This window comes from Pleurodeles waltl, chromosome 5 (genome assembly GCF_031143425.1).
Source record: "Pleurodeles waltl isolate 20211129_DDA chromosome 5, aPleWal1.hap1.20221129, whole genome shotgun sequence".
In the NCBI taxonomy this organism is placed as follows: domain Eukaryota; kingdom Metazoa; phylum Chordata; class Amphibia; order Caudata; family Salamandridae; genus Pleurodeles; species Pleurodeles waltl.
Genome location: NC_090444.1, coordinates 35,839,330 through 35,983,508, shown reverse-complemented (window position 1 = coordinate 35,983,508; position 144,179 = coordinate 35,839,330). Strand labels below are relative to the sequence as shown.

At 48.0% G+C, this 144,179-nt stretch overlaps 1 protein-coding gene across 1 annotated transcript; it reads right to left on the bottom strand.

Annotated features, from left to right (window-relative positions):
- Nucleotides 1-45,594: 45,594 nt before the first annotated feature.
- On the bottom strand, nt 45,595-96,543 carry LOC138296955 (olfactory receptor 2D2-like). Its single transcript, XM_069236471.1, has 4 exons — nt 96,472-96,543; nt 68,782-68,913; nt 68,156-68,364; nt 45,595-46,513 (listed from the first exon to the last, which is right to left on the bottom strand). The coding sequence occupies exons 1-4, from the start codon at nt 96,541-96,543 to the stop codon at nt 45,595-45,597; spliced, it is 1,332 nt and encodes a 443-aa protein (XP_069092572.1).
- Nucleotides 96,544-144,179: the final 47,636 nt, after the last annotated feature.

Below are 144,179 nucleotides of genomic sequence, written 5' to 3'. Positions count from 1 at the left end.
ATTTCGGTGACAGAAAGTTCTGGAATCTGAGAGGAGCCACAAATTTCCTTCCACCCAGCGTTACCACAAGTCTCCCGATAAAAATGATACCTCACTTGTGTGGGTAGACCTAGCGCCCGCGACAGGAAATGCCCCAAAACACAGCGTGGACATATCACATTTTTTCATAGAAAACAGTGCCTACAGGTGGATTTTGGCCTCTAGCTCAGCCAGCACCTGGGGAAAAGAGCAAACCAGCACATTTATGAAAACTAGAAACCCAGGGTAATCCAACATGAGGTGACTTGTGGAGTTCTGACCAGGTTCTGTTACCCAGAATCATTTGCAAACCTCAAAATGTGGCTAAAATAACACTTTTTCCTCACATTTCGGTGACAGAAAGTTCTGGAATCTGAGAGGAGCCACAAATTTCCTTCCACCCAGCGTTCCCCCAAGTCTCCCAATAAAAATGATACCTCACTTGTGTTGGTAGGCCTAGCACCCGCCACAGGAAATGCCCCAAAACACAACGTGGACACATCCCATTTTTTACAGAAAACAGAGCTGTTTTCTTCAAAGTGCCTACCTGTAGATTTTGGCCTCTAGCTCAGCCAGCACATAGGGAAACCTACCAAACCTGTGCATTTTTTAAAACTAGAAACCTAGGGGAATCCAAGATGGGGTGACTTGCGGGTCTGTGACCAGGTTCTGTTACCCAGAATCTTTTGCAAACCTCAAAACGTAGCTCAAAAAAACACGTTTTCCTCACATTTCAGTGACAGAAAGTTCTAAAATCTGAGAGGAGCCACACATTTTCTTCCACCCAGCGTTCCCCAAAGTCTCCCGATAAAAACGATACCTCACTTGAGTGGGTAGGGCTAGCGACCGCAACAGGAAATACCCCAAAACACAACGTGGACCCATCCCATTTTTTGACAGAAAACAAAACTGTTTTTTTCAAAGTGCCTACCTGTAGATTTTGGCCTCTAGCTCAGCCAGCACCTGGGGAAACCTAGCAAACCAGCACATTTTTGAAAACTAGAAACCCAGGGCAATCCAAGATGAGGTGACTTGTGGAGTTCTGACCAGGTTCTGTTACCCAGAATCATTTGCAAACCTCAAAATGTGGCTAAAATAACACTTTTTCCTCACATTTCGGTGACAGAAAGTTCTGGAATCTGAGAGGAGCCACAAATTTCCTTCCACCCAGCGTTCCCCCAAGTCTCCCAATAAAAATGATACCTCACTTGTGTTGGTAGGCCTAGCACCCGCCACAGGAAATGCCCCAAAACACAACGTGGACACATCCCATTTTTTTACAGAAAACAGAGCTGTTTTCTTCAAAGTGCCTACCTGTAGATTTTGGCCTCTAGCTTAGCTGGCACATAGGGAAACCTACCAAACATGTGCATTTTTTAAAACTAGAAACCTAGGGGAATCCAAGATGGGGTGACCTGCGGGTCTGTGACCAGGTTCTGTTACCCAGAATCTTTTGCAAACCTCAAAACGTAGCTCAAAAAAACACGTTTTCCTCACATTTCAGTGACAGAACGTTCTAAAATCTGAGAGGAGCCACACATTTTCTTCCACCCAGCGTTCCCCAAAGTCTCCCGATAAAAACGATACCTCACTTGAGTGGGTAGGGCTAGCGCCCGCAACAGGAAATACCCCAAAACACAACGTGGACCCATCCCATTTTTTGACAGAAAACAAAGCTGTTTTTTTCAAAGTGCCTACCTGTAGATTTTGGCCTCTAGCTCAGCCAGCACCTGGGGAAAAGTAGCAAACCAGCACATTTTTGAAATCTAGAAACCCAGGGCAATCCAAGATGAGGTGACTTGTGGAGTTCTGACCAGGTTCTGTTACCCAGAATCCTTTGCAAACCTCAAAATGTGGCTAAAATAACACTTTTTCCTCACATTTCAGTGACAGAAAGTTCTGGAATCTGAGAGGAGCCACAAATGTCCTTCCACCCAGCATTCCCCCAAGTCTCCCAATAAAAATGATACCTCACTTGTGTGGGTAGGCCTAGCACCCGCGACAGGAAATGGCCCAAAACACAACGTGGACACATCCCATTTTTTTTACAGAAAACAGAGCTGTTTTTTTCAAAGTGCCTACCTGTAGATTTTGGCCTCTAGCTCAGCCGGCACATAGGGAAACCTACCAAACCTGTGCATTTTTATAAACTAGAAACCTAGGGGAATCCAAGATGGGGTGACTTGTGGGGCTGTGACCAGGTTCTGTTACCCAGAATCTTTTGCAAACCTGAAAACGTGGCTAAAAAAACATGTTTTCCTCACATTTCAGTGACAGAAAGTTCTAAAATCTGAGAGGAGCCACAAATTTCCTTCCACCCAGCGTTCCCCAAAGTCTCCCGATAAAAATCATACCTCACTTGTGTGGGTAGACCTAGCGCCCGCGACAGGAAATGCCCCAAAACACAGCGTGGACATATCACATTTTTTCATAGAAAACAGTGCCTACAGGTGGATTTTGGCTTCTAGCTCAGCCAGCACCTGGGGAAACCTAGCAAACCAGCACATTTTTGAAAACTAGAAACCCAGAGCAATCCAAGATGAGGTGACTTGTAGAGTTCTGACCAGGTTCTGTTACCCAGAATCCTTTGCAAACCTCAAAATGTGGCTAAAATAACACTTTTTCCTCACATTTCAGTGACAGAAAGTTCTGGAATCTGAGAGGAGCCACAAATTTCCTTCCACCCAGCGTTCCCCCAAGTCTCCCAATAAAAATGATACCTCACTTGTGTTGGTAGGCCTAGCACCCGCCACAGGAAATGCCCCAAAACACAACGTGGACACATCCCATTTTTTTACAGAAAACATAGCGGTTTTCTTCAAAGTGCCTACCTGTAGATTTTGGCCTCTAGCTCAGCCGGCACATAGGGAAACCTACCAAACCTGTGCATTTTTTAAAACTAGAAACCTAGGGGAATCCAAGATGGGGTGACTTGCGGGTCTGTGACCAGGTTCTGTTACCCAGAATCTTTTGAAAACTTCAAAACGTAGCTCAAAAAAACATGTTTTCCTCACATTTCAGTGACAGAAAGTTCTAAAATCTGAGAGGAGCCACACATTTTCTTCCACCCAGCGTTCCCCAAAGTCTCCCGATAAAAACGATACCTCACTTGAGTGGGTAGGGCTAGCGCCCGCAACAGGGAATACCCCAAAACACAACGTGGACCCATCCCATTTTTTGACAGAAAACAAAGCTGTTTTTTTCAAAGTGCCTACCTGTAGATTTTGGCCTCTAGCTCAGCCAGCACCTGGGGAAACCTAGCAAACCAGCACATTTTTGAAAACTAGAAACCCAGGGCAATCCAAGATGAGGTGACTTGTGGAGTTCTGACCAGGTTCTGTTACCCAGAATCCTTTGCAAACCTCAAAATGTGGCTAAAATAACACTTTTTCCTCACATTTCAGTGACAGAAAGTTCTGGAATCTGAGAGGAGCCACAAATGTCCTTCCACCCAGCATTCCCCCAAGTCTCCCAATAAAAATGATACCTCACTTGTGTGGGTAGGCCTAGCACTCGCGACAGGAAATGGCTCAAAACACAACGTGGACACATCCCATTTTTTTTACAGAAAACAGAGCTGTTTTTTTCAAAGTGCCTACCTGTAGATTCTGGCCTCTAGCTCAGCCGGCACATAGGGAAACCTACCAAACCTGTGCATTTTTTTAAACTAGAAACCTAGGGGAATCCAAGATGGGGTGACTTGTGGGGCTGTGACCAGGTTCTGTTACCCATAATCCTTTGCAAACCTCAAAATGTGGCTAAAAAACACGTTTTCCTCAAATTTCGGTGACAGAAAGTTCTGGAATCTGAGAGGAGCCACAAATTTCCTTCCACCCAGCGTTACCACAAGTCTCCCGATAAAAATGATACCTCACTTGAGTGGGTAGGGCTAGCGCCCGCGACAGGAGATGCCACAAAATACAACGTGGACCCATCCCATTTTTTGACAGAAAACAGAGCTGTTATTTTCAAAGTGCCTACCTGTAGATTTTGGCCTCTAGCTCAACCGGCACCTAGGGAAACCTACCAAACCTGTGCATTTTTGAAAACTAAAGACCTAGGGGAATTCAAGATGGGGTGACTTGTGGGGCTGTGACCAGGTTCTGTTACCCAGAATCTTTTGCAAACCTGAAAACGTGGCTAAAAAAACATGTTTTCCTCACATTTCAGTGACAGAAAGTTCTAAAATCTGAGAGGAGCCACAAATTTCCTTCCACCCAGCGTTCCCCAAAGTCTCCCGATAAAAATCATACCTCACTTGTGTGGGTAGACCTAGCGCCCGCTACAGGAAATGCCCCAAAACACAGCGTGGACATATCACATTTTTTCATAGAAAAAAGTGCCTACAGGTGGATTTTGGCATCTAGCTCAGCCAGCACCTGGGGAAAAGAGCAAACCAGCACATTTATGAAAACTAGAAACCCAGGGTAATCCAACATGAGGTGACTTGTGGAGTTCTGACCAGGTTCTGTTACCCAGAATCATTTGCAAACCTCAAAATGTGGCTAAAATAACACTTTTTCCTCACATTTCGGTGACAGAAAGTTCTGGAATCTGAGAGGAGCCACAAATTTCCTTCCACCCAGCGTTCCCCCAAGTCTCCCAATAAAAATGATACCTCACTTGTGTTGGTAGGTCTAGCACCCGCCACAGGAAATGCCCCAAAACACAACGTGGACACATCCCATTTTTTTACAGAAAACAGAGCTGTTTTCTTCAAAGTGCCTACCTGTAGATTTTGGCCTCTAGCTCAGCCAGCACATAGGGAAACCTACCAAACCTGTGCATTTTTTAAAACTAGAAACCTAGGGGAATCCAAGATGGGGTGACTTGCGGGTCTGTGACCAGGTTCTGTTACCCAGAATCTTTTGAAAACTTCAAAACGTAGCTCAAAAAAACATGTTTTCCTCACATTTCAGTGACAGAAAGTTCTAAAATCTGAGAGGAGCCACACATTTTCTTCCACCCAGCGTTCCCCAAAGTCTCCCGATAAAAACGATACCTCACTTGAGTGGGTAGGGCTAGCGCCCGCAACAGGGAATACCCCAAAACACAACGTGGACCCATCCCATTTTTTGACAGAAAACAAAGCTGTTTTTTTCAAAGTGCCTACCTGTAGATTTTGGCCTCTAGCTCAGCCAGCACCTGGGGAAACCTAGCAAACCAGCACATTTTTGAAAACTAGAAACCCAGGGCAATCCAAGATGAGGTGACTTGTGGAGTTCTGACCAGGTTCTGTTACCCAGAATCCTTTGCAAACCTCAAAATGTGGCTAAAATAACACTTTTTCCTCACATTTCAGTGACAGAAAGTTCTGGAATCTGAGAGGAGCCACAAATGTCCTTCCACCCAGCATTCCCCCAAGTCTCCCAATAAAAATGATACCTCACCTGTGTGGGTAGGCCTAGCACCCGCGACAGGAAATGGCCCAAAACACAACGTGGACACATCCCATTTTTTTTACAGAAAACAGAGCTGTTTTTTTCAAAGTGCCTACCTGTAGATTCTGGCCTCTAGCTCAGCCGGCACATAGGGAAACCTACCAAACCTGTGGATTTTTTTAAACTAGAAACCTAGGGGAATCCAAGATGGGGTGACTTGTGGGGCTGTGACCAGGTTCTGTTACCCATAATCCTTTGCAAACCTCAAAATGTGGCTAAAAAACACGTTTTCCTCAAATTTCGGTGACAGAAAGTTCTGGAATCTGAGAGGAGCCACAAATTTCCTTCCACCCAGCGTTACCACAAGTCTCCCGATAAAAATGATACCTCACTTGAGTGGGTAGGGCTAGCGCCCGCGACAGGAGATGCCACAAAATACAACGTGGACCCATCCCATTTTTTGACAGAAAACAGAGCTGTTATTTTCAAAGTGCCTACCTGTAGATTTTGGCCTCTAGCTCAACCGGCACCTAGGGAAACCTACCAAACCTGTGCATTTTTGAAAACTAAAGACCTAGGGGAATTCAAGATGGGGTGACTTGTGGGGCTGTGACCAGGTTCTGTTACCCAGAATCTTTTGCAAACCTGAAAACGTGGCTAAAAAAACATGTTTTCCTCACATTTCAGTGACAGAAAGTTCTAAAATCTGAGAGGAGCCACAAATTTCCTTCCACCCAGCGTTCCCCAAAGTCTCCCGATAAAAATCATACCTCACTTGTGTGGGTAGACCTAGCGCCCGCTACAGGAAATGCCCCAAAACACAGCGTGGACATATCACATTTTTTCATAGAAAAAAGTGCCTACAGGTGGATTTTGGCATCTAGCTCAGCCAGCACCTGGGGAAAAGAGCAAACCAGCACATTTATGAAAACTAGAAACCCAGGGTAATCCAACATGAGGTGACTTGTGGAGTTCTGACCAGGTTCTGTTACCCAGAATCATTTGCAAACCTCAAAATGTGGCTAAAATAACACTTTTTCCTCACATTTCGGTGACAGAAAGTTCTGGAATCTGAGAGGAGCCACAAATTTCCTTCCACCCAGCGTTCCCCCAAGTCTCCCAATAAAAATGATACCTCACTTGTGTTGGTAGGCCTAGCACCCGCCACAGGAAATGCCCCAAAACACAACGTGGACACATCCCATTTTTTTACAGAAAACAGAGCTGTTTTCTTCAAAGTGCCTACCTGTAGATTTTGGCCTCTAGCTCAGCCAGCACATAGGGAAACCTACCAAACCTGTGCATTTTTTAAAACTAGAAACCTAGGGGAATCCAAGATGGGGTGACTTGCGGGTCTGTGACCAGGTTCTGTTACCCAGAATCTTTTGCAAACCTCAAAACGTAGCTCAAAAAAACACGTTTTCCTCACATTTCAGTGACAGAAAGTTCTAAAATCTGAGAGGAGCCACACATTTTCTTCCACCCAGCGTTCCCCAAAGTCTCCCGATAAAAACGATACCTCACTTGAGTGGGTAGGGCTAGCGCCCGCAAAAGGAAATACCCCAAAACACAACGTGGACCCATCCCATTTTTTGACAGAAAACAAAGCTGTTTTTTTCAAAGTGCCTACCTGTAGATTTTGGCCTCTAGCTCAGCCAGCACCTGGGGAAACCTAGCAAACCAGCACATTTTTGAAAACTAGAAACCCAGGGCAATCCAAGATGAGGTGACTTGTGGAGTTCTGACCAGGTTCTGTTACCCAGAATCCTTTGCAAACCTCAAAATGTGGCTAAAATAACACTTTTTCCTCACATTTCTGTGACAGAAAGTTCTGGAATCTGAGAGGAGCCACAAATGTCCTTCCACCCAGCATTCCCCCAAGTCTCCCAATAAAAATGATACCTCACTTGTGTGGGTAGGCCTAGCACCCGCGACAGGAAATGGCCCAAAACACAACGTGGACACATCCCATTTTTTTTACAGAAAACAGAGCTGTTTTTTTCAAAGTGCCTACCTGTAGATTTTGGCCTCTAGCTCAGCCGGCACATAGGGAAACCTACCAAACCTGTGCATTTTTTTAAACTAGAAACCTAGGGGAATCCAAGATGGGGTGACTTGTGGGGCTGTGACCAGGTTCTGTTACCCAGAATCTTTTGCAAACCTGAAAACGTGGCTAAAAAAACATGTTTTCCTCACATTTCAGTGACAGAAAGTTCTAAAATCTGAGAGGAGCCAAAGATTTCCTTCCACCCAGCGTTCCCCAAAGTCTCCCGATAAAAATGATACCTCACTTGTTTGGGTAGACCTAGCGCCCGCGACAGGAAATGCCCCAAAACACAGCGTGGACATATCACATTTTTTCATAGAAAACAGTGGCTACAGGTGGATTTTGGCTTCTAGCTCAGCCAGCACCTGGGGAAACCTAGCAAACCAGCACATTTTTGAAAACTAGAAACCCAGAGCAATCCAAGATGAGGTGACTTGTAGAGTTCTGACCAGGTTCTGTTACCCAGAATCCTTTGCAAACCTCAAAATGTGGCTAAAATAACACTTTTTCCTCACATTTCGGTGACAGAAAGTTCTGGAATCTGAGAGGAGCCACAAATTTCCTTCCACCCAGCGTTCCCCCAAGTCTCCCAATAAGAATGATACCTCACTTGTGTTGGTAGGCCTAGCACCCACCACAGGAAATGCCCCAAAACACAACGTGGACACATCCCATTTTTTTACAGAAAACAGAGCTGTTTTCTTCAAAGTGCCTACCTGTAGATTTTGGCCTCTAGCTCAGCCGGCACATAGGGAAACCTACCAAACCTGTGCATTTTTTAAAACTAGAAACCTAGGGGAATCCAAGATGGGGTGACTTGCGGGTCTGTGACGAGGTTCTGTTACCCAGAATCTTTTGCAAACCTCAAAACGTAGCTCAAAAAAACACGTTTTCCTCACATTTCAGTGACAGAAAGTTCTAAAATCTGAGAGGAGCCACAGATTTTCTTCCACCAAGCGTTCCCCAAAGTCTCCCGATAAAAACAATACCTCACTTGGGTGGGTAGGGCTAGCGCCCGCAACAGGAAATACCCCAAAACACAACGTGGACCCATCCCATTTTTTGACAGAAAACAAAGCTGTTTTTTTCAAAGTGCCTACCTGTAGATTTTGGCCTCTAGCTCAGCCAGCACCTGGGGAAACCTAGCAAACCAGCACATCTTTCAAAACTAGAAACCCAGGGCAATCCAAGATGAGGTGACTTGTGGAGTTCTGACCAGGTTCTGTTACCCAGAATCCTTTGCAAACCTCAAAATGTGGCTAAAATAACACTTTTTCCTCACATTTCAGTGACAGAAAGTTCTGGAATCTGAGAGGAGCCACAAATGTCCTTCCACCCAGCATTCCCCCAAGTCTCCCAATAAAAATGATACCTCACTTGTGTGGGTAGGCCTAGCACCCGCGACAGGAAATGGCCCAAAACACAACGTGGACGCATCCCATTTTTTTTTACAGAAAACAGAGCTGTTTTTTTCAAAGTGCCTACCTGTAGATTTTGGCCTCTAGCTCAGCCGGCACATTGGGAAACCTACCAAACCTGTGCATTTTTTAAAACTAGAAACCTAGGGGAATCCAAGATGGTGTGACTTGTGGGGCTGTGACCAGGTTCTGTTACCCAGAATCTTTTGCAAACCTGAAAACGTGGCTAAAAAAACAAATTTTCCTCACATTTCAGTGACAGAAAGTTCTAAAATCTGAGAGGAGCCAAAGATTTCCTTCCACCCAGCGTTCCCCAAAGTCTCCCGATAAAAATGATACCTCACTTGTGTGGGTAGACCTAGCGCCCGCGACAGGAAATGCCCCAAAACACAGCGTGGACATATCACATTTTTTCATAGAAAACAGTGCCTACAGGTGGATTTTGGCTTCTAGCTCAGCCAGCACCTGGGGAAACCAAGCAAACCAGCACATTTTTGAAAACTAGAAACCCAGAGCAATCCAAGATGAGGTGACTTGTAGAGTTCTGACCAGGTTCTGTTACCCAGAATCCTTTGCAAACCTCAAAATGTGGCTAAAATAACACTTTTTCCTCACATTTCGGTGACAGAAAGTTCTGGAATCTGAGAGGAGATACAAATTTCCTTCCACCCAGCGTTCCCCCAAGTCTCCCAATAAGAATGATACCACACTTGTGTTGGTATGCCTAGCACCCGCCACAGGAAATGCCCCAAAACACAACGTGGACACATCCCATTTTTTTACAGAAAACAGAGCTGTTTTCTTCAAAGTGCCTACCTGTAGATTTTGGCCTCTAGCTCAGCCGGCACATAGGGAAACCTACCAAACCTGTGCATTTTTTAAAACTACAAACCTAGGGGAATCCAAGATGGGGTGACTTGCGGGGCTGTGACCAGGTTCTGTTACCCAGAATCTTTTACAAACCTCAAAACGTGGCTAAAAAAACATGTTTTCCTCACATTTCAGTGACAGAAAGTTCTAAAATCTAAGAGGAGCCACAAATTTCCTTCCACCCAGCGTTCCCCAAAGTCTCCCGATAAAAACGATACCTCACTTGAGTGGGTAGGGCTAGCGCCCGCAACAGGAAATACCCCAAAACACAACGTGGACCCATCCCATTTTTTGACAGAAAACAAAGCTGTTTTTTTCAAAGTGCCTACCTGTAGATTTTGGCCTCTAGCTCAGCCAGCACATAGGGAAACCTACCAAACCTGTGCATTTTTGAAAACTAAAGACCTAGGGGAATCCAAGATGGGGTGACTTGTTGGGCTCTGACCAGGTTCTGTTACCCAGAATCCTTTGCAAACCTCAAAATGTGGCTAAAATAACACTTTTTCCTCACATTTCAGTGACAGAAAGTTCTGGAATCTGAGAGGAGCCACAAATGTCCTTCCACCCAGCATTCCCCCAAGTCTCCCAATAAAAATGATACCTCACTTGTGTGGGTAGGCCTAGCACCCGCGACAGGAAATGGCCCAAAACACAACGTGGACACATCCCATTTTTTTTACAGAAAACAGAGCTGTTTTTTTCAAAGTGCCTACCTGTAGATTTTGGCCTCTAGCTCAGCCGGCACATAGGGAAACCTACCAAACCTGTGCATTTTTATAAACTAGAAACCTAGGGGAATCCAAGATGGGGTGACTTGTGGGGCTGTGACCAGGTTCTGTTACCCAGAATCTTTTGCAAACCTGAAAACGTGGCTAAAAAAACATGTTTTCCTCACAGTTCGGTGACAGAAAGTTCTGGAATCTGAGAGGAGCCACAAATTTCCTTCCACCAAGTGTTACCCCAAGACTCCTGATAAAAATGATGCCTCACTTGTGTGGGTAGACCTAGCGCCCGCGACAGGAAATGCCCCAAAAAAAACGTGGACATATCACATTTTTTCATAGAAAACAGTGCCTACAGGTGGATTTTGGCCTCTATCTCAGCCAGCACCTGGGGAAAGCAGCAAACCAGCAAATTTTTGAAAACTAGAAACCCAGGGCAATCTATGATGAGGTGACTTGTGGAGTTCTGACCAGGTTCTGTTACCAAGAATCCTTTGCAAACCTCAAAATATGGCTAAAATAACACTTTTTCCTCACATTTCGGTGACCGAAAGTTCTGGAATCTGAGAGGAGCCACAAATTTCCTTCCACCCAGCGTTCCACCAAGTCTCCCAACAAAAATGATACCTCACTTGTGTTGGTAGGCCTAGCACCCGCCACAGGAAATGCCCCAAAACACAACGTGGACACATCCCATTTTTTGACAAAAAACAGAGCTGTTTTCTTCAAAGTGCCTACCTGTAGATTTTGGCCTCTAGCTCAGCCGGCACATAGGGAAACCTACCAAACCTGTGCATTTTTTTAAACTAGAAACCTAGGGGAATCCAAGATGGGGTGACTTGTGGGGCTGTGACCAGGTTCTGTTACCCAGAATCTTTTGCAAACCTGAAAACGTGGCTAAAAAAACATGTTTTCCTCACATTTCAGTGACAGAAAGTTCTAAAATCTGAGAGGAGCCAAAGATTTCCTTCCACCCAGCGTTCCCCAAAGTCTCCCGATAAAAATGATACTTCACTTGTTTAGGTAGACCTAGCGCCCGCGACAGGAAATGCCCCAAAACACAGCGTGGACATATCACATTTTTTCATAGAAAACAGTGGCTACAGGTGGATTTTGGCTTCTAGCTCAGCCAGCACCTGGGGAAACCTAGCAAACCAGCACATTTTTGAAAACTAGAAACCCAGAGCAATCCAAGATGAGGTGACTTGTAGAGTTCTGACCAGGTTCTGTTACCCAGAATCCTTTGCAAACCTCAAAATGTGGCTAAAATAACACTTTTTCCTCACATTTCGGTGACAGAAAGTTCTGGAATCTGAGAGGAGCCACAAATTTCCTTCCACCCAGCGTTCCCCCAAGTCTCCCAATAAGAATGATACCTCACTTGTGTTGGTAGGCCTAGCACCCACCACAGGAAATGCCCCAAAACACAACGTGGACACATCCCATTTTTTTACAGAAAACAGAGCTGTTTTCTTCAAAGTGCCTACCTGTAGATTTTGGCCTCTAGCTCAGCCGGCACATAGGGAAACCTACCAAACCTGTGCATTTTTTAAAACTAGAAACCTAGGGGAATCCAAGATGGGGTGACTTGCGGGTCTGTGACGAGGTTCTGTTACCCAGAATCTTTTGCAAACCTCAAAACGTAGCTCAAAAAAACACGTTTTCCTCACATTTCAGTGACAGAAAGTTCTAAAATCTGAGAGGAGCCACAGATTTTCTTCCACCAAGCGTTCCCCAAAGTCTCCCGATAAAAACGATACCTCACTTGGGTGGGTAGGGCTAGCGCCCGCAACAGGAAATGCCCCAAAACACAACGTGGACCCATCCCATTTTTTGACAGAAAACAAAGCTGTTTTTTTCAAAGTGCCTACCTGTAGATTTTGGCCTCTAGCTCAGCCAGCACCTGGGGAAACCTAGCAAACCAGCACATCTTTCAAAACTAGAAACATAGGGCAATCCAAGATGAGGTGACTTGTGGAGTTCTGACCAGGTTCTGTTACCCAGAATCCTTTGCAAACCTCAAAATGTGGCTAAAATAACACTTTTTCCTCACATTTCAGTGACAGAAAGTTCTGGAATCTGAGAGGAGCCACAAATGTCCTTCCACCCAGCATTCCCCCAAGTCTCCCAATAAAAATGATACCTCACTTGTGTGGGTAGGCCTAGCACCCGCAACAGGAAATGGCCCAAAACACAACGTGGACACATCCCATTTTTTTTTACAGAAAACAGAGCTGTTTTTTTCAAAGTGCCTACCTGTAGATTTTGGCCTCTAGCTCAGCCGGCACATAGGGAAACCTACCAAACCTGTGCTTTTTTTTAAACTAGAAACCTAGGGGAATCCAAGATGGGGTGACTTGTGGGGCTGTGACCAGGTTCTGTTACCCAGAATCTTTTGCAAACCTGAAAACGTGGCTAAAAAAACATGTTTTCCTCACATTTCAGTGACAGAAAGTTCTAAAATCTGAGAGGAGCCAAAGATTTCCTTCCACCCAGCGTTCCCCTAAGTCTCCCGATAAAAATGATACCTCACTTGTGTGGGTAGACCTAGCGCCCGCGACAGGAAATGCCCCAAAACACAGCGTGGACATATCACATTTTTTCATAGAAAACAGTGCCTACAGGTGGATTTTGGCTTCTAGCTCAGCCAGCACCTGGGGAAACCTAGCAAACCAGCACATTTTTGAAAACTAGAAACCCAGAGCAATCCAAGATGAGGTGACTTGTAGAGTTCTGACCAGGTTCTGTTACCCAGAATCCTTTGCAAACCTCAAAATGTGGCTAAAATAACACTTTTTCCTCACATTTCGGTGACAGAAAGTTCTGGAATCTGAGAGGAGATACAAATTTCCTTCCACCCAGCGTTCCCCCAAGTCTCCCAATAAGAATGATACCACACTTGTGTTGGTATGCCTAGCACCCGCCACAGGAAATGCCCCAAAACACAACGTGGACACATCCCATTTTTTTACAGAAAACAGAGCTGTTTTCTTCAAAGTGCCTACCTGTAGATTTTGGCCTCTAGCTCAGCCGGCACATAGGGAAACCTACCAAACCTGTGCATTTTTTAAAACTACAAACCTAGGGGAATCCAAGATGGGGTGACTTGCGGGGCTGTGACCAGGTTCTGTTACCCAGAATCTTTTGCAAACCTCAAAACGTGGCTAAAAAAACATGTTTTCCTCACATTTCAGTGACAGAAAGTTCTAAAATCTAAGAGGAGCCACAAATTTCCTTCCACCCAGCGTTCCCCAAAGTCTCCCGATAAAAACGATACCTCACTTGAGTGGGTAGGGCTAGCGCCCGCAACAGGAAATACCCCAAAACACAACGTGGACCCATCCCATTTTTTGACAGAAAACAAAGCTGTTTTTTTCAAAGTGCCTACCTGTAGATTTTGGCCTCTAGCTCAGCCAGCACATAGGGAAACCTACCAAACCTGTGCATTTTTGAAAACTAAAGACCTAGGGGAATCCAAGATGGGGTGACTTGTTGGGCTCTGACCAGGTTCTGTTACCCAGAATCCTTTGCAAACCTCAAAATGTGGCTAAAAAACACGTTTTCCTCACAGTTCGGTGACAGAAAGTTCTGGAATCTGAGAGGAGCCACAAATTTCCTTCCACCAAGTGTTACCCCAAGACTCCTGATAAAAATGATGCCTCACTTGTGTGGGTAGACCTAGCGCCCGCGACAGGAAATGCCCCAAAAAAAAAGTGGACATATCACATTTTTTCATAGAAAACAGTGCCTACAGGTGGATTTTGGCCTCTATCTCAGCCAGCACCTGGGGAAAGCAGCAAACCAGCAAATTTTTGAAAACTAGAAACCCAGGGCAATCTATGATGAGGTGACTTGTGGAGTTCTGACCAGGTTCTGTTACCAAGAATCCTTTGCAAACCTCAAAATATGGCTAAAATAACACTTTTTCCTCACATTTCGGTGACCGAAAGTTCTGGAATCTGAGAGGAGCCACAAATTTCCTTCCACCCAGCGTTCCACCAAGTCTCCCAACAAAAATGATACCTCACTTGTGTTGGTAGGCCTAGCACCCGCCACAGGAAATGCCCCAAAACACAACGTGGACACATCCCATTTTTTGACAAAAAACAGAGCTGTTTTCTTCAAAGTGCCTACCAGTAGATTTTGGCCTCTAGCTCAGCCGGCACATAGGGAAACCTACCAAACCTGTGCATTTTTTAAAACTAGAGACCTAGGGGGATTCAAGATGGGGTGACTTGTGGGGCTCTGACCCGCTTCTGTTACCCAGAATCCTTTGCAAACATCAAAACGTGGCTAAAAAACACGTTTTCCTCACATTACAGTGACAGAAAGTTCTGGAATCTGAGAGGAGCCACAAATGTCCTTCCACCCAGCATTCCCCCAAGTCTCCCAATAAAAATGATACCTCACTTGTGTGGGTAGGCCTAGCACCCGCGACAGGAAATGCCCCAAAACACAACGTGGACACATCCCATTTTTTTTACAGAAAACAGAGCTGTTTTTTTCAAAGTGCCTACCTGTAGATTTTGGCCTCTACCTCAGCCGGCACATAGGGAAACCTACCAAACCTGTGCATTTTTTAAAACTACAAACCTAGGGGAATCCAAGATGGGGTGACTTGCGGGGCTGTGACCTGGTTCTGTTACCCAGAATCTTTTGCAAACCTCAAAACGTGGCTAAAAAAACATGTTTTCCTCACATTTCAGTGACAGAAAGTTCTAACATCTGAGAGGAGCCACAAATTTCCTTCCACCCAGCGTTCCCCAAAGTCTCCCGATAAAAATGATACCTCACTTGAGTGGGTAGGGCTAGCGCCCGCGACAGGAAATACCCCAAAACACAACGTGGACCCATCCCATTTTTTGACAGAAAACAGAGCTGTTTTTTTCAAAGTGCCTACCTGTAGATTTTGGCCTCTAGCTCAGCCAGCACATAGGGAAACCTCCCAAACCTGTGCATTTTTGAAAACTAAAGACCTAGGGGAATCCAAGATGGGGTGACTTGTGGGGCTCTGACCAGGTTCTGTAACCCAGAATCCTTTGCAAACCTCAAAATGTGGCTAAAAAACACGTTTTCCTCACATTTCGGTGACAGAAAGTTCTGGAATCTGAGAGGAGCCACAAATTTCCTTCCATCCAGCGTTACCACAAGTCTCCCGATAAAAATGATACCTCACTTGAGTGGGTAGGGCTAGCGCCCGCGACAGGAGATGCCCCAAAACACAACGTGGACCCATCCCATTTTTTGACAGAAAACAGAGCTGTTTTTTTCAAAGTGCCTACCTGTAGATTTTGGCCTCTAGCTCAGCCGGCACATAGGGAAACCTACCAAACCTGTGCATTTTTGAAAATTAAAGACCTAGGGGAATCCAAGATGGGGTGACTTGTTGGGCTCTGATCAGGTTCTGTTACCCAGAATTCTTTGCAAACCTCAAAATGTGGCTAAAAAACACATTTTCCTCACATTTCCGTGACAGAAAGTTCTGGAATCTGAGAGGAGCCACAAATTTCCTTCCACCCAGCGTTCCCCCAAGTCTCCCGATAAAAATGATACCTCACTTGAGTGGGTAGGCCCAGCACCCGCCACAGGAAATGCCCCATAACACAACGTGGACACATCAAATTTTTTTACAGAAAACAGAGCTGTTTTTTGCAAAGTGCCTACCTGTAGATTTTGGCCACTAGCTCAGCCGGCACCTAGGGAAACTTACCAAACCTGTGCATTTTTTAAAACTAGAGACCTAGGGGAATCCAAGATGGGGTGACTTGTGGGGCTCTGACCAGGTTCTGTTACCCAGAATCCTTTGCAAACCTCAAAACGTGGCTAAAAAACAACTTTTCCTCACATTTCAGTGACAGAAAGTTCTGGAATCTGAGAGGAGCCACAAATTTCCTTCCACCCAGCGTTCCCCCAAGTCTCCCGATAAAAATGATACCTCACTTGTGTGGGTAGGCCTAGCGCCCGCAACAGGAAATGCCCCAAAACACAACGTGGACACATCACATTTTTTCATAAAAAACAGTGCCTACCTGTGGATTTTGGCCTCTAGCTCAGCCGGCACCTGGGGAAACCTAGCAAACCAGAACATTTTTGAAAACTAGAAACCCAGGGCAATCCAAGATAAGGTGACTTGTGGAGTTCTGACCAGGTTCTGTTACCCAGAATCTTTTGCAAACCTCAAAACGTGGCTAAAAAAACATGTTTTCCTCACATTTTAGTGACAGAAAGTTCTAAAATCTGAGAGGAGCCACAAATTTCCTTCCACCCAGCGTTCCCCTAAGTCTCCCGATAAAAATGATACCTCATTTGAGTGGGTAGGCCTAGCGCCCGCGACAGGAAATGCCCCAAAACACAACGTAGACACATCCCATTTTTTGACAGAAAACAGAGCTGTTTTTTTCAAAGTGCCTACCTGTAGATTTTGGCCTCTAGCTCAGCCGGCACATAGGGAAACCTACCAAACCTGTGCATTTTTGAAAACTAGAGACTTAAGGGAATCCAAGATGGGGTGACTTGTGGGGCTCTGACCAGGTTCAGTTACCCAGAATCCTTTGCAAACCTATAAATGTGGCTAAAAAACACATTTTCCTCACATTTCGGTGACAGAAAGTTCTGGAATCTGAGAGGAGCCACAAATTTCCTTCCACCTAGCGTTACCCCAAGTCTCCCGATAAAAATGATACCTCACTTGTGTGGGTAGATCAAGCGCCCGCGACAGGAAATGCTCCAAAACACAACGTGGACATATCACATTTTTTCACATAAAACAGTGCCTACAGGTGGATTTTGGCCTCTAGCTCAACCAGCACCTGGGGAAACCTAGCAAACCAGCAGATTTTTGAAAACTAAAAAACCCAGGGCAATCCAAGATGAGGTGACTTGTGGAGTTCTGACCGGGTTCTGTTACCCAGAATCCTTTGCAAACCTCAAATTGTGGCTAAAATAACACTTTTTCCTCACATTTCGGTGACAGATAGTTCTGGAATCTGAGAGGAGCCACAAATTTCCTTCCACCCAGCGTTCCCCCAAGTCTCCCAATAAAAATGATACCTCACTTGTGTTGGTAGGCCCAGCACCCGCCACAGGAAATGCCCCAAAACACAACGTGGACACATCACATTTTTTGACAGAAAACAGAGCTGTTTTCTTCAAAGTGCCTACCTGTAGATTTTGGCCTCTAGCTCAGCCGGCACATAGGGAAACCTACCAAACCTGTGCATTTTTCAAAACTAGAGACCTAGGGGAATCCAAGATGGGGTGACTTGTGGGGCTCTGACCAGGTTCTGTTACCCAGAATCCTTTGCAAACCTCAAAACGTTTCTAAAAAAACACATTTTCCTCACATTACAGTGACAGAAAGTTCTGGAATCTGAGAGGAGCCACAAATTTCCTTCCACCCAGCATTCCCCCAAGTCTCCCAATAAAAATGATACCTCACTTGTGTGGGTAGGCCTAGCACCCGCGACAGGAAATGCCCCAAAACACAACGTGGACACATCCCATTTTTTTACAGAAAACAGAGCTGTTTTTTTCAAAGTGCCTACCTGTAGATTTTGGCCTCTAGCTCAGCCAGCACATTGGGAAACCTACCAAACCTGTGCATTTTTTAAAACTAGAAACCTAGGGGAATCCAAGATGGGGTGACTTGTGGGGCTCTGACCCGCTTCTGTTACCCAGAATCTTTTGCAAACCTCAAAACGTGGCTAAAAAAATATGTTTTCCTCACATTTTAGTGACAGAAAGTTCTGAAATCTGAGAGGAGCCACAAACTTCCTTACACCCAGCGTTCCCCCAAGTCTCCCGATAAAACTGATACTTCACTTGTGTGGGTAGGCCTAGTGCCCGCAACAGGAAATGCCACAAAACACAACATGGACACATCCCATTTTTTGACAGAAAACATTTTTTTTTTTTGCAAAGTGCCTACCTGTAGATTTTGGCCACTAGCTCAGCTGGCACCTAGGGAAACCTACCAAACCTGTGCATTTCTGAAAGCTAGAGACCTAGGGGAATCCAAGATGGGGTGACTTGTGGGGCTCTGACCAGGTTCTGTTACCCAGAATCCTTTGCAAACCTCAAAATGTGGCTAATATAACACGTTTCCTCACATTTCGGTGACAGAGAGTTCTAGAATCTGAGAGGAGCCACAAATTTCCTTCCACCCAGCGTTCCCCCAAGTCTCCTGATAAAAATGATACCTCACTTGTGTGGGTACACCTAGCGCCCGCAACAGGAAATGCCCTAAAACACAACGTGGACACATCCCTTTTTTTGACAGAAAACAGAGCTGTTTTTTTCAAAGTACCTACCTGTAGATTTTGGCCACTAGCTCAGCCGGCACATAGGGAAACCTACCAAAGCTGTGCATTTTTGAAAACTAAAGACCTAGGGGAAACCAAGATGGGGTGACTTGTGGGGCTCTGACCAGGTTCTGATACCCAGAATCAATTGCAAACCTCAAAATGTGGCTAAAAAACACGTTTTCCTCACATTTCGGTCACAGAAAGTTCTGGAATCTGAGAGGAGCCACAAATTTCCTTCCACTCAGTGTTCCCGCAAGTCTCCCGATACAAATTATACCTCACTTGTGTGGGTAGACCTAGCGCACGCAACAGGAAATGCCCCAAAACACAACGTGGACATATGACATTTTTTCATAGAAAACAGTGCCTACCTGTGGATTTTGGCCTCTAGCTCAGCTGGCACATGGGGAAACCTAGCAAACCAGCACATTTCTGAAAACTAGAAACCCAGGGCAATCCAAGATGAGGTGACTTGTGGAGTTCTGACCAGGTTCTGTTACCCAGAATCCTTTGCAAACCTCAAAATGTGGCTAATATAATAAGTTTTCCTCACATTTCGGTGACAGAAAGTTCTGGAATCTGAGAGGAGCCACAAATTTCCTTCCACCCAGCGTTCCCCCAAGTCTCCCAATAAAAATGATACCTCACTTGAGTGGGTAGGCCTAGCGCCTGTGACAGGAAATACCCCAAAACACAACGTGGACACATCCCATTTTTTGACAGAAAACAGAGCTGTTTTTTTTAAAGTGCCTACCTGTAGATTTTGGCCTCTAGCTCTGCCGGCACATAGGGAAACCTACCAAACCTGTGCATTTTTTAAAACTAAAGACCTAGGGGAATCCAAGATGGGGTGACTTGTGGGGCTCTGACCAGGTTCTGTTACGCAAAATCCTTTGCAAACCTCAAAACGTGGCTAAAAAAACACGTTTTCCTAATATTTCAGTGACAGAAAGATCTGAAATCTGAGAGGAGCCACAAATTTCCTTCCACCCAGCGTTACCTCAAGTCTCCCGATAAAAATCATGCCTCACTTGTGTGGGTAGGCCTAGCGCCCGCAACAGAAAATGCCCCAAAACACAATGTGGACACATCCCATTTTTTGACAGAAAACAGAGCTGTTTTTTTCAGAGTGCCTACCTGTAAATTTTGGCCTCTAGCTCAGCCGGCACATAGGGAAACCAACCAAACCTCTGCATTTTTTAAAACTAGAGACCTAGGGGAATCCAAGATGGGGTGACTTGTGGGGCTCTGACCAGCTTCTGATACCCAGAATCCTTTGGAAACCTCAAAACGTGGCTAAAAAACACGTTTTCCTAACATTTCAGTGACAGAAAGTTCTGAAATCTGAGAGGAGTCACAAATTTGCTTCCACCCAGCGTTACCCCAAGTCTCCCGATAAAAATGATACCTCACTTGTGTGGGTAGGCCTAGCGCCCGCGACAGGAAATGCCCCAAAACACAACGTGGACACATCCCATTTTTTTTACAGAAAACAGAGCTGTTTTTTTCAAAGTGCCTACCTGTAGATTTTGGCCTCTAGCTCAGCCAGCACATTGGGAAACCTACCAAACCTGTGCATTTTTTAAAACTAGAAACCTAGGGGAATCCAAGATGGGGTGACTTGTGGGGCTCTGACCAGGTTCTGTTACCCAGAATCCTTTGCAAACCTCAAAATGTGGCTAAAAAACACGTTTTCCTCACATTTCGGTGACAGAAAGTTCTGGAATCTGAGAGGAGCCACAAATTTCCTTCCATTCAGCGTTACCACAAGTCTCCCGATAAAAATGATACCTCACTTGAGTGGGTAGGGCTAGCGCCCGCGACAGGAGATGCCCCAAAACACAACGTGGACCCATCCCATTTTTTGACAGAAAACAGAGCTGTTTTTTTCAAAGTGCCTACCTGTAGATTTTGGCCTCTAGCTCAGCCGGCACATAGGGAAACCTACCAAACCTGTGCATTTTTGAAAATTAAAGACCTAGGGGAATCCAAGATGGGGTGACTTGTTGGGCTCTGATCAGGTTCTGTTACCAGAATTCTTTGCAAACCTCAAAATGTGGCTAAAAAACACATTTTCCTCACATTTCCGTGACAGAAAGTTCTGGAATCTGAGAGGAGCCACAAATTTCCTTCCACCCAGCGTTCCCCCAAGTCTCCCGATAAAAATGATACCTCACTTGAGTGGGTAGGCCCAGCACCCGCCACAGGAAATGCCCCATAACACAACGTGGACACATCAAATTTTTTTACAGAAAACAGAGCTGTTTTTTGCAAAGTGCCTACCTGTAGATTTTGGCCACTAGCTCAGCCGGCACCTAGGGAAACTTACCAAACCTGTGCATTTTTTAAAACTAGAGACCTAGGGGAATCCAAGATGGGGTGACTTGTGGGGCTCTGACCAGGTTCTGTTACCCAGAATCCTTTGCAAACCTCAAAACGTGGCTAAAAAACAACTTTTCCTCACATTTCAGTGACAGAAAGTTCTGGAATCTGAGAGGAGCCACAAATTTCCTTCCACCCAGCGTTCCCCCAAGTCTCCCGATAAAAATGATACCTCACTTGTGTGGGTAGGCCTAGCGCCCGCAACAGGAAATGCCCCAAAACACAACGTGGACACATCACATTTTTTCATAAAAAACAGTGCCTACCTGTGGATTTTGGCCTCTAGCTCAGCCGGCACCTGGGGAAACCTAGCAAACCAGAACATTTTTGAAAACTAGAAACCCAGGGCAATCCAAGATAAGGTGACTTGTGGAGTTCTGACCAGGTTCTGTTACCCAGAATCTTTTGCAAACCTCAAAACGTGGCTAAAAAAACATGTTTTCCTCACATTTTAGTGACAGAAAGTTCTAAAATCTGAGAGGAGCCACAAATTTCCTTCCACCCAGCGTTCCCCTAAGTCTCCCGATAAAAATGATACCTCATTTGAGTGGGTAGGCCTAGCGCCCGCGACAGGAAATGCCCCAAAACACAACGTAGACACATCCCATTTTTTGACAGAAAACAGAGCTGTTTTTTTCAAAGTGCCTACCTGTAGATTTTGGCCTCTAGCTCAGCCGGCACATAGGGAAACCTACCAAACCTGTGCATTTTTGAAAACTAGAGACTTAAGGGAATCCAAGATGGGGTGACTTGTGGGGCTCTGACCAGGTTCTGTTACCCAGAATCCTTTGCAAACCTATAAATGTGGCTAAAAAACACATTTTCCTCACATTTCGGTGACAGAAAGTTCTGGAATCTGAGAGGAGCCACAAATTTCCTTCCACCTAGCGTTACCCCAAGTCTCCCGATAAAAATGATACCTCACTTGTGTGGGTAGATCAAGCGCCCGCGACAGGAAATGCCCCAAAACACAACGTGGACATATCACATTTTTTCACATAAAACAGTGCCTACAGGTGGATTTTGGCCTCTAGCTCAACCAGCACCTGGGGAAACATAGCAAACCAGCAGATTTTTGAAAACTAAAAAACCCAGGGCAATCCAAGATGAGGTGACTTGTGGAGTTCTGACCAGGTTCTGTTACCCAGAATCTTTTGCAAACCTCAAAACGTGGCTAAAAAAACATGTTTTCCTCACATTTTAGTGACAGAAAGTTCTAAAATCTGAGAGGAGCCACAAATTTCCTTCCACCCAGCGTTCCCCTAAGTCTCCCGATAAAAATGATACCTCATTTGAGTGGGTAGGCCTAGCGCCCGCGACAGGAAATGCCCCAAAACACAACGTAGACACATCCCATTTTTTGACAGAAAACAGAGCTGTTTTTTTCAAAGTGCCTACCTGTAGATTTTGGCCTCTAGCTCAGCCGGCACATAGGGAAACCTACCAAACCTGTGCATTTTTGAAAACTAGAGACTTAAGGGAATCCAAGATGGGGTGACTTGTGGGGCTCTGACCAGGTTCTGTTACCCAGAATCCTTTGCAAACCTATAAATGTGGCTAAAAAACACATTTTCCTCACATTTCGGTGACAGAAAGTTCTGGAATCTGAGAGGAGCCACAAATTTCCTTCCACCTAGCGTTACCCCAAGTCTCCCGATAAAAATGATACCTCACTTGTGTGGGTAGATCAAGCGCCCGCGACAGGAAATGCCCCAAAACACAACGTGGACATATCACATTTTTTCACATAAAACAGTGCCTACAGGTGGATTTTGGCCTCTAGCTCAACCAGCACCTGGGGAAACCTAGCAAACCAGCAGATTTTTGAAAACTAAAAAACCCAGGGCAATCCAAGATGAGGTGACTTGTGGAGTTCTGACCGGGTTCTGTTACCCAGAATCCTTTGCAAACCTCAAATTGTGGCTAAAATAACACTTTTTCCTCACATTTCGGTGACAGATAGTTCTGGAATCTGAGAGGAGCCACAAATTTCCTTCCACCCAGCGTTCCCCCAAGTCTCCCAATAAAAATGATACCTCACTTGTGTTGGTAGGCCCAGCACCCGCCACAGGAAATGCCCCAAAACACAACGTGGACACATCACATTTTTTGACAGAAAACAGAGCTGTTTTCTTCAAAGTGCCTACCTGTAGATTTTGGCCTCTAGCTCAGCCGGCACATAGGGAAACCTACCAAACCTGTGCATTTTTCAAAACTAGAGACCTAGGGGAATCCAAGATGGGGTGACTTGTGGGGCTCTGACCAGGTTCTGTTACCCAGAATCCTTTGCAAACCTCAAAACGTTTCTAAAAAAACACATTTTCCTCACATTACAGTGACAGAAAGTTCTGGAATCTGAGAGGAGCCACAAATTTCCTTCCACCCAGCATTCCCCCAAGTCTCCCAATAAAAATGATACCTCACTTGTGTGGGTAGGCCTAGCACCCGCGACAGGAAATGCCCCAAAACACAACGTGGACACATCCCATTTTTTTACAGAAAACAGAGCTGTTTTTTTCAAAGTGCCTACCTGTAGATTTTGGCCTCTAGCTCAGCCAGCACATTGGGAAACCTACCAAACCTGTGCATTTTTTAAAACTAGAAACCTAGGGGAATCCAATATGGGGTGACTTGTGGGGCTCTGACCAGGTTCTGATACCCAGAATCAATTGCAAACCTCAAAATGTGGCTAAAAAACACGTTTTCCTCACATTTCGGTCACACAAATTTCCTTCCACTCAGCGTTCCCGCAAGTCTCCCGATACAAATTATACCTCACTTGTGTGGGTAGACCTAGCGCACGCAACAGGAAATGCCCCAAAACACAACGTGGACATATGACATTTTTTCATAGAAAACAGTGCCTACCTGTGGATTTTGGCCTCTAGCTCAGCTGGCACATGGGGAAACCTAGCAAACCAGCACATTTCTGAAAACTAGAAACCCAGGGCAATCCAAGATGAGGTGACTTGTGGAGTTCTGACCAGGTTCTGTTACCCAGAATCCTTTGCAAACCTCAAAATGTGGCTAATATAATAAGTTTTCCTCACATTTCGGTGACAGAAAGTTCTGGAATCTGAGAGGAGCCACAAATTTCCTTCCACCCAGCGTTCCCCCAAGTCTCCCAATAAAAATGATACCTCACTTGAGTGGGTAGGCCTAGCGCCTGTGACAGGAAATACCCCAAAACACAACGTGGACACATCCCATTTTTTGACAGAAAACAGAGCTGTTTTTTTTAAAGTGCCTACCTGTAGATTTTGGCCTCTAGCTCTGCCGGCACATAGGGAAACCTACCAAACCTGTGCATTTTTTAAAACTAAAGACCTAGGGGAATCCAAGATGGGGTGACTTGTGGGGCTCTGACCAGGTTCTGTTACGCAAAATCCTTTGCAAACCTCAAAACGTGGCTAAAAAAACACGTTTTCCTAATATTTCAGTGACAGAAAGATCTGAAATCTGAGAGGAGCCACAAATTTCCTTCCACCCAGCGTTACCTCAAGTCTCCCGATAAAAATGATGCCTCACTTGTGTGGGTAGGCCTAGCGCCCCCAACAGAAAATGCCCCAAAACACAATGTGGACACATCCCATTTTTTGACAGAAAACAGAGCTGTTTTTTTCAAAGTGCCTACCTGTAAATTTTGGCCTCTAGCTCAGCCGGCACATAGGGAAACCAACCAAACCTCTGCATTTTTTAAAACTAGAGACCTAGGGGAATCCAAGATGGGGTGACTTGTGGGGCTCTGACCAGCTTCTGATACCCAGAATCCTTTGGAAACCTCAAAACGTGGCTAAAAAACACGTTTTCCTAACATTTCAGTGAAAGAAAGTTCTGAAATCTGAGAGGAGTCACAAATTTGCTTCCACCCAGCGTTACCCCAAGTCTCCCGATAAAAATGATACCTTACTTGTGTGGGTAGGCCTAGCGCCCGCGACAGGAAATGCCCCAAAACACAACGTGGACACATCAAATTTTTTAATAGAAAACAGTGCCTACTTGTGGATTTTGTCCTCTAGCTCAGCCGGCACCTGGGGAAACCTAGCAAACCAGCACATTTTTGAAAACTAGAAACACAGGGCAATCCAAGATGAGGTGACTTGTGGAGTTCTGACCAGGTTCTCTTACCCAGAATTCTTTGCAAACCTCAAAATGTGGCTAAAATAACAAGTTTTCCTCACATTTCGGTGACAGAAAGTTCTGGAATCTGAGAGGAGCCACAAATTTCCTTCCACCCAGCGTTCCCCCAAGTCTCCCGATAAAAATGATACCTCACTTGTGTGGGTAGACCTAGCAACCGCGACAGGAAATGCCCCAAAACACAACGTGGACACATCCCATTTTTTGACAGAAAACAGAGCTGTTTTTTTCAAAGTGCCTACCTGTAGATTTTGGCCTCTAGCTCAGCCGTCAGATAGGGAAACCTACCAAACCTGTGCATTTTTGAAAACTAAAGACCCAGGGGAATCCAAGATGGGGTGACTTGTGGGGCTCTGACCAGGTTCTGTTACCCAGAATCCTTTGCAAACCTCAAAATGTGGCTAAAACACACGTTTTCCTCACATTTCGGTGACAGAAAGTTCTGGAATCTGAGAGGAGCCACAAATTTCCTTCCACCCAGCGTTCCCCCAAGTCTCCCGATAAAAATGATACGTCACTTGAGTGGGTAGGCCTAGCGCACGCGACAGGAAATGCCCCAAAACACAACGTGGACCCATCCCATTTTTTGACAGAAAACAGAGCTGTTTTTTTCAAAGTGCCTACCTGTAGATTTTGGCCTCTAGCTCATCCGGCACATAGGGAAACCTACCAAAGCTGTGCATTTTTGAAAACTAAAGACCTAGGGGAATCCAAGATGGGGTGACTTGTGGGGCTCTGACCAGGTTCTGTTACCCAGAATCCTTTGCAAACCTCAAAATGTGGCTAAAAAACACATTTTCCTCACATTTTGGTGACAGAAAGTTCTGGAATCTGAGAGGAGCCACAAATTTCCTTCCACCCAGCGTTCCCGCAAGTCTCCCGATAAAAATGATACCTCACTTGTGTGGGTAGGCCTAGCGCCCGCGACAGGAAATGCCCCAAAAGACAACGTGGACACATCACATTTTTTCATAGAAAACAGTGCCTACCTGTGGATTTTGTCCTCTAGCTCAGCCGGCACCTGGGGAAACCTAGCAAACCAGCACATTTTTGAAAACTAGAAACCCAGGGCAATCCAAGATGAGGTGACTTGTGGAGTTCTGACCAGGTTCTCTTACCCAGAATCCTTTGCAAACCTCAAAATGTGGCTAAAATAACAAGTTTTCCTCACATTTCGGTGACAGAAAGTTCTGGAATCTGAGAGGAGTCACAAATTTCCTTCCACCCAGCGTTCCCCCAAGTCTCCCGATAAAAATTATACCTCACTTGTGTGGGTAGACCTAGCACCCGCGACAGGAAATGCCCCAAAACACAACGTGGACACATCCCATTTTTTGACAGAAAACAGAGCTGTTTTTTTCAAAGTGCCTACCTGTAGATTTTGGCATCTAGCTCAGCCGTCAGATAGGGAAACCTACCAAACCTGTGCATTTTTGAAAACTAAAGACCCAGGGGAATCCAAGTTGGGGTGACTTGTGGGGCTCTGACCAGGTTCTGTTACCCAGAATCCTTTGCAAACCTCAAAATGTGGCTAAAACACACGTTTTCCTCACATTTCGGTGACAGAAAGTTCTGGAATCTGAGAGGAGCCACAAATTTGCTTCCACCCAGCGTTCCCCCAAGTCTCCCGATAAAAATGATACGTCACTTGAGTGGGTAGGCCTAGCGCACGCGACAGGAAATGCCCCAAAACACAACGTGGACCCATCCCATTTTTTGACAGAAAACAGAGCTGTTTTTTTCAAAGTGCCTACCTGTAGATTTTGGCCTCTAGCTCATCCGGCACATAGGGAAACCTACCAAAGCTGTGCATTTTTGAAAACTAAAGACCTAGGGGAATCCAAGATGGGGTGACTTGTGGGGCTCTGACCAGGTTCTGTTACCCAGAATCCTTTGCAAACCTCAAAATGTGGCTAAAAAACACATTTTCCTCACATTTTGGTGACAGAAAGTTCTGGAATCTGAGAGGAGCCACAAATTTCCTTCCACCCAGCGTTCCCGCAAGTCTCCCGATAAAAATGATACCTCACTTGTGTGGGTAGACCTAGCGCCCGCAACAGGAAATGCCCCAAAACACAACTTGGACATATGACATTTTTTCATAGAAAACAGTGCCTACCTGTGGATTTTGGACTCTAGCTCAGCTGGCACATGGGGAAACCTAGCAAACCAGCACATGTCTTAAAACTAGAAACCCAGGGCAATCCAAGGTGAGGTGAATTGTGTAGTTCTGACCAGGTTCTGTTACCCAGAATCCTTTGCAAACCTCAAAATGTGGCTAATATAATACGTTTTCCTCACATTTCGGTGAGAGAAAGTTCTGGAATCTGAGAGGAGCCACAAATTTCCTTCCTCCCAGCGTTCCCCCAAGTCTCCCGATAAAAATGATACCTCCCTTGAGCGGGTAGGCCTAGCGCCCGTGACAGGAAATGCCCCAAAACACAACGTGGACACATCCCATTTTTTGACGGAAAACAGAGCTGTTTTTTTCAAAGTGCCTACCTGTAGATTTTGGCCTCTAGCTCTGCCAGCACATAGGGAAACCTACCAAACCTGTGAATTTTTGAAAACTAAAGCCCTAGGGGAATCCAAGATGGGGTGACTTGTGGGGCTCTGACCAGGTTCTGTTACGCAGAATCCTTTGCAATCCTCAAAACGTGGCTAAAAAAACACATTTTCCTAACATTTCAGTGACAGAAAGTTCTGAAATCTGAGAGGAGGCACAAATTTGCTTCCACCCAGCGTTCCCCCAAGTCTCCCGATAAAAATGATACCTCACTTGTGTGGGTAGGCCTAGCGCCCGCGACAGGAAATGCCCCAAAACACAACGTGGACACATCCCATTTTTTTTACAGAAAACAGAGCTGTTTTTTTCAAAGTGCCTACCTGTAGATTTTGGCCTCTAGCTCAGCCAGCACATTGGGAAACCTACCAAACCTGTGCATTTTTTAAAACTAGAAACCTAGGGGAATCCAAGATGGGGTGACTTGTGGGGCTCTGACCAGGTTCTGTTACCCAGAATCTTTTGCAAACCTCAAAACGTGGCTAAAAAAATATGTTTTCCTCACATTTTAGTGACAGAAAGTTCTGAAATCTGAGAGGAGCCACAAACTTCCTTACACCCAGCGTTCCCCCAAGTCTCCCGATAAAACTGATACTTCACTTGTGTGGGTAGGCCTAGCGCCCGCAACAGGAAATGCCACAAAACACAACATGGACACATCCCATTTTTTGACAGAAAACATTTTTTTTTTTTGCAAAGTGCCTACCTGTAGATTTTGGCCACTAGCTCAGCCGGCACCTAGGGAAACCTACCAAACCTGTGCATTTCTGAAAGCTAGAGACCTAGGGGAATCCAAGATGGGGTGACTTGTGGGGCTCTGACCAGGTTCTGTTACCCAGAATCCTTTGCAAACCTCAAAATGTGGCTAATATAACACGTTTTCCTCACATTTCGGTGACAGAGAGTTCTAGAATCTGAGAGGAGCCACAAATTTCCTTCCACCCAGCGTTCCCCCAAGTCTCCTGATAAAAATGATACCTCACTTGTGTGGGTACGCCTAGTGCCCGCAACAGGAAATGCCCTAAAACACAACGTGGACACATCCCTTTTTTTGACAGAAAACAGAGCTGTTTTTTTCAAAGTACCTACCTGTAGATTTTGGCCACTAGCTCAGCCGGCACATAGGGAAACCTACCAAAGCAGTGCATTTTTGAAAACTAAAGACCTAGGGGAAAGAAAGATGGGGTGACTTGTGGGGCTCTGACCAGGTTCTGATACCCAGAATCAATTGCAAACCTCAAAATGTGGCTAAAAAACACGTTTTCCTCACATTTCGGTCACAGAAAGTTCTGGAATCTGAGAGGAGCCACAAATTTCCTTCCACTCAGCGTTCCCGCAAGTCTCCCGATACAAATTATACCTCACTTGTGTGGGTAGACCTAGCGCACGCAACAGGAAATGCCCCAAAACACAACGTGGACATATGACATTTTTTCATAGAAAACAGTGCCTACCTGTGGATTTTGGCCTCTAGCTCAGCTGGCACATGGGGAAACCTAGCAAACCAGCACATTTCTGAAAACTAGAAACCCAGGGCAATCCAAGATGAGGTGACTTGTGGAGTTCTGACCAGGTTCTGTTACCCAGAATCCTTTGCAAACCTCAAAATGTGGCTAATATAATAAGTTTTCCTCACATTTCGGTGACAGAAAGTTCTGGAATCTGAGAGGAGCCACAAATTTCCTTCCACCCAGCGTTCCCCCAAGTCTCCCAATAAAAATGATACCTCACTTGAGTGGGTAGGCCTAGCGCCTGTGACAGGAAATACCCCAAAACACAACGTGGACACATCCCATTTTTTGACAGAAAACAGAGCTGTTTTTTTTAAAGTGCCTACCTGTAGATTTTGGCCACTAGCTCTGCCGGCACATAGGGAAACCTACCAAACCTGTGCATTTTTTAAAACTAAAGACCTAGGGGAATCCAAGATGGGGTGACTTGTGGGGCTCTGACCAGGTTCTGTTACGCAAAATCCTTTGCAAACCTCAAAACGTGGCTAAAAAAACACGTTTTCCTAATATTTCAGTGACAGAAAGATCTGAAATCTGAGAGGAGCCACAAATTTCCTTCCACCCAGCGTTACCTCAAGTCTCCCGATAAAAATGATGCCTCACTTGTGTGGGTAGGCCTAGCGCCCCCAACAGAAAATGCCCCAAAACACAATGTGGACACATCCCATTTTTTGACAGAAAACAGAGCTGTTTTTTTCAAAGTGCCTACCTGTAAATTTTGGCCTCTAGCTCAGCCGGCACATAGGGAAACCAACCAAACCTCTGCATTTTTTAAAACTAGAGACCTAGGGGAATCCAAGATGGGGTGACTTGTGGGGCTCTGACCAGCTTCTGATACCCAGAATCCTTTGGAAACCTCAAAACGTGGCTAAAAAACACGTTTTCCTAACATTTCAGTGACAGAAAGTTCTGAAATCTGAGAGGAGTCACAAATTTGCTTCCACCCAGCGTTACCCCAAGTCTCCCGATAAAAATGATACCTCACTTGTGTGGGTAGGCCTAGCGCCCGCGACAGGAAATGCCCCAAAACACAACGTGGACACATCAAATTTTTTCATAGAAAACAGTGCCTACTTGTGGATTTTGTCCTCTAGCTCAGCCGGCACCTGGGGAAACCTAGCAAACCAGCACATTTTTGAAAACTAGAAACACAGGGCAATCCAAGATGAGGTGACTTGTGGAGTTCTGACCAGGTTCTCTTACCCAGAATTCTTTGCAAACCTCAAAATGTGGCTAAAATAACAAGTTTTCCTCACATTTCGGTGACAGAAAGTTCTGGAATCTGAGAGGAGCCACAAATTTCCTTCCACCCAGCGTTCCCCCAAGTCTCCCGATAAAAATGATACCTCACTTGTGTGGGTAGACCTAGCACCCGCGACAGGAAATGCCCCAAAACACAACGTGGACACATCCCATTTTTTGACAGAAAACAGAGCTGTTTTTTTCAAAGTGCCTACCTGTAGATTTTGGCCTCTAGCTCAGCCGTCAGATAGGGAAACCTACCAAACCTGTGCATTTTTGAAAACTAAAGCCCTAGGGGAATCCAAGATGGGGTGACTTGTGGGGCTCTGACCAGGTTCTGTTACGCAGAATCCTTTGGAAACCTCAAAACGTGGCTAAAAAACACGTTTTCCTAACATTTCAGTGACAGAAAGTTCTGAAATCTGAGAGGAGTCACAAATTTGCTTCCACCCAGCGTTACCCCAAGTCTCCCGATAAAAATGATACCTCACTTGTGTGGGTAGGCCTAGCGCCCGCGACAGGAAATGCCCCAAAACACAACGTGGACACATCAAATTTTTTCATAGAAAACAGTGCCTACTTGTGGATTTTGTCCTCTAGCTCAGCCGGCACCTGGGGAAACCTAGCAAACCAGCACATTTTTGAAAACTAGAAACACAGGGCAATCCAAGATGAGGTGACTTGTGGAGTTCTGACCAGGTTCTCTTACCCAGAATTCTTTGCAAACCTCAAAATGTGGCTAAAATAACAAGTTTTCCTCACATTTCGGTGACAGAAAGTTCTGGAATCTGAGAGGAGCCACAAATTTCCTTCCACCCAGCGTTCCCCCAAGTCTCCCGATAAAAATGATACCTCACTTGTGTGGGTAGACCTAGCACCCGCGACAAGGAAATGCCCCAAAACACAACGTGGACACATCCCATTTTTTGACAGAAAACAGAGCTGTTTTTTTCAAAGTGCCTACCTGTAGATTTTGGCCTCTAGCTCAGCCGTCAGATAGGGAAACCTACCAAACCTGTGCATTTTTGAAAACTAAAGACCCAGGGGAATCCAAGATGGGGTGACTTGTGGGGCTCTGACCAGGTTCTGTTACCCAGAATCCTTTGCAAACCTCAAAATGTGGCTAAAACACACGTTTTCCTCACATTTCGGTGACAGAAAGTTCTGGAATCTGAGAGGAGCCACAAATTTCCTTCCACCCAGCGTTCCCCCAAGTCTCCCGATAAAAATGATACGTCACTTGAGTGGGTAGGCCTAGCGCCCGCGACAGGAAATGCCCCGAAAGACAACGTGGACACATCACATTTTTTCATAGAAAACAGTGCCTACCTGTGGATTTTGTCCTCTAGCTCAGCCGGCACCTGGGGAAACCTAGCAAACCAGCACATTTTTGAAAACTAGAAACCCAGGGCAATCCAAGATGAGGTGACTTGTGGAGTTCTGACCAGGTTCTCTTACCCAGAATCCTTTGCAAACCTCAAAATGTGGCTAAAATAACAAGTTTTCCTCACATTTCGGTGACAGAAAGTTCTGGAATCTGAGAGGAGTCACAAATTTCCTTCCACCCAGCGTTCCCCCAAGTCTCCCGATAAAAATGATACCTCACTTGTGTGGGTAGACCTAGCACCCGCGACAGGAAATGCCCCAAAACACAACGTGGACACATCCCATTTTTTGACAGAAAACAGAGCTGTTTTTTTCAAAGTGCCTACCTGTAGATTTTGGCATCTAGCTCAGCCGTCAGATAGGGAAACCTACCAAACCTGTGCATTTTTGAAAACTAAAGACCCAGGGGAATCCAAGTTGGGGTGACTTGTGGGGCTCTGACCAGGTTCTGTTACCCAGAATCCTTTGCAAACCTCAAAATGTGGCTAAAACACACGTTTTCCTCACATTTCGGTGACAGAAAGTTCTGGAATCTGAGAGGAGCCACAAATTTGCTTCCACCCAGCGTTCCCCCAAGTCTCCCGATAAAAATGATACGTCACTTGAGTGGGTAGGCCTAGCGCACGCGACAGGAAATGCCCCAAAACACAACGTGGACCCATCCCATTTTTTGACAGAAAACAGAGCTGTTTTTTTCAAAGTGCCTACCTGTAGATTTTGGCCTCTAGCTCATCCGGCACATAGGGAAACCTACCAAAGCTGTGCATTTTTGAAAACTAAAGACCTAGGGGAATCCAAGATGGGGTGACTTGTGGGGCTCTGACCAGGTTCTGTTACCCAGAATCCTTTGCAAACCTCAAAATGTGGCTAAAAAACAAATTTTCCTCACATTTTGGTGACAGAAAGTTCTGGAATCTGAGAGGAGCCACAAATTTCCTTCCACCCAGCGTTCCCGCAAGTCTCCCGATAACAATGATACCTCACTTGTGTGGGTAGACCTAGCGCCCGCAACAGGAAATGCCCCAAAACACAACTTGGACATATGACATTTTTTCATAGAAAACAGTGCCTACCTGTGGATTTTGGACTCTAGCTCAGCTGGCACATGGGGAAACCTAGCAAACCAGCACATGTCTTAAAACTAGAAACCCAGGGCAATCCAAGGTGAGGTGAATTGTGTAGTTCTGACCAGGTTCTGTTACCCAGAATCCTTTGCAAACCTCAAAATGTGGCTAATATAATACATTTTCCTCACATTTCGGTGAGAGAAAGTTCTGGAATCTGAGAGGAGCCACAAATTTCCTTCCTCCCAGCGTTCCCCCAAGTCTCCCGATAAAAATGATACCTCCCTTGAGCGGGTAGGCCTAGCGCCCGTGACAGGAAATGCCCCAAAACACAACGTGGACACATCCCATTTTTTGACGGAAAACAGAGCTGTTTTTTTCAAAGTGCCTACCTGTAGATTTTGGCCTCTAGCTCTGCCAGCACATAGGGAAACCTACCAAACCTGTGAATTTTTGAAAACTAAAGCCCTAGGGGAATCCAAGATGGGGTGACTTGTGGGGCTCTGACCAGGTTCTGTTACGCAGAATCCTTTGCAATCCTCAAAACGTGGCTAAAAAAACACATTTTCCTAACATTTCAGTGACAGAAAGTTCTGAAATCTGAGAGGAGGCACAAATTTGCTTCCACCCAGCGTTCCCCCAAGTCTCCCGATAAAAATGATACCTCACTTGTGTGGGTAGGCCTAGCGCCCGCGACAGGAAATGCCCCAAAACACAACGTGGACACATCCCTTTTTTTGACAGAAAACAGAGCTTTTTTTTGCAAAGTGCCCAGTTCAGGGATACCCAGCATGGCTGCATGGGTTTTTAGTTCTACCACAGCCCATGCTGAGGACTCCAGGTCATTTCCAAGCAAACAGTCTACAGGGATATTTGAGGGGACCACAACCTGTTTCAGACCAGTGACCTCTCCCCACTCTAAAGTTACCATAGCCATGGGACGTACTTTAGTCTGATTGTCAGCGTTGGTGACTGGATAAGTTTGTCCTGCCAGGTATTGACCAGGGGAAACCAGTTTTTCTGTCACCATGGTGACACTGGCACCTGTATCCCTCAGGCCTTCTACACTAGTCCCATTAATTAAGAGTTGCTCTCTGTATTTTTGAAAATTAGGGGGCCAGGCAGCCAGTGTGGCTAAGTCCACCCCACATTCAGAGACTAATATAGCTTCATTGTGAACCCTGATTTGCTCTGTGCACACTGTTGATCCCACCTGGAGACTGGCTATTCCAGTGCTAACTGGAGTAGAGTTTGAAGTGGAACCTTTCTTGGGACATGCCTTGTCTCCAGTTTGGTGTCCCTGCTGATTACAGCTCCGACACCAGGCCTTTTTGGGATCAAAGTTTTTACCCTTGTACCCAAAATTGGACTGTGAAGAGGCTTTGGACCCTCCCTCCTGAGCACGTTTTTGGGGCCCTGTAGAAGACGCTTTACTTTTTCCCTTGGATGTCTCAACACTCTTCCCCTGGGGAGTCTTTGTGACCCCTTTCTTTTGGTCACCCCCCTGTGGAAGTCTTAGTCACCCTAGTCTTGACCTAATGGTCTGCCTTCTTTCTCAATTTTTGGGGAGACATTGGTCCTAGGTCTAGCAGATGCTGATACAGTTTATCATTGAAACAATTACTTAACAGGTGTTCTTTCACAAATAAATTGTACAGCCCATCATAATCATTTACACCACTGCCATGAATCCAACCATCCAGTGTTTTGACTGAGAAGTGAACAAAATCAACCCAGGTCATGCTCGAGGATTTTTGAGCCCCCCTGAACCTAATCCTGTATTCCTCAGTGGAGACTCCAAAGCCCTCAATCAGGGTAGCCTTCATGAGGTCATAGGATTCTGCATCTTTTCCAGAGAGTGTGAACATTTCCCAAAGGAGAGCACCCCAGTGAGATCTGTTTACTTTTCTGGTTGCACAAGCCCTCTCAAAAGCTGTGAACTATTTGGTGATGTCATCACCATCTTCATATTTAGTTACAATCCCTTTGGGGATTTTCAACATGTCAGGAGAATCTCTGACCCTATGTATGTTGCTACCATCATTGATGGGACCTAAGCCCATCTCTTGTCTTTCCCTTTCTATGGCTAGGAGCTGTCTCTCTAAAGCCAATCTTTTGGCCATCCTGGCTAACAGGAGGTCATCTTCATTTAGGCTGCCCTCAATGCTTGCAGAGCTGTTGGACTCTCCTGTGAGAGAAACAACATCTCTGACTATCACTTCTGGAGTCAGGGTTGGAGGAACCCTGGACTCCCTATCTAGGGTTGGAGGTGGGAATTCCTCCAACTCACTAGTATCCCCCTGTGTGAGGCCATCATCAGAGGGGTTGTTTTTAGCAAACTCTGCCAAGAGCTCCTGGAGCTGTACTTTGGTAGGGTTTGAACCAGTCTTTATTTTTGTGCTTTTACAGAGAGAACTTGACTCTGACATCCTAAAATGCAGGTAAGAGGTAGGGTTGAGTTCCATCACATTCTCTTCTGTAGTAGACATTTTGTTTTTAAAAGTTGGAATACTTTTTAAGAATCTAAAACTATCTCTAGAACTTAATTCAAACTTTTACAAAACGTTTAAACTCTAAAAGAAATGCTAACAGGGACTAGCACAAGGCCCTAGCAGGACTTTTAAAAATTTAGAAAAATTGCTCAAATTTCAAAAATCAGTTTCTAATGACAATTTTTGGAATTTAGTTGTGTGATCAGGTATTGGCTGAGTAGTCCAGCAAATGCAAAGTCTTGTACCCTACCGCTGATCTACCAATGTAGGAAGTTGGCTCTGTATATACTATCTCAAAGTAAGAGTTAGGGCCTGATTCTAACTTTGGAGGACGGTGTTAAACCGTCCCAAAAGTGGCGGATATACCACCTACCGTATTACGAGTTCCATAGGATATAATGGACTCGTAATACAGTAGGTGGTATATCCGCCACTTTTGGGACGGTTTAACACCGTCCTCCAAAGTTAGAATCAGGCCCTTAGTGTGCACAGAGTCCAAGGGTTCCCCTTAGAGGTAAGATAGTGGCAAAAAGAGATAATCTAATTCTCTATTTTGTGGTAGTGTGGTCGAGCAGTAGGCTTATCAGAGGGCAGTGTTAAGCATTTGTTGTACACACACAGGGAATAAATGAGGAACGCACACGCTCAAATACAATTCCAGGCCAATAGGTTTTTTATACAGACAAATAACTTTTCTTAGTTTATTTTTAGAACCACAGGTTCAAGATTTACAAACAATACTTTAAATGAAAGGTATTTCACTCAGGTATCATAGGAACTTTGAATCAGCAAAATAGCATGTACAGTTTTGGCAAAAATGGTAATAAGCTATTTTAAAACAAGACAGTGCAATTTTCAACAGTTCCTGGGGGAGGTAAGTATTTGTTAGTTTTGCAGGTAAGTAAACCACCTATAGGGTTCAAAGTTGGTCCAAGGTAGCCCACAGTTGGGGGTTCAGGGCAACCCCAAAGTTACCACACCAGCAGCTCAGGGCCGGTCAGGTGCAGAGGTCAAAGTTGTGCCCAAAACGCAGAGGCTTCAATGAAGAAGGTGGTGCCCCGGTTCCAGTATGCCAGCAGGTAAGTACCCACGTCTTCGGGGGGCAGACCAGGGGGGTTTTGTAGGGCACCGGGGGACACACAAGTTAGCACAAAAAGTACACCCTCAGCGGCATGGGGGCGGCCGGGTGCAGAGTGCAAACAGGCGTCAGGTTTGCAATGGAGTTCAATGGGATACCCAGGGGTCTCTTCAGCGAAGCAGGCAGGCAAGGGGGGAGCTCCTCGGGGTAGCCACCACCTGGGCAAGGGAGAGGGCCACCTGGGGGTCGCTTCTGCACTGGAGGTCGGATCCTTCAGGTCCTGGGGGCTGCTGGTGCAGTGTCTTTATCAGGCGTCGGGTTCTTAGAAGCAGGCAGTCGCAGTCAGGGGGAGCCTCTGTATTCCCTCTGCGGGGGGGTGTCAGGGGGGTCAACTCTGGCTACTTACAGGGTCGCAGTCGCTGGGGGGTCCTGCCTGTAGTGTTGTTTCTCCGCAGGTTGAGCCGGGGGCGCCGGGTGCAGAGTGGAAAGTCTCACGCTTCCGGCGGGAAACGTGCAGTCCTTTAAAAGTTGTTTCTTTGTTGCAAAGTTGTTTCTTCTTTGGAGCAGAGCCGCTGTCCTCAGGAGTTCTTGGTCCTTTTAGATGCAGGGTAGTCCTCTGAGGCTTCAGAGGTCGCTGGACCCTGGGGGACAGGTAGCTGTTGCAGTTTCTTTTGAAGTGGGGAGACAGGCCGGTAGGGCTGGTGCCAAAGCAGTTGGTGTCTCCGTCTTCTCTGCAGGGCTTCAGGTCAGCAGTCCTTCTTCGTCTTCAGGTTGCAGGAATCTATCTTCCTAGGTTCTGGGGACCCCTAAATACTCAATTTAGGGGTGTGTTTAGGTCTGGGGGTTAGAAGTCAATGGCTACTAGCCCTGAGGGTGGCTACACCCTCTTTGTGCCTCCTCCCTGACGGGAGGGGGGCACATCCCTAATCCTATTGGGGGAATCCTCCATCTGCAAGATGGAGGATTTCTAAAAGTCAGAGTTACCTCAGCTCAGGACTACTTAGGGGTTGTCCTGACTGGCCAGTGACTCCTCCTTGTTTTTCTCATAATCTCCTCCGACCTTGCCCCAAAAGTGGGGCCGTGGCCGGAGGGGTTGGGCATCTCCACTAGCTGGAGTACCCTGGGGCGCTGTAACAAAGAGGGTGAGCCTTTGAGGCTCACCGCCAGGTGTTACAGTTCCTGCAGGGGGAGGTGAGAAGCACCTCCACCCAGTACAGGCTTCGTTACTAGCCACAGAGTGACAAAGGTACTCTCCCCATGTGGCCAGCAACATGTCTAGTGTGTGGCAGGCTGGCAAAACTAGTCATCCAACACTGGAAGTCGGGTATGTTTTCAGGGGGCATCTCTAAGATGCTCTCTGGGGTGTATTTCACAATAAAATGTACACTGGCATCAGTGTGCATTTATTGTGCTGAGAAGTTTGATACCAAACTTCTCAGTTTTCAGTGCAGCAATTATGGTGCTGTGGAGTTCGTGTATGACAGACTCCCAGACCATATACTCTTAAGGCTACCCTGCACTTACAATGTCTAAGGTTTTGCTTAGACACTGTAGGGGCATAGTGCTCATGCACTTATGCCCTCACCTATGGTATAGTGCACCCTGCCTTAGGGCTGTAAGGCCTGCTAGAGGGGTGACTTATCTATGCCATGGGCAGTGTGAGGTTGGCATGGCACCCTGAGGGGAGTGCCATGTCGACTTAGTCATTTTCTCCCCACCAGCACACACAAGCTGGCAAGCAGTGTCTGTGCTGAGTGAGGGGTCCCCAGGGTGGCATAAGACCCTGAGGCCCTCATTCTGACCTTGGCGGGCGGCGGAGGCCGACCGCCAAAGTCCCGCCGTCAGGTTACCGTTCCGCGGTCGAAAGACCGCGGCGGTAATTCTGACTTTCCCGCTGGGCTGGCGGGCGGTCGCCTTCAGACCGCCAGCCAGCCCAGCGGGAAAGAGGCTTCCACGATGAAGCCGGCTCGGAATCGAGCCGGCGGAGTGGAAGCTGTGCGACGGGTGCAGTTGCACCCGTCGCGTATTTCACTGTCTGCGCAGCAGACAGTGAAATACATTTAGGGGCCCTCTTACGGGGGCCCCTGCAATGCCCATGCCAGTGGCATGGGCACTGCAGGGGCCCCCAGGGGCCCCGCGACCCCCCCTACCGCCATCCGGATCTCGGCGGTCCGACCGCCGGGATCTGGATGGCGGTAGGGGGGGTCGGAATCCCCGCGGCGGTGCAGCAAGCTGCGCCGCCGCGGAGGATTCTATGGGGCCGCGGTACACTGGCGGGACCCCGCCAGTGGTGCCGGTCCGACCGCGGCTTTACCGCCGCGGTCGGAATCCCCATTGGAGCACCGCCGGCCTGTCGGCGGTGCTCCCGCGGTCCTCCGCCCTGGCGGTCAAAGACCGCCAGGGTCAGAATGACCACCTGAGACCTTAGAGACCTTCCCTGGCAATAGGGGCCCTTGGTACCAGGGGTACCAGTTACAAGGGACTTACCTGGATGCCAGGGTGTGCCAATTGTGGAACAAAGGTACAGTTTTAGGGAAAGAACACTGGTGCTGGGGCCTGGTAAGCAGGCCTCAGCACACTTTCAAATCATAACTTGGCATCAGCAAAGGCAAAAAGTCAGGGGGTAACCATGCCAAGGAGGCATTTCCTTACAGACAGGAATATCAACAATAACTGCATCACAGATTAGATTGGCACATCCCTCGCCATTAACACTGTCCCAATACATAAGTGCACCAAGTAGACTATAGTTGTGGTTCCATTGTTCCAATTGTGACAGCCTATTCACTCTTGTATCCCTTAGATACCTACCTCTGCGGATGAATAGGAGGTGGAGACATACCCAGTGTACAGACCCCTGGTGAATTTAGCTACACTGGAGGACAGAAACATTATACTCACCTATAGACTGGACAGGGTCACAATCACAGAGCTGTGTGCCCAATTGGAACCAGACCTGATCTCATCCAACTGGGATTCCCCCCTCTTGTGAAAGTGCTATCAGTGCTCCATTTCCTGACAATAGGTTCTTTCCACGTGACAGTGGGCTTGGCAGCAGGAATGTCACAGCTGATGTTCTCAATCGTGCTGGCAAGAGTTTTGTCTGCACTGGTAAAACGCATGTGCAGCTACATTGCTTTCCTCCACGTAGATGATTTGGCCACTGTGAATGCCAGATTCCATGCCCTGGGACATATCCCCAATATTATTGAGGTGATTGACGGTACACATATTGCATTTGTCACCCCGGCAGAATGAACAGTTGTTCAAGAATCGCAAGAGTTTCCACTCAATGAATGTGCAGACCGTGTGCCTGGCAGGGTAGTACATCTCCCACGTCAAAGCTAATTATCCTGGGTCAGTGCATGATGCCTTTGTTCTGAGGAATAGCAGCATCCCAAATGTAATGGCACAACTACAGAGGCACAAGGTGTGGCTAATAGGTGAGCCTTGGTCCCCACCCACTGAATGTTAGTGTATGCCTCTAGTATTAACCCCATAGGATTGTGTGAGGCTAAATGTGCTCCCTCAATACTTGCAGGTGACTCAGGCTACCCAAACCTATTGTGGCTGCTAACCCCTGTGAGGAATGCCAGGACAGGGGCAGAGGAACATTATAATGAGGCACATGGGCGAACCAGACGGATCATTGAAAGGACCTTCGGTCTCCTGAAGGCCAGTTTCAGGTGCCTCCATCTGACAGGTGGATCCCTGTGCTACTCACCGAGAAGGTCTGCCAGATAGTAGTGCATGCTCCATGTTGCACAACCTGGCCCTCAGATGCCATGTACCTTTTCTGCAGGAGGATTAGACAGGAGATGCCCCTGTGGCAGCAGTAGACCCTGAGGACAGTGAGTATGAAGAGGCTGAGGATGAGGATGAAGACAACAGAACATCAGTTATCCATCAGTACTTCCAATGACACACAGGTGAAACAGTGCAACTGCACATTTCTATGACTATTGGTGTATTCTGTGTGGCTGTAGCATGATGGCATTAACTTCCTTTTATCTCAACTTACTGTCACCTATGGTTTGTCATTAAACATATGTTGGTGATATAACAACTGTGTACTGATGTGCTGACTACAGCCAGTTACAGGTCATGATTTCTTTGCTCTCACAGTGTATAGTTCTTTTGCAATGGATGTGACTGTTTCCATAAATACACATTTTCAACACATAAAATACTAGTAGTCAAGTTGTGTTCAAGGGGGTTTATTGTAGTGCTAAGAAATTGAGGGTAAAGTGCAATGGAATTGAGTGATGATGGAGGAAAGTCCAGGGTATTGTTCCAGTCTGTTTGTAGCACAGGTGCAGTGTCCAAGGGGCCATTGGAAGGGGAGCAGCGGCAGTTCAAAGTGGATGAGGTGACTGAGTGGGACACAAGGGGGACAATCAGAAGAATCTAATTTCCTGGCCGGGGTCTTGGCAAGTGTCTCTGGCTTCTTTCTGGGTTGCAGGGAACATTTGGGGGTGGTTCACCTTCTGTAGGGGGAGGGATGCTGGCGGCCTGTGGGTCCTGTGGCGGGGTCTCCTGCCCACTACCCGCAGCGGAAGTGGAGGGCTGGTCAATGAACTGGCTAGTGCTAGGGGCCCACTAGTGTGCTGTTGCCTCCCTCATGATTTTGGCCATGTCTGCCAGCAACCCTGCTATGAAGATCAGGGTGGTGTTAATGGCCTGCAAGTCCTCTCAGATCACCTGATACTGTCCTTCCTGCAGCCGCCTGTTCTCCTGCACGTTGTCAAGGATCTGGCCCATCATGTCCTGGGACTGTTGGTAGGCTCACAGGATCTTAGAGAGTCGTTTCTCTGGTCCTGTCCTCCCCCTGGCACACAGCAGTCCTCCCAGTGTCCCTGTTGGCCTGTGCCTCTGTATCCTGAATGGTGTGCCCACTGCCACTGACCCCAGGTCCCTGATTATCTTCGGGGCAAGGTATGGCCTGGTGTCCCTTTGCAGGTGGGCACATTGCTGATTGACGTGTTCTTGTGACAGAGGTGTGGGAACGCTGGGTGGGTGCTGTGGTGTTGGATACTGAAGGGGAAGGGTCTGTGGTGGTCTGTGAGTGGGCTTGAGTGACCGGGTGTCCAGTGGTCCCTGATGGGCCAGGTAGGCCATCCAGATCCAGAAGTCCAGAGTTACTGTCATCACTGAGGGCATCGTCTGTGGGGGAACTGGATAGTCGTGGCACCTCCTCTCCACTGACATTGGCTGGGGTACCTGTGGGGATGTAAGTGATGTATTATGCCTTATGTGCATAACATATTGCACATCCCTTGCTTCCCTTCTATCGTTGGTGTTGCCCTGCTACCTTTTGCTTGTGTATGGTGATGTATTGTGGGATTGTTAGTTCCCCTCTGCTGTGCATGCTTTTGTGATGGGTGTCCATGCAGGGCTGGGAGGGCTGTCCATGCATTGGTATTGCATGCAGGGCTTGGCATCGGGGTTATTGATATGTGTAAGTGCTTTATGTGGGATGGGGTGGAGTGATGGAGTGAGGGTGAGGGTGTGAGATGACATACAGGTATGGGGGTGATAAGTAGTAAGTACTGACTCATCACTGTCCAGTTCTCTGGCAACTCCAGTGAGTCCCTCAGGATGCAGTATTGCCAAAACTTGCTCCTCCCATGCTGTGAGCTGTGGAGGAGGAGGTGGGGGTTCTCTGTATGTCGAGCTGGTGCCTTGCTGCTATGGAACGTACCTTCCCCCTTAGGTCGTTCCACCTCTTCCTGATGTTGTCCCTTGTTCTTGGGTGCTGTCCCACGGCACAATCCTCCTCCATAGCTCCATCTTCCTTGCAATGGATATCTGCTGTACCTGTGTTCCAAAGAGCTGTGGCTCTACCCTGACAATTTCATCCACCACGACCCTTAACTCTTCATCAGTGAAATGGGTGTGCCTTTGTGGGGACATGGGTGTTGTGTGGTGTGTGTTGGTGAGAGTGTGTTGAGTAATGTGGTGGAGTGTGTGATGTGAGGTGAGTGAGGGACGTATGGGTGTAAGTGGTGTGTGTCTAGTTGTCACAGTGGTCTTGGTGTCAGTCGGGTGGCAAGGATTTGTATTTGTAAAGGGTTGTGGGTAATGTGAGTGTGTGTTTTTAAAGTGGTGTGGGTGTGGTGTGTATATGTGTGTCAGGTGTGTATTTTTCATATTGGCCAATGTGGTGGTGTTTTGTATGTGGGTGTCCATTCTGAGCACGGCAGTATGTACCGTCAATGGTTCACTGTCATTGAATGTCCGCCGTGGTCATTCATGGGTCATAATGTGATGGACATTGTTTTGTTGGTGTAACGGTATGGGCGTTGGGACCGCCACTTTTGCACTGACCTTTGGGCTGGTGGATTTGTGTATGTGGTTGTATTTCTGTCAAATTGATGTGTGTGTGTCATAATGTGGCAAACGGATATTCGCCACTGCGATGGTATGTTGGCGACCGTCAGCGTGGCGGTAAGCAGGATTTACCACCAATGTCATAATGAGGGACTATATGTGTTTCACTTAACCTCATGAGTTATAAATATTTGGTTCCAGAAACATCAGATAGGAGTTTTGAAGATTCCATGGTAATCTGTGTCTGAATGTTAGAGATGTCATTACATTCAGACTGACCAGGTATATTCTTCACACAGTATAGTGGCCTGAATTAATAGTCTGACCTTCATGGAAAATGATGGCAATTGCAGTGCATGATTTCCTCTGTATTGATTTCAACCAGCTATAAACTTGGTGATATCAGTATTTATTTTAGTGCTCTACACCTTTGTTGTAACAAAATGGCATACTTTCTATGTCCCATAGAAACTAAAGTAGACAGAACCTCCGATATACAATCTGAACAAGAATTATTTTGCATAACTTTGTTTAATAATTTATCAAATTACACTGATTTGCAATTTAGTATGATTATATACATAATTACTCAAGTTCATTGTCAGCTCTTCATGAACGGTAACAATTTGCACACTCATGTTCACATTAATAGCTTATTCTAAACAACTCATTGTTTGGAATATTGTAACTTCCTATAATACTTAACATAAACAAACAAAATTCCTGGGCATCTTCTTGTGAATTTATAGTGAATTTAATAAGTTGGTATAGACATCAACAGTGTCATGTATAGCGTGATGTAACACACCTGTTTATTAGCCTGCACAAAACTAGGTAGAGTTGACAGTTCCATGCAGAACTGTTTCTCTTTATTTTCTTCAATTTTCAGAGTAACTGAAAATACCTGAAATAGAAAATGGAACATTGATAAATACATTACAATAACAATTAACTCCAGAACTGTTAAAAATGACATCTACCATACCATCTTTTTCTTCTATTGTTAGCTTTTTCTGTGCGTCTTTCTCTTCTTTTGCGCTTATATTTTTTTAGACATATTTTGTCAGATGGATATACAGAAAAGAATACTGGTAGTGGTGGTGGAATGGGTGCACCTCCTATGAGTTACTCCTATGAAGTACAATCAATGATTGTTCGTGTTGAGTATAGTCCAAAGTAGGATAGAGCATGGTGCTGAATGGTGATGTGTTCTCCACTACCCAAAAGCATAAAATAGTTTCCACATGTGACACCATGCATATACTGTATTTCTAAAGATACTGCAGCACTCCAAAATAGTGCATAATCAACAAGTCATCCAGATTAGTTTAGTTGTAGTAGGTTCCATTTATTTGTAGATATGGACATCAATGTGGCAAGATGAATATGGTTCCACAATAACAGCCAATTCATGTTTTGTCACAACTCGTGACTTTTTCAAGGCTAGTTAGGTAAGCGAAGTACGAGTCAGAAAAACACAACAACGTGTGAGCACTTCAGTGTCATAATATTACAAAGTGTAACAGAGTGTGGATAAGAGATTGGTCACTTATTCATGCATCAACACAAAAGGTAGTCCCTGATGCAGCACAAACCATGGTAAGAGTTGAACCTTAAGTATCAGCAGAAACAGTCCAAAAGTGGAGTGCTCACACGTTATTATGTTTTTCCGACTCATACTTCACCTACCTAACTAGCCTTTAAAAAGTCACGAGTTGTGATGAAACACGTATTGGCTGTTTCAGAAGATAGATTTCTCCATAGTTTATGTTCAGATATCAGAGCTTGGAGTGTCCTTCCAATTCCCACAGGCCTTAGTTTCTCAATACTTGTGGTATGTTGTCTCTGTTTAATAGGTCCACAACCACAGGCCCCTTAGTGTAGGTATTCACACAGCAATCAGGTGCAACCTTTCTATGGAAAAGAATGTCGAGGACCTGTCTGGGGTTATGGTATTTATTGGCCAATTTGGTCCTCGGTCCTTATAGCTTCTTTAGTATCCCAGAATTCTAATATGATTACAGCTAGAATGCCTCCCAACATCTCCTGTCCATTTGTAGTGCTAGCATACTATGAGCCCCTTCTTATTGTCTTTCATGAAATGTTCTTTCTATAACCACATAAGAGACGAGAGTCAACATTTTCTCTGATGGTGGTCTTCAGTCGGCAGTGACTGGCACCTATTTTCGTCTGGTCTCCAATCATTTGGTTCAGATTTGCCCATGTGAGGGAGGGAGCCCCTTGGTCAGGTGTTTATCAGAACATTTTCATTCAAGTATCCCTGACTGAGATGGAAGAATGGGTGCCACCTACCCCCCCACCTGTGCTGAGGATGGCTTCTGCCCTTTAGGAAGAACTTGGTATCTGGGTATTCCATGGGGCCCTTTCCTGTGGGACAGACAATGTTACAGTGCAGGTTGTATGTTGGAGCAATGGGACAGAAGCCTTTCATTCCAGGGGCCACTAACATATTTGGCTTTGCCACTGTCATCAAGGAGTCAGACACATTTAACAAAGAAGAGGCTACTATACCACAATCATTAAGAAACCAATCCAATTGAGACTATTGGATTTGAAATGTTTCTTCATTTCATAAGGGATTCACATTCTTTATCTTAGCATAACTTTTTGAATGCATTCATTACACTTAATGAAAAAGGGACTGAGTAGTAGCTTTCTGCAAAACTATCTGCACATCTTTGTTTCTCAGGCTGTAGATCATGGGGTTCAGCATTGGAGGGGTGATGGTGTAAAACACAGAGATGATTTTATCCTGATTTGCAGATTTGGGTTTCAAGTACATGGATATTCCATTGCTGTAAAATATGATGACAACAACCAGGTGAGAGGCACATGTGGAGAAAGTCTTACTTCGGCTTTCAGACGAGCGAATTGCTAAGATGACATGTATGATGCAGATGTAGGTGACGAGAATGAAGAGGCTTGGGATAACGAGCTCTATAAGTCCACCAACAAAAATCACCATCTCAGGAACACTGGTGTCTGCACATACCATCTTTACTAGTGTTGTGGACTCACAAAAGAAATTATCAATAATATTATGTCCACAGAAAGGCAACCTCATTATTGTAAACACACCCATGAAAGCCATCAGATTCCCATTTAGCCAGCAGCAAACCACCATTGTGATACAAACATACCTTCTCATAATAACTGTGTAATGCAAAGGAAAAGATATGGCTATATAATGGTCATATGACATAACTGCTAAAAGGACACATTCTGCACAAGCAAAAAGTAGGTATGCGTACATTTGAGTAGCACATTCTAAAAAGCTGATTTTTCCCCCTACAATAAGTTGAACAAGCATGTTAGGTACAATAACTGATGAATAGCAGACATCTATGAAGGAGAGGTTGCACAAGAAGAAATACATTGGGGTGTGAAGTTTAGGATCGTAGATGCAGGCTGTGATCAGGATCATGTTTCCAATGAAAGTGACCAAATATATACGGAAGAATAACACAAACAGAAAGATCTGTATTGTAGGATTGTCGGAAAGTCCCAGGAGCAGGAAGCTAGTTAGTGAGCTACCATTCATTTTTCTCGTTTACTTGGTGATGTCTTGTCTGTAGTGGAATTAGAACATATACATAGCAAACAGATTGTTAATAAATTTTGAAGACAACACATGGAATGCGTTTATCTTACAGTATCTTGAGGATCTGATCTAAACAATTTCCATATTACGATAATGTGTGTCATAAGGCTCATACCGATATAACGTGTTCTTCAGTAAACAGCAATGTTGCCTCTTAACTATCTGCATTGCATTGTGTCCCTTCTTCTAGAACAGGGACTGCTCACCTGGTTGAAGACATGGGGCAGTAAGCCACAATTGTGAAATTTCACAGCTTGTTTTTGGCATCCTGTGGCTGAACTTTTGTTGCCCTAAAAAATGAGGACCAAGAGCACCCTTATAGCACTTGGCCCTCAGGGTAGGTACTGACAAGTGGGCCATCTGTTGCTCAGGGTGATTGTGCAAGATTAGAGACACAAAACTAAACAGTGAGCACTACAACACTCAATAATACATCCAATTCTTCTCCCTATATTGAAAAGGTATTTTTTTACCCTACCCACGGCACAACACAATGAGACGATATTTAATGTATGAATAATCACTGTAACATCAAACAGTGCTGAATAGTTAGATGGGGCAACACTTCATGAGGGAAAGGTAAACTGATTCAGACTTACTCGTGGTATCATGGGAAGCTTGTCTATCTTTCAGTGACCCGGAAGGCAGTGACTCTCTTTCATAGGACTTATTCTTTCAAAATAGTCTCTGGCAATGTTCATACACTAATCCCTCCACACATGGGAAGCAGAATACTTTCAACTTGTGTAAGCCATCACAGTACAGAGCAGAGCTCAACCCTGCCTTCTCTTGAAATAGTTTTGGAAAAACAGGTGAATGCTATCAGGCTGAGTGATTGCCATAGGTCTTTCCTTCATAGGATCAGCAAACCCTCTACACAAACGAAGAGTCTGGCCCACCCACAGTTTGTTTCAATGGAACAAGTATTGTATTGGAGTATTAAAGATGATCCAAGACCCCACGCCCGGGGATCCCTTGGTAAAAACAATAGTGGAATTCAAAGGCTACAGGCACATTTGTAAGTACTAGATAAGTTAATTCTTAGAATACAACTGCAGGGTATGAGTTGGTATAGGTTCTGAGCTGCGCACCTCAGGAAGCAAGTAGGGCCCATTACAAGTGGCAGGAAGGTTGTACGCTCAAGGACACTTGCAGTGCTAGCTTGCAGCTATGACAATCATCTCCAGGGAGGGGAGGAGTCAGAGATCACTTCAAAGCCAGTAAGGAGGCCAAGGTTGAGCACTAATGGAGAGGGGCACAGTGTCTACAAGTCTTAGGCAGTTTTGCTCCTCCTCATAACGCCACAGTGCAGTTGTTTGTGGAAGGCTTGTTCATTCTGCTTTCTTTTACGCACCTTCTTCATTTAGACTAGAATTGGACCCTTATTTGGATGGACATTTCTGTCAGAACACATCCTATGCCATTATCCACTCTCGCAGCCAGCAGGGCAACTCATCATCCAAGACATGACCTCAGATTCTCGGGATTCTCACAGAGGAAGAAGCAAACTTTGTTGATGATAACTTGTTACCCAAATAGGAAGCTGGCTGTCAATGACGATAGCCGAGGCCTTATGGATTCCTCCATCAGAGTGGTATTTCCAATGTCGATGATAAGTCCTGAAACCACGCTTTACTCCATTTCGTATACTTTTGTTTCCAGTTTGGTGTTACTTCTCAGAATGAGCCAGGTTGGCCACTTGATCCATCAAGCAGGACACTCACTTTGCATTGAGGATAGCAGGCAAGGAGATTGGGAGCAGTGCCACTGAAGGTTGTATTGCAGATTGTTACATAAACACAAATTACAAATAATGGCCAACAAAAATATGGTGTTCTCAATATTGCATCCTAAAATAGTTTCCTATTGGGTATGGATTTCCTATTATTAGCTGCAATTTGGCAATACTATTTATGTTGGATTACATGCTGACAAAGATATTCTGGTTGAAAATCATACTGGAAGCCATCCGTTTTCAGACACAATAAACTAGCAGTGTCTCTCTCACTTTGATATGCATATTCAATTAACAACTCAAAGTAGTGAATGAAAACCATTTTACATAATTTGACCTTCAACATGTAGTACATATCTGATATATTATATTCATAAGTATAAGGCACATTTGGGTTGGACAAAAAAACATTTAGGACCTGATTTCAGAGTACCTGCACTCCAAATGTAGATGTGTCTACTTTCCTAGGGGACATCTGTAGTCATTGGCAGTAATTGGAGTAATGATGGCTCCTTGTCTATGAGTTAAACGCTTCATAGAAAACTCAGGTGGTCATTCTGACCTCAGCGGTAAAAGGCGCTTACCGCCGGTCAGAAGACCGCCATAACACCGCCACGGCAAACCGCCACGGTCATTCTGACCCGCAACAGCCAAACCGCCAAAAACCCGACATCCACAGAAGGCCGCCATACCAACGGGCAGCGAAAAACTGGCGATGACCAAACCTCCACCGTCACGCCAACAGAGATACGCCCATGCCATTCCGACCCACGAATCCACGCGGCGGTCATTCAACCGCAGTATTCCTTTGGCGTTACACACCGCCGCGGTCAAAATACACACCCAGCTCCAAAACACAGCCACATTGGACAATTTGAAATACACACACCTGATACACATACAAACACCACTCCCACACATCCAATCAACTATAAAACACACTCCCACATCACCCACAAACCCCCACTACTAGAAATTCGGAGAGAAGGCGAGAGAGAGAGAGAGAGCACAGCTATCGAAAACCCCAACACACAGAGGAACACAACATCATCACCCACACAACATCCACGCACAAAACACCACACACCACCACACACACCACACTCATACCCGCAAACACCACCCCACACCTCATCCACACCACCCCATGGCACCCCAAAGACACCCCAGGTTCTCTGACACAGAACTCAGGGTCATGGTGGAGGAAATACTGCGGGTAGAGCCCCAGCTCTTCGGGACACAGGTGCAGCACACCACCATTGCCAGGAAGATGGAGCTATGGCAAAGGATAGTCGACAGGGTCAACGCTGTGGGACAGCATCCACGAAATAGGAAGGACATCCGAAAGCGGTGGAACGACCTACGGGGGAAGGTGCGTTCGATGGTGTCTCGACACAACATCGCGGTACAGAAGACTGGCGGCGGACCCCCACCACAACCCCCAGAATTTACAGCATGGGAGGAACAAGTCTTGAACATCTTGCATCCTGAGGGCCTCGCAGGAGTAGGCGGAGGAATGGACTCTGGTAAGTCTAATCTCAACTACTTCATTCCCCCCACCCACCAGCATGCCAACCCACATCCCCACCCTCACCCCCAACCCCCCATGACACATCCTACTTGCTAATGTCTCACCAGCACAACCCACCCATCCCAACACCAAGCCCTGCATGCCACCACAAACCATGGACACCCATCACCTAAGCATGCCCACTGCACATACCCATCCCCCCCACAAACCACCCTCACAACACCTCCCCCAAGGGAATGCCAGCACTGGGGTACAAGGGCACCCACACATTGCACGCTATGGCACACACAGAAGCAATAACCATACTCTTATACCCCTGCAGGATCCGAACGCCACCACACCGCCAAGGAGGGTCCAGAAATGACCATCCCACCCCCAGAAAAGGCCCCCAGTGATGACATCAGCTCTGTCGACTTGGAACCAGATGACCAGCCCGGACCATCGGGGACCTCTGGACAGTCGGTTCCCCTCAGACAGCCACAGGCCACAGCAGACCTACCCCCCTCTGGGAACACCAGCACAGCACCCACCAAGCGGGCCCATGCCTCTGTTTCCAGGTAGTGTGTCCACCACTACAGGGCACCCAGGTTAACCCACCACCCCAACAACAACAGGGACCTGGGGGCAGTGGTAGTGGGCACACGGTCCAGGGGACAGAGGCCCAGGAACACAGGGGAACCGGGAGGGCTGCTGTGCGACAGAGGGAGGACAGGCCCAGGGAACCCACTCTCCACGAGGACCTCACCTCCATCATGGGAGCATACCACCACTCCCAGGAGACGATGGCGACGGTCCTGGCCAGGTTCCAGGAGATCCAGGTTCTGCAGGAGGAACAGTACATGGGGTTCCGGGAAGAACTCTGAAACATTAGTTCCGCAATGGGTACCATCGTCGTGGCACTCAACCTGATTGTCACGACATTGCGGGACCATGTGGCACCCCAAAGGGCCCCTGTCACTAGCATGGAGGAAGAACAGCCGACCACCTCCGCCGGCGCTAGGGGACAGGAGGCCCCTACACAACAGCAACGGGCCACCCGAACCCCACCCCCTGCAGAAGAAGAACCACCCCGCAAGAGGGGCCAGAGATCACGTAAGAAGACAGAGTAGGATGTCAAGACCCCGCCAGGAAAGGATACCCCCTGATGTCATCCCACTGTCCCACTTGTTCACCCTGTCCAACCTTAAACTGCCCCTGCTCCACCTTCCACAGGCATATGGACAATGCACCTGTGAGACTGAGAGTCTGGACTCTGCAATGGACAGTCCTCCACCATCACCCATCACCGATTTCCTACCAATTCCCCAATTTTAGCACTTTAATAAACACACTTATTGCACAAAATTCATCTGGAGTCTGCCTGTTTTTTTAAACAAATGTATTAGACATAACCGTTCAAAATTGTCCAGTTACATTGTGATGACAACATACCACTGTCACACAGCTGTTATCCATGGGGAAACAAAGCAGAGGTCACGCCGTGGGGCCCACATCTCTGAAATTGGAAGGGAAAGTCAAACTCAGTTACCATACACTGGGGGGAAAGGTCAGACAGTAGAGAGCCAGTAGTCTTAAAGTTAATTTAAAATGCCGGTGTTGAATCTTACCTGTGTGTCATTGAAAATACTGCTGTATTACTGGGTTCCTGTTGTCTGTGTCGTCCTCTTTGTCTTCCTCCTCTTCACTCTCCGCAGGCTCCACAGCTGCCACAACACCACCATCTGGACCATCCTCCTGCAGGAAAGGCACCTGGCGTCGCAAAGCCAGGTTGTGAAGCATACAGCAGGCCACAGTGATATGGCACACCTTCTTTGGTGAGTACATTAGGGATCCACCTGTCATATGCAGGCACCTAAACCTGGCCTTCAGGAGGCCGAAGGTCCGCTCGATCACCCTCCTAGTACACCCATGGGCATCATTGTACCGTTCCTCTGCCCTTGTCCTGGGATTCCTCACTGGGGTCAGTAGCCACGGCAGGTTGGGGCAACCAGAGTCACCAATTAGCCACACACGGTGTCTCTGAAGTAGTTCCATCACATAAGGGATGCTGCTATTTCGCATGACGTACGCGTCATGCACTGACCCAGGGAACTTGGCATTTACATGGGAGATGTACTGGCCAGCCAAACAGACCACCTGGACATTCATGGTATGATAACTTTTTCTGTCCCTGTACACCTGTTCACTTTCTCTGGGGGGTACCAAAGCTACATGGGTCCCATCAATGGCACCAATGATGTTGGGAATATGTCCAAGGGCATAGAAATCACCCTTCACTGTAGGCAAATCCCCCACCTCAGGGAAAATGATGTAGCTCCGCATGTATTTCATCAGGGTAGACAACACTCTGGACAACACCTTTGAAAACATAGGCTGAGACATCCCAGAAGAAATGGCCACTGTAGTTTGAAATGACCCACTTGCCAAAAAATGAAGTACTGACAGAACCTGCATTAGAGGGGGGATCCCTGTGGGTTGGCGGATGGGTGACATCAGGTCTGGCTCCAACTGGGCACACAGTTCCCGTATAGTGGCTCTGTCAAGCCTGTATGTCTGTATGCAATGTCTTTCTTCCATTGTCGACAGGTCCACCAGCGGTCTGTACACAGGAACATTCCTCCGTCTCCTTGCAAGTCCCAGTGGACGGTGCCTAGGAAGGACAACAGTGAGCACAGACTCAATCAACCCACAGGTACGTTCCCACAGCATGCACAGTACACGATTCTCTATGCAGTGAATGGCTTGTATGAGTGTCGATGCAAGGCCTAGGCATGTGTGACGCAGTAGGAATTAAGCCATGTGGGCCCTTGAAATGGCGGCTGCCTGACCTGTGAAGTGCGACAGTGGGATGTGAGGTCAATGCGCTGGCGTGGCACACCGTGGCGGTAGGCGGTCGAAGACTGCGGCGCAAAGCCGCATTGGTTAACATTGAACCCTATGGCTTTCAGGAGCCAATGACGATGTGCGCCGGCGGTCGCGGTACGCACCGCCGTGGTACGCACCGCCGCGGGCGTGTCTGCCATTTCCTATCTGCTTAATCACTCGATACCTGATCATCAACAGGAGAGGACCTATACTGCAAGTGCTGCTGTGAACTCGGTCTGGAAGAGACAATGGCTCAAGCGACTGGGGAAAGGGCCCCTGCCTTCACTTCGGATGAATTGGACAAACTCGTGGATGGGGTCCTCCCCCAGTATGCGCTACTCTACGGTCCTCCAGACCAACAGGTAAGTCCACTGGGAGCATGCTTTGTGGGCAATGCCTGTGTTGAGTGGGGTGGATGAACGATGGTGGGGAGGGGAGCGAATGAGGCATGCATCGCACGACAGATGAGAGCATGTGCCACATGGCAAGGGTGGGGAGGGGGGGCCACTCACATCGAGCATGCAGAAAATGATGATATTTATTTCCCCCCCCCTGTACATGTCACATAGGTCAGCGCCCATCAGAAGATCGACATTTGGCGTGCCATTGCCAAGGACGTCTGGACCCTGGGGGTCCACAACAGACGGGGCACCCACTGCCGCAAGAGGTGGGAGGACATCCGCCACGGGAGCAGAAAGATCGCGGAGGCTCTGCTGGGGATGGCCTCCCAACCTAAGAGGGGTGCCACACGGCAATTGACCCCCCTGATTTCCCGGATCATGGTGGTGGCCTACCCCGATTTGGATGGGCGCGTGAGGACATCACAGCAGACACAAGGGGGTGAGTACAAGCACAATCTGCTATATTAGCGCAGAGTGGAGGTGTCTGGGTGGGGGAGGAGGTCTGTGGGTATCTCTAGGCCAGGGCGATTTCTGTAGGCTAGGCCCCTCCGTAAGGCATGGCCCTGTACCCCCGCCCCCACCTCTGTAGGGTGCTAAGTACAGCTATCCATGGCCCTGGGTCACCTATGTGTGCATTTGTCCTCCAGAGGCCTGTAGGCCAAGTCCCAATAATTGACTAGTGTACACCAAGTGCGCGGCGTAGTGCAGGGGGCTTCTGTGTCTGTCCTCTCCGCCAACGGTGTCGCCAATGCATGCACTCAACATGTCTTTATTTCCCCCCCCTTTTTTTTGGTCTTCCTGTTCATGTGTGCATTAGCATCATCAGGCGGAGGAGAAGTGGCATCGGAGCACGAGGGAGCTCCATCTCACATGGCCCCGGAGGGCCATGCAACCGACTCCGAGTTCACCAGTGAGACGGAGGGCGAGGGGAGCTCCACAACGGGGACCCGTGGAGACGTCAGCGACACAGACACGTCCTCGGAAGGGAGCTCCCTTGTGGTGGCGGCAACATCCGTGCCCACCGCTACGACAGGTACAGCCGCCACCCAGCGCACCAGCTCCGCCCTCCCAGCAGCCCCTCAGCGTTTGCCCCGTGCCCGCTCGGCCAGGAAGCCGGGCATCTCCTTCGCCCCAGGCACCTCAGGCCCTGCCCCAGTTACCCCTGCTGCCCTCAGTGAGGAGATCATTGACCTCCTCCAGACACTCATTGTTGGGCAGTCTACCCTTTTGAATGCCATCCAGGGTGTAGAAAGGGAGGTGCACTGGAGCAATGCATACCTGGAGGGTATTCATTCGGGTCAGGCTGCCCATCAGCGATCGTTCAATGCTCTGGCCTCAGCACTGACGGCAGCCATTGTCCCTGTCTCCTGCCTCCCCCCTCCAATTTCCTCATCCCAGTCCCACTCCCCTGTTCCTCTGCCTATCCCAGCCACACCTACAGACCAGCCTGCACACACCTCAATACCCAAGGGCAGCTCATCAAGACATAAGCACCACAGATCACACAAGCATTCACACAAGCAACATCCACATGCAGACATGCCAACAGCCACTGCCTCCTCTGTGTCCCCCTCCTCCTCTTCTCCCTCCTCCCTCCCTGTGACGTCTCAACTCACACCTGCATGCACACCACCATCAGCCAGTACGTCCATCACCACCACACCCACCAGAACACTCTGCACACGTGCAGTCACCACCCCCACTGTCATTTACACGTCCCCTGTGTCCTCTCCCAGTGTGTCTGTCACCCCCACTTCCAAAACACACAAACGCAGGCAGCCACCCACCCAACAGCCATCCACCTCACGACAGCCTCCGTCACAAGCACCTGCACCCAAAGACACCACACTTGACTCTCCTACAACCACATCCTCTCCCTCCACTCCCATACCCACTGCACCTACCCTTCCCACTGCTCCTAAAATGTTTTTCCTCTCCAAAATTAACCTCTTTGCATCACCTGACCCACCCCCTCCCACTCGTAAGAGTCCAATCAGCACCTCAGCCACCACAAGCCCTGGACCTACAAGGACCATAGTCCAGGGCTATTGGAGTCCACCAGCTTCTAGGGCAGCAACATCGGCCAGCAGCAAGGGGACAGCCAGCCCACCCCCTGGGAAAAATACAAAAAAAGGAAAGGGCCGGCGCGAGAGGCCAGAGACGGCAGCCCCCAAAGGCACTACCCTGGCACCGTCACCTGGCACATCCACAAAGGGAGGCAAGGGCCCCAGAGAATTGGCAAAGGAGGGCAAGGGCAGCACGGCGGAGAAGTCAGGCAGCAGGCGAGCTGGCCAGGAGGGCCCCACCAGCCCCATTCCGGGTGTGTTGGAGGACACCCACGGGCCCAGGACTCCAGCACAGGAGGGCCCCGCAAGCAAAAGGTCGGATGGCGAGTGATCGGTAAATATTGGCCGGATCTGGTGCCCTGGGAACACATCACAAGCACCTCTGAACAGGGCCCCGCCGTGACAAGCACCGCTGAACAGGGCCCGCCGTGACAAGCACCGCTGAACAGGGCCCTTCAAGACAAGCACTGCTGAACAGGGCCCGCCGTGACAAGCACCGCTGAACAGGGCCCCGCCGTGACAAGCATCGCTGAACAGGGCCCTTCAAGACAAGCACCGCTGAACAGGGTCCCGCCGTGACAAGCACCGCTGAACAGGGCCCTTCAAGACAAGCACCGCTGAACAAGGCCCCGCCGTGACAAGCACCGCTGAACAGGGCCCCGCCGTCTCAGGCACCGCTAAACAGGGCCCTTCATCTCAAGCACCGCTCCGCTGGGCCCTCCTGCCAAGCACCGCTCCGCTGGGCCCTTCATCTCAAGCACCGCTCCGCTGGGCCCTCCTGTCAAGCACCGCTCCGCTGGGCCCTTCATCTCAAGCACCGCTCCGCTGGGCCCTCCTGTCAAGCACCGCTCCGCTGGGCCCTTCATCTCAAGCACCGCTCCGCTGGGCCCTCCTGTCAAGCACCGCTATGCTGAGCCCTTCCTCTCAAGCACCGCTGCGCTGGGCCCTTCATCTCAAGCACCACTCCGCTGGGCCCTCCTGTCAAGCACCGCTACGCTGGGCCCTTCATCTCAAGCACCGCTCCGCTGGGCACCGCTGTCTCTGAACCGCTCCGCTGGGCCCTTCATCTCAAGCACCAAACCGCTGGGCCCTTCATCTCAAGCACCGCTCCGCTGGGCCCTTCATCTCAAGCACTGCTCCGCTGGGCCCTTCATCTCAAGCACCGCTCCGCTGGGCCCTTCCTCTCAAGCACCGCTCTGCTGGGCCCTTCCTCTCAAGCACCGCTCCGCTGGGCCCTTCCTCTCAAGCACCGTTTCGCTGGGCCCTTCATCTCAAGCACCGCTCCGCTGGGCCCTTCATCTCAAGCACCGCTCCGCTAGGCCCTCCTGTCAAGCACCGCTACGCTGGGCCCTTCATCTCAAGAACCGCTCCACTGGGCCCTTCCTCTCAAGCACCGCTCCGCTGGGCACCGCCGTCTCTGAACCGCTACGCTGGGCCCTCCTGTCAAGCACCGCTACGCCAGGCCCTTCATCTCAAGCACCGCTCCGTTGGGCCCTTCCTGTCAAGCACCGCTCCGCTGGGCACTGCCGTCTCCGAACCGCTACGCTGGGCCCTTCATCTCAAGCACCGCTCCGCTGGGCCCTTCCTGTCAAGCACCGCTCCGCTGGGCCCTTCATCTCAAGCACCGCTCCGCTGGGCCCTTCCTGTCAAGCACCGCTCCGCTGGGCACCGCTGTCTCTGAACTGCTACGCTGGGCCCTTCATCTCAAGCACTGCTCCGCTGGACCCTTCCTGTCAAGCACCGCTCCGCTGGGCCCTTCATCTCAAGCACCGCTCCGCTGGGCACCGCCGTCTCTGAACCGCTCCGCTGGGCCCTTCATCTCAAGCACCGCTCCGTTGGGCCCTTCCTGTCAAGCACCGCTACGCTGGACCCTTCATCTCAAGCACCGCTGGCCCATTGGCAGGGCCGGATCTGTGTCGGGCAGGCCTTCACGAAGCACTCTGGGCACCATGCCTCCTCCTGAACCAGTGGAGTCTGTAATCCACTTGATGGACTGTGGCTTTGCACTCCCCAGGATGGTACAGTGGGCAATCCACCCATTGTAGAGACTTGTGAGACTGTGGCTTTGCACTCCCCAGGATGGTACAGTGGGCAATCCACCCAGTGTAGAGACTTGTGAGACTGTGGCTTTGCACTCCCCAGGATGGTACAGTGGGCATGGAGTCCCCTCCTGGATCTGGCGTTGTGGACTCATCTGGCTGAGGTGCCCCCCCTTCCCTTCCCCCTGAGGTGCCTGTAGTTTTACTATCTGATGCCCCTGCAGTGTTCTCTCCAATGGAATCGGGTCTCGTGTGTGGGCTTTGCCCATGTGTTTAGGCCCATTGGCCCACGGACAATGGCAGATAGCCAATATGGGCCGGACTTATGACCTATGTATATATTGTTCATGTTGTAATATATTTTATTTATATATTTCATATTTCACTTAACTTCAGATTTCCTATAATATACTTCAATTTTAATGATCATTTTATTTTGTCTTTGCATTCTTCTGGGGGGTTTGGGGGGTGTCACTCTGAGTTGTTGCTCTGCATTGATGTGTGTGTTGTAGTGGGTGAGGGTGGGGGTGGGTGTGTCGCGTATGTGTGTGACCGTAATTTTTTGCCTCCCCCTCCCCTGTGTCTTAGGTGCAGTACTCACCGCAGGAAGACAATGGCTGGGAGGATGTGGAGTTCCGGTTCCATGCTGTCCAGATTCCGCGTGGAGTGTGTAGAGGTGAGCGTTTTCCGTTCGAAAAGTCTGTTTCCGACGTGTTTTTATCGGCGGGGCAACCGCCCCGGAAAAGGTGGCGGATTGGTGGGTCGCGATAGAGTGGGCGGTACATTGTCTCCCACCTGGCTGTTGGCGGTGACCGCCGCGCTGTTTGTTTGTCCCGCCGTGGCGGTCGGAGTGTTAAAGTGGCGTGCTGTGTTGGCGGTTCCCGCCAGGGTCGGAATTCCATTTTTTCGACCGCCAGCCTGTTGGCGGATTGGCCGCCGCATTAACACCGACGCCAGGGTCGGAATGAGAGCCTCAGTCAAACCATTACAGTTTGAGTTTCAGATTGGAGTTTGTCTGTTTTCAGATGTAGGCTCTTTCTGGACCTTTCTGCCAAATTTGGTGTAATTCCGTCCAGTAGTTTTGACGCTCTCACTGTTCAAAATCCCTATGGAAAAATGAATGGGGAAAACGTGTTTTTTGGCCCCACTCATTTTCTCGGCCCTGCTTGATGGATCACCCCCAAAAAATCCAGAGAGCAGCTGAAGTGGGCATGGAAGTTTTTGGTACAAAGTCCTACAGATTTGTCCAGCAGCGCCAAAGGGGAGCCTTGTACTCCAGCTGATGGGTATACAACTTCAGCTCAGAGCAAAGTGTTTTTAAAAAAAAGGTTAGCTCTCCAGCGGTCATGGACTTAATGTCCTAGGAGACCTTAATGTTGTTGGGGACCAGTTGCATTCACTGCATCCCCCACAACATTATAAAAAAGCTTGGTGGTGACCCTATTTAAAAAGCCCTTTAAGGGTACTTCTTGCAAAGCGAACTGAGTAATCCATGAGCAGCTCTTGACGCTCATTTATTACTCCTTTTGTTTCTTTTTTATATTCAATTTTGATCTTTTTTGGGTGCAACCGGTGCTCAGCTGGGGAACTCACACCTTGTTTGAATGTTGGGGGTATTGCGGAAAGCCCCACGGCTTCTGCTACCCCTGCCAGCTCCACATCAGCAACCATGCCAGCACCAGTGGAAACCAACAATTTATTAGATCAGTGGATGCCTCTGTCCTACCTGAGCACTCACAATGCAAGATTCATTGTGAGCTTTTGGTCAAGTCTCAGGGAGCCTACAGCTCCTTTCAGCCCCACTCATGTGAATTCTCTCTATTTGTGGGTGCCCCAGTGCCTACCCACAGCCTCCAGGATGCACCACTTTGTTGGGAGCCTTCCACCACTATCCAACTCACTTTATTGCTGGGTGCTCCGGTACCTACCTGTGGCACCCACAATGCATACTTTGTTGGGGCTGCTGGAGGGGCCCCTGTTGGCTCCCCAGTGAACACACATTGACCTTTCCTCTGACCGGGTGTGAGCAACTGATTTTCACCACTTCCTCCCAGGCAGAAGCAAACTTGTCTTTTCTGTCTGAAAGAGTGTGGGCAGGATATGCTTCTACTCTACTGGGCAGAAAACAGAAGGAATGAAGTTCCTTGAACACTGCTAAATATGGCCCCAGGGCTGATCTAATGCATGAGGTGAGCAGCTGCAAACCACGTCCCCTAATGTTCCCAATGGCCCCAGAGGATGGGGTTTCTGGTGCCTCTTTAAGGTAACTGGGAGTAGTGTCCACAACCCCTACCCTTTTTCAATTTTGCCAGGCCCTCAGGGATGGGGTCCTTGGGCTGTTGAAATCAGTTCAGTGAAAGAGGGCACAGATATACCCCCCTCCATATTTTAAAAAAAAAATGAATCTGCTTTGATACCTGGACCCAGGCCCACATGAGGGTCATTTGCTTTCATTTGTTTTACCGTGATCCCACTGAGGAATTGGGGAACTTTGGCAAATTCTTTTTTTAGCTTTTAGTCCTTGGTCTTCTCTACAGTCGCTGAAGGCAGAGCACCCCTAACCTTCCCACCTTATATTCTTTGTTAAAATGTTTTCAGGACAGGAGACTAAAGTGCTGATTTAAGGAAAGTGGTGCTGCACCCACTGCAGCCCCACTTTCCTTGTGCCCCTTAGCACTCCCCTACTGCGACCATGTGTGCCTCATATCTAAGATACAGCACACAATGGTGCAGTGTAGGGGGAAATAGAGTCAACATTGTTGACGCTATCGCTGTACTGTTCAGGGTTAGCACCAAAATGTTTGCATTGACCCTGAACAGTACTATGGTGGCCCATTGTAAACCATTTTAGGGCCTTCTCTGAGCAGGTGTTAAAAGTCCTGAAACAAATGACGCAAAGAAAGATTTCTTTGCTCTATATTGTTGCCCCCCCCCAATGGGGGAACGTCCCCTTTGCATACAATTTGCCTGGCGCAGGCATAATGTAGAGCAAAGGATTAAAAGGTGGTGCAATGCATTCTTTGCGCCACTTTGTAAATGTGGCACAGTGAAAAGGCCACCTTAGCGCCTCCTTAGAGTAAAACAAATGACGCTAAGGCGGTGCTAAAGTGGTGCTAAGCCCTACTAAATCAGGGCCTAAATCCCCTAGTACTGTAATAGCTGCTGCAACATTTCTTTTCATGTTGTGATCAACCACTGGGAGTGCTTGCTCTGAAAACCCCCCCTCAGTTAACAAGAAGGCTTAATTTTTTAATTTCAACCAAACAGTCTAGATATACAAAGTTTCTGCATCTTAATTTCTCAAAATACTAGTGACTGGATTTACTTCATATCACAAAATGCTGACTTGCTGGACCAAGGTCTAGCTTTCTGCCAAATTTGGTGGAATTCCATCCAACCATTTTGTTGTGATACAGTTTGTTTTTCCTATAGAAAAATAAATAGGGAATTTCCATTTTGGGACCCCCTTTTTCTCTGAGCCCGCTTGGTGAGATGGAGCTGAGGTAAATTAACAGTTTTAAAAAAAAAGTTTCCAGTAGATAAGTCAAATGGCACCACAGCAATTAGAGGCCTTTGAGCTGTGGGGGCAGCAGCCAATGGCCCTTGTGACCCCTGCCAGCTCTATCTGCAACCATCCCAGCTGTGCAGGAGCCGGCTTGAATTGATTGCTGCTCTTCTGGAATAGCAGCTTTTGGTTTTGCTTCCACTGGGCAAGATAGCAGACAGGTACTTGATCTTGTCTATGCTTGTGTTATTGAAGGCAGGGAACAGCAGTGTCCCATTGGATGTTTCCCCCTGCTGGTTGCCATCATCGCTTCCTGGGAGATGGATTCCAAGTAACTATAACTCTTGTCCTAAGGTAACTATGAGGTGCACGCTCTCCATGCACTGCGTGTACTCTCACATAATACATCACACAAGACATGTTCTATTACATCATTGCTAACATCCTTAACGCACCATAAATTACATCATTGATGACAATAGTGTGCACGTCAGGGAATGCACGTTATAGTTATTTTAGGGCACAGGTGATAGTTAGTTGAGATAACTATAACAAGTGAATTTCATCAGTTTTAACTGACATTTTCACCAAACTATAGCACCCCACTAACCTTTAATTTTGTCTGTCAAACAATGGAAACAAGGAGAGTCTTGTAAAAAAAACTCATTATATAATGGCTTAGGCATTTATATGAGTACTGGATTCTCTTATACCCCTCATGTTCCATAAACATTTCACCAATCCAATTTGGCCACCATTTGTCTAACATGCTGTTCCAGTGAACAAGCAGCTATGACAGTAGAAGAGATAGTCGAAAAGGCAAATATTGTTGTTCATCCATTGCCTGGGACCTTTGCATGTTGGTTGATTTGCCTCACTCTCATTCAAGCTAGCACCCTACCTTCCTGCATTGTGCATATTTGCTGATTTTCTCCATTTCCTGGTCACTCCTCTCTAGTGTTTGCACTCATACATAGCAGGGGCGGCTCCTCCATAAGGACGGAGGAGCAGCACCCCCCCAGCAGCGGCAGCTGCAAAACCTTAAAGAAAAGGATATTAAACTTCGTATGCACTTATGGTTCCTCTTTCTCTACATATAGATGCATCACAAGACATTTGATTCAGAGGACAGTGTGCAAGATTCTTGTCCATGATTCTAACCCTTACATGGAGCATCACATGTGCTATATAGAAAAAAGTTAATCATACGACATTATCAAGAACCAATGAAATGTGTTAATGTGTCTGCGGTTTAATGCTATAAAAGATCATGCATTACTTCCTTGTGCAGACTGTTCGAGCTGGATTTTGCTCGCTCAGTCTCCATGTACATGTATTTCTTATTATGTCTTATTAGTTCTTAATCTAAGGAAGAGCGGCTGGTCTCGGTTTGTTTCCTGAATCATCTGGATCTGAAATACTCCGACTTGGCTTCGACATCTGGTGGAGGATTGCGGTTGGATTTACGGTTTCGCCGGCACGTCTCCTGCCTCTCTGCAGGCGGGGGGGGCAACGGCGTTTTGGGCTGGTCGGGCCCCCTCCGGGGCAGGGTGCTGGTGCTGTTGTGAGTATCTGTCATTTCCTCCGTCCCGTCTGTTTCTGTTTTGATTTTTTTTTTATTCTCCTCTCTCTCTCTCCCTCTGTTAGCAGAGGGTGTTGTAAAGGGGGGAGGTGGCAGGGTGATTTACGTCTGCATTTCTAAATGGAGTTGTGGATAATTGTACTATATGCTATTCCTATTAGCCTGCTGTTCTTTCTTGTTATGTTTGTTATTTGTTTACGCTGGCATGCGGATGTTCCTGTCCCCATTATTCCAGGTTCTTCTAGAGTACCTCGTTCAGACATTCAGATGATGGCCGTCAGATGGCCGCGTGCTGGAGTTTTGTGTTGATATTATCATTTCTGCCTTATTGCGCCATTTCCTTCCCTCTTTTGTTCTCAGTGCCTAACAAATTCATGGTTCAGTAGTTGCTGTAAATATTAGCCAAGGGTGTCTGTTTATCCAGTGACGCAACATTTGTGAGACTGTTAATGGTATGGTCTCGGTACACAGCAGGAGGCGCTGTGTGGCCACAGCTCCCAACCGGAAAGGGTTGGTGCAGCGATTCCCAGCCAGAGGGGCTGGGGAGGAATACTCTGGCTGGAGGGGGTGGTGATTGTCCACCCCAGCAGGAAGGGCAGGTTGTGCCCGGTGATTTATCGAGTGGTAGTTGTCCACTCCAGTGGAGCAGGCAGTGCCGTGTTCTCGCATATTTATTTATTTTATTTTTTTTCTCTCTCTCCCTCTGCTCTGATAGCGTTGAAGTGTTGTGCTCTGTGGGGCTGTCATATTGTTTTTTTTTCTTTCTTCTCTTTCTCTCTCTCTCTCCTGCTGGTTAAATGGAGAATTGAGTGAGATGAATGGATGAGGTGTAGGAAAAGGGTGTTGGAGAGATAGACGGGATGGATGAATTATGTGTTAGTATAGTAGTGAGAATATAGTGAGGAAGGACATGTGTATTAATGGACTGACTTAAGCTGCGATTGTACCAGAACTCAGGAGCAGTACGCCCGCCAATACCGTTACAGTGACTGATTACCACAACTGACAGGGTCTGCCTGTGCACCACACTCTGCTGTTACCACGCACCAGCACAAAGGGTGGGAGGCAAATGAATCCAGGAGAACGTGATTCCACATTCCGCCCTCTGATACCCAATGAAAACACTCATTGACAGTTTAATCATCCTGATGGACAGGTGTCATTTCAATAGCATCATCTTCCCTGGCCTCATCCTCATGCCTTCTCTTACGATGGTGCTCAGTGTCCTTATGACACATTTTCTTCATTAACATGTTCAAACAGGAAGGACACACCCTTATCAACACACATAATGTTATAAATCCCACTATTCCCACCACCAGTACTTCTGTCAGCCAGGATCCCCAACCACGGAACCATGCTGCAATGTCCTTTAGTATTCCTCCTATTTCTGTCACTTCCGTCACATCCGCCACTTTCCTTGCTCTTTCTTCTACCGCCTCTATTTTCCCTATTGCCATCCTCACATTCCCACTGTTGTCCGGTATAAAAACACAGCATTCCTGATGGATCACGTTACATACACCACCGGCTCTTGCTAAAATGATATCTAATGCAAGTCTGTTCCATATTACAACAGCTCTTAAGTCTAACTTTTTCAGTAATGTTACCTAGTGCTGCTGCAGTAGAATTTGCTAATGTTTCTACCAATACTGCCAATCTGTGTATTTGATATTCTGAATGCGCTATCCCTAATGGCATCACAAATATTCCTTCCACTGCTATGAACCTATCCAACCAAGTAGGTGCCCTTCTTCTTCGTACCCTTCCGGATGCCCCTTGTGTTGCATTGGTCAAATTTGTTATATGCAACATTCGGGGTAGTACGAACGCCAGGTAACAGGAGCCCTGCCAGCCTGCAGGCAGTCTAAAATATGCATATGTCCTGCATACTATGTATATTCCCCTTGGAGTTGAGAGACCTATAGACAAACCTTCTGGGCCCTTCCGTATGTTATCCAAATGAGAGAATTTGGAGCAGGTGCTTTCTCCTACCTTTATGCTGCTATTATTATGGTTGGGGAGGTGTATGTTAGGACATTTCATTACTGGTGTAACCATTCGACACACCTTACCATAAAATGTATTTGGCCTTGGGATGCTGCCTTTGAGGTATCAAAAACACCATGACCCCTTTTTCTCCTTATGTACAGAAAGGGACATTTGTGATATATCTATGTTCTTCTCCCCCTGTACATAACCCTTATCTCTTCCTATGTTGAATGCTTCCAGCAGCTCTGTTTCATCTTTTTCCGGTACGAGTTGTCCACACACACCCATCCTACCTCCTCCTTTACTTTCTCTCCCCCCCCACTGTTTTCCTGCTTTAATCTCCCTTTTCCAACCTTCCTCTTCCTTTTAGGTGGCCTTCTCTTTATAGTCCCATTCACTTCCTTTCCAAACATGCTGTTTAGTATGTGACATGAAGCATACTGGGGAAGAGGAATCTGGGTGTTATCTGTCCTTCCCTGGGCAGAGGTGGGAAAATGTGTACAAATATAGCAATCAGACACATTTGCCAATTCCTTATAAAAATTTCACCATTTGCACGAATGCATTATCCCTGTAATTGTTCCCATCTTCCTCCCATTTAGTATATTTTATGCACTGTGTCCTGTTCCCCACCCTTTCTACCACACTAGAGTTCTCCCCTTGTTCTTGTTTCACCGCAATGGAAATCCCTATTTTATTTACAATGTTATTCATATACTGTTCTTGGTCCAGATATGGGATTCGTATTTCTTCTTGCTATATAATAATCATTATGGTGATAATTATTGCTGGAACAGGGGTACACATGGCAGTTCGGACCATAGGCCACTTTTTCTCCTTTCTTCTTCTTCTAGGCATTATTATACTTCACGTGTCACAAATTGCACTGTTTAGTCCTTGTCTGTTACTCTCTTATTCTCTGTATCTTCTTGTTGGCACGTCACAGAGTGGTGTCAGAGGTAACTAGCACTTGAAACCACTTGCGTGATATACGTAGATATTCAGGTAAGACCCACTTGCACCCATCCCTCTCCCGAGGTGTGCAGCACGAGCAGTCTACGAAGAACTCTTTGATGGACCCGCTTGCATCTCCTGACTCCTATAGGAGTGCAGCACGAGCAGCCCTGTCAGTGTTGTCTGGTGTTGCTTGTTGATCGAAGGTTGTACCCCTGCGGTGCAGGTGTGATCTTTATGGGTACCGCAGGTGGTGGCTGGATGACCTGTTTTTCAACACCCCATTTTTTCTCTCTACTGCCCCTGCTGCAGGTGGATGGTATGCACAATTAAACTTTTGTGTTATTCCCAGCCCTTTGCAAAGGCCCTGAATAACATGCGAAATGAATCCTGGTCCATTGTCTGAACTTAAAAGAATCGGTACCCCAAAACGTGGTATTAACTCTTTTAAAAGGCACTTAGCCACAGTTTGTGCATCACAGTTCCTGGTGGGGTATGCCTCAGTCCATTTGCTGAACATAAAAACTATTACCAAAACATATTTTAGCTTGTATACTGGGGGCATCTCAATGAAGTCCATTTAGAGGCTTTCAAAGGGTCCATGTGGCGGTGGGAAATGGCCTGAAGCAGTTGGTGTACCTTTTCCCGTGTTGTACTGTGCACAAACCATGCATCTCTTACATAAATGTTCTGCATATTGCCGAAATTTGGTATTAAACCAACATTGTGAAAACAGTTGTATTATTCCATTCCTACCCACATGTGAGGGGCCATGGAAAAGGTGTGCCATAGAGGACAGTAACGTGGATGGTAGACATATTTTACCGTTGGGTCCCACCTACACACCCTCCCCGTCTGTCTTGCAACTTCCCTTTTCCCAATCTGTTAGTTCTGACCCATCAGCCTGCTTTTGAACACATTTTGGATCAAAATATGTACTTTCCTCCTTAGCGATTGTGGTGGGTTTAACCTGGACCATTACATACTCACACCCACTGAGGGCTATTCTTCGTGCCTCTTTGTCAACAAAAGCATTTCCCACAGAAACATAGTCCTTAGCAGAAGTGTGGGCTGCACATTTTACAATTGCAACTTTTCTGGGCAGTAGTAGAGCTTGCAACAAGGCAACAATCAATGAAGCATGTTGTATGTGTTGGCCTGCTGAAGTGAGAAATCCCCTCATTGCCCACAGTTGACCGAAATCATGAGTGACCCCAAAAGCATATTGGCTGTCTGTGTAAATATTTGTTGTCTTTCCTGCTGCCAATTTGCATGCTTTGATTAGTGCTACTAATTCTGCTGCCTGGGCACTTTTAATCTTTGGTAGCCTTCCTCCTTCAAGTAGTCTTTTGGCCGTCCCCACAGCATAGGCTGCTTGTAGCATCCCAGTGTGGTCCCTAATGCATGAACCATCCACAAACAAATCACCCTCGGCCTCAGGGAATGGGGTGTCTCTGAGATTTGGCCTCACCTTGGTGTGTGTGTCGACTGTCATAATACAATCGTGGAAAGAATTATCTATGGTGGGATCATCGTGATCCATTTCGGTATCCATATCCTTATATGTGGTGCCAATGGTCTCAACTCCTAGCGTGAGAGGCGAGCATTCGTCAGGTGCTGGGTCTTAGTGGTAGTTAGTAATGTGTCAATTGTGTGTGGGACATGTAACACCAAAGTATGAGCCAGGACAATGTTTTCTGATTGTTCCACTGCTAAGGCGGCCGCTGCTACCGCCCTCAGACACGGGGGAAGACCTGCTGCTACTGGGTCCAGGGTAGCCGAATAGTAAGCCACTGGGCGGTAGAAGGTGCCGTGTTTTTGTGCCAAAAGCCCTAAGGAGCAACCACCTTTTTCATGGCAAAATGAATGGAAATCCTTGGTGTAATCTGGGAGGCCTAATGCTGGTACCTCCCGCAGTATCCCCTTCTTTAGAAGCTCTTCTATTACTGGAGCTATCCCCTCCTCTCCCTCTTTGGCTATTTTGTATTGTGGCACCTGTGGTAGACGGCCTCCAGGGCGCAGTGTCACTCGCACTGGGGGGCAATCTAATATTCTTCCCACATCATTTGGCCCCTTTGCCCACACTTCACTGGGGACCGAGTCTTGTAACTCTTGTGGGAGACTTTGCTCTTGTCCCTTGCCTCCCGAGTCACACCCCATGAAAGCCTGTAATGCTATCCCATTCTCCTTGCTTTCCAGGAAGATCCCTTCAGGTGAACAGCTGATGGTGCACTGTAATTTACATAGGAGATTCCTTCCTAGCAAATTTACTGGACAGTGTCTCCCAAAAATAAATTGGTGATTTACAGTAATAGGGCCTACTTTGAATTTCAATGGTTGTGTTAAGTATTCACTTATAGGTTGTCCTGTCAAACCTACGGCTGTTATTTGAGTTGCTGATAATGGTGCGTTGGGTACATTAGAGGCCTTTAGCATTGACATAGTGGCCCCAGTGTCAACTAAGAAGGGCACAGTTCTGCTTAGCACTGTTCCATCTACATATGGACCTTCTTGATCAACCGACAGTACTGGGCCTGTGAAATGTGTCTCCACAGGTGGTGGATATGGAAACCCATGTCCCCCCTGAGGTGCCTGTGGTATGTCTTGATATGTACCCACCCTGCACAAGCCGGGTCATTTACAGTGGCAGCATCATATGCATTGTTAGTATAAGGTGGGGGCTAAAAAAGGGCAATCTGCCTTCCAGTGTCCCTGTTGGTTACAGTGGAAACAGGTAGTACCTGGCGGGGGCATGAAAGGTACCCGTTCACCCTGTCCTCTGCCCCTGCCCCTTCCCCTACCCCTGCTTTGATTATTATTGTAAAATCGTTCTTGTGCCACCATTAGTTAACCTTATCCTTTTCCATTTTCTCATCATCTGCCTTTTGGATATTTGTTTGATAGTCTGCGCAATACCTTGCTGCTGCTAACACTTTGTCAATGGGTTCTTGTTGCCAACACACAAAAGACGTTTGTAAATGAGTTTGTATAGACTGCTGTAATCCATATCCAACGTTGGTCACAAACGCAGGCATCGCCTCACCCAGTGGGTTCCTCATTCCACTGCTCTGCTGGTAGACCTGCAGAAGGCGGTCATAGTAACTTGTCACACTTTCATTCTTTTCCTGTTTCGTATGTATTATTTTAGACCAATCAACATTTTCCTCTGGTACTTTTTCTCGTATGTATTTCATCACCTTGTCTCTTGCTGCCTCTACCTCTTGTCCCAGTGCCCCCCCTTTTCCCCTCACCGGTTCCTCTGCCGGCCATCCTACCACCTTCTTACAATCCTCCCATAAATCTTGTGGTATTATTATAATGAATAACATGTTCAAATCCTTCCACAGCATTTCTCCCATTGCCACTATTCTATTCAATTCTGTGTACCATTTGTGTGGCTCATCGCGTAATTTTGGGAAGTCTTTGGTGAAGGAAAACAGGTCAGCTCTATGGCAAGGTACATAGACATATGTTGGGGTATGGCCATCCTCCCCTTAGGAGGACGAAGGTACTTCTCTCAGAGGCATCATCTTTGTCTGTACCTGTTCTGTCCCTTCCTTATTTTTCTCTAGGCTCTGCAGGACCTGAGCTGCTTTTAACCCTTCTTTCAATTCTTTCCATTTCTGTAATTTTAATATAGCGTATTCCAGTTTTTCAGACAATTTATCATTACCCTAGGATGGCACGTCTGCATCTGTGAAACTCATTTGAGAAGTGTCCCAACTGTATTCTGTTGGCAGGGGACTTGTGCTGTTAGTGTAGCGTGCATATATCTGGTGTATCTCAGGGCCTAGGGCCATCAGTTCCAATCGCTCCATGGCCAGAAGTTCCTCTCTGTATTCCCTATTGTTATCTCTTTCTACCTCCGCAAATGTCTGTCTTCTATCAATGAGATCTGTGAGTATGGCACGACAATTTTTTCTATCTGATTTCAGGAACTTAGTCTTTCTTAGTGTGCTGGGAGAAGCACTCGGTGTACCATATGGTGAATTTCCTTTCGCCTGTGTTCCTGTGAGGCTGTTCCTCCTTTCAAATAGACTTCCGTCTAAAAACCTTGTCATAATATCAATGTTATGCTTTGTGTGGTGTGTGAAAACACATATCTCCCATTTTATCCCATGCAATCCCTTTGTCCCTACACTACTGTCCCTGGATGCGTCTTGGAACACAGGTGCTACTGCCAATGTTTGAAGAAATGGCGGTAGGTGGATATTGTTCTGATGACGTTTGGCTCTCTTCAGTGTCATCTTCTACTGAGGTGGCTATGCATGTAGGCCACACCCGGGGAGCTAGTTAGGATGGAGGTGTTGATATCTATTCCATATCTCTTGGAGCAGGTTAAGAAGATGGGGTAATGCTTGACTCCACTGGAGCTGGGCTAACAAACATGATGACTGGCTCATCATCAGACTTGATTAACATAACTCAAATGTATTTCAGGAACATTCCTTTTCATTCCTTGCCTCTCCTGGCGTGTCTCAGACTGAGGTGGCATTCAAGTGGAGTCTTGATCATCAGAAGGGGGCTTGACGAAGAAGATGGCAAAGATCTGGAAGACAGTGGATCTTGTGAAAGGAGGGATTCTTTGGCTTCCTCTGAGTGAAGTTCAATGACCTGATGTGTCCCTACTTCAGGAGGAACTGCTATTTCTGGCTGTGGCTGTTGCTGTTCACTGGCCTTAGTTTCCGGCAATGACTGGGTTCTACTTTGTGAAAGAGATAAGCCCAATTCAATGTCAGTGCTTGTCGGCTGCCTCTGTGTCAGACATGGACTTCGGCCTAGTTTAGAGTGAGGCTGCTGATGCACGAGTGGTGCTCCTAGCTTGCTCCCCAGAGGCTGGTGTGGCAGGTACATGCCTTCACCCAAAAAAGGCCTGGGGTGACATACCAGTGGTAGGAAGCGCCTCATTATCACTGGCTACTTTCTTCGTAGCAACTTACTTTGGGCCCATCTTGAAGCTGTCAGTTGGCAGTAGCACTTAACTTCACAAGCAGAAGAGATGTCCGTGTGGTCGTGAGTGTGTTCCTGCGTCACGCTAAGCACAGGCCTGTCTGGCAGTACTGTGGTTGATGTCTCTTTCTCTTCGTGCACCTAAGAGCAAACATGCAGGAAGGATCAGTGAAATGTGGCACTGTTGTCGCTGTTGCATTAGTAGTAGACCCAAACAATATCATAGAATGGTTACTTAAACTTATAAATAATTATGAAATACAGTGTATCCATTTGTAAAAACAACACACCAACATTAAGTTTCATTATCATGTACAGTCATGAAGGACAAGAAAGAGCAACAACTACAATATACAGAATGTAACTGTTAGCTTTATCTGTCTGCATCAAGTTGGCATGTTGCACTCAGGGAGGTGCTGGTAATAACTGGACTAAATAATCCTTGAATATTGTAATGTTATGTAATGTAGTGCAGACATCGGGCTGATGGGGAAAATAGGAGAATACATTTAAAAAACTAAAAAAACTAAAGTTGTAATTTAGTTTAAAAAAATCTAAAAACTAGAAGAACATTTAAACATGTTTTAAATATTATTATAAGACTGATATTATAAATTTAAATAAAATAAATGTGAAAAAAAATAGAAAAAAGGATAACATTTTTTATAAATCTATTCAATTGTTGACGTACTAGGGGAAGGGGGCTAGCATGAAAAACCACAGGGATTTGAGAGGCAAGGAGTAGTGGGGGTGAAAAATGCAAAAAAGTATATCATAAAATATTACAAAAATGTTCATACAGTACATTTGGTAATAAACATTGACCTACTAGGCCTGAATAATACATAACATGGCCACCAGCCACATGGTCAAACAACAACCAGCAAAGAGGCATGGCCACCACAGCACAGAAGAAAGCCCTAAAGCACACTGGCTGCATACACAAAATGACCAACAGTCACTTCAAACAACAAGCAGGATAAATAGAAAATAATAAAACACATATAGGGATAGGACTCTAATTTTGTCTTTAAAAAAAGGGCACCTAGCCACATGGCATGTGGTACAATGAAAAATGGTGGCCTATGACAAACACTCTCAAGCACTGGCCAGACAAAGAAGGCATCGGTACAGGAGAAAAAACAGCTTTAAGTCAGTATTAGTCATTCTTAAACCAAAATGAAAGGGCCTAAAAATGTTACATCAATAATACACATCATATGAAGGCTCAAGTACTATAACCCCACCATACACTGTTTGCGGAAAAAAAAGTGAAATGCAACAGTTTGTTATCTTTAATCAAATGCCACTCATGGTGTTTCAGTTCCACAGACACCACAAATAGTTGTTTTGTCATCATGCACCCATGACTAGTACCAGACCTACAGATGGAAGGCCTATTCCAGTAGCAGGCTCGGCGAGTCAACATTAACGTTCAATGTAATGAATATTGCAAATTTACAAAACAAAACATGGAGAAAACATAGGGAACTGTAAAACATTTTTCCTTTGTAGAATACAAATTACAAGTAAAACTATAACTAGACCCCCAAATGCAGGCCACCCACCACAATATATTTAAAAAATCAAATAAAAGTACAGATAAATCCTGGTGCATGCCCCCTATCAAACAAATATGTTGTCCAACACCCTTATACAAATGCTTTTTTAACTTACTTGTGAAATCTCAAATACAACAAAGTCCTTAAATCCAATGATATATCCAGGAGACAAAAACAAAATTGATCCTTTCAGTTCGAAATCCAAGTGATAGGTGACCAAGCGATGGACAAAGCAGTGGGAGAAGCATGCTGGACAGGAACAGGAAGTTGGAGTTTCTGGGGCACTTTAGTGTTGTTGAAAAAAATAAATAAAAAAAGTACTCCTCACACAAAAAAATTAACGCAAACAATCAATTAGAGAAGATCAACTCAAAGTTTTTGATTTTAGCTGCTTCAGCTTCATCAGATTAAAGCAGCAGTAGATTGCACTCACTCGCACTCGCCTAAGTCAAAAAAATGTGCCAGTAGTCTTGTTTGTGCTTGCAAGAGATTGGAAGTCTTTCATCTCAATTCTCATGTGCACAAAATGTACGAAAGAGTGCTCCAACGGGGCAAAAACAGAAGAAAAGCTCTGCTACATTGCGGAGTGTGGAGTCTATCAGTAACTCCATGTTCTCTGTGGAACGCGTAGTTGCTGATATCTGCAAACTCCGCCAACGGAGTGGAGTTTTTAGCCCGGGCCTAAAATATATATTAGTAATTAGTTTGTAAAGTTCATATTCAGATTAAAAGGTATGCTTTATGATCTTCTGGATTCATTTGACTGATTCCTATGACATAATGATTGCAGGATTAGAAGTTAAAATGGGTGCATTATCTTCATTTGTGCACCAGCTATTTATGGATCTATATGCCACAAAATGGGCAATACACTTGTCTGCAGATATGTATAGCATTGAGTAGAGGTGCAACAACTCAAGTAATTCCTGTAGTGAACTGGAGGCTTGGATGATTCAAAGAAATCATAAATACATTATGAATTAATCATCATTCCCTCACCATCACCTAGTTTTAAAATCAGATAAGATTAGTTAACTTATCACAGTTTGAACCAACTTTATGAAAACTGTTATGCAAAATGTACACGGTACTGAATTAAAGACACATCTGACACACAATCAATAAAAAAAATTACAATAGCAAAATGTTTTTTTTCAATTCACACTATAGCCCTTAATCATATAATTAGACTTCCTTCGCAATTGGTGTAACTTAAATTGGCTTTAGAAGATTTGCACTAGTATGTTTAGCAAACATAATTGAGTTACTGCAGTTTAATTTGACTGTAGTCTCTCATGTTGTATAAATATACATCACTGATGATGATATACATGAATATTTGCAACATGTAAACAGAATAGTCAAAATACATAGGGGCATATTTATACTCCATTTGCGCCGAATTTGCGTTGTTTTTTTGACGCAAATTTGATGCAAAACTAACTCCATATTTATACTTTGGCGTTAGACGCGTCTAGCGCCAAAGTTCATGGAGTTAGCGTCATTTTTTGGCGTGAACACCTTCCTTGCGTTAATGAGATGCAAGGTAGGCGTTCCCGTCTAAAAAAATGACTCCGATGCATATGCGTCGGATTTATACTCCCGGGCAAAAATGACGCCCGGGAGTGGGCGGGGCAAAAAAACACGCATTTGCGCCTCTTTTTAACGCCTGGGTCAGGGCAGGCGTTAAGGGACCTGTGGGCTCAGAATGAGCCCAAAGGTGCCCTCCCCTGCCCCCAGGGACACCCCCTGCCACCCTTGCCCACCCCAGGAGGACACCCTAGGATGGAGGGACCCATCCCAGGGAAGAAAAGGTATGTTGGGGTAAGTATTTTTTTTAATTTTTGTTTGTGGCATAGGGGGGCCTGATTTGTGCCCCCATACATGCCACTATGCACAATGACCATGTCCAGGGGACATAAGTCCCCTGGGCATGGCCATTGGGCAAGGGGGCATGACTCCTGTCTTTGCTAAGACAGGAGTCATGTTAATGGCGCCTGGGCGGCAAAAAAAAATGGCGCAAATCGGGTTGAGGCGATTTTTTTGCCTCAGCCTGACTTGCCCCATTTTAGGACGCCCAAACGCCATTTTTCCCTACGCCGGCTCTGCCTGGTGTACGTCGTTTTTTTTTACGCACACCAGTCAGCGCCGGTCGGCTAACGCCGGCTAACGCCATTCAATAAATACGGCACCCGCATGGCGCTTCAGAATGGCGTTAGCCGGCGCTAATTTTTTTGACGCAAAACTGCATTAGCGCAGTTTTGCGTCAAAAAGTATAAATACGGGCCATAATGAAGCAGATCAAAAAGTAAACTTCAAGAAATCTAAAATATACTTCCTAAAGGTAATCATATTTGTACATATAATCATTATTATAGGTTTTTCAGTTAAGAAACTTGACCTGCAACTAAATCCTTAGGAACATGTGGATATTTAAAGATTCCTAATTATGTTAAGAACCTACAAGCATGATAAGAGTCCAGAGCTTTAGTCAAACTCATCACCTACACTATGCACAGAGAGAGGGATTATCACTTATGTATTCAAAGACGCTCAACTTTCTTTATTTTTTGTATACTGAAAGACAGACAATACCAGTTGTTTATACATTATATTCATATTCTTCAGGAAGGGAACATTTTGCACCAGTCACAAAGAATGGTTACTACAGTGAAAACCATCATAGTTAAAGACTGAGCCACTGCATAGGGTAATGAATTAACAGTGATAACATCTTTACCTTCACTAGAAGCTGCTATTAAAACATACAATCTATTTTCCCACATGCAAAAGGTAAGCTCGGTGTAATAGGCCAGGGACTGAGCCTCTACAGATGTACGATGTGGATATGCCCCTACATTAAAAGATAGGAGTAATTTTGATGCCGACAAGCAATACATGAAACCTGACTCCAAACAATGCATCATTCTATTTAGATTATACTTATGGTCCAGCACAGCCAGCAGTAGGCACAAACCATCAGTATACTTAATCATAGGCAGCTGTGTAAGAAGGATTTTAGGATTTGGAATTCAAAATCAAGCAAACATTTGTGAAACCCTGAGCTGACACAACTGTAAAAACTGCAGAATTGAATGCACTCATTGTAGCCTTGCAAAATCAATTCCTACTTGGTTTTGCCTAATTCATAATTTTGTGTTTAGGGATACAATGTTGATTTGAAACATAAGGAACACAAAGATTGCAAATGCATTGTACTGAAATTTGATAAAAGCTAAATAGCTCTGGGGTCGGACAGCAGCACTCCAGAGATGGATTCCATTGGTGACGGTCCAGCATATGCTGACACACTAGAATGAGGGTGTTCACTCAAAAAGCAATTCTGCCTCGGATCAGGCTTATAACTCTGCTGTACAGGTTGTTAAAGTTGCAGCAACAACCTGTCCAAAAACCAAGAACAACCAGTTCAGACATTCAGCAGTCTAATCATCTCCCAGAAAATATCCCCACCTCCTGGCTTTAACAGGAAATATAACTACTACCTGGGACAAAATAGCTTTCTATCAGTCGTCCTAAAATGGTATATACTGAATGAGTCTAGCAAGTCAAACCTAAAAAAAAGATGCTGATGAAGGATCGATTCTGTGGCTGTCATGTTAAGCATACTAAAGGAGGGTTTCTGGTGGCTTCTGAGGCAAAACATTAAAGACAATACGTACCACAGAGTGCAAAAATAAAACTGTATAGAATTGTGAAGCCATTACAATCTGTGTTGATAAAAGCAGCTCATTCTTTTTAAATTAGATTCCAGGATTATGTTGATTCATGTTAGCTACCTGATAAATATAAATCAAATATTTTTTTAAGTTGCTCAGTTCAAGAGCCACCATTCACTTTCAAAGTATCACACCACTTTCAACTCATACAATTCAATTGTGTTGAGTGAGTAATCAGCATGTTAAAGCAAGCCTTGACCACAAGGGTTCTTTAAAAGTGTACATCTTGGGTATAACAGTGTATATCTTACACAGAGAGGATTTCAGCAGTCTTACTTTGTAGCAGGATATGCAACTTACCTTGGATCGCTTGAGACACACTTAAATTCTAATGTTGTTTCTTGTGACTGGCTGATTGCTGAAGGTTGATGAGCTTGAGGTAGAGAGATTGAGACTGGATGAAGAGTTTCCTCACTACCCCAGATCCAGTGGTGGTGCTGGTGATGAAAAGAACAAGAGTGGTGATAATGCCACCATTGCCTAGGAAAAAAATAATGGAATTAGTGTGTGAAAACAGTAAAACTGTATCATGTGACTTATGCCACATGTTCCACTGCAACCTCCAAAACCACTGCTGATTATGTCTCAGAGCATCCCAGTCAGATACCCCTCAAGAAACTGAAGAGCAATTAGTCTTAAGCACAAATCAATACGTACTAAGCACTGGAGAAACTGCTGATAATGTAACATTGATCACTGCATTACCGTAAGAACTTAAAAGTGATACATATAAAGGCATCCTACATTCCAGTAACGCACAGCAGAATTGTTGGAATGTGGTACTATCCCATTAAATAAAACACTATTAGAAAAATCTCAAATAAACGTCCTTGCAAAATCAATGGAAAAAATTCAAGTGCTGCATGTAGCAGACTTATGTTTTGACCTGGATGGTAATTTTGGTATTTCTTATGAGGATGATGCATGAAGAATTTATGTGTAAAGAATGTATATATGTTCTTGGACCAACACAAACTATTCACGCTCCACACAGATTTTGTCTTGATTTAGATAACATGTTTTATTCAATGTACACCACTGACACTATCTCACTGTAAAGGATGATGAACAAATGTTGTGCTAGAAATGTTACTCTGATTGCTATCTGTTTTTTTCAATTGTTATGAGTACTATATTTCAGTACCAATAGTAGGAATATTGCCAATGTCGGAGATGAAGCCCAGATTTGCAGCTAAAGATTTTTATTTTAAATCTGCATTGGGAAATGTAAATGATGCTAAAAATGTGCTCATAACCTGAACACATAAAGGGGGTGATTCTAACCCTGGCGGTCGGTGATAAAGCGGCGGCCAACCCGCCAACAGGCCGGCGGTCGAAAAAATGGAATTCTGACCCTGGCGGGAACCGCCAACACAGGCCGCCACATTAACACTCCGACCGCCGCGGCGGTGCAGACAAACAGCGTGGCAGTCACCGCCAACAGGCAGGCGGCAGACAATGTACCGCCCACACTATCACAACTCACCAATCCGCCACCTTTTCCGGGGCGGGAGCCCCGCCGATAAAAACACGGCGGAAACAGACTACGAACGGGAAAACGCGCACCAAAACACACTCCACGAGGAAGGAGGACAGCATGGAACCCGAATTAAACATCCTACCTGCTCTCGTCTACCTTCTTATCTACCACGAGTACGAACTCCGGCGCAGACGACAACGGTGAGTACTGCACCTACGACACACAGGAGGGGGGAGGAGGGAATCTTACGGCACACACATATGCGACCCCCCCCCCAAACTATGTACACACTAATGCAGAGCAACAATGCACAGTGACACCACCCAAACCCCCCTTAAGAATGCAAAGACAGAAATAAATTGGGACAAAAATGTTATATAAAAAATAGACTCTGATATGGAGCGGTCAACTACGCAAAATATCCATAACAAAATGATACTATATACACTGCCATGGAGAACCGAGGCAATTAGTCCTGTACATGAAAGTTAAATGGAACAGTCCGTGGGCTACAGTGTAGCGACACAAGGGCAAAGCCCACACAGGAGACCTGAGTCCTTTGGAGAGAACACTGCAGGGGCATCTGATGAAAAAATACAGGCACCTCAGGGGGAAGGGAAGGGGCAGGCACCACAGCCACATGAGTCCACGACGCCAGATCCACGAAGGGGCCACCATGCCCATTGATGTATCCTGGGGAGTGCAAAGCCACTGTCTCTCAAGTCTCTCCAGTGGGTGGGTTGCCCACTTCACCATCCTGGGGAGTGCAAAGCCACAGTCTCTCAAGTCTCTACAGTGGGTGGGTTGCCCACTTCACCATCCTGGGGAGTGCAAAGCCACAGTCTCTCAAGTCTCTACAGTGGGTGGGTTGCCCACTTCACCATCCTGGGGAGTGCAAAGCCACAGTCCATCTGGTGGATGACAGTGTCCACTGCTCAAGGAGGAGGCATGGTGGGCACAGTGAACCATAAACAGTGCTTGACAGGAAGGGCCCAGCGGAGCGGTGCTTGAGACGGCGGGGCCCAGCGGAGCGGTGCATGACAGGAAGGGCCCAGCGGAGCGGTGCTTGAGACGGCGGGGCCCAGCGGAGCGGTGCTTGACAGGAAGGGCCCAGCGGAGCGGTGCTTGAGACGGCGGGCCCAGCGGAGCGGTGCATGACAGGAAGGGCCCAGCGGAGCGGTGCTTGAGACGGCGGGGCCCAGCGGAGCGGTGCTTGACAGGAAGGGCCCAGCGGAGCGGTGCTTGAGACGGCGGGGCCCAGCGGAGCGGTGCTTGACAGGAAGGGCCCAGCGGAGCGGTGCTTGAGACGGCGGGGCCCAGCGGAGCGGTGCTTGACAGGAAGGGCCCAGCGGAGCGGTGCATGACAGGAAGGGCCCAGCGGAGCGGTGCTTGAGACGGCGGAGCCCAGCCGAGCGGTGCTTGACAGGAAGGGCCCAGCGGAGCGGAGCTTGAGACGGCGGGGCCCAGCGGAGCGGTGCTTCAGACGGCGGGGCCCAGTGGAGCGGTGCTTGACAGGAAGGGCCCAGCGGTGCGGTGCTTGAGACGGCGGGGCCCAGCGGAGCGGTGCTTGACAGGAAGGGCCCAGCAGAGCGGTGCTTGAGACGGCGGGGCCCAGCGGAGCAGTGCTTGACAGGAAGGGCCCAGCGGAGCGGTGCATGACAGGAAGGGCCCAGCGGAGCGGTGCTTGAGATGGCGGGCCCTGTTCAGCGGTGCTCTTCTCCACCGCGGGCCCTGTTCAGCGGTGCTCTTCTCCACGGTGGGCCCTGTTCAGCGGTGCTCTTCTCCACGGCGGGCGCTGTTCAGCGGTGCCTATCTTCAGGGCGGGCCCTGTTCAGCGGTGCTCTTCTCCACGGCGGGCCCTGTTCAGCGGTGCTCTTCTCCACGGCGGGCCCTGTTCAGCGGTGCTCTTCTCCACGGCGGGCCCTGTTCAGCGGTGCTCTTCTCCACGGCGGGCCCTGTTCAGCGGTGCTCTTCTCCACGGCGGGCCCTGTTCAGCGGTGCTCTTCTCCACGGCGGGCCCTGTTCAGCGGTGCTCTTCTCTACGGCGGGCCCTGTTCAGAGGTGCTCTTCTCCACGGCGAGCCCTGTTCAGCGGTGCACATCCAGTAGGTCAAGGGAGCCAGACCTGGCCTGGACTCCCTGCTCAGTCGCCCTCCGACCGTGATGCTTCTGGACCCTTCGGGGATGGAGTCCTGGGCCCTTTGGTGTCCTCCTTTCCAGCTGGGATGTGGCATGTGGGGCCCACCTGCTCCGCGCTCCTGCTGCCTGACTTCTCCGCCCTGCTGCCCTTACGCTCCTTAGATGGGGCTCTCGGGCCCTTGCCTCCCCTAGATGATGTGGCTGGTGAAGTGGGCGAAGTTTGCTCCTTGGGGGCAGCCGTGTCAGTCCTCGCACGGCGGCCCTTGTGTTTCCTGGTCCTCTTGCCGGGGGGGGGCTGGATGTGTCCTTGCTGCTGATGGAGGTGTCACTGCTGGCAAAGGGTGGACTCCAGAACCCATGCACAACAGTGACACCCGAAGCTGGGCTGGTGGTGGCTGTGGTGCTCTTGGGACTCTTTGCAGATGGAGGGGGTAGGTCATCGGAGGGAAAGAGGTCAAGATTAGCCAGGAAAACTTTTTTAGGGCCAAGGTAAAGGGTAGGAGAAGTGGTGATGGAAGTGGAGGAAGAGGATGTGGTTGTAGGAGAGTCAGGTGTGCTGTCATTGGGTGAAGGTACTGGTGCTGTAGGCTGTCGTGAGGTGGATGGCTGTTGGGTGGGTGGCTGCCTGCGTTTGTGTGTCTTGGAAGAGGGGGTGACAGACACAGTGGGAGAGGACACAGGGGACGTGTAAATGGCAGTGGGGGTGGTGACTGCACGCGTGCAGACTGTACAGGAGGGTGTGGTGGTGATGGAAGCACTGGCTGATGTTGGTGTGCATGCAGGTGTGAGTGTAGACGTCACAGGGAGGGAGGAGGGAGACGAGGAGGAGGGGGACACAGGGGTGGCAGTGACTGTTGGAATGTCTGCATCTGGGTGTTGCTTGGGTGAGTGTTTGTGGGATCTGTGGTGCTTGTGTCTGGATGAGCTGCCCTTGGGTGTTGAGGTGTGTGCAGGCTGGTCAGATGGTGTGGATGGGATAGGCTGAGGAACAGGAGACAGAGACAGGCTGGAGGCAGTCAGAAGAGGGAGGCTGGAAACAGGGACAATGGCTGCCGTCAGTGCTGAGGCCAGAGCAGTGAACGATCGTTGATGGGCAGCCTGACCCGAATGAATGCCCTCCAGGTAGGCATTGCTCCAATGCACCTCCCTTTCTACCCCCTGGATGGCATTCAAAAGGGTAGTCTGCTCAACAATGAGCGTCCTCACAAGGTCAATGAGCTCCGCACTGAGGGCAGCAGGGGTGACAGGGGCAGGGGCAGGGGCTGAGGTGCCTGGGGCGAGGGAGACGCCCGCCTTCCTGGGCGAGCGGGCACGGAGCGTAGGCTGAGGGGCTGCAGGGAGGGCGGGGCTGGTGCGCTGGGTGGCAGCTGTACCTGTAGAGGCGGGGCTCCCGGATGTTTCCGCCACCGCTAGGGAGCACCCATCCAAGGACGTGTCTGTGTCGCTGCTCTCACCACCGGACTCCGTTGTGGTGCTCCCCTCGCCCTCCGGATCACTGGTGCCCTCGGTGTCTGTTCCTGGGCCCACCGGGGCCTTGTGACTTGCAGCACCCTCGTGCTCCGATGGCAAATCTCCTCCGCCTGATGATGCTAATGCACACATGCACAAGTAGATGAAGAAGAAGGGGGGGGAGAAAAAAGAAGACCAGGTTGAGTGCATGCAATGTCAACACCGTTGGCGGAGAGGACAGACACAGGAGCCTCATGCACTAAGCCGCGCATTCGGGGTACACTACTCAGTACTTCTGACTAAGACAACAGGTCAAGAGAGGACAAACGCGCAGATGTGTGAGGCTGGACCATCAATAGCTGTACTTGTCACCCTACAGAGGTGGGGGCCGGGAGCACAGGGCCATGCCTAAGGGAGAGGACTACACTACAGAAAGCGCCCTGGCCTAATGTCACCCACAACCCTCCTCCCCCACCCAGACGCCTCCACTGCGCAGAACGATAGCAGAATGTGCTGATACTCACCCCCTTGTGTCTGCTGTGATGCTCTCAAGCGCCCATCCAAATCAGGGTAGGCCACCGCCAGGATCCGGGACATCAGGGGGGTCAGGGTACGACTGGCACCCCTCCTAGGTTGGGAGGCCATCCCCAGCAGTGACTCGGCGGTCTTCCTGGTTCCGCGGCGGATGTCCTCCCACCTCTTGCGGCAGTGGGTGCCCCGTCTGACGTGGACCCCCAGGGCCCGGACTTCCTTGGCGATGGCACGCCAAATCTCGACTTTCTGATGGGCGCTGACCTATGTGACATGTAGAGGGTGGGAAGGAAACATTCATCAACTTACTGCATGTTAGATGTGATTGGCCCCCCCTCCCCAACCTTGCCATATGGCACATGCTCTCATCTGTCGTGCGTTGCACTCCTCATTCGCCCCCCACCCCACCAACTTACATCCACCCCACTCCACACAGGCATCGCCCATTCCATGTGCACCCGGTGTACTTACCTGTTGGTCTGGAGGACCGTAGAGTAACGCATACTGGGGGAGGACCCCATCCACGAGCTTCTCCAACTCTTCAGACGTGAAGGCAGGGGCCCTTTCCCAAGTCGCAGCAGCCATTGTCACTTCCAGACCGAGGTCACAGCAGCACTTGCAGTATAGGTCCTCTCCTGTGGATGATCAGGTCTCGAGTGATTAGGCAGATAGAAAATGGCGGTCACGCCCGCGGCGGTGCGTACAGCGGCGGTGCGTACCGCTACCGCCGGCGCACATCGTCATTGGCTCCTGAAACCCATAGCATTCAATGTTAACCAATGCGGCTCCATGTAGCGGTCTTCGATTGCCTACCGCCACGGTGTGCTCCGCCTGCGCATTGACCTCACATCCCATTGTCCCACTTCACAGGTCAGGCAGCCGCCATTTCAAGGGCCCTCATGGCATAATTTCTACTGCGACACACAGGCCTAGGCCTTGCATTGCCACACATACACGCCTTTCAAAACATAGATAACCGTGTGCTATGCAAGCTGTGGTGAACGTACCAGTGATTGGCTTGACTCTGTGCTCCATGTTGTCATTCCTAGGCACCGTCCGCTGGGACTTGCGAGGAGAAGGATGAATCCTCGCGTGTACCGACCGCTGGTGGACCTGTCGACAATGGAAGAACGCCACATCATACTACGATACCGACTTGACCGTGCCACTATCCATGAACTGTGTGCCCAGCTGGAGCCAGCCCTGATGTCCCCCATCCGCCAACCCACAGGAATTCCCCCTCTGGTGCAGGTTCTGTCAGCCCTCCATTTTCTTGCAAGTGGCTCATTCCAGACAACAGTGGCCATATCATCTGGAATGTCTCAGCCTATGTTTTCCAAAGTTTTGTCTAGAGTGTTGTCTGCCCTGACGAAACACATGCGGAGTTACATTATATTCCCTGAGGAGGGTGATTTGGCCACTGTGAAGGGTGATTTTTATGCCCTTGGACATATTCCCAACATCATTGGTGCCATTGATGGGACCCATGTAGCCTTAGTCCCCCCAAAAGACGATTGGATGGTCCAGATGGTGGTGTTGAAGCAGCTGTGGAGCCTGCGGAGAGTGAAGAGGAGGAAGACTCAGAGAACGACACAGACAACAGGGACAGAGTTATCCAACAGTATTTTCAGTAGCACACAGGTAAGAATCAACCACGCCATTTTACTTTTCCTGCAAGCCTCCTGCTTCTCAACTTTGTCTATGACCCCCCAGTTCTTTTAAACTGATGTTTGATTTTCCCTTCCCTTTTCAGTGCTGTATGACCCACTCCGTGACTACTGCTTGGTTAGCCCATGGACTAATGCTTATTGATCTCGGTATGTGTTCAGCACAAAATTAACAGAACATAATTGATCGGTAATGTGTTATACATTTGTAAATAATACAGCATGACTCCTGTTTGATTTCAGTGCATTGAGTGATTTATTTTTTGTGCTAGATAATGGTACATGATATAAACACGGTGATGGGTGGGGGTGGAGTAATGGCCATGGCAGAGTCCAGTTCTCAGTCTCACAGGTGCATTGTCCATATGCCTGTGGAAGGATGGAGCAGGGGCAGTTCAAGGTTGGACAGGGTGGCAATGTGGGACAGTGGGATGACTTCATGTGGGGCCCCTTGTCTCATGCTGGCGGGGGTTTTGACATCCTACTCTGTCGATTTTTTGGATCTCAGGCTCCTCTTGCGGGGTGGTTGTTCTTCAGCAGGAGGTGGAGTTCTGGTGGCCTGTCGTTGTGGTGGGGCCTCCTGTCCACTAGCGCCGGCGGAGGTGGTAGGCTGTTCCTGGCTAGTGACAGGGGCCCTGTGTGGTGCCACACGGTCCCGCAACGTGTCTTCTATCCGGTTGAGGGCCTGGACTATGCTCCCCATAGCGGTAGAGATGTTGGTGAGTTGATTGGTGAACCCCATGTAGCGTTCCTCCTGCTGTGCCTGGATCTCCTGGAACCTGGCCAGTACCGTCGCCATCGTCTCTTGGGAGTGGTGGTAGGCTGCCATGATGGTGGTGAGGGCCTCTTGGAGAGTGGGTTCCCTGGGCCTCTCCTCCCCCCCCTGTCGCACAGCAGCCCTCCGAGTTGCCCTGTTTCCCCCGGCCTCTGTCCCCTGGACGGTGTGCCCACTACCACTGCCCCCAGGTCCCTGTTGTTGTTGGGGTGGTGGGTTAGCCTGGGTGCCCTGTAGTGGCAGACACACCGCTGATTGACCTGTCCTAGAGACAGAGGCATGGGCCCGCTGGGTGGGAGCTGTGCTGTTGGTCCCAGAGGGGGTTGGGTCTGCTGTGGCCTGTGTGTGGGGAACCGACTGTCCAGAGGTCCCCGATGGTCCGGGCTGGTCATCAGGTTCCAGGTCGACAGAGCTGCTGTCATCACTGGGGGCCTCTTCCGGGGGGGGGATGGACATTTCTGGACCCTCCTCGCCGGTGTGTTGGCGTTCGGGTCCTGCATGGGGTAAGAGAGTATGGTTATTGTTTCTGCGTGTTCTATTGCGTGCCATTGATTGGTGCCCTTGTCCCCCAGTGCTGCCATTCCCTTGGGGGAGGTGTTGTGGGGGTGTTTTGGGGGGGGGGGTATGTGCAGTGGTCATGCTTGGGTGATGGGTGTCCATAGTTTGTGGGGGCATGCAGGGGTTGGTGTTGGGTGGGTTGTGCTGGAGAGACATACTCAGGGAGGATGTGTGATGGGGGTTGGGGGTGAGGGTGGTGGTGGGGGTTAGCATGCTGGGGGGGGGTGAAGTAGTTGAGATTGTACTTACCAGAGTCCATTCCTCCGTGTACTCCAGCGAGGCCATCAGGATGCAGGATGTTTAGTACCTCTTGCTCCCATGCTGTGAATTCGGGTGGAGTGGGTGGGGGTCCCCCGCCAGTCTTCTGCACTGCGATGTTGTGTCGCGAGACCATCGAGCGCACCTTTCCCCTTAAGTCGTTCCAGCGTTTGCGGATGTCGTCTCGATTTCTGGGATGCTGTCCCACCGCGTTGACCCTGTCCACGATCCGCTGCCATAGCTCCGCCTTCCTGGCTATAGTGGTGTGCTGCACCTGTGAGCCGAAGAGCTGCGGTTCAACTCTTATGATTTACTCCACCATGACCCGGAGTTCTTGGTCCGAAAAGCGTGGGTGCCTTTGGGGTGCCATGGGGTGGTGTGGATGAGGTGTGGGGTGGTGTATATGGTGATGAGTGTGTTGGTGTGTGGTGCTTTGTGCTTCTATGTGGTGTGTGTGATGGTGTAGTGTGCCTCTGTGTGATGTAGCTCTCTATTCTGTGATGTGTCTCTCTCTCCTTCGTCTCTGATCTTCGGTCGTAGGGGTTTGTGGGTGATGTGGGTGTGTGTTTTATAGTTGTATGGATGTGTGGGAGTGTTGTTGGTATGTGTGTCAGGTGTGTGTATTTCAAATTGCCCAATGTGGCAGTGTTTTGTATGTGTGTGTGTATTTTGAGCGCGCCGGTGTGTACCGCCAATGGAATACCGCGGTTGAAAGACCGCCGCGTGGATTGGTGGGTCAGAATGGCATGGGCGTGTTTGTGTTAGCGTGGCGGTGGAGGTTTGGTCATCTCCAGTTTTCCGCGGCCCGCTGATGAGGCGGCCTTCCTTGGATGTCGGGTTTTTGGCGGATTCACAGTTGGTGGTCAGAATGACTGTGGCGGTTTACCGCGGCGGTAGTATGGCGGAGTTCTGACCGGCGGTATGGCCCTTTTACCGCCAAGGCCAGAATGACCCCCAAAATCTCTCTTTGAGTATGTATATGAATATACTGCAACCAGTCTATGGTTTACAATGAAACAATGCCAACAAAATCTGTAAGGGGAACTGGAATTTGGTTAATTAACGAATCAGATGCATTACAAAATAATGAAATGCAAACATTAATTGATAATGGAACATTTAAAAAATGTGTCTCCTCAATTCATAATAAATTGTGCTTAGAATTTCACAAATAATTGTGATCAAATGTTTGATAATGGCATAGCAGGGCCACTAGCAAATAGAGAAACCTGAAAGGCATAACAGAATACATCTTGACACTTATAGCATGGGTAAGCTTTGTCAAAGCTGAGTTAATGATTACTTTCTAGATGATGTAGAACAATTGCATTCCATAAAAAAACTAAGGGCCTGATTTAGATTTCAGTGGAAGGGTTACTCCATCACAACTGTGACGCATGTCCCATTTGCCAAAATCTAATTAACATTGTTTTCTATGGTACGGATTTTGAAGGATGGGACGTCTGTTATCGCTGCAATTGAGTAACCCCTCCTCCAAGATCTAAATCAGGCCCAAAGATTTATGTTTCCCTGAAGAGTCCACATCAATGAGGATCAATGGAACAATAAATCAGGACTTGACTGCATTAACTGTAATGCATCGCTGCTTCACACATGCCATAGAACTGCAGACCTTTACATGGTTCTGTGATTCCCAAGGCTCAGAAGATGCCATATGAAGTCTGCAGTTGCAGGCTGTTAGCTATCCTCACCTGGGTCTGCCTTCTTTTGTGCATCTGGTCTTCTACCTGCTTCTTCTTGCTCCTTCATCTCCGAATTGGAAATCACCTTGTCGCGTAGGCTCTCTCATTCTAATGAGACTACTGGATTTTGAGCAGCAGAATCACCCATGGTGTGGGAGACTGGCGGGCTGCGGTAAGTTGGCGGTAACACCGCCAACAGGTTAGCGATGTTACTCCAGCTATTATGACCGTGGCGCAATAGCCACGGCCATACCGCCGGCCACTCCACTATACTGCCAGGCTTTCACCTGCTGGTCATAATCCCCAACCAACAGTGGTAAACACCGCCATGGAAAGGCTGGCAGTAAGGGGGACTTGCGGTGCCCCTGGGGCCCCCTGCACTGCCCATGCACTTGGCATGGGCAGTGCAGGGGCCCCCAGGCATAGCCCAGTCGTGCATTTCACTGCCCGCTGCACATCAGCATTGCTGCCGGCTCTATTACGAGCTGGCAGCAATGTTGATGTGAATTTTCCACTGGGCCAGGGAAGGTAACACTGTTACCGTCCGCTGACCCAGCGGAAAAGTCATATTAGGGAGCCAGAAATACCGCCAGCACTGGCTTTTTGAAAGACCGCCGAGGTTGTAATGAGGGTCTAAGTCTTACCCACTGCGGGTGACACCTGTCGCTCCAATCCGGGTTTTGCTCCGGCCAACTAACAGTGCCTCATCTCTACCCAAGGATAGTGATGACTGGGCAGCCAAGCGCATGACATACTTGGCTTCTCAGGGAAGTCGTTGTCACTCAGGTCTCATCCGTTTCTCTCATTTACAATATAGTCTCATATATAAATGACAAACAGAAGCAGTATATGTTTCAACAATGAGTTTAATAAAATGAATGCTTCTTAGATAGCAAAGCGTGAGCTGCAATAACCAGGACGACACAACATGACAGTATTAAAATTGTGACGAGAAGAGTGAAGCATAAAAACAACACTATCATATTGTCACTATAATTGATGGACTAATTCTTACCTAGGTTATGATCGAGCACAGCATGTTAAGCTCTAATTCTGCCCTTCAGGTTCCCCTGGGAAGACATCAATCTCTATACCTGAGCAAAGGACTGCAAACTGCGTTAGCATCTGTAGCAAAGCATTCAGCAATCTGCATACAGTTGTGGTTCACTGGCTGTAATCTCCCTCTAAAGTGTAAGGGACAAGGAAGTGTTTTTATAACAACACAACTGATGTTCTGAGAAAATGTCCCTACGTAAGGATGTGTATTTTCTAAAAATGTTGGAGACTAAGGGCCAGATGTAGGAAAATACGGCATTGCGACTCGCAATTTGCAAGTCGCAATGCCGGATGCAGGATGGTGTCCCTGACACCATCTGCGAGTTGCAAGGGGGTCGCAAAGGCCCACCTCATTAATATTAATGAGGTGGGCCACAATTTGCGAACTCCTTGCGAGTCGCAGCACTCACAGGGATGGTGGCCTGCTGGCGACAGCAGACCTCTATGTCTGTGACTGCTTTTAAATAAAGCAGTTTCTTTTTGTAATACAGCCCGTTTTCCTTAAAGGAAAACGAGATGCATTACAAAATGAAAAAAATGAAACGTATCAGTTTAATTTTTTCAGAGCAGGCAGTGGTCCATAGGACCACTGCCTGCTCTGAAAAAATGTTTTCAAGGCCATTCACAAAGGGGAAGAGGTCCCATGAGGACCCTTTCCCTTTTGCGAATGGGTTACCACCAATGTGACACTGGTGGTAACTGCGATTGCTTTGCGACCGCATTCGTGGTCACAAAGCAATCCTACATCGCGTTGCGACTCGCAGATAAGAAGCTGAACACCCCTTCCTATTTGCGTCTCGCAGTCCCTTTTTGCGAGTCAGTAACCAGGTCACCGACTTGCAAAATGGGAATGGGCATTGCGATGTGGGTTTTGCACCTCCCAAACAGCGGTTTTTGCTGTTTGCGATGCGTTAAAGGCTTTCTACATCTGGCCCTAAACTTCTACGACGTTCACCGGCAATGTACTGTGCTGTAGCCTTGGAAGAAGCACAGAGTGAACAAGAATGTCTTGTTTTAGAACAGAGTGCTGGCCTAGGCAAAAACAGTTAGATAAACAGAAAATATGGTTATTGTAACAATAATAAGACGAAGCTGAAATAAAATATATCTAAGTTAAAGTGTACAGCGGCCTAGTGTGTTAACAAAATGTGCATGGAGCTATAACTAAAATGGCTACACAACAACCTGTCTGAGGGGTTACAGCTTCCCTAGTCCATCCACTTCAGGTTTTTGTTCTCTTTACTTTTTCTTTTCCGTCAGGGCTATTTCTTCTTAAGTTCCTTTCTGATTGTTCCCAGTCCATTGTTTTTCATATCATGTGATGTTTTCATGTAACTTTCATATATAAAGACTTCATTCTGGTTGGAGGGTACATCATAACAAAAATATGGTCCTCATTACAAACCTGGCGGTAAATGCTGCCTACCGCCGCGCTGACGGCTGCCAATATACTGTGACAGTGGCGTTATTCCGCTACGGGTATTATGACCCAGATTGAGAAATCCGGCACTACACAGGCCCCCACACAAGTCCAGTATTGGGACCCACGAATCACCACGGCGGTCTTTCAACCGCGGTAAACCACTGGCGGTACACACCGCCGCGCTCAAAATATACACACTCTTACAAAACTACACCACATTGGACAATTCAAACTACACACAACTGACACACATACACACACCACACCCACACACCCAATCCAATATAAAACACACACCCACATTACTCACAACCCCTTACAATGAAAAAAAAGATAGCTAACAGAGAGAGACAAGCCAGGAGCACCCACTCAATCAGAGCCACAAAACACCATCACCCATACACCATCCACATACCACACACCCCAACACATCACCCCACACACCCTCACACATACCACTTACACCACATCCATGGTACCCCAAAGACACCCCAGCTTTTCAGAGGAGGAGCTAAGGGTCATGGTGGAGGAAATCATCCGAGTAGAGCCACGGCTATTCGGATCACAGGTGCAGCAGACGTCCATTGCAAGGCATTTGGAGCTATGGCTGAGAATCGTGGACAGGGCCAACGCCGCGAGACAGCACCCCAGAACAAGGGATGACATCAGGAAGAGGCAGAACGACCTACGAGGTAAGGTACATTTCATGGTTGCAAGACACCAGTTAGCAGTACAGAGGACTAGCAGTGGACCCCCACCTTCTCCCCCACAACTAACAACATGGGAGGAGCAAGTCTTGGCGATCATGCATCCTGAGTGCCTCGCAGAAGTAGCAGGAGGACTGGACTCTGGTAAGTGAAATCTTTACTACTATCACTCCCCAACGTGCGTGCCATCACATACCCCCACCCTCACTCCCATCACTCCACCACCTCACACATACCCCACTATCACAACCCACCCATCCTAATACCAAGCCCTGCATGCCACAACAATCCATGGTCCCCCATCACAGAAATGCATGGACACACATCTCCACAGCATGCCCAGTAGAGAAAATCAACTAGACCACAAAATCACCACACACACAAGGCAAAGCTGACAGGGAAATCACAACCATAAAGGGCAACACACCCATGCACAAGATGGCACATGCAGATACAATAACACTGCATTTGCAACCCCACAGGACCCCTACTCAATGGCACCAGAGAGGAGTTGCCAGCAACATCCAGTCCACCCCCAGAAGAGACCTACAGTGACGACAGCAGCTCTGCATGCCTGGAGCACGATGAACAACCTGGCCCATCAGGGACCTCTGGACAGTCAGTTACCCTGCCACAGTCCCAACCCACCACAGAGCCTCCCCCTCAGGAAATACCACCACAGCACCCACCCAGCGGGCCCATGCCACTGTCCCCAGGACACATCAATCAGCAATGTGTCCACCACTACAGGGACCCCAGGCAACCCCACTAACCCAGGACAATCAGGGACCTGGGGTCAGTGGCAGTGGGCACACAGTTCAGGGGACAGAGGCACAGGACAACAGGTAAGCTGGGAGGAGTGCTGTGCGACAGGGGGAGGACAGGCCCAGGGAACCCACTCTCCAGGAGGCACTCACCAAGATCCTGGGACCATACCACCATTCCCAGGAGACGATGGGCCAGATACTGACCAAGTTGCAGGAGACCCATAGGCTGCAGTAGGAACAGTACCTGGGGAACATCTACACCATCCTGGGCACCAGTGCAGGGGAGCTGGCTGACATGGCCAACACCATGAGGGAGGCAGTGGCACACCAACGGGTCCCTGACACTAGCCACACCGAAGAACAGCCCTCCACCTCCGCCGGTGCTAGTGGACAGGAGGCCCCACCACAGGAACAGCAGCCCACAAACAGTCCCTGCGATCCAGGCAGAAGGCAGAGAACATTGCCAAGGCCCCAGCCAGGAAATAAGACTCTCCTGATTGTCACCATTCTGTCCCACTCTGTCACCCTGTCCACCTTGAACTGCCATAGTCCCCTTCCTTTGCCCCCTTGGACAATGCACCTGTGATACCAAAAGACTGGACTCTAACTGGACATTCCTCCACCATCACCCCAGCCCATTGCACATCCCCCTCTACTTATGATCACTTAAATAAACACCCTTGGAACAAATACAAATCTGGAGTCTGTTAAATGATTCAAATATGTATTAGTACAACATTATCAAAGCATTGCAAGTCATATGTACAGTTAAATTTACATTCGAATGACCTTTAGTGGGCAGCAGTAAACATACCAGGAGCCAGAATGGGCCACAGATCTCTGAAAATAGAGATGCCAAAGGGTACAGTAAGTGGCTATAGACATAGGGAAATCAGGCCGCCATGTACAATGCCCAACAGAAAACTGAAATGTAAAGTGAAGCTACAGTGTCTTACCTGTGTGTCACTGGAAGTACTGCTGTATTATATTACTTCTGTTGTCCACATCTTCTTCTTCTGCCTCCTCTTCCTCACTGTCCACAGGCTCCACCGCTGCCACAATACCATCTACAGGCTCATCATCCTGCAGAAAAGGCACCTGGCATCTCAAGGCCAGGTTGTGCAACATGCAACATGCAACGATGATCTGGCACACCTTCTTGGGTGAGTAGCACATGGATCCACCTGTCAGATGGAGGCACCAGAACCTGACATTCAGGAGGCCAAAGGTTCTTTCAATTTTCCTCCTTGTTCACCCATGTGCCTCATTGTAACGTTCCTCTGCCCTTGTCTTGGCATTCCTCACTGGGGTCAGTAGCCATGAGAAGTTGGGGTAACCAGAGTCACCTGCATATATATTGAGGGATACCTGTTAGATGCACACTAACCCTTAGGGACAACACCATACCCAGACACCAACTTGTACTGGGTGGAGACTTGGGCTCACCTATTAGCCACACCCGGTGCCTCTGGAGTTGGCCCATCACATATGGGATGCTGCTATTCCACAAGATAAATGCGTCATGCACAGAGCCAAGATGCTTGGCATTCACATGGGAGATGTATTGGTCCACCAAACACACCATCTGCACATTCAGAGAGTGATAGCTTTTTCTATTCATGAACACTTGTTCATTTCTCCGGTGGGGGACAAATGCCACATGTGTACAATCAATGGCTCCAAGGATGTTGGGGATATGTCCCAGGGCATAAAAGTCAGCTTTTATTGTGGCCAAATCCTCCACCTGGGGGAAGATGATGTAGCTGCGCATGTGTTTCAGCAGGGCTGACAACACTATGGTCAACACGTTGGAGAACATTGGCTGAGACATCCCTGATGCCCTGGCCACTGTTGTTTGGAAGGAAACACTTGCCAGAAAATGGAGCACTGACAGGACCTGCACTGGAGGGGGGATACCTGTGGGCTGGTGGATAGCTGACTCTGTCTCCAATTGGGCACACAGTTCTTGGATTGTGGCCCGATCAACTCTGTATGTAAGGATAATGTGTCTGTCCTCAGTGAGCAGAGGGTCATATTCACACATCAATTGAAATAATGATACTCCTTTTCCTTTACAGAACCTGTATGTGAATCCAAGAGTCTGATTTTGTGCCAATGTCTGCTGTGACGCAGTTATGTGCCATGCCATGTGCCACCCTGAAATGGCAGCTGCCTGACCTCTGAAGAGGGACGAGTGGAAATGAGGTAATTCCGCTGGCGTTGTGAGACATTGCGGTAGGTGGTCGATGACCGCCGCGCAACTTCGCATTGGTTATCATTGGGCCCTCTGGGTTCCAGGAGCCAATGGCGTTGTACGCCGGTGGTGACGGTATGCACTGCCGCGGACATGACCGCCATTTTCTATCTATTCACTCACTTGGTATCTGACCTTCAACAGGAGAGGACATACACTGCAAGTGCTGCTGTGACCTGTGTCTGGAAGCCACAATGGCTCATGTGTCTGGGGAAAGGGCCCCTGCCTTCACTGTGGAGGAGTGGGAGAAACTGGTGGATGGGGTCCTACTCAGGAACACATTACTCTACGGTCCTCCAGATAAACAGGTGAGTACACTGTGAGCATGATGTGTGGGCCATGCATGTATGGATTGCTGTGTGTGTAAGCCACTTGTGGGGGAGGGCTGAGGCGTCCTGGCTGGCCAGAGTGCTGCATGTATGGTGCTCAAAGTATGTGCATCAGGGGATGAGAGGGATCTGGGTGGTCCATGAGTGTGACAATCCGGATGGTTAACTAATTCCCTTTTCTGCTGTATTTTCCATGCAGGTCAGCTCCCATCAGAAGAAGGATATTTGGCGTGCCATCGCCAAGGAGGTGCGGACCCTGGAGGTCTTTGACAGGCGGAGCACCAACTGCCGCAAACGGTGGGAGGACGTGCGCCGCTGGCAAGGAAGACGGCGGAGGCACAGCTGGGGCTGGCCTCCCAATGAGGAAGGGGTGCCTGACAAACCCTGCCCCCCTTGATGTTCCACATCCTGGCAGTGACCTATCCGGAGTTGGATGGGCACTTGGAGGCATCACAGCAGCCACTGGAGGAGTACAGATTCAGATTCCTGACTGTGCGTGTGTTAAGGTTTACCTCGGTGGAGTATGTGGGCTGTGGGTGCCCCTAGGCCAGGGCGAACATGGCAGGGTAGGTCTTTTGTTGGGCAGGCTCTGAAGCACTCCTACCTCAATAGTGTTAGTGGGCATCTACTACTGGCCAGGGTCCTGTGGGTTTCAGGTGTGCAGCTAATGGCGTCAGGCACTGTACCCCATGGGCTGGTGACTGTCTTAGTAGTGCATGGCCTAGTGCATAGGGCTGCTCCCTGTGTGTTGTGTATGTCAATGGTAATGGTATTGCTGGCACTGACCAAGTGTATCCTCTGTCTGTCTCCCCCCTTTTTGTTTTGTCACCCTGTCCTTGTGTGCATTAGCATCATCTGGCGGAGGAGCAGAGGCACCGGCCACGGAGGAAGCTGCATCCCACATGGACCTGGAGGCCAAATCCACCGAAGGTGAGGGCCCCAGTGGGACGGAGGGCGAAGGGAGCACCACGATGGGGACAGGAGGGGACACTACAGACAGCGACTCCTCCTACGCACTACAGGTACAGCTGCCATCCCCCTACCAGCATCGCCCTCCCAGCAGTCCCTTACCCATGGGGGTGGGCATCTCCTTCGCCCCAGGCACCTTAGGCCCTGCCCCAGTCAGCCCTGCTTCCCTCAGTGAGGAGGCTATTGACCTCCTGAGATCCCTCAATGTTGGGCAGTCAACCATTCTAAATGCCATCCAGGTTGTCGAGAGGCATTTGCAACAAACAAATGCATACCTGGAGGGCATTAACTCTGGCGTGGCGGCCCAACAGAGAGCATTTCAGGCTCTGGCCTCCTCCCTGATGGCAGCCCTTGTCCCTGTCTCTAGCCTCCCCCCTCCAACTTCCTCTACCCAGTCCCAATCCTCTCAACCCCAGCCTATCCCAAGCACACCTTCAGAACAGCATACACCCAGATCAACACACAAAAGTGGCTCAGGCAAACACAAGCGCCACACTTCATCTCACAGGCACTCACACAAGCACCATCCCTATTCAGACACACCAACATCCACTGCCTCCACTGTGTCCCCCTCCTCCTCATCGTCCACCTCCCTCCCAGTAGCTTCTCCACTCACACCTGCATGCACTACATCCTCATCCACTACCTCCATCACCAGCACGTCCATCACTACACACCCCTCACTGGCAGTCACCACCCCCACATCCATGCATACATTCCCTGTGTCCTCTCCCAGTGTGTCTGTGACCCCTCCTGCCAAAGTACACAAACAGAAGCACCCACCCACCCAACAGCCATCCACCTCAAAACAACATCCAGCCCATGCACCTGCACCCAAACTCAGCAGACAGATACCTCCTACAACCACTCCCTCTTCCTCCACTCTCACACCCTCTCCCTCTTCCCACCCCTGTGTCTCTAAGAAGCTTTTCCAAGCAAACATTGACCTCTTCCCTACCCCTCACCCCACCCGTCCTGTCCCTCTGGCCAGGGTGGCCAGAACCCAGCCGAGCACCTCAGCCACCAAGTCGACGTCCGCTGTGGTTCCTGCAGCTATCAGAGGCTCAAAGGGGGCACCCGTCAGCCCAGCCTGTGTGCCACCAACCCCTGCCAAGGCCAAAACCATTCCGCCACCTGGCAAGGTGAAGAGGGGGACAGCATCCAGCAAGGGAAGGAGCCAAAACCCCCAGCAAGGCCACCTCAAAGACTCCAGCTGCCAGACCCAAAGTCACACCACCATCTGCCAAGGTGAGGAAGGGGCACAAAACACCAGGCAAGGCACTTCAGCCGTATGAGGCTGCAGGTGATGGCCTGGTGGCTACCAGCACAACCGCCAGCACCGCCCCCAGCACCGCAGCCACTACCTCCAGCCACCCCACCGCTAGCACCGCTGCAAGCACCGCCACCTGCACCACCGCAAGCACCACTACTGTCAGCAGCCCCAGTGGGCAGCCATCCGAGGCTGCAGGAGAAGGGCTGGAGCCTCCCTCTACCCCTGGCAGCACCGGCAACTGCACTTTGGCCAGCACCACCACCTGAACCGCCGCTAGCACTGCCACCTGCACCGCTGACAGTAGCACCACTACCAGCAGCAGCAGCCCCAGTGGGCAGTCGTCCGAGGCTGCAGGAGAAGGACTGCAGCCTTCCTCCACCAATGGCAGCACCCCTAGCAGCACCGGCACTACCACCAGTTTGCAGCCATAGCCGCCGGCGGATGGAGTCTAGCCCTGCCTCCATGGACTATTATGCAACCTGGTCCCTGCAAATCTCAGGCCTCAGACACACAGGTGAGGGACTGTGAACTGCCACACCCCAAGTGTTGTATCACTGGGCACAAAGCCCCCTCCAGAACCAGTGAAAGAAGGCATCCACTCACCCTATCCTTGGCAGGATGAAGCACACTGGTCACAAAGCACCCTCCAGAACCACTGGAAGAAAGCATCCACTCACCCTATCCTTGGCAGGATGAGGCACACTGGGCACAAAGCCCCTCCATAACTTGTGGAGATATGCATCAACTCACCCTATCCTTGGCAGGATGAAGCACACTGGGCACAAAGGCCCCTCCAGAACCAGTGGAAGAAGGCATCCATTCACCCTATCCTTGGCAGGATGAAGCACACTGGGCACAAAGCCCCCTCCAGAACCAGTGGAGTTATGCATCCACTCACCCTATCCTTGGCAGGATGAAGCACACTGGGCACAAAGCCCCCTCCAGAACCAGTGGAGAAAGGCATCCAGTAGAGAGACTGTAGCTTTGCACTCCCCAGGACCAAGCAGTGGGCAAACCACCTACTTGAGAGACTGTGGCTTTGCACTCCCCAGGACCAAGCAGTGGGCAAACCACCAACTAGAGAGCTGTGGCTTTGCACTCCCCAGGACCCAAGCAGTGGGCAAACCACCCACTTAAGAGACTGTGGCCTTGCACTCCCCAGAACATAGCTGTGGGCATGGAGCCCCCTTGAGGAGCAGTGGCATTATTCCATCTTCTGGCTGAGGTGCCCCTTCCTTCCTCGTTCTCCTGAGGTGCCTTTGTGTTTTCGACCTGATGCCCCTGCAGTGTTCTCACCGTATTGAAGCAGGAGTCAAGTGTGGGCTTGGCCTATGAATTTTGGCCCAGTGGCCCACGGACATTTTGAGTGGACAATGTACTGCCTTACGTACATATTGCATATTTTTGTAAATACTGTTTTTCAAATTATTACATATATCAGACTATTTCTAGTATATCACTGATTTGACTCAATTCCTTTTGTTGTTGCTTTCTTCCAGGAGGTTACGGGGTGTCAATGTAATGTTGTTGCATGTGTCTGTGTGTATGGTGTTGTGGGTGATAGTGGGGGTGGGGGTGTTGCGTGTTGCGTGTGTGTGTCACTCTTTTTCCTCCCCCCTCCCCTGTGTACTAGGTGCAATACTCACCGTTGTACTTTCGTACTCCTGGTAAATTAGGAGGTAGACCAGCATGGGCAGGACCTGCAGCTCAGGCTCCATGGCGTCCTGGTTCTTCGTTGAGTGTCGAAAGGTGATTGGTTTCCCTTCCAAGTCCTGTTTCCGCCGTGATTTTGATGGCGTTGGTACCGCCCCGGAAAATCTGGCAGATGGACGGGTTGTGATTGGGGTAGGTGGTACATTGACTTCAGCCTGACTGTTGGCGGCTACCGCCGTCCTGTTTCCGCCGTGCTTTTGATGGCGTTGGTACCGCCCCGGAAAATCTGGCAGATGGACGGGTTGTGATTGGGGTAGGTGGTACATTGACTTCAGCCTGACTGTTGGCGGCTACCGCCGTGCTGTTTGTTGCTAACGTCATGGCGGTCAGAGTGTTAAAGTGGCTGTCTGTGTTGGTGGTTTCGCTGTGGTCGTGATCCCATTTTTTTTTTACCGCCGGCCTGTTGGCAGTATTAGGGCTGCTTTAACAACGACCGCCAGGGTTGTAATGAATTACATTCCACTGCAAACAAATAGAACCTATAGGCTCAGCTTGATTTGCTAACTTGGCACAAAATAGTAGTAAATCTGTCCCAGAGTGCCTGCTTCAAGAAGCTGTACTGTCTTTCACTGATATGTTGCCTTGGGGGCAGCGCACGTTCACAGTATTTATTGTAATAGGGTGTTAGTTAAGGAGAGATGACTATGCTCCTTCAGAAATAAACACAATCCTTGTCTGAGTGAACCACTAAAGTCACTAATTAATCTGAGCCCAACCCTCTAATAGCTATGGTACAAACCAATTTAGAAAAACCACTTTAATAAATACAATGACACCAAAGTGACAAAAATAAACTTAGAGGAAAAGGAGACATGATTTTTTTAAAGTTTTAAATATTCTGGAGGGGGCTTTGTGCCCAGAGTGCTTTGTGCAGCCCTGCCCGACACAGATGAGGGCCTGCCCCTTCTGCCAATGGGCCAGCGGTGATTGAGATGAAGGGCCCAGTTCAGCGGTGCTTGAGATGAAGGGCCCAGTTCAGCGGTGCTTGAGACGGCGGTGCCCTGTTCAGCGGTGCTTGAGACGGCGGTGCCCAGTTCAGTGGTGCTTGAGACGGCGGTGCCCTGTTCAGCGGTGCTTGAGACGGCGGTGCCCAGTTCAGCGGTGCTTGAGACGGCGGTGCCCAGTTCAGCGGTGCTTGAGATGAAGGGACCAGTTCAGCGGTGCTTGAGACAGCGGTGCTCAGTTCAGCGGTGCTTGAGACGCCGGTGCCCAGTTCAGCGGTGCTTGAGATGAAGGGCCCAGTTCAGCGGTGCTTGAGATGAAGGGCCCAGTTCACCGGTGCTTGAGACGGCGGTGCCCATTTCAGCGGTGCTTGAGATGAAGGGCCCAGTTCAGCGGTGCTTGAGATGAAAGGCCCAGTTCACCGGTGCTTGAGACGGCGGTGCCCAGTTTAGCGGTGCTTGAGACGGCGGTGCCCAGTTCAGCGGTGCTTGAGATGAAGGGCCCAGTTCAGCGGTGCTTGAGATGAAGGGCCAATTCAGCAGTGCTTGAGACGGCGGTGCCCAGTTCAGCGGTGCTTGAGATGAAGGGCCCTGTTCAGCGGTGCTTGAGACGGCGGTGCCCAGTTCAGCGGTGCTTGAGACGGTGGTGCCCAGTTCAGCGGTGCTTGAGATGAAGGGCCCAGTTCAGCGGTGCTTGAGACGGCGGTGCCCAGTTCAGCGGTGCTTGAGACGGCGGTGCCCAGTTCAGCGGTGCTTGAGACGGCAGTGCCCAGATCAGCAGTGCTTGAGATGAAGGGCCCAGTTCAGCGGTGCTTGAGACGGCGGTGCCCAGTTCAGCGGTGCTTGAGATGAAGTGCCCAGTTCAGCGGTGCTTGAGACGGCGGTGCCCAGTTCAGCGGTGCTTGAGACGGCGGTGCCAAGTTCAGCGGTGCTTGAGATGGCGGTGCCCAGTTCAGCGGTGCTTGAGACGGCGGTGCCCAGTTCAGCAGTGCTTGAGATGAAGGGCCGAGTTCAGCGGTGCTTGAGACGGCGGTGCCCAGTTCAGCGGTGCTTGATACGGCGGTGCCCTGTTCAGCGGTGCTTGAGATGAGTGTCCAGGTCAGCGGATCCGGCCATGGCATGGATGTCACTCGCCACCTGACTTGTGGCTGGCGGGGCCTTCCTGCCCATCTGTCTGGTGGCTCGCGGGGCCCTCCTAGGCTGCAGTACCGGGCCTGTGGGTGTCCTCCTGCACACCTGGGATGGGGCTGGTGGGGCCCTCCTGGCCAGCTGGCCTGCTGCCGGACTTGTCGGGCGTGCTGCCCTTCCCACCCTTCCCTGGTCGCCTGTGGCCCTTTCCCACCTTGGGCGGTGTGCCAGGTGGCACCCCACTTCCTGCAGGAGCCAAGGTAGGGATTTTGGTCCCCGGTGTCTTTGGCCTCTCGTGCCGGGCACTGGCAATCTTCGGGTGCTTTTCTGGGGGTGGGCTTGCCGTGCCTTGGCTCCTAGCTGAACTGGGTGCCCTTGAGGGTGGGGGACTCCACAGACCATGGCAAACAGTCTTTATAGGTCCTGGTTTTGTGGTGGCTGAGGTGCTGATTGGAGTCTTATGAGATGGACAGGGTGGGGGAGTTGTTGGAAAGAGGTCAAGTTTGGAAAGGAAAAGCAATTTCGAAAGAGAGGGACGGGTAGGTGTAGTGGGTATGGGAGTGGAGGAAGAGGATGTGGTTGTAGGAGTGTGAAGTCTGGTGTCTTTGGGTGCAGGTGCTTGGGCTGGAGGCTGTCGTGAGGTGGATGGCTGTTGGGTGGGTGGCTGCCTGCGTTTGTGTAGCTTGGAAGAGGGGGTGACAGACACACTGGGAGAGGACACAGGGGACATGTAAATGGTAGTGGGGGTGGTGACTGCACGTGTGTGGAGTGTTCTGGTGGGTGTGCTGGTGATCGACGTAGTGGCTGAAGATGTTGTGCATGCAAGTGTGAGTGGAGACGTCACAGGGAGGGAGGAGGGAGACGAGGAGGAGGGGGACACAGAGGAGGCAGTGGGTGTTGGTGTGTCTGCATGTGGATGTTGCTTGTGTGAATGCTTGTGTGATGTGTGGTGCTTATGTCTGGATGAGCTTCCCTTGGGTGTTGAAGTGTGTGCAGGCTGGTCTGATGGTGTGTCTGGGATAGGCAGAGGTACAGGGGATTGGGACTGGGTGGAGGAAGTTGGAGGGGGGAGGCTAGAGACAGGGACAATGGCTGCCGTCAGTGCTGAGACCAGAGCGTTGAACGATCGCTGATGGGCAGCCTGACCAGAATGAATGCCCTCCAGGTATGCATTACTCCGGAGCACCTCCCTTTGAACACCGTGGATGGCATTCAAAAGGGTAGACTGCCCAACAATGATGGTCCTCAGGAGGTCAATGACCTCCTCCCTGAGGGCAGCAGGGGTGACAGGGGTAGGGCCTGAGGTGCCTGGGGCGAAGGAGATGCCCACCGTCCTGGGTGAGCGGGCACGGGGCAGACGCTGAGGGGCTGCTGGGAGGGCGGTGCTGGGGGGTGGCTGTACCTGTTGTTGCGGGGGTCACGGATGTTGCCGCCACCACAAGGGAGCTCCCTTCAGAGGACGAGTCGCTGTCACTGACATCAGCACGAGTCCCCGCTGTGGAGCTCCCCTCGCCCTCCGTCTCACTGGTGAATTCTGAATCTGTTGCATGGCCCGCCATGGCCATGTGAGATGCAGCTCCCTCGTGCTCCGATGCCACTTCTCCTCCGCCTGATGATGCTAATGCACACATGAACAGGAAGACAACAAAAAAGGGGGGTGGGGAGAAATAAAGAAATGATGAGTGCATGCGTAGACGACACTGTTGGCGGACAGGACAGACACAAAAGCCCCCTGCACTACGCCGCACACTTGGGGTCGACTACTCAATCCGTGGGACATGGCCTACAAGCCTATGGACGACAACTACACACATAGATGACGCAGGGCCATGGATACCTGTGGTTGGCACCCTACAGAGGTGGGGGGCGGGGGCACAGGGCCATGCCTTACGGAGGGGCCTAGCCTACAGAAATCGCCCTGGCCTAGGGATACCCACAGCCCTCCTCCCCCACCCAGACACCTCCACTGCGCGCAAAGTCAGCAGAATGTGTTTGTACTCACCCCCTTGTGTCTGCTGTGATGTCCTCACGCGCCCATCCAAATCGGGGTAGGCCACCGCCAGGATCCGGGACATCAGGGGGGTTAAAGTACGACTGGCACCCCTCCCATGTTGGGAGGCCATCCCCAGCTGAGCCTCTGCCGTCTTCCTGCTCCAGCGTTGGATGTCCTCCCACCTCTTCCGGCAGTGGGTGCCCCATCTGTTGTGGACCCCCAGGGTCCGGACGTCCTTGGCGATGGCACGCCAAATAGCGATTTTCTGGTGGGCGCTGACCTATGTGACATATACAGGGAGAGAAAAATTGTCATCACCTTCTGCATGCTCGATGTGAGTGGCCCCCCACCCCCACCCTTGCCATGTGGCACATGCTCTCATCTGTCGTTTGATGCATGCCTCAATCGCTCCCCTCCCCACGCATACTGGGGGAGGACCCCATCCACAAGTTTCTCCAACCCCTCCGCAGTGAAGGCAGGGGCCCTTTCCCCAGTCCTTGAGCCATTGTCTCTTCCAGACCGAGGTCACAGCAGCACTTGCAGTGTAGGTCCTCTCCTGTGGAAGATCAGGTATCGAGTGATTAAGCCGATAGAAAATGGTGGTCACGCCCGCGGCGGTGCGTACCGCGACCTCCGGCGCACATCGTCATTGGCTACTGAAACCCATAGGGTTCAATGTTAACCAATGCGGCTTTGCGCCGCGGACTTCGACCGCCTACCGCCACGGTGTGCCATGCCAGTGCATTGACCTCACATCCCACTGTCGCACTTCACAGGTCAGGCAGCCGCCATTTCAAGGGCCCACATGGCTTAATTTCTACTGCGTCACACATACCTAGGCCTTGCATCAACACTCATACAAACCTTTCAATGCATTGGGAATCGTGTTATGTGCAAGCTGTAGTTACGTACCTGTGGGTTGATTGACTCTGTGCTCGCTGTTGTCCTTCATAGGCACCGTCCGCTGGGACATGCGAGGAGATGGAGGAATCTTCCCCTGTACAGACCGCTGGTGGACCTGTCGACAATGGAGGAACGACATGTCATACTGACATACAGGCTTGACCGAGCCACTATACAGGAACTGTGTGCCCAGCTGCAGCCAGACCTGATGTCACCCATCCGCCAACCCACAGGGATCCCCCCCTCTAGTGCAGGTGCTGTTAGTACTCCATTTCTTAGCAAGTGGGTCATTTCAAACAACAGTGACCATATAATCAGGGATGTCCCAGCCCATGTTTTCCAAGGTGTTGTCCAGAGTGTTGTCTGCCCTGCTCAAACACATGCGGAGCTACATAGTTTTCCCTGAGGTGGGGGATTTGCCTACCGTGAAGGGTGATTTCTATGCCCTTGGACATATTCCCAACATCATAGGTGCCATTGATGGGACACATGTTGCTTTGGTCCCCCCCAGCAGGAGTGAACAGGTGTACAGGAACAGGAAGAGTTATTATTCCATGAATATCCAGATGGTCCGTTTGGCTGACCAGTACATCTCCCATGTTAATGCCAAGTTCCCTAGGTCAGTGCATAACGCCTACATCCTGCGGAATAGCAGCATCCTGTATGTGATGGGTCAACTCCAGATGCACCGGGTGTGGCTATTAGGGGACTCTGGTTACCCCAACCTGTCATGGCTACTGACCCCAGTGAGGAATCCCAGGACAAGGGCAGAGGAACGGTACAATGAGGCCCATGGGCAGACTAGGAGGGTGATCGAGCAAACCTTTGGCCTCCTGAAGGCCAGGTTCAGGTGCCTGCATATGACAGGTGGATCCCTAATGTACTCACCAAAGAAGGTGTGCCAGATCATCGTGGCATGCTGTATGCTTCACAACCTTGCTTTGCGACGCCAGGTGCCTTTTCTGCAGGAGGATGGTCCAGATGATGGTGTTGTAGCAGCTGTGGAGCCTGTGGAGAGTGAAGAGGAGGAAGCCGAAGAGGACGACATAGAGAACAGGAACACAGTAATACAGCAGTATTTTCAATGACACACAGGTAAGAGTACACACCGGCATATTACATTTACTTAAAGACTTCTACCTCTCTACTGTCTGACTTTTTCACCCAGTGTATGGTAACTGTGTTGTGACTTTCCCTTCCGTTTTCAGAGATGTGGGCCCCACTGCGTGACATCTGATTTATTTGTTTCCCCATGGACTACAGCTGTGTGACAGCGGTTTGTTGGCATCACAATGTGAATGAACATTTTGGCACGGTCATGTCTAATACATTTGTTCAAAATCACAGCCAGACTCCAGATTGTTTTTGTGCAATAAGTGTGTTTATTCAAGTGCTCTAAATTGGATGGGTGGTTGCAAATCAGTGAGGGGTGATGGTGGAGGATTGTCCATGGCAGAGTCCAGACTATCAGTATCACAGGTGCATTGTCCAAATGCCTGTGGAAAGTGGAGCAGGGGCAGTTTAAGGTTGGACAGGGTGACAATGTGGGACAGTGGGATGACAATCAGGGCGGTATCCTTTGCTGGCGGGGGTCTTGACATCTTACTCTGTCTTCTTCCTGGATCTCAGGGCCCGCTTGCGGGGTGGTTCTCCTTCTGCAGGGGGTGGGGTTCTGGTGGCCTGTTGGTCTTGTGTCGGGGCCTCCTGTCCACTAGCGCCGGCGGAGGTGGTGGGCAGTTCTTGGTCCATGCTAGTGTCAGGGGCCCTTTGAGGTGCCACAGTGTCCCGCAATGTGGTGACTACCTGATTCAGGGCCACTACGATGGTACCCATGGCGGAACTGATGTTTCTTAGTTCCTCCCTGAACCCCATATACTGTTGCTCCTGCAGAAGCTGGATCTCCTGAAACCTGGCCAGGACCGTCGCCATCGTCTCCTGGGAGTGGTGGTAGGCTCCCATGATGGAGGAGAGGGCCTCGTGGAGAGTGGGTTCCCTGAGCCTTTCCCCCCCCTGTCGCACAGCAAAACTCCCAGTTCCCCTGTTTCCCTGGGCCTCTGTCCCCTGGACCGTGTGCCCACTACCACTGCCCCCAGGCCCCTGTTGTTGTTGGGGTGTTGGGTTAGCCTGGGTGCCCTGTAGTGGTGGACACACCGCTGATTGACGTGTCCTGGGGACAGAGGTATGGGCCCGCTGGGTGGGTGCTGTGCTGTTGTTCCCAGAGGGGGGAAGGTCTGCTGTGGCCTGTGGCTGTCTGAGGGGAACCGACTGTCCCGAGGCCCCCGATGGACCGGGCTTGTCATCTAGATCCAGGGAGACAGAGGTGCTGTCATCACTGTGGGCCTCTTCTGGAGGTGGAGTGGACATTTGTGGACCCTCCTGCGCGGTGACCTGGCGCTTGGGTCCTGCAGGGGTACAAAAGAATGGTTATTGCTTCTGTGTGTGCCATGGCGTGCAATGGGTGGGTGCCCGTGTACCCCAGTGCTAGCATTCTTTTGTGGGGGCTGTTGTGACGATGGTTTGGGGGGTGTATGTGTATGTGCAGTGGGCATGCTTTGGTGATGGGTGTCCATGCTTTGTGGACGCATGCAGGGCTAGGTGTTGGGATGGGTGGGTTGTGATGGTGAGATATTTGCAAGGAGTAGGTGTGATGGGGGTGGGGGTGAGTGTGGGGGTATGAGTTGCCATGCCGGTGGGATGGGGGGGATGAAGTAGTGAAGATTTCACTTACCAGAGTCCATTCCTCCAGCTACTCCTGCGAGGCCATCAGGATGCAGGATGTTCAAGACCTGCTCTTCCCATGCTGTAAATTCTGGGGGAGGAGGTGGGGGTCCGCCGCCAGTCCGCTGCACCGCAGAGTTGTGCCTGGATACCATGGAACGCACCTTCCCCCGTAGGTCGTTCCACCTCTTCCTGATGTCGTCCCGATTTCTTGAGTGCTGTCCCACAGCGTTGACCCTGTCCACTATTCTGCTCCATAGCTCCATCTTCCTGGCAATGGTGGTATGCTGCACCTGTGTCCCGAACAGCTGTGGCTCTACTCGTACAATTTCCTCCACCATGACCCTGAGTTCATCATCAGAGAACCTGGGGTGTCTTTGCGGAGCCATGGGATGGTGTGGGTGATGTGTAGGGTGGATTGTGTGGTGCTAAGTGTGGTGATGGGTATTGGTGTGTTGTGTGAAGTGCGTGCAAATATTGCTGGGTGACAGTGAATTTGGCGTCTGAGTGCTCGGATGTCTTTTCTCGGTGCGTGTTCACAAATCTCTAGGAGTGGAGGTTTTTGGGTGATGTGGGTATGTGTTTTATATTGTATTGGGTGTGTGGGAGTGGTGTGTGTATGTGTATCAGCTGTGTGTATTTTGAATTGTCCAATGTGGTTGTGTTTTGTAAGTGTGTGTGTATTTTAAGCGCAACGGTGTGTACTGCCAATGGAATACCGCGGTTGAAAGACCGCCACGGGGATTCGTGTGTCGTGATAGTGTGGGCGTATTTCTGTTGGCGTGACGGTGGAGGTTTGGTCATCGCCAGTTTCTCGCTGCCCTTTGGTGTGGCGGACTTTTGTGGATGTCTGTATTTTGGCGGTTTACATGTTGTGGGTCAGAATGACCGTGGCGGTTTACCGCGGCCGCGGTGGTGTTCTGGCAGTCTTCTGCACGGCGGTAAGCGCCTTTTACTGCTGAGGTTGGAATGACTGCTTCAATGTTGATTAAACAAATACATTGAACAATGCTTGAAAAATACTCACAGATGGCGGAACCGTGCCACACAGACAAAGAATCCCTAGAGAAAACTGAAAGAGAATCAACAAGGCGGTCAGAGAAGTCCATGAGTTCTAGAGTTAAAGCAGTAGAGACAATTACTCATTGGGAACGGTAAGTGAATGAAGAGGCTAAGGAATGGAGGGGCCTGGTAGGGCAGTTTAATCCCCCAGGTAGCATGTCTGTTTCCATTACTTTACCTGCAAATTGGCGATTTAATGGCATAGATCACCGGCCACTGTCCCCGGGAGAGTGGAAAAAATGTACAACACCACTGAGGGAGAGGTATTACAGGCGGTCTATTGTATACACCTGTGCCGGGGAAAGTCTGCATTTCTAAAAGGGTAATTTGTAAACCGAGAGAAGCAATGTGCAGCTACTACCACTCCTCTCCAGCCTGCATCTGCACTTCAGCCCCCAGCTGGGATTCTAGTGATGCCTGGAAGTGAAAGGGAGATGGCATGCTCAGCATTGCAGCAGCAGACAAGGCTGCCAGGAACTATAAAAGCATTGCCCATGCATCAGAAGTTGAAATGGAAATAGAAAATTGTGGGTACTCACTGTCCGATCCTTCCCTCTGATTTATGTGGCGCTGTCTCCCCTGGGCACAGACCAAGCCCACAGTAGCATGCATATCCTGCTGTTTGTTTGGCTTGGTTGAAAGGGCACCTTGCTGCTGCACAGAAGCAGAGCAGACCAAACCAGGCGTGTGTGGACAGCGCATGAGCAGTGACCCCTAAAAACGACATTTACGTGTGAAACAGAGTCAAAAGCAGGGAGTCTGGGACTCACTCCTTTGCACGTGACCAAGGTGTACGGTGCACTTCCTGTCCTGCAAAGATATCCATCGTGCAACACAAACATAGAACAAAAAAAAAAAAAAACACTTATAAATTGAGGTGGGCAAGCCGTGCCGTGCAGAACATAAGAAAGGCAGGTGGCTGCCGTTTTAAAGATAAAGTGCAGCATGCAGTGCTGATCAAGGGGTAGTCGTGCGGCGCTAATCAAGGGAAGTATGAAGTAAAAAAAAAGTTCCTGAGCCAGTAACAATAATGTAAAAAGCAGAAGTTGACAAGTCATGGGGCGATGCTCCAGGGGAGTGAACAAGTTACAAAAAGGAGGGACCAGGAAGACATAGTACCCACTGGAAAGCAAGGCATTTTAAAAGACAAGTGATCACACAAATCAGAAGCGATGGGAGGAGTTCATCTCCACAAACTAAATACAAGAGATCGTCCTGACAGCGCAAGCGGTGTCTAGGCTCGACCAAAAAATGTGAGCATTCGGTCGAGCAAGCTGATACAGGAGAAGTGTTGTTGTCTCACACTTACTCATCTTCTTACATCTTCAAAGCATGTATTCTGTAATCTTTGCAGACCATCATTCTCTTGGTCAGCTGTTCCAAAATGGTGGACAGATAACACACAGCCAGGCTCAAATGACCTAAGGGAGAACTACAGAATCCAGACTCACTGATTAAAGGGAAAACAGACATTAACGTAAGAATGGACACAATGCTTAAAAAACTCAGGGGCATATTTATACTTTATGGTGCAAAACTGCATTAACTCAGTTTTACATCAAAATGTTTTGCACCGGCTTGCACCATTCTTGAGCGCCAGCTGGGTACCACATTTATGAAATGGTGCAAGCCAGTGGAAAGAGTAAACTAGCATTAAAAAAAAAGACGTGAGCAGGGTGGGGGTGGCGGTATGGGAGAAGGGGGTTTTGCACCCAAAAAATAACGTTAGTCAGGTTAGAGTAAAAAAAGTGACTCTAACCAGCCTAGCGTCATTTTCTGATGCAAAACAATCCATACCCCATGACTCCTGTCTTCGAAAAGACAGGAGTTTTTCCCACCACCTCAATGGCGAGCTCAGTGGACCAGTGTCCCCTGGGCATGGCCATTGCATCCAGTGCCATGTAGAGGGGGCCATTTCAGAGGCCCCAATGGCACTTTAAATATATATATATATATATATACTTAACTGTTTTTACCTATACTTACCTGAGATGGGGTCCCACATCCTCCGCTGTCTCTCTGGTGTGGGTGGGGGTGTCCCTGGGGCCTGGGGAGGGCACCTGTGGGCTTATTCCATGGTGTTCCACCACAGAAATAGGCCCACAGGTCCCCTAAAGCCTGCCCTTACTCAGACGTTAAACAATGGTGCAAAGCAAGCTTTGCACCATTATTTGACCCCACCCCCGGTCATGATTTTAGGATTGGGGATAAATATGTTGCTAAGGCCGTAGAGTCATTTTTTGCACGGGAACGCCTACCTTGCATCTCATTGATGCAAGGTAGGTTTCCATGTCCACAAAATGACTCAGCGTTGTGCTGAGTTTATGTCTGTGAATTTACCTCTATTTATGTAAGCATACTTCTCCATCCCGACTCTGCTATCTCCATACATGCAAGTATACTTTTTATTAGTAAATGTTGGTTGGACAAAGATGAGTGGCTTTAAAAAAGGGAAGACACCAAAAGAGAACAGGATTAGAAAGGGATAAGAGTGGTTCAGGGAGGGTAATGGAGGGGTTTCATGGAAGAACAATAACTATTGCACACCAAAATAAGCCAATTACATGTAACTTAAACTTTTGTAGTAAATTTACAGTTTGTAAATACTGAAAAAGTGTACACTTACTCAAAGTGTAAATTATTCAAAGGTGTGAATCAGGTCCATCATATTGGTTTATGTTCCTAACAGATTGGTTCATATCAATAGCAGATAGCAGATTGCTGAGTCTATTATTGGTATGTACACAGTACATACTAGTCTATGTATAACAACGTGGGTTGCATAAACAATATACTGGTTTGTAGACATACTGCTTTTATTTGTCCTCATGATAAATTTGTTCATAGGCATGATGTTGTAGAGTATGATTGCATATTTTAGTGATGCGCATGGGTACCACACCAGTTCACATGTCTAACATATTAGCTGAGCTGCATAATATATTGTTTTTCTCCTATATTGCACTGATTATATTCATAGCTCACTCGTTGACATGTACATAATATTGATTTGAGAGAGAACACAAGTGTCAATTTTGTAATTTATAGATACATATATGCTATATTGGCGCACTCTAGCAATGGACTGATTTTAAACATAATATGGCCAACTATGAGGCCTAATCACAGTCTCATGCCACCCCATGATTTTCTGCAGAAAATAGGTTAATTTTCTACTTCTACACCTGGACTCTGGCATCTATGAATCTGTCCTGCCAAATTATGCCACCACAGTCCTGGATCCTTGGAAGTGGACCTAAGGTGTTTTCTCTAGTGAAACCATTGCATCTTCTGCTGAATGACACAGCTCTGAGCCAAACCAACGCATCATCTCAGCTGAGAGGTGCATCTTTGAAAAGAACCAATGCACTGATGCTGTTGCATGGACTGGACCCAACATATCGCCCCTGAAACTGCCAGTGGATGATGCTTTTCCCAGTGCAAGGTGCACATATCCCTGTCGACGACAGCCTTGATGACTATACCAAAACTCTGCATCGCAGCTTATCCACTCATCTTAACCAAAACTTTGCCATGACTCTGCAACAAATCCATGACACTGGTGGTCTTCACAGTGCATACCCTGTCAACAGGATCCTCAACATTGACACATCAGTATCTCACATCACAGCCTTGCTGCTTTTCAGAACCAACACATCGCCTCTGCTGCGCAACACATCTTTGACTCAAAGCCACACAATCCTCTGCGACCTCAGAATAAGGTACTTTTGTTCAAAAGGCCTAAATGGCTCCCTGTAGCCAGTCCATGCACCATCACAGTAGGCCTGAACTTTTGACTTTGTCTCAGACTGGAGCAATGAGATAGCCACTTTTAACACTTTACGCTTCTTAGCGTTATTTTTAACTACAACTTTTAAAAATCAATATCTCAAGTTCTAGTTATTGGATTTTTGCCATTTTTTTCTTGCTTTGATTTATTAAAGTCCCGTCGTTCTTTCTAACTTGGTGTGGTTTCTTGTTGTGTGGCGTCCTCAATGTTTTACTGTTTGAACTGCTGAACAAATACTTTTGAATATCCAAAAACAATCAGTCCTTTTCAAGCTCCATTCTTTGCTGTTGGTCAGATGTCAAAACCCTGTCCAGCCCAAACTGGATTGGTAATTAAAATCCAATGTATTACATAATTAGCCATTATCACAGTTTTACACATTTGTTGTGTCTTCAAGTTCAAAACAAATTCTTTCATAATCTAAACCTGGCTTTCACACATAAATAAGTGCAGCAGAAAAGCCCAGACCATTGATTCAGCCGATGCTAAAGCCTGAAGGATTCAGTGAAACTGACATTCCAAAACTGAATGAAACAGGAAGAACGTTGAAGAAGCTGGCATGCACCTGATAGCGACGCCAACTACACAAACAGGAGCAACAGCATTGCAAGCATCACATACCTATGGACTTCCTGCCTCCTGCCTGTCATCCCAGCCTGGACTGTAAACACTAGCATGCATCATCTTCAGGTTGAAGATTCCCTTCTTTCAAGATGGCTGAGGCTCAATTACTCTTAAATATTCTTTATTACACACAAAGCTGCTCTTTCTTCATCTGCATTATGATTGAAAAAGCAGAATTTCATTACATAAAAAAACTTAAATCAATCGGAAATCTGACAGGAAGCATAGCGGACAAGTTTTCAGGTTGCGTGTGTGTGACAGTTACAGGTTTCCAGTGCATTGATGAGTGACATTTTACTGCCATTTTGACTAACACTTCGTACAGAGTTCAACAAAGCAGTTATTAAATGTATATTTACATTTAATTGTATTAAATGGTTTGAAGTAAATATTTTGTGAAAAATGTGATAAGGTTGAATCTGCATCACCTTCCATTGTGTAAATCTGTGTCCTGTGGTGATGAATTACTTTTTACCACAATCCATGACAAGTGATACCCTGTCCCAATACAACACACAAGGTAGCAGTCAGTTTTTTTTACCATTTGCAGGTGCATACTTTTAGTAGCTCGTTGTTTAGTGTTGTAAGCACCTTTAGAGCCTCATGCTTCCAAAGAGGAGCATGGTAGTGAAGGGGCCTTTCTTTCCTTTGGCCCTGGCTGTCCTAGGGCCTTATTTAGACTTGTTCTTAACACTACTCAGATTTCTAGAAAGTGATAAAACAAGGGAAATCTTCAGGTGGTGTTTCCTGGGCAATACTATCCCTAAGGTTAAGTAAAATAAACTGTACGTTTTCCACCAGATTCAGCACTTTGTGAAGGAAATTTTAGATTCTGCATTTGCGCAATCCAGCATTTCATTTGTGTTACCTCCCAGGACTCTCTTGACATCACCTCCTCTTCCTCTCTGTCTCCACCTTGCAATTTCCAATTGATTCCTCTGTTTTGTTTTATTTGTTGTCTTGTTCCTCCTCTTTTTATATCTCACCATTCACCCTTCACTCCTGGGCTGTCAATATAATTCTCCCTCTCTTTCCAACATAGAGACATATTTCAGAGCCCCTAGCGCCATTCCAGCACCACATTAGCTTCATGTTTTACGCTAATTTGGCGTTAGAAGGCCAAAAATGTGGTGCCATACTTACACATTGGTGTGCCAGGCACAATGTATGCTATGGGGGCTTTCCCCTTTTAGGGGGGCTAAAAACTTGGCGCAAGCAAATCTTAAAGATTTCCTTGCACCATATTTTTTGGCACTTTTAGCACCTGCTCAGAGTAGGCATTAAAAGGAGGCTACCACTGATTACAATGGGCTTCTAGGTGGTTTGCAGGAGTAGGATCAGAATTCTTAATGCTAATCCTGCAGAGCACCGGATTAGCATCAAAACTTCTTATGCTAGTTCCCTTACTACCACCATTGTGCACCGTAGAGCGCACATATTGTGGTGTTAGGGGGCATTAAGGGGAGCAAGAAAAGTGGCACTGCATTGGGTACAGCACAATTTTTTTTTAAATGCACCTCAGTCTTTCTTCTCACTCTATCTTTTACAGCTTGTTGCTTCTTCATTTTCCCTTTTTTCTTCCTCTCTTAATCTTGTTGCTCTTCTAGCTATTGTTTTTTTCTGTCCATCCTAATATCTGCCCCTCTCTGCTCCTCTTAACGATCTTGCCTCCCTTCCCGTTTTTCTGTCTTTCTCCTTGGTATAGCTCTCTCCTCCCATCACATTCCGCTCCCTGCTCCTTATGTATCTGAGGGGCATATTTAAACTTTTTGCCAGTTTTGCAGCAAAAATATTAGCACCAGCTTGCTCCATTCCACAGTGCCGGCCGGAAGCCATATTTATGGAATGGAGCAAGCCAGCTAGCTAATATTTTGACGCTAGCGAGTTGGGGGTGGCGGTATGGGGTGAGGAGATTGTGCACCAAAAAATGACGGTAGGCTGGTTAGTGACAAAAAAATGCTGCTAACCAACCTTGCACCCTTTTCAGACGCACAACCATCCTAATGCGTGACCCCTGCCTTAGAAAAGACCCAAAAGCCAGCACACGGGACCAGTGTCCCCTGGGCATGGCCATTGCACCCAGTGCCATGCAGGGGGGCCCTCATAAGGGCCCCCAATGGAACTTAAAGAAAATCCCCTAATACTTATCCATACTTATCCTACATACCTGGGATAGGGTCCCCCATCCTCTTGTGTCCCTATGGTGTGGGTGGGCGTGTACCTGCGGCTTGGGGTGGGCTCCTGTGGGACTCTTCCATGGTGTTTGACCATGGAAATGGGTCCACAGGTCCCCTAATGCCTCATCTGACCCAGGCATTAATTATTTGGGGCCGCATCAGGGGAGATAAATATGGCGCTATCTGGATAGACCCATTTTTGGATAAGAAAGTCTTCCTTGCAGCTCATTGACGCAAGGTAGGTTCAAACATCTAGAAAATGGTGCAAATCAAATATGTTGATGATAGACGTGTCTAGCGTCAAAATATAAATCTGGAGTTGAGTTTGCATCAAATTTACTTTGAAAAAATGAGGCAAATTTGGTGCAAAGAGAGTATAAATATGCCCCTTATTTTCCTTTCTTATAAATATGGTCTTTTTTTAATCCTTAGCATGTCCATGCAAGTTTCTTTTTCTGTAACGTCTTTTAACCAGCTTATCTCCTAACCCAAAGACTTCACAGTAACATGAGAGCCCTTTTCAAAATAGATTCCACCATTTTTCTTTTCCAATGCATAAATGGCAAAAAATTACAAGTTTAAGCAAGTGCTACTGATTAAGAATATAACTTAATTGGGCTAACAGTACCATTCAAGATAATTATTTGGACAAACAAAAGAAGAATGTACATCAAAACAAATGCACAGTGCTGCTCTTCTAAAGCTTTTTTTCTAGACCTGTTCATTACTGTGGCCACAGGGGGTCTGCGGACCCCAGGGCTGCAATGCTGGGGAATGCAATTGGTAGAATCTTATAAGTATGAGGGTGAGACCTCCCAGCTCCTTTGTACAGGGATGCTCAGGCCAAACTGCTTATTTGCATGCCAGGGACAAGCCTTAAGATTTGATTCATGAATTGAGCAGAACTGGGACAACTCTAATGTTGAACACATGTGGAGGGCAGGGGAGTTGTTTTCCAATCTGGCCAGTGGCGATGTCTGCCTGGAGGCTGAGGGGTGGGAAGAGGTAGAAGGGTATCAGAACTTCAAAAACTCCCTGCCTTGAGCCAAACAGGCATGCTGGGCTCTTCTGAAGAGCAACACAACTCTTTTGCGCCTGTACATGAGGCGGTGCCATTCCAGCAAGGAAAAACAAAGGGTCAAACACACCACATTGTGCGATGGTGCCCGGCAAGGCTCTGTCCCCCAGATGCACCTTAGGGCTGTCACTACCACATCCCAATAGTGGATTGTGCATGTTTACCAAACCACCTGCTATGTTAGAGTGAGAGGCGGCTGGGCTCAGCATGATTAAAGCCCTGATACCAATAATAATACAGAGTTGTCCATATCAGATTAGTAATAATTAAGAGCCACAGTGTATTTCTAGATAGCAACACAGCACACTCACTGCCAGCACACTTGCTGCTTAAACAAGCATTTGCAATGCAATAGTTCTTGCATTTGCTTGAGTTACAGTTATTGGCATTGCAAATGCATAACTGGAATCTTCTAGCCACATACCTTGGTTTACCCTGCTACATAAGTTGGTCCTATCTGCCATATAATTCCAGTGATCCTGCATATAACTGAAGGGTTAGCAAAGCCTATTGCAATATTACTTCAAAAAAGCCCCTTAAAACACAATCTATTCCCATCTGTAAAACAAAAGTGGAAGCCATTAGAGAGCTTAAAAAGACACTAAATGGTGCAAAGGGGTTATTATTTTGGGGTCCCTACTAACCTAGTTTGGGGATCCAGTGATGATCTAGATAGACAAATGTTTTGTAAAAGGAATGTCATGCAAAGGTTTATGGGATGCAATTCTGAGTGTGGTGAATATTGTAGTAGGTTGACTGTAATGCTCAGAGAAGCTACTAGAGAACAAAACAATAAACATAGCATTAAAAAAAATTATGTCATGCAACCATAATATTAGCCCCTAGAGGGCATTAAGAATCATGGTCATGTAACCATATAGTTAGCCCCTAGAAGGCATAACCACATGAAAAGAGAATGGCAGAAAATAAAGCAGTGTAACACTATACTTAGCACCTAGAGGACATAGGGGGTCATTCTGACCCTGGCGGCCGGTGACCGCCAGGGTCACCGACCACGGGAGCACCGGCAACAGGCTGGCGGTGCTCCCGAGGGCATTCTGACCGCGGCGGTTCAGCCGCGGCCAGAAAGGGTAAACCGGCGGTCTCCCGCCGGTTTACCACTGCCCTTGTGAATCCTCCATGGCTGCGGAGCGCGCTCCGCAGCCATGGGGATTCTGACACCCCCTACTGCCATCCTGGGAACAGGATGGCGGTAGGGGGTGCCGCGGGGCCCCTGGGGGCCCCTGCAGTGCCCATGCCTATGGCATGGGCACTGCAGGGGCCCCCGTAAGAGGGCCCCGCAAAGTATTTCAGTGTCTGCTAAGCAGACACTGAAATACGCGACGGGTGCAACTGCACCCGTCGCACCCCTGCAACTGCGCCGGCTCAATTCTGAGCCGGCGTCCTCGTTGCAGGGGTATTTCCTCTGGGCCGGCGGGTGCTCTTTTGGAGAGCGCCCGCCGGCCCAGAGGAAATGTCTGAATGGCCGCCGCGGTCTTTTGACCGCGGTGCGGTCATTCAGCGGCGGTACCTTGGCGGACGGCCTCCGCCGTCCGCCAAGGTCAAAATGACCCCCATAGTGCATTTCAAATTCTCTTGGATAACAGGCCTACTGCAATGACATTACAAAGAAGGCCCTTAAAACACAACATACTCCCAGCTACAAAACAAAAGTTCTACCCATGAAAGAACTTGAAAAGACACTGAATGGCAGGAGGGGTTATTATTTTTGGGTCCCGATTAACCTAGTGTGGGGACACAGAGATGGGTAATTAGAAAGATGTTATATGTTTTGAAAGCCGTCCCATTGTCCTCTGACCACAACCGGCTGAGTAAATGTTTTGTAGAAGGAATGCTCTGCAGTACATTTTGGGGTGAGTTAATGCGTGCTGCAAATATTGTAGTATGGTGACTGTAATGCTCAGAACCACCCCTAGAGAACACCACAATAAAAAATAGCATTTGTAAGAAACATGGTCATTTAACCATGTAATTAGCCCCTGCAATACATAACCACATGAAAAGCGAATAGCAGAAAGCAATGGAGTATATCCACATAGTGAGCCCCTAGAGAGTGTAGTCCATTACACTTCTTCAGGACTAACAGGCTTACTGCAATGATATTACAAACAAGGCCCTTAATCCACAAACATCTCCCAGCTGTAGAATACAAGTTTTAACCATGAGAGAGCTTAAAAAGATACTGACTGGTGGGAGGGCTTATTATTTTTGGGTCCCCATTGACTTAGTGTGTGACCCAGAGATTAGTAACTAGAAAGAGCCCCTCATATTGAACATTTTGAAGGTGGTCCCATTGTCCTTGGACCACCACAGGCTGAGTTACAGGCAAAAATGTTTTGTAAAAGGAATTCCCCCCAGAGAATTATGGGGCGATTTTCCCCAAGTGTAGTGAACATTGTAGTAACAGCTCTCTCGATGTACCAAGAGAGCCGCCTTGATGATTTCTGTGTTTTTAACATATAGCATTTACCAATTACAAGGACTTTTTTAAAGGCATGGAGCTCGAAGGTGAGAGACAAAAGCAAAACTGAAATGACTCCAATTAGGTAACAGTGTGAACAATTTGATGAGCGCTCCAATGCAGCTGATTGAGTTTGCTCGATAGGTGGGAGGTGGTGGTGGGCGTGGCTGTCATATATATAGCTAAAGCATTCTGTGCAATGCTGCAACACTTATGAAAAAAAGAGTTTGCCTCAACAACAGATGAACAATGCAAGCAGAAGGTAAATGTTGTTGAGCGGTTTTCCTCTGCGAAAAACAGAAGTGATGTATTGCTGCATGAACCACTTAGGAGGCAGCAAAGAACAGTGACACTGGACTAAACCAATGGTAAACAGCAGGTGGGAGCAAAGTCCTTTATTCAATACAACCGGTCTTCCTAGCAGCGCCTGCAAGCTGCCTAGACTTGACCAAAAAAATGCAACTCCTTGTTCACAGTGCCTGGCAGTATGGTCAGGGCAGTCCTATAAATGCATGACTATTGCTTTTTAGTTCGGTGATGCGCACACCACACTAAAATGTGTTAGTCTAACCCCTGATGTGTAGTACTTGGCAGGACAGAGAAAGGGTATCCACTCCACCCATAGTGTTTTTTTGAGAATGGACTGAGTCTTTCTACATGAAACATGGACACATTTATTTAAGGTTTTATTAGACAGGGTCCATACAGTGACTTGGATTCAGATTATTTTGCCTTTATTTAAATGGACCTTAATATGGATTGACTACTTCTTCCTCTGGTAATAGAATATTTCAGCATAGCGGCCAAGTTTCCCAGATTCATGTTGATATGCAACTCCAGCCCAGGAATTTCCCTTTGCATTGTGGGACTCGTAGTTCCATTTTATAATGCAATAAACAAGAATATTAGTCCCTGGATTCATAGAAAATGCCTGGACTGGATCAGAAAATCATGCATGGACCTTGTGTGTAATTACACTTTCACCTTTGAGGTCTAGATATCTCTTTTTTTCTGAAATTAAATACTTTCCTTCATGAATAATGAGTTGCTGCTCAGTTAGAGCATATAGGCCTCAGACTCCATCTTGTCTGTGACGATAGTTGCCAATGTTTTGTATCATGCAGAGGAACGTCAGTATAATAATGACAAATGTACCTTTCCCAGAGAAGAAAAGAATGTCAGCACCATTTGAGCAACATTATGTGCACCCAAGGTCTGACCTAGCTGTCTTAGTAGAATTATGAGAAAATCCTGAACTTATTTGTTGTAGTACAGGTAGAATTCATGCAAAGCTCCATGTCATACAATTATAGGAGACTTTTCAAATGTATTCTGGTGCAACTGTTTCACTATGCTTAATTTTGATCCGTCCTTGAGGTTGGAACCATGTACAACAGTGTTGAATGTGTGAAATCCTTTATTTAGAACCCTATAAAAGCACTGGCATTTTGGAAGATAGAAATATATTTTGTCCCTGGCCCTTGCCTGATCCATGCTTGATTACTCTCCCTTTTTATACTCTATATCTTGGTGTCCTGAATTTTCCTAAGTTCTTAAATTGAATTTGTATTCTGATTGAGATATGCATTCTGTTCTTTTGACTTATTGTTTGGCTATACTATTTGATACATTGCTTGGCTTAAAATTTGAAAATAAACCTTTAAGGTTGAAGCTTACTTTGTCACTTCTGTAAGGCCAAATAGATTCCACCTCAAAATTTTCACTGTCATTTATAATGCCACAAGAGAGACAGGGCCAACAAGGAACATCAAAGTCCTACAGGGACTAACACCACTCCTGGTTCACCAGTCGTACAAATATAACTGAGTAGAGAATGACAACAGTATTTTACAGCTGCAGTAAGCCTGTAGTGAAATGTTCAATATACAGGTCATTTTTCTTTTTTTACGTCTGAGGGTCACTTCTTTCTTCATTGCCATTTGCAGTCTTGCATCGTTTCCCATTTTAACTGGAAAATCAAAGAAACAGCTCATTGGCAATACAACATAGTTTTAATCACAATAACAGCCAGGAGACAGTCAACCGCTTGTAGGAGGCTAACCTGGTTTGTTGTGGGTACCAAAGGTCCTTACACCTTACACCAGGCCCAGTTATCCCTTATTAGTGTATGTAGTCAGTGTCTAGAAGCCAGGCTCTCTAGTGGTAGTGCGGATGAGCAGCCAAGGCCTAACTAGGACACATGCAGAGCTCATGCAATATCACTGTAGTCACACAGTACACACACATGAAAGAAAAATACTCAGTGGCACACAAATAAAGGTACTTTATTTTGGTGACACACTTGCCAAATATACCATAGAGAGTATACTCCCTTAGGAGGTAAGTAAAATACATAATATATACACTAGTATCCAAAAACAAGTTAGTTAGAAAACAGTGCATACAGTGAATATCACAATAGTTAGAAATGGTCCTGGGGGAACACAAACCATATACTAGGAAAGTGGAATGTGAATGTCAGTTTCCCACATAGGCAAGTGTAGTATGTAGAGAGGCGCTGAGAGTATAAGAAAACACCAAAGGAAAGTAATTGAACTCACCCCAGAGCCCAGGAAAGAGGGAGTAATTCACAGGAACGCTCCTACTACACAGAAGAAAACTAGAAAGAAGATATTGGAAGAAACAGAGGAGACTGCAAGATACCAACAGTGGATTCCTGGACCAGAAGGCCAGTAGAAGAAGGGGACTAAGTCCAAGAAGCACAGAATGGTCCAGGAAGAACAGGCCCCCCCTGCTAACCCGGATTAAGGTGCAAAAGTGGAACCACCGGTGGAGAACAACAGTCAGTACTGCATCCAAGAAGACGGATGCAGGTTCCAGGTTAGTGCAGGTGATGTCCTACGCTGGCTGGATGATAGGAGTCTGGTTTCTGTCACTTGATTCTGTCAACAAGCTTTGGTAAATGCAAAGCTTGTAGTTAGCAGAAAATGGTGCTGCCCAGGACCAGGAAGGACCAGGTAGACTCTACCCAGGAGGGAGAGCCAGAGGGGTCTCTCAGCAGTCCAGAGAGCCCACAGAAGACCAGAGAGTGAGACTAGGAGTCCCACAGGACAAGGACAAAGAAGGTGCAAAAGGAGGCTCATGCAGCATTATAACAAAGAGGACCATGCCGCCGGAGAACCACACAGGAAGCTGTGCGTCACAGGAGGGAGTGCTGGGGCCAAGAGCTGTGCTGTGAATGAAGAAGGTCTTGGAAGGTCAGACACAAGCCTTGGCAACTGCAAATCATGCGGTGCACGGAGGTATTGTCTTGCATATGGACTCCCACTCTTACCTTCACCAAATTTGGACAGCTGGATGTCAGGACCATCAAGACTCCTTCAGTCCACCACCCCTGATGCTGGATCCATGGACTTCGTCAGGAGAGGGGACCCAAGTCACCAGTCGGTGATGCAGAGGGTGCCTTCAGCAGCAGGGGAGTGATACCTTCACTCCTAAGGAGATTCCTTAAGTCTTCTGGTGCAGGCTGAGGACTGGATGTCCTCTGAGGATGCACAACCAGGAAACAGTTGCAGTTGGTGGCAGGAGCTGAAGATACAGTGTTGCAGAAATTGTACTGGCTTCTTTGTTGCAGTTTTGTAGAGTTCCTGGAGATCCAGATGCAGTGTCTTCGGTGAGAAGGTGAAGTAAAAGATGCAGAGGATTTCTGCTGGAGTCCTGCAATCTGAATCTGAAGAACCACCCAAAGGAGAGACCCTAAATAGCCCTTAAAGAGAGATTGGCAGCTTAACAGGTACGCACCTATCAGGGGAAGGCTCTGACATTACCTGCTTGCACTGGCCACTCAGATGTTCACAGATGTTCCATGCCCATCTTGAAACCAAGATGGCAAAACCCAGGAGAAGGAGATCTGAGCACCACCCCTGAGGTGGTGATGGACAGGGGAGGGGTCACTTCCCTTTCCTTTGTCCAGATTCACGCCAAAGCAGGGACTGGGGGTCCTTTAACTGATGTAGACCGGGTTATGCAAGGAGGGCACCATTTGTGCCCTTCAAAGCATTTCCAGTGGCTCTAGGAGGCTACCCCTCCCATGCCTGTAACACCTATTTCCAAAGGAATAGGGTGTAACACCCCTCTCCCTAAGGACATCCTTTGTTTCTACCTTCCTGAGCTCAAGTTGTACAAGCAGCAGGAGGGCAGAAACCTGTCTGAGGGATGGCAGCAACTCGGGCTGCCTGGAAAACCTCAGAAGGCTGGAATGGCAGTACTGTTGTTCATTTTAGGAGCCACCAGAGTGCAAGGAATCATACAACCGATGCTTGGAAAATCCTTAGGGTATAATTCCAACATGTTTGATACAACCATGGGCATATTCGGAGTTACTGTTATGTAGCTAGACATAGATGTTGTCCTATGTCTAGCACACATATAAAATGGCATCCCCTGCAGTCACGAAGTCCAGGAAAATGGTCCTTGATGATTTGAGGGCACCTCTGCTAGTGCAGGGGTGCCCTGACACACAGGTACTCTGCACCTAGTGTTCAGGGCTGGAAGGCCTGACATATAGATGACTTAGAAGTGTATTGTTGCAGTGTAAATGGCAGTGAAAGGGTGCATGCACCATTTCACACAGGCTGTAATGACAGTCCTGTAGAAGCCTTTGAATGGGCTTCCTGTGGGTGGTAAAAGAAATGCTATAGCCCACAATGATCCCCTAGTACCCATATGCCCTGGGTACCTAGTACCACATACTAGGGACGTATAAGGGGTGACCAGTGTGCCAATTGTGGATGAAATACTGTTTTACCAGTATGCAGTGATACATTTTAGAGGAGAGAGAGCATAATCACTGGGGTCCTGGTTAGCAGGATATCAGTGACACAGTCAAACACACTGACATCAGGTAGAAATTGGGGGTGACATAGCAAAAAGATTGTACTTTCCTACACACCTTGAGGCTGATAATTGACTCAATCTTGCAGCACACAGGCAGCTCCTTTTACGTAAAAAACCACAATGAGTGAGGCATCTTATATTTGCGAGACATACTAAAAACAACTTTCAGGGGACGTGGCCAAGATGGTGGCGTGAGCAGACGCGTTGGTCTGGGCTCTGCCGCCTATGCCCAGGATTTGCTTCCCGACCCTGATCGGGAGGGCCCGAGAGGCCCAGACGGGATGCCTAGAGCTGTCGGGCACCGGGGCCGAGCCTTGAAGACACCCGTCGCCGATCAGCGGCTGGTGTGCGTGGCAGCCCGCGGCCCATGCCTGGCGGAGGGCCTGGAGACCTGCTGGGAGGCAGCAGGGGTGCGGCGGCACCCTTATTGGGGGCCGAGGCTCCCTGGTGAGAGGGGCCTGTGACGGGGCTCGCCGGCAGGCTTGGCGCCAGATTGGAGAGACAGCAGGGCCCTCCTGCGAGATGAAACTCCGGGAAGTACGGTGGAGAGGCGAGGACTACCTTGAGCAGCTGTGTTCTGCGGCGGAGAAGTTAGTGGGAGGCGTTGGGACTCGGACGCCAGTCGGCGGTGCCGGCGTCCCGCGGCAGCCTTTGTCTGGCGCAGAGAAAAGAGCGGTCTTTAGGAGTGGCCCCACGGAGTGCCCTACAGAGGAGAGGCCGACAGCTGTTGGTGAGGGGCCCGCCCAAGAGAATACGGCTCCCGGTGCTGATGCTCTGGCTGATATAACCGAGCTGTAGCTGCCAATGGGCAGAGGAGATGGCGACCTCCAAGCCCAAGCAGGACCGGACGGTAAGAGATATGTTGACGGGGGGACGCACGGTGCAGCTGGGGGCCCTGAAGAATCGCTGGCTGCAAGGTCCCCTAAGGAAAGGAGGGAGATAGGAGGCGGCCCCTCGGTGACCTGCAGGAACTCCACGAAGATATATCGCATGAGGTGAAGGAGTTGCGGGTGGAGTTTACGTACCTGGGTGAGCGGATAACCCAGGTTGAGGATGGGGAAGCGTCCCTCGCCGAGGAGGTGGCGGTTCTGCAACAGGAGGTTATACACTTGCGGGAGCAGCAGGACCTCCTTCAGATGACAGTGGAGGACCTGGAAAACATGCACGCAGACACAATATCCGCATTAGAGGAGCGCCGATCGTGGCAGAGAAGGACAACATTTGAGACTTTGTGGTGGCATTGTTCCGCTCAGTCCTAGACCTGGGGGCATCCCAGGAGATCGTCCTCAACATAGTATATCGTGTGTGCTGATCGGGCGGAGCCAGGGACCGCCCTCTGGATATTCTGGATATTCTGGCATGTGTTCACAATTATGGGCTGAAAGAAAACATCTTGCAGCGGACACGCAATCTCCTGCAGGTCCACTTTAGAGACCATCAATTGCAATTATACCAGGACCTGTCAGATTGGACCTTACAACGACGGCAGGAGTTTAAATCTATCACAGAGCACTTGCGTGCGCATGCCGTATCCTATACATGGGGCCACCCGTTCCGCCTTGTCTTCCACTGGGAGGACCAACTTCACCAGGTGAAGTCGGTGTCTGAGGCTTACCGGATCCTGGGCTTGGAGGGGGACACTCAGGGTTCGGACTTGAATCTGGGCCTGGCGGGAGGAGATCGCCCGCGCTGGAGGAGGAAGAAGAGAAGGAGGAAGCAGCAGCGCCCTACTGAGTCAGAGCAGATCTCGGAACGTCAGTCAGCAGTGAGCAGTGTAGCAGCTGGGACAAGTGCCTAGGCGAGGAACGACGGAGTGTTGTTGGTGAGCAAGGGGTTGCTGATTGCGGGCCTGTGCCCATCTGAGCGGGCCTGGGCGGTGGAGCCGATGGACTTACGGGCAAACTGGTGTAGTTCTAATGCCCTGTTGAGACTTTTCCTCTTAGGGATGTGTGTGAGAAGACTTTTTTGCTATGAGCACCTGTTGTGCGTTATAGATATATGTCTCCATGCTTCCCTGTGGGTTTGGTGACCATAGGCCATAACGGGTTGGTCATGTGACTTGGTGCGGCTGAGGTGCTGCTCTGAGTCTTGGCCCCTCTGTGGATCCTCTTCCCCCCGAGCGACTTTCTCCCTGCGATGGTATGACAGTTAAGTGTTTAAGTTTGAATGTTCGTGGGCTTAACATCCCAACCAAGCGGTTAGCGATTCTGTCAGGTCTAGAGAAATCAGGGAGTCATATCTGTCTATTACAAGAGACCCATTTGGTATACAAAGACACGTTTTGCATGCGCTCAAGATGGCTCTCTAGGCAGCTTTGGTCCTCAGCAACTACGAAACATGCGGGGTGGCAATATTGCTCTAAAGGACTTTTGCTGGGGAGGTAGTTGAGAAGGTACACAAAGTCCCAGGCAGGTTCTTGGCTATTAGAATAAGGCTTGGGGCCTTCTCTTTCACCATTGCTTCCCTTTATGCTCCGAATTCCCAGCAGGAGACTTTCCTGAGACAGTCAATTTCCCCCATACTTAGTTCGCCAGATAGCGCCATTTTGGTAGGGGGAGATTTTAATCTGGTGATGGACAACGAGCTTGACCGCTCGGGCCAACGCTTTGGGCAGACTGGGGCATTGTCGGAGATGGGGCGTCAATGGCTTGCTGAGTGTGGGTTGGAGGATGTGTGGAGGAAGTCGCATCCCACACTCCAAGATTATTCCTTCTATTCAGCGGTGGCCAAGACTTATGCATGCCTCAATCTTTTTTTGGCCTCACACAAGTTTATGCCCCGGATCAGGGAGGCTACGATTGAGCCCAGAGCCTTGACTGATCATGCCCCTATTTCTGTTGAACTTGCCATGGAGATAGGTCGCGTTGGTACCCCGAGCTGGCTCTTTAGGGACTCCTTGCTTCAGAGTGAGATAGCGGTGGAGTGGCTCCGGCGTGCGATTATGGATTATATTGGCCTTAATGACGACGGCAGCACTTCTGTGGAGACTGTGTGGGAGGCGTTGAAGGCAGTAGTGCGGGGGGAGGTGATGGCATTGTCTGCGAGGGATAATAGAGTGAGGAGAGAGGTGAGGGAGAAGTTAGAGCAGAGAGTAGCTGTCCTGGAGCGTTCCCATAAATCCACTGGCGCGCCTAGAATCTGGCGAGAGTTAGAGAAGGCAAGGCAACAGCTGAAGCGACTGGACTGGGATAGGGCGGAGTACGCAGTAGTACGACTTAAGCACAAATACTACATTGGGAGTAATAGATGCAGAAAGCTATTGGTGCACCGTTTGCGAGCGCAGCGTGCGGCGTCGGAGGTCAAACTGATTCGTTCTCCTTCTGGTGAAGTGGCCTGCACGACTGATCAGATTGCTGAGGCTTTTGCGGGGTTTTACCAGGGTTTATACGCGGCGGATGAGCGGGAGGATGCGGCCCTGGATTCTTATTTAGAGGGCATAGCAATCACTTCTCTTGGTGAGAGGGAGGCATCACTGCTAGACCAGCAGATAAGGCCAGAAGTAGTTATATTGGCGCCTAAAGAGTGGGAAGTCCCCCAGCCCTGACGGGTTCACAGCATTGTTTTATAAGACCTTTTGTGTGGAGCTCGCCCGCTTCTTGTGCGGCTTTTTAATTCCTTTCGGACAAAGTGGACCCTGACGCCGATCATGCTGGACGCTACCATTGCTGTTATACATAAATCGGGCAAGGACCCAGATGAGTGTGCTTCGTATAGGCCGATTTCGCTTCTGAATATAGATGCCAAACTATTCACGGGGATACTTGCCTCCCGCCTTAATTCTTATATGCCGGGTCTTATTGATCCGGATCAGTCAGGTTTTATTCCAAATCGACAATGTGGCGATACCACGAAGCGATTTTTGCATCTGCTAGATAAAATTGATAGATCTCGTAGAGAGGCGCTTTTCCTCTCTATCGACGCCGAAAAGGCGTTTGATAGGGTTCACTGGCCATACCTCTTCCGGGTCCTGAAGTGCTTCGGTCTGGGCCCGGGCTTTAGATCTTGGATCCAATGCGCCTATCGGTCCCCTAGAGTGGCGGTTCGAGTAAATGGTGTGCTCTCTACGCCGTTTCGGGTTGGTCGTGGGACCAGACAGGGATGTCCGCTTCCCCTCTTTTGTTTGCGCTATATATGGAGCCCCTCGCGCAGCGCTTGCAAGACAGCCCCTTGGTTTCCGGTGTGAAATTTGGCAGAGACCACCATCTTATTACCCTGTATGCAGATGACGTGATTCTTACACTTGCGGAGCCCGCGACCTCTTTGCCTGCACTTATGGAGCTACTAGTTGAGTTTAGCCAGGTTTCGGGATTCAAAGTGAGCATGCAGAAGTCTCAGGTCCTTAGTCTGTCTTTGAGCTCTGATCACGAGGAGGATTTCAGAGCTCGATATTCCTTTAGTTGGTCGTCCTCGCGTCTTTCCTATCTTGGGGTTGAGTTAGCGACGTCTGCCGCAAAAACAGCGAGTCTGAACTACACGAAGCTGGTACGCGATACACATCGGGACCTGGAGTTGTGGGGGAGACATAAGCTGACTTGGCTGGGTAGGGTGGCTGCTGTCAAGATGACAGTCTTGCCGCGAATACTGTACATGTTTCAGGTGCTCTCATTGACCCCACCTCCCCGGACGATTGCAACTCTACAATCAGCGGTCTTGAGATTTAAATGGGAGGGTCGACCAGCGCGTCTACCACAGCAGGTTTTATACCGCCCCAAGAGCAGTGGGGGACTGGCGATTCCGTGTCTTCTGAGATATTTCCAGGCAGCACAGCTGCGCTTTCTTGTGGAGTGGAGTCGCCCACTGTAGGAAAGTACCATCTTGCCTGGCATGTTACCCCCATTTTTCACTGTATACATGTTGTTTTAGTTGTATGTGTCACTGGGACCCTGGTAACCAAGGGCCCCAGTGCTCATAAGTGTGCCTGAATGTGTTACCTGTGTAGTGACTAACTGTCTCACTGAGGCTCTGCTAATCAGAACCTCAGTGGTTATGCTCTCTCATTTCTTTCCAAATTGTCACTAACAGGCTAGTGACCATTTTCACAATTTACATTGGCTTACTGGAACACCCTTATAATTCCCTAGTATATGGTACTGAGGTACCCAGGGTATTGGGGTTCCAGGAGATCCCTATGGGCTGCAGCATTTCTTTTGCCACCCATAGGGAGCTCTGACAATTCTTACACAGGCCTGCCACTGCAGCCTGAGTGAAATAACGTCCACGTTATTTCACAGCCATTTTACACTGCACTTAAGTAACTTATAAGTCACCTATATGTCTAACCTTTACCTGGTAAAGGTTAGGTGCAAAGTTACTTAGTGTGAGGGCACCCTGGCACTAGCCAAGGTGCCCCCACATTGTTCAGAGCCAATTCCCTGATTTTTGTGAGTGCGGGGACACCATTACACGCGTGCACTTCATATAGGTCACTACCTATATGTAGCTTCACAATGGTAACTCCGAATATGGCCATGTAACATGTCTATGATCATGGAATTGCCCCCTCTATGCCATCCTGGCATAGTTGGCACAATCCCATGATCCCAGTGGTCTGTAGCACAGACCCTGGTACTGCCAAACTGCCCTTCCTGGGGTTTCACTGCAGCTGCTGCTGCTGGCAACCCCTCAGACAGGCATCTGCCCTCCTGGGGTCCAGCCAGGCCTGGCCCAGGATGGCAGAACAAAGAACTTCCTGTGTGACACCCTCTCCCTTTGGAAAATGGTGTGAAGGCAGGGGAGGAGTAGCCTCCCCCAGCCTCTGGAAATGCTTTGTTGGGCACAGATGTGCCCAATTCTGCATAAGCCAGTCTACACTGGTTCAGGGGACCCCTTAGCCCTGCTCTGGCGCGAAACTGGACAAAGGAAAGGGGAGTGACCATTCCCCTGACCTGCACCTCCCCTGGGAGGTGTCCAGAGCTCCTCCAGTGTGCTCCAGACCTCTGCCATCTTGGAAACAGAGGTGCTGCTGGCACACTGGACTGCTCTGAGTGGCCAGTGCCACCAGGTGACGTCAGAGACTCCTTGTGATAGGCTCCTTCAGGTGTTGCTAGCCTATCCTCTCTCCTAGGTAGCCAAACCCTCTTTTCTGGCTATTTAGGGTCTCTGTCTCTGGGGAAACTTTAGATAACGAATGCAAGAGCTCATCCGAGTTCCTCTGCATCTCTCTCTTCACCTACTGCCAAGGAATCGACTGCTGACCGCGCTGGAAGCCTGCAAACCTGCAACATAGTAGCAAAGACGACTACTGCAACTCTGTTACGCTGATCCTGCCGCCTTCTCGACTGTTTTCCTGCTTGTACATGCTGTGGGGGTAGTCTGCCTCCTCTCTGCACCAGAAGCTCCGAAGAAATCTCCCGTGGGTCGACGGAATCTTCCCCCTGCAACCGCAGGCACCAAAAAGCTGCATTACCGGTCCCTTGGGTCTCCTCTCAGCACGACGAGCGAGGTCCCTCGAATCCAGCGACTCTGTCCAAGTGACCCCCACAGTCCAGTGACTCTTCAGTCCAAGTTTGGTGGAGGTAAGTCCTTGCCTCACCTCGCTGGGCTGCATTGCTGGGAACCACGACTTTTGCAGCTACTCCGGCCCCTTTGCACTTCCGGCGGAAATCCTTTGTGCACAGCCAAGCCTGGGTCCACGGCACTCTAACCTGCATTGCACGACTTTCTAAGTGGGTCTCCGGCAACGTGGGACTCCTTTGTGCGCCTTCGGGTGAGCACCATTTCACGCATCCTCGTAGTGCCTGTTTCTGGCACTTCTCCGGGTGCTACCTGCTGCCGAGAGGGCTCCTTGTCTTGCTCGACGTCCCTTCTCTCTCCTGGTCCAATTTGCGACCTCCTGGTCCCTCCAGGGCCACAGCAGCGTCCAAAAACGCTAACCGCACGATTTGCAGCTAGCAAGGCTTGTTGGCGTTCTTTTGGCGGGAATACACTTCTGCACAACTCTCCACGGCGAGCGGGATCCGTCCACCAAAGGGGAAGTCTCTAGCCCTTTTCGTTCCTGCAGAAACCTCAGCTTCTTCTGTCCAGTAGAAGCTTCTTTGCACCCGCAGCTGGCATTTCCTGGGCATTTGCCCATCTCCGACTTGCTTGTGACTTTTGGACTTGGTCTCCTTGTTCCACAGGTACCCTAGATTGGAAATCCACAGTTGTTGCATTGTTGGTTTGTGTCTTTCCTGCATTATTCCTCTAACACGACTTCTTTGTCCTTAGGGGAACTTTGGTGCACTTTGCACTCACTTTTCAGGGTCTTGGGGAGGGTTATTTTTCTAACTCTCACTATTTTCTAATAGTCCCAGCGACCCTCTACAAGGTCACATAGGTTTGGGGTCCATTCGTGGTTCGCATTCCACTTTTGGAGTATATGGTTTGTGTTGCCCCTATCCCTATGTTTCCCCATTGCATCCTAGTGTAACTATACATTGTTTGCACTGTTTTCTAAGACTATACTGCATATTTTTGCTATTGTGTATATATATCTTGTGTATATTTCCTATCCTCTCACTGAGGGTACACTCTAAGATACTTTGGCATATTGTCATAAAAATAAAGTACCTTTATTTTTAGTATAACTGTGTATTGTGTTTTCTTATGATATTGTGCATATGACACTAAGTGGTACTGTAGTAGCTTCACACGTCTCCTAGTTCAGCCTAAGCTGCTCTGCTAAGCTACCATTATCTATCAGCCTAAGCTGCTAGACACCCTATACACTAATAAGGGATAACGGGGCCTGGTGCAAGGTGCAAGTACCCCTTGGTACTCACTACAAGCCAGTCCAGCCTCCTACACCCACTCATGGAGAAACACTGGTGTTTTATGGACCAGGCGGGCTCTCATATATGGAAGGAGCCTTGGCTCCGGCACCGGAATGGGGCTGGAGGTCTTTATTCTTCCCCGATTACCAGAACAACGTTGCGCGTATGGGACTCAGTGGCTTGCCGTTTAGGGCTGACTTCTTTCCCGTCCCCGATGACCCCCATCGGTGAGAACCCTGACTTCGAGCCTGGATTCCATCTGGAAGGCCTGAGACATTGGTACGAAGGGGGCTGTAGGAGGGTGGGAAGCCTTTTCGATGAACAAGGGGTGTTGTCCTTTGACCAGATGAGAGAGGCCTATGGCCTAGTGGAAGCGGATAGGCTGATGTGCCCTAATAGATAGGCTCTTACACCATTTGAGAAATGGCTGTTCCTAAACAAGGATGATAGGAGAATTATCTCAGAGCTCTATCGGCTTCTGCAAGGGGAAAGCCGCCCGCCTAAGTCAAAGGGTCAGTTGAGATGGGAGAGGGAGCTGGAGAGAGAACTCTCGGATGAGGAATGGGACAGCATATTCTATAGAATACACCACACAGCATATAATGCAGCAGGGACAGAGACATCATATAAAGTCGCTTCATACTGGTACTACACTCCAGCGCGGTTGCATGCATGGGATCATGATAAGTCGGACCTTTGCTGGAGAGGGTGCGGAGCTACAGGCACACTTGTGCACTTGCTTTGGCACTGCCCCAAGCTACATCGTTACTGGGAAAACATTATAGATGATATTGATGCAGGTTAAGATCCCGAGACTTCCATCGTAAATTACTTTTCCTTTAAGATCTCTAAAAGGGAGGCAGATGGCCCTAGCACTTAACGCAGCGCTGCAGCTGATTCTAGCTCTCTGGGGTAAAGATAGGGTCCGGACGCGTGTCTCATGGCTCCAGAAGCTGTGGTTTATCCTTGCTATGGAGAAACTTACATTAGCCTCCCAGAAGCGGATAGGAGACCTGGGTGCGTTGTGGAAGCCGTTCCTTCGGATTCTTTCTGCAGAATTTACTGAGCTGACATGTCCGACCTACCTGAGAGTTTTGAGGATGTTTTGAATTCTTGGTTTGAGTGCCGTGGGGGAGGTTGCTAGAGGGGGAGCTGAGCTTGAATGATGCAAGGGGTAGAGGAGTGGAGAGACAGAAGGATGAAATGCTTTCTCGGAGGGAAGCATTGTTGATGTTTTTTCATTTATATGGTTATGTGGTTCTCATCCGTGGGACTGGCACCTTGGATGACTATTGGACACTGCCAGTGGGCACATGGCTCAGCAATGAGAGGACTGGCTGGGTGGTTCCTCTGGGCATGGTCTTGGGATTTACGAGAGGGACCTTTGTATGAAGATACGACATTGCTTCTGTGCTGATATACTTCATCTTATGTCCCGCGATGAGTTGTGTTTTTTACCTTTATATTTTTATAAAACAATAAACAGATTTGATCTTAAAAACAACTTTCAAGGATGCGGTACCTGTCATGCAGCTTACTGGTATATTCCCAGATACCTCATGCCCCCTGTATTTTGTGCATTTTTTCCCTACATTTGCCCCTTTTATCCTCAACACATACTAACCTTGGAGGTTTTCAGTTCTTTACCTTCTCCTGCACTAGGCAAGTTCCTGTCCTTTGATGGGTAGTGAAGTTATCTTCCTTCCTGTGTTACTGGTTACTGCTCTCTTGAGGGTAAGGGTTGGTCCATGTCTACAGCTTTCTCCCCCCCCCCCGGAGCACAGATCTGGCCTCCACTGGAGGATTGCTGTGATGAGTCTTTGCTGACAGGTTACTACCTTTCATACACACTTCTACTATGCACTTCACTTTCTAGGCTAGTTTACACTGCACACTCTATAATAATACCATTTAGGCATTTTTTCCAAGTGATTTGAATTGAGTAATACTCTGTAAATCATCATTCTTATGCTGTGTCACAGAGAGAAATCTTTTGCAACCCATCTCTGTCTCTTAAATCCATATACTGTTCTCCAGGTTGTCAAGCGCCATTTTCAATACCATGAAAGGGTCTGGTTTTATTTAACCCATCAGATTGGTTCTGGACCGGGGGCCTTAGACCTCTTGACTGCCAATCATTAGAGGAGTCCTGCAAAGTATTTAAGTTAGGAACTACCATGGAGTTTCTTATTTAAAAAATTCCTCCTCAGAATATCCTCTGACCAATTACCCCATAGACTGCCCAGGACTTTTCAAAGACTCATGTCTCATGTCGACCCCCTTTCTCAGAGACAATAAGTCATAGTCAGCCTCAGCATTCTACTGTAACTGGGTCATATGATCAGTATTACTGTAATGAAGCACCCCAGACATTCTCATTCATACACTCCAATTCCTTTAAATCAAAGAGTAGTAAGGAGTGAATCCCCACTACCCTCAGGGAATGCTTCTTAGTTTGTGAAAGGCAGATTTTGACAATTGCACACCTGAGATGAAAGAGAGTTATTTAAACTCATATTAGAGCCAAGTCACTTTCAGAAGAGTATGTACATGTTGTCTTATTTGCGAGGTTTGGTTAATTTTGGAGTTTGGGGAAAGTTGTCTGTTACGGTCCACTGATTAATCTATACTGCTGTGTCTTCTGGTTTAGCTGAAAAGGTTTTAGCTTCAAAGGCATGTTGGGAAAGTGGTTAGGCTGTTTTCCATTATTTTATGGTTACTAAAGACTATGGATCTGTGGACAGACAAATGGGGTAGAACCGCCAAATTTTTGTGTACACACCACAATTGAAGACATGTAGATCAAGCAGAATGCAAGCCAATTTCTGATATTAGAAGGTTATTGATAAGGTTGTGAAGTGGTAACGAGTCTGGTCATATACATAGTCATACATGGTCATAGTGGCTCAGAAGAGCATCCCATGTGAAATAGAAGACACCTGGTGGTTGGCTTGCACGTTGCCTTCTGACAGGGGAGTTATGATATGGCCTGGTCTGACTAACACCACAGAGAGAAAACAGTCACAGTGAACACTCATGTTGAAGCTAAAATGATCTGAAAAGGGACAGTCTGGTTGTAAATGGCAATACATCAGACGTAATAGTGTCAATGTCATGATCGACTTGTGAATGTGTCGGTCCTGAGTCGTGATTTTCAATTGTGAACCAGGAAAAACATTTATAAAATGTCTGCGGTTATCACTTTAAAATATGAAGCATGGCAACTTTACTTAGGCTCTCAGCAGTTTCAGTGGGAGGTAAACAACATTGGTGTTGTAATTTAGTAGCGATTAGATTAAGCATTAGCAGTAGACATCTTGTATTTAGCAACTATTGTGAACATTTCGCGGAATCCATTTTGTATTCATGGCAGCCATTATCTCTGCCACATGCTGCCATGTGCTCACCATATGCTCTGTCCTACTTTCCTGTTAACTACTCTTGAAAATCTGTCTAGTGACAAGTTATATTTAGCATCTCCCACTTTGCACATGCCCAGTAAGGTCTGCAGCTGTTAGTAATTAGTAACTGACAGTAATGTGCCTACTAGTCCTTGAAAACTGTTAGCCCCTCCTACCTGTCGACTGTGCATTTCCATATGACCTTATATGTATATAAGTCTTGCTCTTATAATTGTACCACCTTCTTTTAGCCCCTGCGTGGGTATAAAAGGACCATTCTCTCTTAGTTCATTGTGCTGCTTCAAACATTACCGAAGGGTGCTGTTTGAACTGTGGTGCTACCTCATGAGGTTTAATAAACTTTTATTTCAGTTTCTGTGCCAACGTCTTCCTATATGGTCTGAGGACTTTGTGCAGAGAAGGGTGAACCCCTTGCACTAGTAGGCCTTGCTAAGGCTTACTTCGACATTGGTACTTCACATCTGCATTGATAATTGGCACCCTCATTAATTGTTATCACATGGTACAGTAATTCTGTGGTATGAAAGCAATTTTTTTGCACTCAAGAATGCAGAATTGGTGTTTTCCCATCCAAGTTCTGCAGAAATTCCCCCCACTCCCATGCGGTCCTTGCCTGTGTGTAAATCGGATGGAAGGTAATCAACCATCAACCACATCTACAGCAAGCGGTCACTGCCACAAATCAAGTGAGTGCCCCCCAGAGGGCTTTGTTCTGAGAAAGGTTTGTCTCTGGCAGAGAACGTTCATTCAGCGGTCAGACCCAGTGAGGCAGCACCCATGAAGAATGGAACGCGATCTTCAATAGCAGATATCTTTTAGACTCTTAGCATGGTGAAAGAAGTACCAGAGCTGCGAATGAAAGAGCCAGATGAAATGTGTGTTCCCCCTTCAGAGGAACAGCAGAAGAGAGTGACAATGGAAGGAGACCCTACCCCCCTAGTGGGGTTACCAAGGATATGGTTACACAAGACCTACCATTGCTCTGGCTATGGGCATCCGTCCTCAGGTCAGTGTACACAATAGCTCACTTTCAGCCTCAAATGTGGATTTGCCTGCATGTGATCATAGCTTGAATACAGAGACTAATGCTGAGACTAAAGCTATTTCAAACCGAGCAACCTATACTGAGGGGAAACTGAGCTCTTAATTTTAAGTACCAAGGGTATGACATATTGACAAGGGCAATGTGCAGTCTGATCAAAGCCAAGTTTTTGACTTACTTAGCATTACTAGGGCTAAAGTGGTTAAATCAGCTGACATTGGATGGATAGAGTCTGGAGAGAACTTTTTTCCCTTGTCGGGCCATGTCAGGGACTCAGATGGCTTCCGTTTTCTGGTATAGGAAGACTCTGATGGCAGCTTTAGTACTTCGATCAGGGATTGAGGGATACAGTCTTTGTTAGGAAATCAGAGAAAGCAAGCTCAGGGAAATATTTGAAGGGGAAAATGTAAAAGAGAAGGACTATGAAGTCCTCTGCTCTGGGATGAAGTGGGACTATTATTCGACTCAACAAACCTATGCAAACTGTTATCATCCTTCACAAGGTTTTCTCATCTACCTTGCCGGGTCTCCAGAGTCTCCATCCCTAGAATTATTAAATCATACCATGAAGCAACATCATGAACAGTGCCAGTAGGAAAGCTAGGGTTGCCAGCAAGAAACTTAAGACATCAGTGAGGAGAATTGCCTAAGCTTGTACAGATATTAGTGAGCAAATAACTGCAATTGAAACTCAAACCACAGCATTAGAAACTGGTGTAAGCACAGTGTTCAAACAGTCCTTTGTGCAAGAATCACAGATTACAGATCTCCAGTGGAAACTGTAGGATTTTGAAAACTGTCATTTAATGGTACCTTTGCTGAACTGGGAGATGGAGGTACAGAGGGCCTATTGGTTTCCGCTACTTACAGAAAGTCAAGGGGAAGGCTGCTAACAGTCAGGCGCAACCCAGGGCCATTATGTGGTCTGTGGTCTGGGACCGTTCAGCAACGCCATAGCCGACCTTGCCAGCACCCACGCACTCGCCTCCACGGACTACATCCTCCTTGTGGACCTGAACTTTCACCTCGAAAACAACAACGACACTAACTCCACCACCCTGACCGACAACCTCGCCAACCTCGGCTTCAGACAGCTCGTCAATGCACACGCCCACTCAGCTGGTCAGACTCTTGACTCCATCTTCTCCACAAGCAACCACGTCACCTTCAATCACACCACCAAACTCCACTGGACCCACCACCACTGCATCCATTTCACCTTCAGGAAACAAACAGAACACCACCTCACCGAACAACCACCCCGCCGTCGCTGGGGCAAAGTCACCGAAGATCAACTAACCAAAGCCCTAGCCCAGAAACCACCCACCAAACCCACCGACCCTGACATCGCCGCCCACAACCTCAAGCTATGGATCAACGACTGCACCAACCGCCTTGCACCACTCAGGAAACCCTCCAACAACCAAGTCAACATAAAAGCCACCTGGTTCATCAAAGACCTCCAAGCCTCCAAACGCAACTGCCAGAAACTCAAGCAAAAATGGCTACTCGAACGCACACCTAACAACCACACGGCACTCAAAGGACGCCACACGCAGGCATCACCAACTCATCAGGCTGGCAAAAAGATCCTCCTTCAAAACCCCCTAGAAAACAACGCCCACGACTGCAAAGAACTTTTCAACATCGTAAAAGAACTCTCCAGCACAAGTGCCACCATCAACAACATCACCCCCTCCCAAGAACTATGCGACGCCCTAGCCACCGCCTGCCACCGAAAAATCACTGACATCCACGACAGCTTCAACACCCTTCACACCTCGGACACACCCACCTTGCCCTCCACAAACTCTACCCGCTCCAGCCGACTGACTTCCTGGACCAGCATCAGCGACGATGAAACTCGCAAGACCATGAATTCCATCCACTCCGGATCTCCATCAGACCCCTGCACACGCCACATTTTCAACAAAGCAGACATAGATATCGTACCACACCTACGGAAGGTCATCAACATCTCCTTCGAAACAGCAAGATTCCCGGAAAGCTGGAAACACACTGAAATCAATATTCAAAAACCAAAGGCAGACCCCAAAGACCCATGGAACTTCCGGCCCATCTCCCTGCTCCCTTCCTGGTGAAGGTCATTGAGAAAATCATCAACACACAGCTCACACGGTACCTCGAAGACAACAACATCCTCAACCCCTCCCAGTCCAGCTTCAGACGAAACCACAGCACTGAGACCACCCTCCTCGCCGCCACAGACGACATCAGAAGCCATCTCGACAATGGAGAAACAACAGCCCTCCTAGACCTGTCGGCTGCCTTCGACACTGTCTGCCACCACACTCTGAAAATCCGCCTCCTCGAAGCAGGAATCCAAGACCAGGCCCTCGACTGGACCACATCCTTCCTCTTCGGCAGAACCCAGAGAGTCCGCCTCCCTCTGTTCCAATCCAAAGCCTACAACATCATCTGCGGCGTACCCCAGGGCTCACCCCTTAGCCCAACGCTGTTCAACATCTACATGGCCCCCCTCGCACAAATGGCCTGTCAACACAATCTCAACATCATCTCCTAAGCCGAAAAACACCCAACTCATCCTCTCCCTCACCAAGGAACCACACACCACCAAAACAAACCTCCAAGAGGGACTGAAAGCCATCGCCGACTGGATGAGAGGCAGCCGTCTGAAACTGAACTCGGACAAAACAGAGGTTCTCATCCTTGGGCCCACCCCCTCCGTTTGGGACGACTCGTGGTGGCCAGCCTCGCTGGGTTCCCCACCCACACCTACCGACAACGCACAAAACCTCGGATTCATCCTCAACTCATACCTCTCCATGTCAAAGCAAGTCAACGCCATCTCCTCTTCCTGCTACAACACCCTCCGCATGCTTTGCAGAATCTACAAATGGATCCCAACCGAAACAAGAAAAACAGTAACTCAGGCCCTCATCAGCAGACTCGACTACGGCAACGTTTTCTATGCTGGCATCCCATCCAAACACCTACAACGCCTCCAACGCATCCAAAACGCATCCGCCCGACTCATCCTCAACATCCATCGCCACAGCCACATCACCCCCACCTAAGAGACCTTCACTGGCTCCCCTTCAACAAGAGGATCACCTTCAAGCTCTCACCGACGCACACAAAGCACTTCACAACACCGGACCGACCTACTTGAACAGCAGACTCAGCTTCTACACCCCCACCTGGCAACTCCGCTCCGCCAACTTCACCTCCATCCCCTGTATACGGCGCAGATCATACGGCTGCAGATCTTTCTCTTACCTCGCCGCCAAGACCTGGAAAACCCTCCCGTCTGACCTAAGACAGATCCAGGTCCTGCTTTCCTTCAGAAGACACCTCAAGACCTGGCTATTCGAGCAGTAGCAGCACCCCCTCCCCCTTCAGCGCCTTGAAACCCTCACGGGTATGTAGTGCGCTTTAGAAATAGATTGATTGATTGACTTCATAAAGGCGGGAATAGTAGAGGAGAGACATTAAGTTTCAATTTAAATAAGGAGAGAATGCAATCCTTGCAATTGAGAGCTGTCAGCGAGGAGTTGATTTTATTTGGAATCTCCTCTAATGAAAACAGCTAAAGATAAATTACTATTATGTGATACATCAGAAAGGAAGTTGGTGGTGAGTGTTAGAATTAACCAATTTTATTTGGAGAAGGTAGAGGGTAAGTTCCATGTATGCCGACAGGAGTGCTATGAATTTAGTGAAAAGGTTGGTGAATCACCAGCTTTTAGAACAAGGAAGAAGATGGCTTACAGTAATATATTTAAAAAAAATAATGGATACACATGGACAATTGGTCAAAAGAATGGCAGCTGTACTTGGGATGTTAAGGGACTTTTGGAAGACTCTATATGATCAGGAGGCTAACCCTGTGGACAATGGGTTAAGCTAATACTTGGGATATGTTTTGGGAGGACATTCGGAAAAGCTTGCGTCTTCTATTACTTTAGATGAAATTGAGGTAGCTTTTGGCTTGTTGGATTTAGGGAAGGCTGCTGCACCAGGTAAAATTCCTGTGGAATTTTATGAGGTGTTTTTCATGAATTAAGGAATTATCTTTTTGATTTGTTTAAGGGTGTTCAGACTGGACTCCAGGCCCCGGCATCTTGGTTAACTGCAAATAATATTGTCTTTGGGAAAAAAGAGAAAAATCCAACTGAACCAGGGTCATACAGGACTTTCTTCCTAATTCTTAGGGATGCTTAGCTTTAGGTAAAGGTTCTTGCTTCCAGACTGAGCATGGTGATAAGTAATCTGGTTTCCCACTAGTAGCACAAGAAGAGGGATTACTGGCCATGTTAGACAGATAATAGTGCTATTTGATAAGATGAAAGTTTCTAGGGCTCTTGATCAGTATAGGTAAAGGTGCGGAAGACATTGTGACGTGAAGGGTTAATTAGCTTGAACAATGTAGATGACGTGATGCCTGCCAAAGCCAGAGCAACGTGGAAGAAATTCACAATGTTCACTTTCAAGCTTGTTTTCTTTTGACATTCCATAGATAAACTTATTCGCAGTTGCATGTGTGAGAAACAGGCTGTAAAACAGATTCAGTCTTAACCTTGAGAACGAGACCACAGTAAAAGATGGAATGAAAACAATGGCCAGGGAATGGCAAGGCAGCCAAGAGATATATACTGATAACATATCTAGAAAATACTGGAAGGGGTAGAATCCAAGCTTCAGGTTATTTAAACACTGAAAGGTGGGTGAGGGAATTTGAAGCTCGCAGATGGAGTTATGAAACTTTCATCTTCAGACCCAGAGCTGCCTCCCTGTTTTGCTGTTCTAAGACCGTGACGCTCGAGAGGTCCAAGCGGGCGGTAGAGGGCTTCCCAGCATTCGTGGACTAAGTTAAGTTCCACCCAGGGATGAGAGGCTTTTTGTTTCTCTGCTCTATTATTATGATTGATTATTATGCTTGCACTGTGTTTATAATCTGAGAAATTCAGATTGTTTATAGTTGTTCTGCCTTACTGAACATCGTAGTGTGAGTCTGCAACAGTAATTGAAATATGCATTTTAGTGTGCAGTAAATCAAAGCTTATCTGAAGTATTCAACTCGTTAATATTCTGCTCCCTGAACATCGTAGTGTATCACATTTTGGTATACAGTTATTCCAAGTTTATATCTGTCAATGAACTCTTTGCTCAGATGTATACATAGAAGCTGTTTGTAGTGTACTTATATATATATATATGTTTATATATATATATATATATATATATATATATATATATATATATATAGATGCTTTTCTTTTTTTTATTGCTATTCTTACTCTGTCAAGGAACTCTTTGCTCATACGTATACATAGATACTCTCTGTAGTGTACATATATATGAATAGATGCTTTTCATTGCTATTCTTATTCCACTATTGTTAATGTGCTAAATGCCTGCATTTACCTGAAATTATAGTAAAGATAAATTGTATTCATAATTGGCGTGTGGTCCTTCATTGAGCGTCCTTATTGACTTATACCGAACAAGTGTCAACCAGCCACCTGAATAAGACATTTAGGCCCTCATTCCGACCCTGAAGGCAAGAAGGCAGGGGCGCACGGACAGGAGGAGAGAAGGAGGACAGTGAGGGAGATCGCGTGAGGGAAGAGAAGCGAGAAATGGAGCGAGATGGGATCTACAGTGCCAGGGAAGACGAGGATCCGAACTGTGACTCTCACGCAAGGGAGGAGTGGGCAGAACACGTCACAGGAGAAGCAGAAGAAACGGACACTTCAGAATACGAGGAAGAAGGTGGAATTCAGCAGCCCCTGATAAAGCCAGCAGCCCGCCACATCCCAGGAGGGACATGGCTAGCCCCGGTACGTGAACATATATGGGGCTCTGCCACCAGGTTATTCAGGAAAAGAAGGGGGGGACGGTAACAGGAAGTAATGAGAAAGTAGTCCTATAAATAAAAGGAAAAAAAATTAAAAACACTCACACAGGAAAAAGGGAAGAAAAATTAAGTGCTTATTGCAATGCATGTGGGAACACCTTCACTTTTATGTATGTTTGAGCACAAATACCTATTAAAGAAGCACCTAAGGCACTAGACCCTCACTTGACACCCCTCCCTCCTTTATAGGGAGCAATAAAATATATTACCAGAATAAACCACTTACCTTCCGCCACAATATCGTCTGTTCTTTTTCCTCACGTTCCTCTATGACGGCTGCCTTAAAGCGAGTACCATCTGGAAGACACAGACAGGAGACTGATTATATAAAGACGATTAAGAAAAAGGAGGAAAAAGAACAAACAGAGAAAGAAAGACCAATACGAATACAATGTGCTGTTAGGGAGAGAGACATTAACAGGGATTTCTGGAGAAACATAAATAAACAAATTCTGGTTGTGTAGAGCAAACATATGTGACTCCATCTACTTTATCAAATGACATCTAAAGGAAGACAGGACCCTTACTAGTGACATACTTTCCTAGAAGAACCCATAACACTGCACTAATAGAAATTGAAAAGAAAACTGAAAGATTTGGCAATGTGTCAGGATATTTTTTAAATCAGAAAAAATTTCAGATATTTGCTAATGAAATGGTATTCGTTTAGGTCGAATGGAGGACTGATCAAGTGAAATATTTGGGAGTTAAGATAACAAGCAAAATGGACTGTGTAGTTGAAAGACACTTTGCTCCGGTGTTAGCCAACAGTAAGCGAGAACTGCAGAGCATGAAGAATCTACATCTTTCAATAGTAGGATGATGCAATGTTATTAAAATGCTCTTCCTTCCCAGGGTATTGTACTTTTTTAGGACTTTTCCAATGGAATTTTAACATATTTGTATTAAAAGTATGGACGAGATAGCCAGTAGCTTTAAATGGTCATTTGCTAAGGCTCAAAGGGCTGTTAAGTAGTTAGTGCTGCCAAGGGAGAGGGGTGGATGAGCTGTGCCTTATTTTAAATATTATTATTGGGCTGCCACCTTCCAATTAATGCAAAAGTTAATAATAGCAGATCATTGTGGTAAAGCGCTAGGGGAAGGTCTCCCTCCAGTTCAAAGCTTGATCTAAGGGAATGCAGCAGTCGCTGCTTTTTTTTTTAGAATAGTGGAGCCAAGTTAACAAGTGAAGCATGGCATAGGAATTGGTCATTATAACTACTACACACTGCTATGGAATGCTAATATCCTCCCAGATATTTTTCAAGATAATTACTGTAGCAATTGGGCTCAAGTTGGAGCTCGGAAAATTGGTGACTTTTTTTACAGATAAACAAATTAAGTCGTGGAAAATTGAAAGATGAATTTTCTCTTGATAAAGGGTATTTTTTTTACATTTCTTCAATTTAGAGATTTTTGGATGGAACCTCTTGGGAGAGTCTTTGTGAGGAGAAAATCCCAGTGATGGAGCTGCTTAGGGGATCAGCGGGCTGCAGTATCAGCAACCTTTATCAGCTGCTCATGAAATTATGCAGGATGAGTTGGGAAACAAGCAGAGAATTGGAGTTGATGGGTGAGTGCTAATTAAGCTCTGTTTTTAGAATCTTTTGAATTGGGTCAGCTGGTACTCCTCTCTGCTGGACCCTAGGCACAACACTACTAGGACGCTATTTATTTACATCATACCCCTGCCAAAATTACCAAATGGGGATGCAATGTTGGTATCACCTGCCCATGATGTAATACCTCAAATGCAAACTTGAGAGATATGTTTTTTAGCAGTGATAAACTTGATATACTTAAAAAATAAATTGTTAAATTTCTGGAAGCCGTTTTGGCTCAGAAAATATGTTCAACTCTCCAAATTGTATTACTAGGAATTGATAACTGAGAAAATATCAGTCAACATCAATCAATATCAGTATTTTGTATTTCTTGACATGGCAGTGGTCCAGAGTTGCATTGCATCTGATTGGTTAAAACCCGATCCCTCAACTTATCATCAATGGTTGGCTCGGATACTCTCAGGGCCATATGTATGAAAGCTTTTTCCCATAGACACAGAATGGGTAAAATCCTTTCATACATCTGGCCCTCAATGTATTATCAGGAGATTAGTTTGTATGTTCGTAAGGGCACGGCTGCTGAAAAAAGCAGGGTGAAAATCTGGGCTCCAATTCCAATGTGGTTGAAGAGTTAGGAAGTGCTGCTTAGATTATGATATTTGGGAGGGACTATTGTGAATCAAGTATAGAGAAATTACATATCAAATAAATCTGTTGGAAAATGTAATGATGAGATATGGTGCGATGATTGAAAAGATCATAATCATGAAATATTGTCATGATATTTTTGTTGCCTTGGTGTATCCTCTTGTGAGCTAAATAATACAATTAAATTAAAAACAAACACTCCCTATTCTTGCAAGTATTTTCAAGGCAAATATTGCTGTAAAAAAAATAAAAAAAAATGTTTTTGACAACATCTGTTTTCATTTACTTCTACACAACTCAAACCAGAATGAATACTGATTTACAAGCAAGTACACTGTAAAATGGTCAGCAAGGACTAAACTATTTGCACAAGCAGAAGCTCAACTAGGTAACAAAAAAGTCTAAAAAAGATTGAGATGAGTGTTGTTTTATATTTTTTTCTGAAGGTTAAAAGAAAATGTACCAATGGTAGGGATGTCCCAATTATAAAGTAAAAGGACTATTTAAAACGTCTATCAAACTTTATAAAAATATTTTTATGCTGCTAGGCCTCCAACCCTCCTTCCCCCAGTGCTGAGCCCTTTTTTGGCTATTTGGGGGTAGTTCACACATAGGCCTCCATAACTCTTTCTCCATATAAGCGATTCATGCCAAATGTGTGTCCTTTTTTCCAACATCCTGGGAATTCTAAAGGTGCCCAGAGTTCGTGGATTTCCCCGGAAGGGACTGAGAAAAGAGGCAAAATATAGAAAAATTATGTCTTTTATTTCAGAAAAAGGTGCCCCCAAAAATGGCATCCACAGATGGTTTGCTGCACTGAAATCATCATCTTCCCAGTTTTCAGGAACATGCAGAGATGAATCAAAAAACCTAATTGTGTACCACAGTTTTGCCATTTTACCTATTTTTGGTGCTCTGAACCTAATTGCAGTTTGTGGTGGAGACCAGCTTGAAACCTATGGGTGATTTATAGAAATTAGACAAAATTGGGAATTCAGAAAGAGGTCATAAGTATAGATCTCTCAAGGATTTCCCAAGGAAATGAAAAAATTGACATTTGTGACAACATTATCATCTATAACTTTTTGTCACAATGTCCGATTGACAAATGCAATTTTCTATTACATCCACTAGACTCCTCTGGTTGGAGGGTTATTTAGAGTTTGTGGGTTCTTCAAGGACACAAGTTACCTTGAGCAAACAACTGAGATACACAGTACAATGGTTTTTCAATGAGTACCGAGTATAGACCAATCCTTGTAGAAAAATAGGCAAAGTGAAAAATGGGTTGTGAGAAAGTAGCCTCTTTCTAGCCTTGTTACCCCCACTTTTGGCCTGTTTTGTGAGTATATGCCAGGGTGTTTTCACTGTCTCACTGGGATCCTGCTAGCCAGGGCCCAGTGCCCATAGTGAAAACCCTATGTTTTCAGTATGTTTGTTATGTGTCACTGGGACCCTGCTAGTCAGGACCCCAGTGCTCATAAGTTTGTGGCCTATATGTGTGTGTTCCCTGTGTAGTGCCTAACTGTCTCACTGAGGCTCTGCTAACCAGAACCTCAGTGGTTATGCTCTCTCATTTCTTTCCAAATTGTCACTAACAGGCTAGTGACCATTTTTACCAATTTACATTGGCTTACTGGAACACCCTTATAATTCCCTAGTATATGGTATTGAGGTACCCAGGGTATTGGGGTTCCAGGAGATCCCTATGGGCTGCAGCATTTCTTTTGCCACCCATAGGGAGCTCTGACAATTCTTACACAGGCCTGCCACTGCAGCCTGAGTGAAATAACGTCCACGTTATTTCACAGCCATTTTACACTGCACTTAAGTAACTTATAAGTCACCTATATGTCTAACCTTTACCTGGTAAAGGTTAGGTGCAAAGTTACTTAGTGTGAGGGCACCCTGGCACTAGCCAAGGTGCCCCCACATTGTTCAGAGCCAATTCCCTGAACTTTGTGAGTCCGGGGACACCATTACACGCGTGCACTACATATAGGTCACTACCTATATGTAGCTTCACAATGGTAACTCCGAATATGGCCATGTAACATATCTATGATCATGGAATTGCCCCCTCTATGCCATCCTGGCATAGTTGGCACAATCCCATGATCCCAGTGGTCTGTAGCACAGACCCTGGTACTGCCAAACTGCCCTTCCTGGGGTTTCACTGCAGCTGCTGCTGCTGCCGACCCCTCAGACAGGCATCTGCCCTCCTGGGGTCCAGCCAGGCCTGGCCCAGGATGGCAGAACAAAGAACTTCCTCTGAGAGAGGGTGTGACACCCTCTCCCTTTGGAAAATGGTGTGAAGGCAGGGGAGGAGTAGCCTCCCCCAGCCTCTGGAAATGCTTTGTTGGGCACAGAGGTGCCCAATTCTGCATAAGCCAGTCTACACCGGTTCAGGGGACCCCTTAGCCCTGCTCTGGCGCGAAACTGGACAAAGGAAAGGGGAGTGACCACTCCCCTGACCTGCACCTCCCCTGGGAGGTGTCCAGAGCTCCTCCAGTGTGCTCCAGACCTCTGCCATCTTGGAAACAGAGGTGCTGCTGGCACACTGGACTGCTCTGAGTGGCCAGTGCCACCAGGTGACGTCAGAGACTCCTTGTGATAGGCTCCTTCAGGTGTTGCTAGCCTATCCTCTCTCCTAGGTAGCCAAACCCTCTTTTCTGGCTATTTAGGGTCTCTGTCTCTGGGGAAACTTTAGATAACGAATGCAAGAGCTCATCCGAGTTCCTCTGCATCTCTCTCTTCACCTTCTGCCAAGGAATCGACTGCTGACTGCGCTGAAAGCCTGCAAACCTGCAACATAGTAGCAAAGACGACTACTGCAACTCTGTAACGCTGATCCTGCCGCCTTCTCGACTGTTTTCCTGCTTGTGCATGCTGTGGGGGTAGTCTGCCTCCTCTCTGCACCAGAAGCTCCGAAGAAATCTCCCGTGGGTCGACGGAATCTTCCCTCTGCAACCGCAGGCACCAAAAAGCTGCATTACCGGTCCCTTGGGTCTCCTCTCAGCACGACGAGCGAGGTCCCTCGAATCCAGCAACTCTGTCCAAGTGACCCCCACAGTCCAGTGACTCTTCGGTCCAAGTTTGGTGGAGGTAAGTCCTTGCCTCACCTCGCTGGGCTGCATTGCTGGGAACCGCGACTTTTGCAGCTACTCCGGCCCCTGTGCACTTCCGGCGGAAATCCTTTGTGCACAGCGAAGCCTGGGTCCACGGCACTCTATCCTGCATTGCACGACTTTCTAAGTTGGTCTCCGGCGACGTGGGACTCCTTTGTGCAACTTCGGTGAGCACCGTTTCATGCATTCTCGTAGTGCCTGTTTCTGGCACTTCTCCGGGTGCTACCTGCTTTAGAGAGGGCTCCTTGTCTTGCTCGACGTCCCCTCTCTCTGCTGGTCCAATTTGCGACCTCCTGGTCCCTCCTGGGCCTCAGCAGCGTCCAAAAACGCTAACCGCACGATTTGCAGCTAGCAAGGCTTGTTGGCGTTCTTTCAGCGGGAAAACACTTCTGCACGACTCTCCACGGCAAGCGGGATCCGTCCACCAAAG

Bases quoted from the DNA above. Each gene is read 5' to 3' on its own strand.
- LOC138296955 (XM_069236471.1), bottom strand. From the start codon at position 96,543: ATGGAGCCTGAGCTGCAGGTCCTGCCCATGCTGGTCTACCTCCTAATT. The intron at 68,365-68,781 runs GTACAGACAAAG...CATACGAAACAG, and splicing joins ATAAGGAAGGGACAGAACAG to GAAAAGAATGAAAGTGTGAC. The intron at 46,514-68,155 runs GTATTGCGCAGA...CAAGTAAACGAG, and splicing joins AAAGTGTTAGCAGCAGCAAG to AAAAATGAATGGTAGCTCAC.